Source organism: Mirounga angustirostris, unplaced genomic scaffold (genome assembly GCF_029215605.1).
Source record: "Mirounga angustirostris isolate CCGP_5_RB_7025 unplaced genomic scaffold, mMirAng1.0.hap1 SCAF_1, whole genome shotgun sequence".
Classification (NCBI taxonomy): Eukaryota; Metazoa; Chordata; class Mammalia; order Carnivora; family Phocidae; genus Mirounga; species Mirounga angustirostris.
In genome coordinates this window covers 214,565,997-214,687,892 of record NW_026991709.1, presented here as the reverse complement: position 1 = coordinate 214,687,892, position 121,896 = coordinate 214,565,997, and the positions used below count along the sequence as shown (strand labels likewise).

At 61.0% G+C, this 121,896-nt stretch overlaps 5 protein-coding genes, 1 long non-coding RNA gene and 1 pseudogene across 19 annotated transcripts; 4 read left to right on the top strand and 3 right to left on the bottom strand.

Moving 5' to 3' along the window:
• The first annotated feature begins 7,220 nt into the window (after positions 1-7,220).
• Positions 7,221-28,523, top strand: SCAMP4 (secretory carrier membrane protein 4). Of its 3 annotated transcripts, none has more exons than XM_054505069.2 (7): positions 7,221-7,307; positions 13,302-13,349; positions 16,139-16,267; positions 16,503-16,659; positions 17,844-17,945; positions 24,778-24,895; positions 27,002-28,523. In XM_054505069.2, the coding sequence occupies exons 2-7, from the start codon at positions 13,343-13,345 to the stop codon at positions 27,179-27,181; spliced, it is 693 nt and encodes a 230-aa protein (XP_054361044.1). In that variant the 5' UTR covers positions 7,221-7,307; positions 13,302-13,342; the 3' UTR covers positions 27,182-28,523. The 3 variants fall into 3 exon arrangements, with proteins under 3 accessions (XP_054361044.1, XP_054361045.1, XP_054361043.1); XM_054505070.2 differs by lacking the exon at positions 7,221-7,307 and adding an exon at positions 7,599-7,689; XM_054505068.2 differs by lacking the exons at positions 7,221-7,307; positions 13,302-13,349 and adding an exon at positions 13,560-13,698.
• On the top strand, positions 10,015-11,745 carry ADAT3 (adenosine deaminase tRNA specific 3). The gene has a single exon (XM_064574819.1). It carries the CDS (start codon positions 10,478-10,480, stop codon positions 11,699-11,701), a length of 1,224 nt encoding a protein of 407 aa, XP_064430889.1. The 5' UTR covers positions 10,015-10,477; the 3' UTR covers positions 11,702-11,745.
• Positions 28,524-34,036: 5,513 nt separating the features above from the next.
• LOC135362062 (uncharacterized) lies at positions 34,037-35,886 on the bottom strand. Its single transcript, XR_010406366.1, has 2 exons — positions 35,536-35,886; positions 34,037-34,311 (listed from the first exon to the last, which is right to left on the bottom strand). It is a non-coding gene; the product is annotated as an uncharacterized LOC135362062 (long non-coding RNA).
• CSNK1G2 (casein kinase 1 gamma 2) lies at positions 35,167-61,192 on the top strand. 4 transcript variants are annotated; one of them, XM_045863433.3, is made up of 12 exons: positions 35,168-35,393; positions 51,608-52,042; positions 58,373-58,413; positions 58,550-58,619; positions 58,706-58,854; positions 58,943-59,177; positions 59,242-59,327; positions 59,398-59,482; positions 59,575-59,723; positions 59,886-59,969; positions 60,053-60,159; positions 60,254-61,192. In XM_045863433.3, the coding sequence occupies exons 2-12, from the start codon at positions 51,859-51,861 to the stop codon at positions 60,306-60,308; spliced, it is 1,245 nt and encodes a 414-aa protein (XP_045719389.1). In that variant the 5' UTR covers positions 35,168-35,393; positions 51,608-51,858; the 3' UTR covers positions 60,309-61,192. The 4 variants fall into 4 exon arrangements, with proteins under 4 accessions (XP_045719390.1, XP_045719389.1, XP_054361038.1 ...); XM_054505063.2 differs by lacking the exon at positions 35,168-35,393 and adding an exon at positions 54,531-55,770 and having other exon boundaries at positions 51,902-52,042; XM_054505062.2 differs by lacking the exon at positions 35,168-35,393 and adding an exon at positions 54,511-55,770 and having other exon boundaries at positions 51,904-52,042.
• A 6,726-nt stretch (positions 61,193-67,918) lies between these two features.
• Positions 67,919-89,256, bottom strand: BTBD2 (BTB domain containing 2). Its single transcript, XM_064574603.1, has 9 exons — positions 88,830-89,256; positions 77,457-77,576; positions 74,371-74,527; positions 72,535-72,640; positions 72,251-72,448; positions 70,373-70,565; positions 69,421-69,508; positions 69,141-69,287; positions 67,919-68,973 (listed from the first exon to the last, which is right to left on the bottom strand). The coding sequence occupies exons 1-9, from the start codon at positions 89,246-89,248 to the stop codon at positions 68,812-68,814; spliced, it is 1,590 nt and encodes a 529-aa protein (XP_064430673.1). The 5' UTR covers positions 89,249-89,256; the 3' UTR covers positions 67,919-68,811.
• A 3,906-nt stretch (positions 89,257-93,162) lies between these two features.
• Positions 93,163-96,045, top strand: LOC135362036 (tetraspanin-13-like; annotated as a pseudogene).
• A 12,922-nt stretch (positions 96,046-108,967) lies between these two features.
• On the bottom strand, positions 108,968-121,105 carry MKNK2 (MAPK interacting serine/threonine kinase 2). Of its 9 annotated transcripts, none has more exons than XM_064574637.1 (15): positions 120,933-121,105; positions 120,661-120,796; positions 117,344-117,431; positions 117,112-117,218; positions 116,930-117,027; positions 116,563-116,695; positions 114,999-115,078; positions 114,610-114,683; positions 114,216-114,320; positions 114,038-114,093; positions 113,855-113,950; positions 113,291-113,485; positions 112,260-112,424; positions 111,450-111,493; positions 108,968-111,174 (listed from the first exon to the last, which is right to left on the bottom strand). In XM_064574637.1, the coding sequence occupies exons 2-15, from the start codon at positions 120,709-120,711 to the stop codon at positions 110,937-110,939; spliced, it is 1,530 nt and encodes a 509-aa protein (XP_064430707.1). In that variant the 5' UTR covers positions 120,712-120,796; positions 120,933-121,105; the 3' UTR covers positions 108,968-110,936. The 9 variants fall into 9 exon arrangements, with proteins under 9 accessions (XP_064430707.1, XP_064430713.1, XP_045719383.1 ...); XM_064574643.1 differs by having other exon boundaries at positions 116,563-116,683; positions 120,933-121,104; XM_064574644.1 differs by having other exon boundaries at positions 110,984-111,174; positions 111,450-111,587.
• Positions 121,106-121,896: the final 791 nt, after the last annotated feature.

The window sequence follows — 121,896 nt, the reverse complement described above, 5'->3', positions numbered from 1 at the left end:
ATGCAAAAAAAAAAAAACCACCACCACCCACGGTATTGGAAATAACATTTTGAATAAAGGCAGGAAGCAGAGACTCAGTTTCCCCATTTGAGAAAGGAAAAGTGGGGGCGGAGGAGAACCTGCAACCTCACCGCCCCCAGTCCTATTCCCGCGGGGGCGGGGCACTCTGCCCTCCGCCTCCCCGCCCCGGCCTCGCCCCGCCCCCCGCCTCGCCCCGCCCCGCCCCGCCCCGGAGGCCCCGCCCCAGACCGTCCATCACTCGCCGCTACGCTCCTCTCGGCCAATCGGACCTCGCCGCTGCTGCCCGATGGCCAATAGAAATTGCTCTTCCCGAGCGGGGACGGGATGTGGCGCCGGTGCCTCTTCGCAGCTCAAGGGCCACACGGGACGGGGCGGGGGTACCTAGAGGACCGAGCCGGGGGCTAGGAGGGCACGGGGGTTCCTGCAGCTCCTGACACAGGGGCACGGCCTTCTCCTGAAGAAGGGCCTCCATTTCCTTAGGTAGATATCCCCCAGTCGGAGAAGGGCCTCGGTTTTAAGGGGCGGGGTCTGCCGCCAAATAGATCCCGCCACCCCAGACCCAGGCATTGGGTCTCTCCTTGGCCGCCCTCGTCCCTGTCTTTGCAACAGCCTAAGGCGAATAGGTCCTGTCACCGTTCCCAGTTTACAGGTGGGGAAACCGAGGCTCGGGGCCCCAAGACCCTTGTCCAGGGTCCCTCACCATCTGCTCGGCTCTTGGGCAGGCTTTGTCGGCCTCGGCACTATTGACACTTGGAATGGATGTTTCTTGGTGCAGGGCGTCCTGAGCACCGTGGGGTACTGGGCAGCATCCCTGGCCCCCACCCACTCCATGCCAGGAGCACTCGCTGGAGTTGAAACAACCAAAAATGTCCCCAGACGTCACCAATGTCCCCTGGGGAGCAGAATCTCCCCCAGGTGAGACCCCTGGGTCAGGGGGTTCCACTGACCCCCAGGAGACTGCGTTCTGTAACCATCTGACTCCTGAGCTCCCAGATGCTTCACACACTTCACTACACACACTGAGTGGGGGTGACTCACAGACCCTGGGGTCGCCCTGGTTTGTCCCCTCTGACGCCTGGGGGGTTACCCTGCTGTCCAGCGTGAGCAGGGGTCAGACCATTATATTTTCCAAACAATTAATGCAGAGTTTGTCCTCCTTGGCCCTGCTGACATTCTGGGCAGGTGACTCTGTGGGAGCCTCCTGGGCACTGTGGTGGGGGGGCAGCAGCATCCCTGGCCCTCACCCCCACGGTGGCAGGAGTAACCCCAGTCCTGATGACCATAGACATCTCCATACATTGCAAATGTGGGGGGAGGAAAGGGCCTGGTTCTCAAAGTTGAGGGAGGGGGGTACTGGAATCCCCAGGAGAGGCCCATTGAAACAGATGGCTGGGGCCCAGCTCAGAGTTTCTGATTCAGCAGGTGCGGGGTGGGGGCCAAGAATCTACATTTCTTTCTTTCTTTCTTTCTTTCTTTCTTTCTTTCTTTCTTTCTTTTTTAAGATTTTATTTATTTATTTGACAGAGAGAGACATAGCGAGAGAGGGAACACAAGCAGGGGGAGCGGGAGAGGGAGAAGCAGGCTTCCCATTGAGCAGGGAGCCTGACAAGGGACCCTGGGATCATGACCCTCCAAAGGCAGATGCTTAATGACTGAGCCACCCAGGTGCCCCAAGAATCTGCATTTCTAAAGGAGTGCTTGTTGTGGTGGCCCCGCTGGGAGGCCACCCAGCCTTCCCTGAGTGATCTGAAGCAGACACCAGGTCCCTCATATGATGGTGGGTGGGGGCAAGGCTGTGGGCCCTTCAGATGGTGGGGGGGGCAAGGCTGTGGGTCCCTCAGATGGTTGGGGGGGCGGCAAGGCTGTGGGTCCCTCAGATGGTGGGGGGGCGGCAAGGCTGTGGGTCCCTCAGATGGTGGGGGGGCAGCAAGGCTGTGGGTCCCTCAGATGGTGGGGGGCAAGGCTGTGGGTCCCTCAGATGGTGGGGGGCAAGGCTGTGGGTCCCTCAGATGGTGGGGGGGACGGCAAGGCTGTGGGTCTCTCAATGGTGGGGGGGCAAGGCTGTGGGTCCCTCAGATGGTTGGGGGGGCGGCAAGGCTGTGGGTCCCTCAGATGGTGGGGGGAAAGGCTGTGGGTCCCTCAGATGGTGGGGGGGCGGCAAGGCTGTGGGTCCCTCAGATGGTGGGGGGCAAGGCTGTGGGTCCCTCAGATGGTGGGGGGACGGCAAGGCTGTGGGTCCCTCAGATGGTGGGGGGGGCAAGGCTGTGGGTGTGGATGTTTTGGGAAGTGTTCTAGTCACTGCACCTGCTGATCAGACCTGAAGCCAGGGACTGGGACATGCTGCCTTTGGTAGGTGAGTGACAACAGTGCCCGCCTGATCCTTAGCGGCTGGGGAGGCTGCACAGGGCTCCTCAGGGGATGCGTGGGCGATCCTGTCTGTCTTGTTAAAATATTAATAATAATAATCCTAACATTGGCTGGCCGCCTGTATTGAGCACTCACCCTGGGCCAGGAGATGTGGACACCACCGTGAACAGAACTGCCAGCTCTGGTGGAGCAGACATTCTATTTTATTATTATTATTATTATTTTTAAAGATTTTATTTATTTATTCATGAGAGAGAGAGAGGCAGAGGGAGAAGCAGGCTCCCAAGGAGCAGGAAGCCCAATGCGGGACTCGATCCCAGGACCCTGAGATCATGACCTGAGCCGAAGGCAGATGCTTAACCATCTGAGCCACCCAGGCGCCCTGGAGCAGACATTCTAGATAAGTAAGATATCGCCAGGTAGTAACGAGTGCTGGAAGACAATCAAACAAAAGGGTAGGCTGGGACAGAATAAGGACTACCCGAAATGGGGCTTCTCCCGACACCCCAGTCCCACATGGCCGGGCTTTCGGCGAGGTCCATTGGAACTCTGTGCCCCCTGGGGTGCATTTCCAGCCCCATGAATCGTGAAGAGGTCATTCAAGGTCGTGGAACTCAGGCCCTGTCTGGACAGGGCACCTCGATGCAAGCTGCAAGCAAACCCTGCCTTGGGGTGTGAGTGGGGAAGGCACACGCATAAACCTAATCATAAGCGTCAAATGATCCAAAGGACGGTGGATGCAATGTTTTCTCATCTTTAAAACGAGGCTACTTGCCGCCCTGCTGTGTAGGATTGCCGTGAGGACAAAGGAGATGATGTCAAGTGCTTTGAAACAAGCACTCTGTAAATATTAATGGTGACTAATTGTTGTTGTTAGTCTCAGCTCTGGGGCCTGGGAAAGCAGAGAACCAGGTGGGTTCTATAATTCTGTGCCAAGTAAGGGTTAAAGAGATGTGAGCAAAGAGGTTGGGTTTCAGAACTTTAGGACAGTTCAGTTTGTTTTTCAGAAGCCAGTGTTTTCTGGCTGCGGGGGAAGTGGCAGATGGTCGGCCTGTGATCAGCTGTGTGGGTGCGTGAGCGTCAGAGGGGCAAGGAGCGCCCCTGCGGTCTGGCTGACGAGCAGAGAGACCTGCTGGGGGCAGCAAAGTGTCCTATAATCTTCAGGAAGCAGGACGCGGCAACTTTCCCTCCTTGCGGATCTCCAGTGGCTTTCATCGGCCTTCCCTGGGCATTGAAGGAAATGCTCTCCACCCCTCCCCCCTGCGTTTCCAGGAAGAGCCTGGTCTGAGGATCCCCACAGAGTGGGAAGCACCTGGCGCACACCAACGTCCAGAGCATCCTCAGACATCAACAGGATGATGAGCCAGATCAACAAAAGCCGCACAACTTGGCGTGAGGAACGTTGATTTTCGCCCCGGCCCCGTGGAGAGAGGGGCAGGCTTGTGGGGACGCCCGTCCCCTCTCCAGACTCATCTGCTGACTGCTTTGTGGCTGTATGGAAGAGCTTATGGCCCTCCCGCCCGTCAGCAGCCGACCCAGGCTTCTGACACTCGGGGGCACTTTCTGCTGCCACTCAGCTTACAGTTGGGGAACCAATTCCCAGGTTTTCCCAACCTGTTGGTTCTGGGCACGACTTGCCTGTCACCGTGAGTTTTGAGGATCACGTGACTTGTGAAAGGCGCTACATGACAAGCAATGTCAAAACAGAAGGGACCCTATTGACTGAAGCTCGTGGTTTATAAAGGACTGAAATCATAACTCAAATTAGCTTAAGTCATAAAAACCACACCAAACAAGACAAATTGCAGGAAAGCCCAAGGGCTCCTGATTCAGGCAGGGCTAGATCCAGGCGCTCAAACAATGTCACCAAGGCATGGACCTCTCTTTCCCCTTGGGATCTGTTCTCTTCTGTTGGGGCTTAATTCTCAGACAAGCTCCACTATTGGGTAGTAAAAATTACTTCTGGAAGCTCCAGGCTTTAACCCTACAGCACAATGAGAAGAACTCCGCTTGCATTTCAAACAAAATCCCAAGGCTGACTCTCATTGGTCCCGTTGAGTCCCAACTCCATTTCTGAACCAATCGCCGAGCCCAGGGGGAGGGAAATGCTCTGACTGATGGGGCTGAGGCGGCAGAGCAGTCCCGGGAACTGTATGGACAAAAAAGGTGGGTTGCCCTGTGCAGAAGAGGAGTTAGGTGCCTAGCAGGCAAAGCACAACACTTACAGTCCCCTGCATGTGGGGGGCTTCCAGCTCTGGGCCACTGTAGGCCGCCTGGCTCTGCTCACTGGACCACACTGCCTTTCCCCTCCTGGACTCAGCGCTGCCCTTTGGATGCACTCTGTGCTTGACTTCTGTTAGGAAGATTTGGGGTGGGGGAGGTCTCCTTTGGGTTTCCTGCCCAGAGTGGAGTTCTTTGTGTGGATGCAGGGATGCATTTTATAGGCCCAGTGTCTGCATGGACAGCCTGACAGCAGGGTCCCCTGGGTTGGGGGGGGCGCTCACACAGCAGACAGGTGGGCTGGGGGCCAGCCAACCTCTGAAGGTTGCAGAGAGAGGATTTCAGAGAACTGGTCCATTCCTGGCCTGCAAGGAGATGGAGGTGGCACACAGACAGGACACAGGGAAGCAAAGATCTTCTTTTCTTTTTTTTTTTTTAAGATTTTATTTATTTATTTGAGAGAGAGAGAGAGAGCACAAGCAGGGGGAGCGACAGAGGGAGAAGGAGGAGAGAAACACCCCCCTCCCCCCCCCCCCCGTTAAGCAGGGAGTCTGATTCAGAGCTTAATCCCAGGACCCTGAGATCATGACCCAAGCCAAACGCAGACACTTCACTGACTGAGCCACCAGGTGCCCCAAAGATCTTTTCTTCCTGTATGTCTTTAAAAATGTTTTTGAGGCAAATTTCACATAACATAAAATTAACTGTTTTAGAGAGTACCCTTGAGAGGCATAGAGAGCACACGCACACTATTGCATAACCATCAACTCCATCTAGTCATGGAACATGTTTATCACCCCAGAAAGAAATTCCATACCCATTCGCAGTCACTCTCCCTCCCCCCTCCCCGCTGGTTCCCAACATCTGCTTTCGTTCTCTATGAGTCTGACTATCTGGGACTCATACGAGTAGAATCATAGTGTTTATCCTTCTGTGTTTGGCTTATTTCACTGAACACAGTGTCTTTAAGGTCCATCCTCGTTGTAGCAGGGGTCAGGATCCCTTCCTTTTTAAGGCTGAATCATATTCCAGTGTCTGGATGGACCATGTTTTGTTTATTCATTCACCCGTTGATACTTGAATTCCCACCCTTTATCTATAAATAAATATAAATAAATATAAATAAAATCTTTAAAAAAATAGGCAGAAAAATACGTTGAAGAGATTTTTTTTTTTTTACATGAAGAAAATTGAGTCTTTGCTTTTAACAACATGCCAATCAAACACCTTGGAATTTTAAAAAAATAATCAGCAAAACAGGCGCTCTAGGCTAGCTTGAGTGGCACACCCAGGGCTGGAGAGATGTGTAAAGAAGAAAACAAAAGCACACTTTAATCTGACTTTATTTGGAAGAGAAAAAGGAAGGTGACCAGGGGCAAGCAAAATTGTTTCCTGGAGTGTTGTTTTCCCGGGAATAAATGGGGACTTGAGGCGATGCTTTGCAAAGGAAGGGAATCCACCAGGATGGATTCTTAGGGCCCTGCAGGGTTGAGGAGCCTGGGGGCAGCAGGAACCCCGGGGAGGAGGGTTCTCCCCTCCAGCCGCCCCCTCTCAGGATAGACATTTGACAGATCTTCAGGGGGAATTCCTTGGTTCCTGCAGGAAGGAAACAGGGAGACAATGGAAACATGGAATTTCCCCCTTCAGGTCCCTTTTATTTATTTATTTATTTATTTATTTATTTATTTATTTATTTATTTATTTATTTATTTATTTATTTAAAGATTTTATTTTTATTTATTTGACAGAGAGAGAGGGAACACAAGCAGGGGGAGTGGGAGTGGGAGAGGGAGAAGCTGGCTTCCCGTGGAGCAGGGAGCCCGATGCGGGACTCAATCCTAGGACCCCGGGATCATGACCTGAGCTGAAGGCAGACGCTTAACGACTGAGCCACCCAGGCGCCCCTCCGGGCCCTTTTAGATCTGAATTTTCCTCCTTACTCAGCAGTGGGGTCAAACCGGGATCTTCCAACCTTTGCGCTGTGTACGCTTGGGGTTGGTTGTGTCCTGTGCACCGCAGGGTGTTGAACGACATCCCTGGCCTCCAGGTTTTGACGCCATTTGATGCCAAGTGCACCCTCCCCCGCCCCCGGGTCACAACCACCACAAATGTCCCCAAACGTGGCCCAATGTAGAGAATCCTTGGGTTAATAAATCTGTTTGACCAGAATGAATCCCTGGAGTTGCTCATAAAATTAGCATGTTTTGCCTTAAAGAGTCAAGAGGTCCCGGGACCTTCGCCTACTGTACAGATGGGAAAACTGAGGCCAGGAGTCGCCCAGTCCTAGACCACTATGAGAACCTGACCACGCAGGTCTCGGCGCGCGGCCCCTCTGGAGCCGCGCGGCAGCAGCAAACTGCGCTCGGGGAGCGCTGCAGGGTGTCGCGTACGCTTCTGCCTCCGTCTCTCTAGCCGGATTTCCCCAACAGCCCCCAGGGTCCTCTTCCCCGGACCTCGAACCCTCTACTCGGCGCTCCCGGCGCTCCGGCCGGTCTCCCGAGCCGTGCTCGGGAGATGGGCGGCACTCCGTGGCCCGGCGCGCAGCCTTGTGGGGATTGTAGTTCCGGCCCCGCCCCTGTTCCCCGCCGACCCCGCCCCTAGAACTACGCTCCCGTCGTGCCCCGCGGCGCGCGCGGAGGCGGGGCAGGCGGTCGGTTGCTAAGACTCGCGAGGCGCTGCGCTCGCTTGCGGTTCGTCAGGTAAGCGCGGGGCCCCGGGGGCTCGGCGCTCGCGACCCGGGCTCCCACGGACGGCGAGCCGGGGTGGCGACGGGCGGGGGGTCGTATCTCGGCTGGCGGGGGACGCCGGCCGCGCCGGGCGCGAGGAGGCCGCCGGGGGCATCGGCGCGTGCGCGCGGGCCGCTGCCCGCGCCCGTAGGCCTTGTGCGCGTGCGCGCGCCCCTGCGGCCGGGGCTGGAGGCCCCGTGCGTCCAGCTGCTCCGCTCGGCCCCTCCCCCCGCGCGCGCGCTTGGGGGCATCGCGGCCAGCCCCCTGCCTCCGGGCCGCGCGTTTACCGGCGTCCCGCCCCGCAGGCGTCTTCCACGTCGGTGGACGTGAGCCCCTCCCGGCGCTTACCGGCGGTGTGAGTGCTCGGGGTCTTCTCTTGCCGTGGCTCCGGGCAGAAGGGTTCCCTCCCGCACCCCGCATGCCCGACGTTCTGGAACTTTCGTGCACGGAAGGGCGCGTGGCAGGACGCCCCGCCGTAGGCCAAGTCCGTATAAGCAGGGGGGGCTCGTCAGGGGCTCAGAGGGCAGCGCCCTGGAACCAGCCCCCGGCGCGCTGCGGGCGGCCCGGGACTCCGGCGCTGGCGGTGCTGCTCAGGGCCGCCTGCCTTCCAGGGCGCGCTGCGAGTCGCTGCCTCCGAGGAGCCCTCCGGGACGCCGGCCGCCCCGCAAGGGCGTCGCCGGGCCGGGGGCCTCGTGTGGGGCCCCGTGGGGCCTGCGTCCCTTCCTGGCCCAGACTGCCCTGCGTGACGGTGTTGGGTCCCCACTTCTCGGAGGGGGCCGCTGAGGGTGGGGTCCCACCCAGGTTCTGGCCTGCCTGCCGAGTCCCCTGGTGAGACGGGCCTGAGTGAGTTTACGGGGTGTTGCCTTGCGGGGCGACTGCACTGCCTGAATCGGTGCCATTTCCGGCTTGCTCCCAGCGCCCGGAGTACCCCGATCGCGGAGGGGGCCGCGGGGGGCCCTAAGCTGCCCAGGGGACTTGTGTTAGGGTCCTGTGTCTCTGGCCCCCCAGACCCTGTGGGCTCCCGGCCCAGGACTCCGGGGCCAGAGACAGGCGCTGCGACAGCGCAGGTGAACGGGCTGTTCTGAGCAGGCTGTGTCTGCCCCGGGGGTGCCAGGGACGGGACCGGGCTGGCAAGAACAGCCGAGGGTGTGTGCGGGCAGTGCGGAGGCGGCCAGGTGCCGGAGGCTGGGGCTCGATCCGGAGCAGCGGACAAGAGAGGAGCCCAGGTGCCCCGCGGCCCCCGGCCCACTCCACATCCCTGGCGTGTTGAAACAGAACACTGGTCTGTGGACGCTGTTTGCCCCCGGGCTGGCTCTCCCCTCCGGACGCTGGGCCTGGGAGCTCAGGCGGGACCCCGTCTGCGGAAGCTGTCTTCCGTATCTGTGCAGTGGGCTCAGGAGGCAGTCTGAGAGCGGTTGAATGACTGCCTGGTCAGGTCCTGAGTCGCCTTCCCTGCCTTGTGGCTCCAGGCACGTCCTTCCCGCTCACAGAGCCGCATCTTGTCTTGCAGAAAGGGGCCAGTTCCCCAAGCTCCCTCCTGGGTCATTGGGAGGACACGTGGCGGCTACGGTACCAGCAGCTGTCATCGGAGGCATTGGGCCTTCTTTGGAGGCTGCTGACCTGGCAACTGCCCCGTGTCCTTACCCCTCCCCACGTCCTTACTTCTCCCTGCTTTTTTTAGCAGCTTCACTGAGGGGCAGTTCACCCATTTAAAACGGACAGATCTGTGGTTTTTAGGACATTTGTGGGGTTGTGGAACTGTCATCACAGTCTTATTCCATAACATTCCACCCGCCCCCCAAAAGAGCCCCATCCCCATTAGTAGTCACATCCAGTCCCCCTTCCCCCGGCCCCCACGAGCCCCCTTTCCATCCGTGGATGAGCCTGTTCCGGACGTGTCACCCACGTGGACTCACACCCCGTGTGGCTTCTGTGTCTGGTTCCCTCCCTGAGCATCGTGGGCTCGGGGTCCGTCCCCGGGGCAGTGTGCGTGGGCGCCTTGCTCCTGTTCATGGCCGAGTAACATGCCTGCGTGTGGGGGACCGTGTGTGTATCTGTTCATCCATCGAAGGACACTCGGGCCGTGAGCGCACCTTCTGGCTGCTGGTGGACGCTCTGCCGTGAGCAGGCGTGTGCAGGCTTCTTTGTGGACGTGTGTTCTCTGTGCTCCTGGGCGTGTGGCTGGGCGTGGAGTGGAGCAGCTGCTGGCTGGACAGTGACTGCTGGGGTTTTTACCCACCCCACCTAGGAGCCGGCACCCCGGCCAGCAGTGTCCCAGTGGCAGGCTCCTTTACTTGTCACCTGTTTTGTTTTCATTGGACAGAGTTGTACTTTTGGAGGAGCAAGTGAGACGTGTATTTTGCCATGGAGACTGGGAGCTTCTGCGGCCCATGCGGGCTGTGGGGTCCTGGGCATGGTGTGTGCTGGGAGCAGATTCAGAGTCGGCACCGTGGACCCTCCGGTGGGCCCTGCCTGGCACCGGGGGCCCTCTACGCCTTCCAGTCCTCGTGGCTGCCACCAGCACCCCTGGTTCTGCGTGCTTAACCAGACTGTAGCGTGAGCTCAGGACATAGCACGGTGGGCGAGGATGTCCCGTGTCCTCCAGCGGGCCTGGCTGATGAATGCCCGCGGTTCTGTGCAGCAGAGGAGCGTGCTGGGAGGCGCATCGTGAAAGGTAGAAGCCCACAGTTGTCAGACAATTGCAGCCTTTCCCTGTCCACGGGGAGGGGCGGGGAGGGGGGCGGTCCACTGCAGGACGCCAGCAGGCCGTGTGGTGTGGGCACACGGTGGCAACAAGGATTCTCCAGAGTCACGTCGAGATGACCAGTAATTGAGGTCTGACGTTATCCAAGCCGGTCCTGACCGACAGGGACACAATGCGAGGTACGGACATAACGTGAAACATTCTAGAAGCCACCGTCCCAAAAAGTGCACAAAGAAACAGGTGAAATTAGTGTTGTCACCTGAGCACGCGGCCAACATGAAGACAGTTGACGAGACCGTTCGTGCTTTTTCTCACTGAGTCTCCGAGACCCGGTGTGCCTGTTCACGGTGACACGTGTCACGGGGGACAAAGTTGTCAGTGATGGTTTAAGTTCTGCAAACCAAGAGTTGGCAGGATCTGAGCGCGAGCATGGCCGGTGATGCGTTCTCTGCGGGCCGAGCTCTCGGACGAGCCTTCAGATGCCGCACGCTCCTGGGACCTGGGACGGACTCCTCCGGCTCACCCGGGCCTTCTGCACCTGACGGATGATGCTCTGCTCCGATCTCTGTCTCCCACAGTCGGAGCCGTGCTGCGGAAGGACCCCGCCCCGGGCCTCATGGAGCAGCGTGGGGATGAGAAGACCCGGAGCCCTGAGCGAGAGCCCGAGCCGTGGCAAGCCCTCCCGGTCCTGTCCGAGCAGCAGTCCGAAGACGTGGAGCTGGTGCTGGCCTACGCCGCACCCATCCTCGACAAGCGCCAGACGTCACGCCTCCTCCGGGAGGTGTCGGCCGTCCACCCCCTGCGCGCCCAGCCTCACCTCAAGAGGGTGCGGCCCAGCCGCGATGCCCGCCGACCGCACGCACTGGAGCTGCTGCTGTGCCTGGCGGGGCCGGCCGCAGGTGCCAGATCGCTCGCTGAGCTCCTCCCGCAGCCGGCCGTGGACCCCCGGGGCCTGGGGCAGCCCTTCCTGGTGCCGGTGCCAGCCCGGCCGCCCCTGACCAGGGGCCAGTTCGAGGAGGCGCGCGCCCACTGGCCCACGTCCTTCCACGAGGATAGGCAGGTGACTCGCGCCTTGGCTGGGCGGCTGTTCTCCACGCAGGAGCAGACGGCGATGCAGGGCCACATGGAGCGGGCTGTGTGGGCCGCGCGGCAGGCGGCGGCGCGGGGCCTGAGGGCAGTGGGGGCTGTGGTGGTGGACCCGTCCTCCGGCCGCGTGCTGGCCACCGGCCACGACTGCAGCAACACGGCCAGCCCCCTGCTGCACGCCACCATGGTGTGCATTGACCTGGTGGCCCAGGGCCAGGGCCGGGGCGCCTATCACCTCGGCCCCTACCCTGCCTGCTCCTTCGCCCCAGCCCTCGCCCCCCTGGGCGTCCGCGTGGGCTCTGTGCGCAAGCTGGACGAGGACGGGGACGTGTGTGCGGACAGCCTGCCCTACGTGTGCACTGGCTACGACCTCTACATCACCCGCGAGCCCTGTGCCATGTGTGCCATGGCCTTGGTGCACTCCCGCGTGCAGCGTGTCTTCTATGGGGCGCCCTCACCCGACGGCGCCCTGGGTACCCGCTTCCGCATCCACGCCCGGCCTGATCTCAACCACCGCTTCCAGGTGTTCCGTGGGGTCCTGGAGGCCCAGTGCCGCCGGCTGGACCCTGGCTCGTAGGCGGCCGTGCCCGCTGCCTCTGGAGCTTGCCCTGCCGCCAGCGGCTCAGCCTCCCCTCAGGCATCCCCGGCAGGCCTCCGCCTCTCTCACTGTCGCCCAGGCGGCCGTGACCCTGCGGGTCAGTGTTAAGGACGACGCGTGTCTCCACCCCGAGGCCGGACCCCACGCTGTTCCCGCTGGTGTGTGGGGACGCGTTTCTGCCCCGACTGAGCTTTTCCCTGGGCTTGAGCTTCGTGGGGTCCAGCCTGGGCGGGGGGCTGGGCACTCGGACTTCTCCAGCCAGCCACCTTTTGCCCCAAGCCCGAGGGTCTGCCGGGACAGAATCCCCTCCGTCCCGGGTGTCAGGAGACGGCTCTGTTTGTGAAAATAAACAGCCCCAAACCAGGTTGGCGTCTGTTGACAGTGGCAGGGGACCATGGTGGCCGAGGGCACCTGGGTTGGGTGACCACTTCTGCCAAGGTTTGGGGTTTGTGCACGGGAAGGGGAGCTTCTGAGCCAAGTGGGGGAAGAGTGCCCCCCTTCCGGGCGCCTCCCTGCCTGTGTCCTGGGTCTGGAAGGGTGTGGCTGGCCAGTGGGTATTTACACGGGGGCACACCTGTCAGCCTGGAATCAGCTCCCCGAAAGGCTTCTTCGGTTGTCATCCCATTTCCCGTTCTTCATGGAGGGCGGGGCGGGGGGATCAGCCGCAGAGCCGTCAGCGCTAGAACCAATGTGGGTTTGTCTGGCAAAGGTGCATTTTTGGATCATGGGGCCACTGTGGGGCCCAGTTCATCCCTGCTCTGAGCCTCCCCTTGAGCCCTAGGCACAGGGCGGGGGAGGGGGTCTGCCCACAGGCCAGTGCCGTGGACGGGCAGTGGGGTGGCTGTGAGCCCACCAGGCGTGTGGGCACAGAGGACTGGGCCGGGCCAGAGAGGGTCTCCTGGGGAGGGGGCGTGGACCCTGGGAGCTAGTGTCGCTGGAACCTTGTTACATAGACTGGGTGAGGAAGTCGTCCATGGGTTCCCATCCCAGTGAGGCGGTCATGGCCACATGAGCCCGGCTTATGTCCTGGAGATGGCAGTGCCCAGCACAGGGCCCCGAGGGAGCTGGCAAAGTCCCCGCAGCCTGCTCTCCGGGGCTCCTCCGTGACGCCAGCTCACCTGGTTCCATGTAGGAAGGGCACCGGGTGCCAGGTGCGTCCCCAGCTGCCCCACTTGGGTTGTGGCGAGGTTGTCAGCTCTGTCAGCCTCGCAGGGACAGAAGTGCAGACCAGAGAGGCTGTGTGACTTGTGTAATGTTCCACAGCAGTGAGCGCGAACCCCGTTCTCAGTGGCCCTGAGGAGGTGCGTGCAGCTGTTCATGGATAAAGAGGAAGTTTGGGGGGGTTGGGGACGAGGAGGCGGGACGAGGAGGCGGGGTGGGCCCACGGGGTCCCAGAAACGTTTTGGTTCCGGCCAGGTGTGTTTGGGGCAGCAGCCCGACCCCTCTCCTTCCAGCACAGACGCGGCCCGGGGGGCTCTGAAGGTGAGGTCTCTAGCTGCGGTTGCTGCTGGGCGCGCAGCTGGGGTCGGGGTCCCCGACGGCCTCGGGGACCTCCTGACTATGGCTGTTTCCCCTCCAGGTGGCCGTAGGCTTCTGCCCCGCCCAGTTGTCACAGCGGAAATGTCTGGTGAGTGTCCCCCAGAGGCCCTGCAGCGGGGGATCCTCTGGGAAGTGTCCCCTAGTGGCCAGACCCACCCTAATGCCCCCCCCGGGGGGGCACACACCATTCTCCTCCTTGCATGGAGGGTGCTGGGGTCACTTCCTCGCTCTGAGCCGGATGAGAGAGAGATTCCCGTTTCCATGGCACTTGTCAGCCTGGCCGGGCTTTCTGCCTTGGGGCCCACTTGGTCGTGGTCGTCAACGTAACGTGTGAGGTGCGGGCGTCTGGGGTCATACCTACACGCGTCAGATGACACTCTCACTCTCTCACGGTGTGCCCACCTCGTCCTGCTCGGAAGGAGGGATGGAGCGTGCAGGTAAAGTGAGGGCGGCCCTGGGGCCCCAAGGCCACGGTGAGGCGCCAGGAGCGCACACCGTCCGCGCACGGTCGCCCCACGCCTCTCCACCCCTGCCGTCCCAGCATCTGCCCCTGTACTCAGGTGGAGGGTGGGGTGGGGCTCTGGGTGCCCAAGTTCTAAGTGTGCACAGGATGTTGCCCCGGGGCTTCTTACCTGCTGAGAAGCAGGGTTTCAGAGGGTGTGTGACTTGGGGGTGGGGTTCCCACCTCCGTGTCACAGTGTGCTGGCAGCCTGACCGCTGGAAGCATCGCCCCGTTCTTGCTGTGAGCTGCAGGAGGGGTGGGGGTCAGACGTTGGGAGGAGGGGGGGCAGGGGGCCGCGGGCCAGGTGGGGTCCTCTTGGGGCCTCGACAGGAGCCTTGAAGGGTAGTGACCGGAGACCGTGGCATGGAGCCTGTGAGTCCTTGCCGGGGAGGCCCTCCTCCCACATCTGATCGCAGGGGCTTGGAGCCGGCAAGCTCAGAGTGGGATCGACTCCCCTCTCTGCTCGGGCTTGGGACACGCTGTGGCTTCCTGTGTCACGTGGTAAATGCCCGTGGCCTCTCCGTGGCCAGTAAGGTGTGGTCTGACTCCACCTGTCCACCCCTCGGCCCTGATCTCCCCACTGCCTCTCGATCAGCTGGCACTCAGACTGAGGCCAGAACGCACTGGCCTGTTTCTTTTGTTTTTTGGAGTGTTTGTTTATTTATTTTTATTTTTTATTTTTTTTAAAGATTTTATTTATTTATCTGACAGAACAAGTACGCAGAGAGGCAGGCAGAGGGAGAGGGAGATGCAGGCTCCCCGCTGAGCAGGGGTAGCCCAACATGGGACTCGATCCCAGGACCCTGGGATCATGACCCGAGCCGAAGGCAGACGCTTAACCATCTGAGCCACCCAGGCGCCCCCTGACGACTCTTTTTAAGCAAGCTTCACACGCGGCATGGAGCCCAGTGCAGGGCTTGAACTCACGACCGTGAGATCAAGAGCTGAGCTGAGATCAAGGGTCAGATGCTTAACCGACTGAGCCCCCCCGGGCGCCCCTGCCCTCCTCTTAGAGCACAGCTAAGCAACCCCCCAGCACACACATCCCTGGTGCCCCCTTCCAACACGGACGCAGCATTTTCCAGCATGCCACACTTGCTCGTTCATTGTGATTATTGTTGGTCTCCCCCTGGCCAGGAGGGCAGCCCCCCCCGTCTTTTGTTCACAGTCTGGTCCTCCGAGGTGCTCAGGAGATGTGTCCTGCCATAGGGGTGATGTTGAAAGGCTGAGGGGTATCACTGACCATACTGTGCTGCAGGCTAAGTCCTGTCCCCAAAAGACGTGTTTGATCCTCACCCCTGTACCCGTGAAGTAGAGTTTTATTGCGAAGCAGAATCGTTGCGTGTATGTTAGTAAAGAGGAGCTCACGCTGAAGGAGGGTAGCCATAATCCAACGACGGGTGTTCTCATAAAGACGCACAGGGGAGGTGGCCGCGTGACCACCGAGGCAGGCATGGGGTGATGGGGCTGCATGCCGAGGGACGCCTGGAGCCCCCACGAGCTGGGAGAGCCAGGAGGGACTGTCCCCTGGAGCCTCCAAGGGAGCGTGGCCCTGCCCCACCTCGACCTCAGACTTCTGCGCTCCGGGACCGGGGAGAATAAAGTCCTGTGGTTGGAACCTCCTGGCTGGTGGTCATTTGTCAGAGCTGCCCCAGGAAGCTCATGCATTCAGAGTGCCAGAATCTTCTCTGGAGTCAGGTGTTAACGGTATTTGGCTCTGCCACCGAGTCTGCATGTCTTTTCTGGCTGCTCTCAGGAATGACCACGGCAGAGTGATTTAAACCACTTTTTTCTGGGGCGCCTGGGTGGCTCAGTCGGTGAAGTGTCTGCCTTCCACTCAGGTCATGATCCCGGGGTCCTGGGATCGAGCCCCGCGTCTGCTCAGTGGGAAGCCTGCTTCTCTCTGTTCTTCTCCCCCTCCCCCATCTCCCTCTCCCTGCTCATGCTCTCTCTCTTTCAAATAAATAAATAAAATCTTAAAAAAAAAAAAAAATAAACCACATTTACCATTTCAAGTTGTGAAGTCAGAAGTCCTAAAACCCCGGCGCGGGCAGGGCTGGTCCCCCCAGGGCCCCCGGGAGACCCGGCTCCGGCCTCTTCCTGGCCCGCGGCCCCCCCTCCATCCTCACCGCCAGCAGCGCGGGGTCTGCCCATCTCTGGGACTCCCACCCTCTGCCTCCCCCTCGTGAGGGCCTCGTGAGGACGCCGGGCCCCCTGGGAGCCCAGGGTCACCCCCTCCTCGGGAGCCGTGACAAGGTCCCCTCTGCTGCTTGAGGGGACATGTGGCAGGTTGAGGACAGGGACGGGGACGTGTTTGGGGCTGTCACTGAGGCTCCCCGCCTGGTTTCGTTCCCTGGTGTTTTCTGTCCTTGCAGAAAAGGAGAACAACTTCCCGCCGCTGCCCAAGTTTATCCCCCTGAAGCCCTGTTTCTACCAGAACATCTCCGACGAGATCCCCATCGAGCACCAGCTTCTGGTGAAGAGAATCTACCGGCTGTGGCTGTGTGAGCCCTGGGGCGGGGGCGGGACCTCCCTGTGCACCACTCAGACCCCGGCCCGGGACAGCCCGCACCACAAAGTTTGCCCGAATTTTGGGCTGAACCTCGCCTTTCTAATACAGTGATGTCCCGAGTCCTCCTCTGGCTCCGTGACTCCCATGCTGACCAGAGCCTGGCGGGGGGGAGGGGTCCTGGCCTGCCGCCCTCCGTCCCCGCTCACCCTCCTCGCCCCCCTCTCCAGTCTACTGTGCCACCCTGGGGGTCAACCTTATCGCCTGCCTGGCCTGGTGGATCGGTGGTGGCTCGGGGGCCAACGTTGGCCTGGCCTTGGTCTGGCTGCTGCTCTTCTCCCCCTGTGGCTACGTGTGCTGGTTCCGGCCTGTGTACAAGGCCTTCCGGTAAGTTGGGGCGTGGGGCGGGCTGCATCTCTGAGGGGGCCTCGGGGAGTGTCTGGTGTTCAGCACCGGCAGGAGCCAGACGCCTGACCGCACGCTCGGGGCCTGCGCCCTCGCTGGCCTGGCGTCTTGCGCACGTGCCCAGAACCGTTCTGTTGGGTTTGGGGACAGCTCATATCCAGGGGCTGCAGACTACGGCCAACGAGGGCCTGTTCTGTCTTTTAGTAACTAACTCATCTGTCTGCTCACCTACTCGTAGCAGCGTTTCTGGTGTCTTCAAGGGGTTGTGGAACCATCACTTCTGTGTAGTTCCAGAACATTCCATCACCCCCAAGGCAACCCCGTCCCCGTCAGCTGTCACCCCCCAGCCCCGGCCCCCACGGGCCCCCTTCCTGTCCGTGGATGAGCCTGTTCTGGACATGTCACCCACATGGGCTCACACCCCGTGTGGCCTTCTGTGTCTGGCTCCCTCCCTGAGCGTCGTGGGCTCGATGTCCGTCCCCGGGGCCGTGCACGTGGGTGCCTCGCTCCTGCTCACGGCCACGGGATGCTCCTGTCTGTGGACACTCGCCCCCAGCGGGCCCCCTGTTACTCGGGAGCTGCAGTGTTTGCCTCTAGATGGTTCCCGAATCCCGGGCTCTCAGAGTCCATCAGACAGTGTCCCTGAGGCCCTCCTTGGAGACAAGACCTAGAAACCCACGTGTGTGCTGGAACTAGACAGGCCGTTCCTCCAGGTTCTGGGTTGGCTCCGGCTGCCTCGTTCAGGAACGCGAGGGGCCTGCTGACGGCCTGTGAGCGCTCTGCCTCCTCCCACTGCCCTCAGGGTCCTGCAGGCCCCGTCCTGCTTCAGTGGCCTGCGCCGCAGCCCCTTGGCGGCTGCCCCCCGTCCTCCGGGGAGCATGCAGAGCCCCTTAAATCTGCGACACGCCTTCCCCCGGGTTAACCTCCAGCACCCACATGAGCGTCGTCGCTCACACTGAGATCTCTCAGACCCCTTTGCAGCCAGGAAGCTGTTGGCGCAGTGTTTCCCAGAGAAGCCGTGTGGTGGCCCCGTAGAGTCCGAGCCCAGGCTGAGCAGCGTGGGATGGCGCGTTCGGGTTGGCGCCTCTGGGGAGGGCGGCAGCCCCGTCCCCGCTGGCCCTGCCGCACGTGGGCTGCCGTGACAGCTGTTCTCTCTCTCTCTCTAGAGCCGACAGCTCCTTCAACTTCATGGCGTTCTTCTTCGTCTTTGCAGCCCAGTTTGTCTTGACAGTCATCCAGGCGATCGGCTTCACGGGATGGGGTGCATGGTGAGCCAGGCCCCTGGGAGCCCGGGCTGCAGTGCAGGGGTGTGACGCGCGTTCACTGTGGGACAGCAGAGCCCGAGTCTCCCAGGGCGTAAGAGAAGGCGCGTGTGCCCTCGTGCGTGAGCTCTCGGGGCGGCACCCACGGGGCTGGGTCTGGAGTCTGCTGCCCACGCGCACCCGGGGCCTGCCCCTGAGGTTCCTGCCCAGGACGCACTCAGGAAGGCTGGGAAGTGGGCCTGGGGGGTGTCTGGGAGGAGCAGCTCAGCGGACAGCACAAGGGCCTCCCCGGGATGGTCTCCTGGGACACTGCCACCGAGGGAGAGCAGGTTTTCTGTTTGCTTTTAAGGTTTTATACCTAGTCCTGTGGTTGCTGTCACAGATTACAATAAGCTTAGTGATTTAAATAGTTACTTCACACTTTTGGGGTCAGGAGTCTGAAGTGGGCCTCATGGAACCAAACCCCAGCGCGGGCAGGGCTGGTCCCCCCCGGGAGACCCGGCTCCGGCCTCTTCCTGGCCCACGGCCCCCCCCCATCCTCACCCCCAGCAGTGTGGGGTATGCCCATCTCTGGGACTCCCATCCTCTGCCTCCCTCTCCTGAGGACTTCGTGAGGACGCCGGGCCCCCCAGAAACCCAGGGTCACCCCCTCCTCGGGGCCGTGACAGGGTCCCCTCTGGGGACACGTCCCAGGTCCCAGGACGAGAATGTGGGTGCCTGTCGGGCTGCTGGCTGTCAGTGGGTGGTGTCTTTGGTGTCGAGTATCCTGTGGGCGACATGTGAGGCTGCGCGTGCGTGTGCTCGGCCTTGTCTGTGCTCTGGAGTCCTGTCTCTGCTCAGGTGTGCCCTGTGCAGCCTCTCGTTTGCCATCCCTTAGGGTGTTCGTGACATCCTGAGCGTGCCCCTCGGCTCCTTCCTGTTGTCTGTTCTTTTCTGTGTTTTCCGTCCCCTTTTCAAAGTTTACGAGTCACCTTCTGCTGTCCCCGGGATTGTTTTCAGCACAGCCTTCCCCTGTTGCTTCCTTCCTGCCCGGTGAGCAGATGAGGTCTGTGTGGACCCTCGGTTTCGGGTTTCTTCTTGGCTGTTGCCCTCCCAAATCTGGGTCTGGAGGGCCAGTGAAGGGCTGTTTTGGGGCCCCAGGCGCGGGGATGTGCCGGGAGGACCCCCAGGCTCAGCAGACGGTCGACCCCACGGCCGTGGTTTATACAGAGAGAAGAGGAAGCCAAATGAGCTCAGGGCAGAGGCGTGGGGGGCGGGGGCGGGGACACCAGGCAAAACCTTCCAGAGTCCTCTCCCGGGGTGTCCCATAGGACGCGCTTAGCTCCCCCCAAACGAGACAGGACCGTGTGTGTGAGGTGTGGTCTCCAGGGGACCGGCAGAGACCCAGCGCCCGGTTCTCTGCGGGGGTCGGTCTCGCGGGCCCCTCTGCCCGGCTTGGGTCGGGACCCCAGACTCCGGGAGGGGAGCAGGCGCTCAGCCCGAACCTCGTGTCTGCACAGACGGTTCAGGGACCCGAGCCCCCCGGCAGCGAGGGTGGTGGGAGCCTGGAGTCGGTTCCAGACACCGCTGAGAGCCAGCCATGTGAGCCGCCCTCTGGGGAGGGAAGTCTCAGGCCTGCCATGCGAGCTCTTTTCTGCTCAGTGCCACCCCACCCTGGTTTCCACACTGGACAGGGGTGGTGTGCACCTTCTTCGGGGGTCGGCTTGCAGAAAGGGGACTTCAGGAGTTTTCCTTCTTGCTGGAATGCTGGCCAAACAGGGCAGGGGACAGGTGACCAACCAGCTGGTGAGCTTGGGCAAAGAGCTGCTCTGAAAGGTTTTTCTCTCCTGAAAAATCAGGAGGAGGAGAACACAGCACCTGCGGTCGGGGCCGTAGCCCCGTCTGCTCTCGTAAAAAGCTTGTCATCGCTCTCGTTCTTTCGCTAGGTACTGGCCCGCACAGGTGGGGCGGGGCCACTGGACGAGGGTCCGGGGAGGCCCCACTGGTCCCGAGCCCCTTGGCCTCCCCAAGGCTCGGTGCAGGGAGTGGGGACCCCGAGGAGCCGGCCTGCCAACCACATTCCCTTTGGAAGCCCAGCCCAGGGTCTTCCCGCCCTGCTGGCCCTTGGTGGGCGGCAGGCTCGTGGCCCACCGCCAGGGGGCGGGTGGGCTGCAGCTGCGGCCCGGCCGGTCTCTGCGCCCAGCAGCCACCGGTACTGTTTCCCTGGGGCGTCAGGCTCATCCTCAGAGGGCATGCTCCCGGGGCGCCCGAGTGCGTGAGACCACACTACTCTTCACGCCTGAGAAACCACCCTGGATTCCTTCACGCTCCCCTCTCGCTTAAATTGTGGCTTTTTTTTTTTTTTTAAGATTTTATTTATTTATTTGAGAGAGAGAGAATCAGAGACAGAGAGCATGAGAGGGAGGAGGGTCAGAGGGAGAAGCAGACTCCCCGCCGAGCAGGGAGCCCGATGCGGGACTCGATCCCGGGACTCCAGGATCATGACCCGAGCCGAAGGCAGTCGCTTAACCAACTGAGCCACCCAGGCGCCCTAAATTGTGGCTTTTTAAGTGGGCTTTTTAGGGGCGCCTGGCCAGCTCAGTCGGTGGAGCGTGCGGCTCTTAACTCTCAAGGTTGTGAGTTCCAGCCCCACGTGGGGCGTGGAGCCTGCTTGAAAGTTTAAAAAATTAGAAAGAGAAAGTCTTTAAATTATGATCTATTTATTTATTTCTAAGCGATGTGTCTTGTGGGTGGGTTTACGATGACGCTCATGACGTGCAGCCTGTGGACGATCCCCTCGGGGGGCGGCGGCTGCATTCTCTTGGCCATCTCCTGGCAGAGGTCAAGAAAGGCTCTCCCCAGAGGAGCAGAGGAAGCTGGAAGAAGAGGTGCTGGTACAGGAGAGTCGTATGCTCTGACACCCCGTTTCCTGTGGGGTCTCTGGTTCACGCTCCAGGCATGTGTGTCCCCCATAGATTCGTTTACTTGGAGCGTGCCCATTTCGGTTGCAGTGCTCCTTGGGGCAGAGGGGACCCCTGAGCTGCTTCCACCCCTCGTCCTGACTCTCCGGCCCCCAACCCTCACACTGCTCCTGGAGCCTCCAGGGCAGGACCTTGGAGGGAGGGGCAGAGAGCAGGAGGCTCTGGGGCCTGGGCTGAGCCCTGGGGTGAGGCCGGGGTGAGGGTGCCGACCTCCCCCCACAGCGGGGAGACGGTAGGAGGGACACCCGGTGCTGTGTACCTGGAGACGGGGAGTGACTGAGCCAGCCAGGCGCCCCGTAGTAGGGTTTTCATGTCGGGCCACTTTGGGGTTTTCAGGAAGGTGCAGAGACAGGACCGAGTGCGGTGGTCACACCCGTCGGCATCTGATGACTTTGCCGCCCCCGGAGGTCAGTGCGGCCGTGGCGCTGCTGTCCTGGTGGCTGGCTGTCCTTTGAGCCCCCGCGTTTCCATGAACGTCCCGTCCAGGATTCCACGTGGCGTTGAACTACATTTTGCGTTGGCAGAATGTCCCGATGGGGTGTGCACGCTTCTGCGGGTCCGTTTCTCTCTCAGGCTCTCCCCAGTCTTTGCGCCCCTCCTTTCTTTCTAGGTGATTTATTGGAGAGGGAGCCTTCAACGTCCTGCATTTCCCTGCCGTGTGGTTTTTAGAATAATGGCTTTAGCGAGCTACACGGCACAGACCAGAAATTCGCTCTTAACGGTGAACAGCTCCGTGGTTTTAGTGCATCCACAAGGTTTTGCAACCATCGTTTCTATTTAGTTCAAGAATGTTCTGTCAACCCCAAAGTACCTTGCGCCCATCAGCCGTCACTCACCATTCCTCCCCCTCCCAGCCCATGGCCCCCACGAGCCCCCTTCCCGTCCGCGGATGAGCCTGCTCTGGACGTGTCACCCACGTGGACTCACATCCCGCGTCGCTTTCCGTGTCCAGGTTCCTCCCTGAGCGTCCCCGCCCCCATCAACGGTCACTCCCCACCTTCTCCCCCGCCCCCTGCCCCCCGAGCCCCCTTCCCGTCCGCGGATGAGCCTGCTCTGGACGTGTCACCCACGTGGACTGACACCCCACGTGGCCTTCCATGTCCGGATTCCTCCCTGAGCGTCCCCACCCCCATCAACGGTCACTCCCCACCTTCTCCCCCGCCCCCCGCCCCCCGAGCCCCCTTCCTGTCTGCGGATGAGCCCGTTCTGTGCGTGTCACCCACGTGGACTCACACCCCGTGTGGCCTTCCGTGTCTGGCTCCCTCCCTGAGCGTCCCCGCCCCCATCAACGGCCACTCCCCACCTTCTTCCCCGCCCCCCGCCCCCCGAGCCCCCTTCCTGTCTGCGGATGAGCCCGTTCTGTGCGTGTCACCCACGTGGACTCACACCCCGTGTGGCCTTCTGTGTCCGGTTCCCTCCTTGAGCGTCGTGGGCCCGGGGTCCGTCCCCAGGGCCGCGTGTATGGGCGCCTCACTCCTGTCCGCGGCCGAGGGACGCTCCGGTGCGTGGGGGACGCGCTGTGCTTCCATCCATGCCGATGGGCTGGGGGGGTCTGGGGGACGCGCCGTGCGCTCCCGTCCGTGCCCATGGGCCCGGGGGGGTCTGGGGGACGCGCCGTGCGCTCCCGTCTGTGCCCATGGGCCCGGGGGGTCTGCGCGAGGCGCTCCTGTTAGCACCTTGGCTGTGACACGTGTCTCCGCACGTCATGTGTGCGCTAGCCGCGGGGCTGTTTGGGGACGCGGCCGCTGGCCTGACCAGTTGCCAGACTCCCCGGATCTCGCATCTCCACTCCGTCTTTTCACACGCCCTGTTGTCCTCTCCCTGGTTCCAGCCCCACGAGCTCCGGCCTGAGCAGCTCTGGGGGAGCTCCTGGCGCCCCTCATCCCCTCCCTGAGCCCCGCCCTCCATCTCCTCGCCTCCCTGCATCCTCCCTGCTCCCCGCCGCGGACGCCTTGGCCTCTTCCTGGTGCAGATGGTGTGCAGCAGCCTCCGTCGCTCACCCCGGTGTAGCTGGCGGGGGCCAGAGCCCGAGCGCTGTCGCCCAGGGTCGTACCTGAGATGTTTCTCGCCCTGGTCCTGCGGGGAGGTGGGTGCTGTGGAGCAGGCTCCGTGTCCCGCATCCTGCCCGTGCGTGCCTTTACTTCCCCAGAGGCCACAGAGCTCAGGCTGGGGCCTCCGCCCGCCTGGCCCCTCCCCAGTGCCCCAGACCTGTTGGGAGGACACTAGTCCCCAAAGTGACACCCCCCCACACACACAGCCAGGGCTTCTGCCCTCCTGGGCGCCTCTGACCACCCAGCACCTGCCTGGGCCCTCCGGCTGCCTGGCTGTACCTCACACCGACTCCCTGACTCAGTTGAGGCCCCCCAGTGGCTTTCCCAGCCCCCCCAGGCTGAGTGGGATCGGGCGGCGGTCCGTCCCCAGCGCCCAGCACAGTATGAGGCTGCGGCCCAGGGGCTCCTCGGCCGTCCCCACGTAGGCACTTGGGTGGGGAGGACACGCAGCTTCCCTTCCGTTCGGAGCGTGGCATGGTCTCTGGAAGATGCTTACAGGAAACCCATGCGTGCTGAGTGCACCCCAGTACTTGCCCTGCTACCCAAGGCGGGAACAGACGCTCGCATGCAAGCGCAGGCAGCCTCCAGAGACACAGGGCTTGGCCTCGTGTGAACTGGGCGGCCGTAGGTGCGTTACGGCTCCGGCGTGGGGCGTGGCAGGGCTCCCATGGGGGCGGCTGGACACACCCTTCTGCTTCTCGGGGTTGACGCTCCTGCGGGGCTCTGGGTGGCAGTGTGTATGTGGCCGTGGGGGCTGGAACAGCCCGGGTGAATGGGGGCCTGGCTGGCTGATCCGTGGATGTGGCCGCGTGGCGGGCTCCTGGAACAGAGGGACGCCCGCAGGACAGCCGGGACGCCTGAATAAAGCACGTGGGTTAGTTAATAATAGCGAACTAGTGCTAACTTCCTAGTTACTGTACATTCTTCTAAGTCCCTGGAGGTCGAGCTGTGTATTTTTATTACCTGTTCAGAAAAATAAAATCCCAAAATACACTTATTTCCCATCTCTCACCCCAAGAGGCAAGTGTGGGTGTTCGTCCACACGTGTACAGGACAGAGCAGGTCCCGTGGGGTCTTGCTGTGCTGACTCCTCTTTAACTCTTTTCCCCTCTCGCTTCCTCAACACCTGCTCGGCATGCCGTTGAGTGGCTTTGGTACCCCGGACATCTGTGTTCTTTGCAGCTGGTGAACACTGAGGATGCTCCTGGGTTTTCACGAAGACAAGGAATTCTGGGGCATGAATTCTTAGGAGGAGGAGAGCTGGGTGCAGGAAATGAGCACGTAGGGCTTTTTTTTTTTTTTTTTAAGATTTTATTTATTTATTTGACAGAGAGAGTGAGAGCAGGAACACAAGCAGGGGAAGTGGGAGAGGGAGAAGCAGGCCTCCGGCGGAGCAGGGAGCCCGATGCGGGGCTCGATCCCAGCACCCCAGGATCATGACCTGAGCCGAAGGCAGACGTCTAACCATCTGAGCCACCCAGGTGCCCCGAGCACGTAGGGCTTTTTGTAGATAACTGCCGCTGTCCCCGCAGAGGGACATGCTCCCACCAGGGCAGGGTTCCTCTCCTCAGCCCCTTGCACACACCACACTCGCCTGCATGGCAGGGGAACGCAGAGACCCCGTTCTTACATGTTTTCCTCGTTGCTGGGTTTGAGCATCGTTTCGTGTGTTCACTGGCCCCTGCAAGTCCTCGTACCAATTGCCCATTTCCCTGCTAAGCGTTTATTTTTTTGTTGTTGATTTGTTGGTGCTCTTTACATATAGAGGATGCTGGGCCCTTGTTTGGTCGACGTGCTGGCACCCATGCTCTCTCTTGCCCCTTGCAGTGGTTGGCTGGCGGCAATCGGGTTTTTCCAGACCAGGGTTGGAGCTGCTGTGGTCATGCTGCTTCCAGCCATCATGTTCTCCATGTCAGCTGCCATGATGGCCATCGCGATCATAAAGGTAAGGCCCCTGGGTCCTGGGACTGCCAGCATCTTCCCATGCATCCTGTCACCTGAGTCCCCGAGTTCTGGGGGCTCATCTCATCCCTGTTTTAGGAGCGAGAGACTTAATGTCCCGGAACGAGCTGACCTCTACTCAGGCAGGCTTGGGGAAGCAGCATGGTGTGGGCGGCTGATGACCACACCCGCCTTTGGGCACCACCCGCCACAGGCCCCAGCACGTGTGTGGCCTCGGGTGTGCTCCACGCTGCCCGATTTGGCCCCACTAGACACTTGCCGCCCCGTACAGTTAAATTCACATTAAGTAAAATTCAGTAAAACTGAAAACCCAGGGGCATCCGCTACACCCACGTCATCTCAAGTATTTGCTGGCTGCGTGGGGCTGGTGGGCCATCTCCACCATCATGGAAAGTTCTCGTGGGCAGTACAGCCCCGGGTGCTTGGAGATTGCAGCAGAACGCTCGTTCTGCAGAAGCTGGTGGGCAGCTGTGGGCTCTCCCGGGGGTGGACACCAGGCCTGCAGCCCTCAGGTGTTGGTCAGAGCCTGTGGATGTGCGTGGAGTCCCCACGGGAAAGCAGAGGGACGGGGCGTCACTCCAGCACTGGGCCCCAGCACGGGCTGTGTGGTGGGCTGTGATTGGATCTCTTTAGCCCTTTGCCACAAGATTCTAGCTTTGAAAGCCCGTTTTCCGGCTTAGTAGGCTTTCTCCCCCTGCACCCGGCTGTGTGGGAAGACAGGAGCATTGTTCCACGCCCCCCATATGTGCACCCCAAAGGCTTTCAGCTGTGTGGACAGTCGGGGGTGGGGGCGGGGGGACTGCAGAAAGCACAAAGGAGACACACTGTGAATGAATCTAAACACGGTTCCGGGATCAAGCCCACACAGGAGCCGACTGTTTCCAATCGGGGACTTCTGTTCAGCAAACATTCTAAATTAGAAAGCAAATACTAACTGAAAATGCTTATAGGGCTAGAGAGGAAAGATTTGTGGACTCAAATAGAGTGTGTTTTTCCTAAACAGTGGGAGGACCCCTGTGTCCATCCCTGGGACCAGGCCCAGGCGTGGGGATGTGCCGTTAGGACCCCCAGGGCTCAGCAGATGGTTGACCCCATGGCCGTGGTTTATACAGAGAGGATAGGAAGCCAAATGAGCTCAGGGCAGAGGCGTGGGGGGCGGGGGCAGGGACACCAGGCGCGAGCTTCCAGAGTCCTCTCCCGGGGTGTCCCACAGGACGCGCTTAGCTCCCCCCAAATGAGATGGGACCGCGTGTGTGAGGTGTGGTCTCCAGGGGGCTGGCAGAGACCCAGTGCCTGGTTCTGCGGGGGTCGGTCTTGCGGGCCCCTCTGCCCGGCTTGGGTCGGGACCCCAGACTCTGGGAGGGGAGCAGGCGCTCAGCCCGAACCTTGTGTCTGCACAGACGGTTCAGGGACCCGAGCCCCCCAGCAGCGAGGGTGGTGGGAGCCCGGAGTCGGTTCCAGACGCCGCTGAGAGCCAGCCATGCGAGCCGCCCTCTGGGGAGGGAAGTCTCAGGCCCGCCGTGCGAGCTTTCTCTTGCATACCCCCTACTCCCACCGAGAGGGGTCGGAGAGACAGATATTTAATAGTCATGCAGGAGAAGAAAGATCCCTGTGAGAAACGGGGAAAGCATTCAGCTTCACTGGTCATCAAGAGCGTCCAGTTAAAATGCCATTTTTCACTTGCTGAGTTTTCCAGAACTTCTAGCATTTCTAGCACTGCCCCATGTTCCCCGAGGTGCAGTGGGGAGTCAGTCCTTCCTGGGGGCGTCTTCCTAGGAGACTGGGCCACGTATGGGATGCTAGTGTCCGGTGGGTGGCCCGAGAGCCCGGCCCCGGAGCTGGGGCGGAAAGCAGTGCTGGTGGCCACGCACGTCAGCAGCGGGGGGACCGTGGTCGTAGATCAGGGTGGGGCCCTCTGAGTCCGCCATGTCGGCTTTGGTGCATTTTCTAACGTGTCTGCCAAGATGTTTCTGTGACTTCTGTCATTCACCCAAGACGGCCTGCTTTAAACACAAGCAGGTCTCTTGTCGCCACACACAGGCTCAGTTTGGGTTCTCTCTCCTCTGCCTTCCCATCCTCTGCCCTGCAGGTGCACAGGATCTATCGGGGGGCTGGCGGAAGCTTCCAGAAGGCGCAGACCGAGTGGAACACGGGCGCGTGGCGGAACCCACCGTCCCGAGAGGCTCAGTACAACAACTTCTCGGGAAATACCCTGCCCGAGTACCCTACTGTGCCCAGCTACCCGGTAGCCGGCAGCCAGTGGCCATAGAGGGGCTGGTTAGCCCCGCTGCCCGCCCCCCTCCCCTCCCCCGGCCAGGGCGGCGGAGCCTGCGAGCACTCGGGGACCCGCACTTGTGTTCGTCTTGTCTTTGGCAGTGAGGTCCTCGCAAGCGCCACCCAGAAACCGTCCAGCCTGTGCTGCCCAGCAGGACGGCTCCCATGCTGCATAGCATACCCCTCCTCTGGAGGTCTCGGGCCGCCCTCAGGCCTCCCCGGGGAGAAGGGGCAGCAGGCCGGCCACCTGCCTTCCAGAGCTGATGGCACGGAGAGGGACTCTGCCAGGCGTCACCCTCAGCCCTTCTCCTCCCCTCCTTCCTGTCCCCGTGGGCGACGGAGGGGCTTGGCTGGGTCCTCCGTGTTCTTGTCCTTTGTGTCCCTGTCCACCTGCAGCCAGAGGGCTCTTGTGGACGGCCCTGCGGGGTCGGCCAGAGGCCGATGAGCCGCCTGGGCACCATGATCTGAGCCCCTGTGCATCTGTCCGTCTGCCCGCTGGGCTCTGTGTGGGGCCATTGGCCTTCCTGCCCACAATGGCTCTCTCCGTGGGAGCGTCGAGGGGACCCCTGTCGAGATCTGAAGGCTGGGGCGGAACCCCTTTGTGGGGGACGGGGGCCGTGGGGATCTGAAGGCTGGGGCGGGACCCCTTTGGGATCTCCCCTCTGCAGATGCAGGGAAAGCCTCAGGAGCGGGCAGAGTGGGTGGGCCGGCCACTCGGAGCCCGCGGCCACGCAGCCCTCGCTCGAGCTGCAGGAAGCAGGAGACTGGGTTTCTTGAGAGTGGCCTTCTAGAAGTTAAGATGTGACAAACCTGTGCCTTAGTGAGCAATCTAAACGACACGTCACCTCCCTCCGGCTCTCGTAGCTCCTTCTGAGACGAAGGACTGGAATGTTCCGCGGGGATCTCGGCAGCACGCCTGTGAGCTGACCGGCCAGAAGAGCCCTCGTCATTTCCTTGCCCATGCTGGCCAGGCGCCCCAGGCGCCCCGAATGCTGCCTCTCGGCTCCCGGCTGGCTGTCTCGGGGTAGGACAGGGACCCTCTGCGTCATACACTGCTGCACGGGACACCGGTCTCTCCAGAAGCCCCGACCAGGCAGCCCTGTTCTTTGCTCACACCCACGCTTGCTTGCTTTGGCTGCTCATGCTGGGCGCCGTGTGGTGTCCAAAGGTGGCCGTGGTTCCTGAGGACGCGCCCGGGCCTGGGTCCTCTCAGGTCTCAAGCTGTGGGTCTCCCGGGTGTCCCTGAACACCCCCTAGCCAGCCTCTGCGACCGAGAGGCGTGCGCTGCACTGACCGTGGGGCCGAGTCCCCTGCTGCACACAGGACTGAGCAGGTGTGGCCCCAGGTAGGAGAACCGCACGCACATCCGCCTCTGTTACTTCGTAGTGGGTTTTGTTACGGGAGAGTATCCTGGAAATAAATACCATAGTCCTTCCTGCATCACGGGGCCTCTGCGGGGCTGTTGGGGCATGCGAGTCTGTGGCCCTGGCCCCACGCCGCCCCCACGCTGCCCCTGCCTGTGACCCTGCCCCGCACAGCATCGCCCTCGTGTACTGTGAGCCACCACAGTGCGTTTCCTTCATGCTTTTCCTTTCAGTTAGCTTTTTTTATGCTCCACTGTTTTAACTTGAAAAAGGGAAGTGTACAGAAAATGAGAAACCAGCATCACTTGCCCCAAACGAAAAAATGGTAGACATGCTGCAAGAGAAACAGGAGGGCCTCGCAGAAGCCCAGCTGCAGGGGCCTCCCCAGGGCTCACGGCCTGGACACCCCACGTGGACACGGGAGGGAGGGCGGGACGCTTTGCCACCACAGGAAGGAGACTAGATCCACAGAGAGAAACCAGACCAAACCCCAAGCAAACGGCATGGGTTGCATTGTGTCCCCCCCCCCCCCAGCCCCCCACAGATTCACATGTTGACATCCCAGCGCCCAGCAGGTCAGGACGAGAAATTATTTGGAAATGGGGCGGTCGCAAGGGTACTTAGTTAAGGTGAGTAGGGTGGGCCCTAAAGCGATGACAGCTGTCCTTATAAAAAGGCAACATGTGGACCCAGACAGGCTGGCAGAAACCCTATGAAGATGGGCCGATGCTTCTACAGGCCAAGGCACGCCGAGATGACCGGTGACCTCCCCCTGTGAGCTGGGGAGCCTGGGACAGGTTCTCCCTCAGCAGGAACCAGCCCTGCAACACTGTGCGCTCCTGAACTGTGAGGGTTAGGGTTAAGGCGGCCCCAGGAAGCACCCCCAGATGCTAGAGCAGTGAACCAGGAGGTGGGGTGGGGTGGGGTGGGGTGTGCTGTGGGGATGCACCTGTCAATGTGTGGGATGCAGATTGCAGGGGTGGACGGGGAGCGGGTGTCCCTGGGCTGGGCGGGGGGACCGGACTGGCGACAGGGCAGGAAGGGGGGAAACAGGGCCCGGGTGCGGGGATGTGTGTGCCCCGAGCTCCCAGGTGACCTGTAAAGACGCAGGATGGGGCTGGAGTTGAGAGACCAAGGCCCAAGTTGAGAAAGGGACCCTTTGGGCGGCCACATCAAAGAACCGCGGGCTCAGGGTTGAAGCTGCAGGGGTCTCTCCTCCCACCTTCTGGGGGGGCGGAGCGGGATCCACAGCAGGATGCTGGCGGCATCACCTATGACCACGGACTGGGGGGCTCAGCGCTCCTGCGTCCTGGGGGCCAGATGTCTGAGCTGTCGGTGTTCACGGGGCGGCGTCCCCTCTGCAGACTCCAGGGAAGGGCCCTTCCTGCCTCTCCCAGCTGAATACTAATAGTCTTATTAGAATTTAAGACAAAATTTAACATTTATTAATGTCATCTAAAAATCTGTACATTATGCTTCAACATTAAAAAATAACTTTTTTTTTTTTTTAGAAAAATGGGTGAGTGGCATTCTTCATTTTTGCAGAGAGGGTGGCTGGGTTCTCTCTGTTGTGACCTGTTTGGGCCCAATGTAAAGATTGGGGGCAAAAGGTTTATCAGGGAGACAAGCGCGCAGGGGTCAGTAGGGAGGCGTCAATGAGCTGGTCACAGCCGCGAGCAGTCGAGGCTCAGTCCCTCTGGGACCCTTCAGGAGGCACAGACCTGTCTCAGGCTGTCCCTCCGTGTTTGGGGCTTGGAGGGCCTGGGCTCTGCCCTCAGGTGGAGCGCAGTGGGTGCTGGTCTGTGTGCGTGTATGGATGTGTGCATACCTCTGTGTGTTTTGTGACAAGTTGAATTGCGTACCCTTCTGTTCATATGTTGAAGTCCTAGCCCCCAGGACCCCAGGAGGTGACCTTCTTTGGAAACAGGGTCATCGAAGGAGTAATTTTTCAGGGTAAGGTGAGACCATAAGGCGTAGAGTGGTTCCAACCCAATATGACAATAAAAAGGGGACACGTGGACCCAGACAGGGAGAAGCCCCGTGAAGCTGGGGGAGCCTGGGACAGGTTCTCCCTCAGCAGGAACCAACCCCGCGACCCCTTGTCCTCGGACAGGTATGGGGGCCTGGAATCTCCACATATCTTTTCGGGGACCACAGTTCAACCTGTAACAATGGCCGATCTGGGTCCACATCTATGGGAGTTTCCTGGGACTGCCACATCCAAGTACCACAAACTGGGTGGCCTGAAACAATTCATCCTCCTAAATTCTGGAGCCCAGAAGCCTGAAATCAAGGTGTTGCGGGGCCACGCTCTCTCTGGAGGCTCCAGGGGAGGGTCCTTCCAGCTTCTCCCAGCTCCTGGGGCTTTAGAAGTCCCTCGGCCTGTGGCTGACCCCCTCCAGTGTCCACTCTCTCTTCGTTGTTTTCCTCCTTATTTAAAAAAAAAGATTTGGGGCACCTGGGTGGCTCAGTCGTTAAGCGTCTGCCTTCAGCTCAGGTCATGATCCCGGGGTCCTGGGATCGAGCCCCGCGTCAGGCTCCCTGCTCAGCCAGGAGCCTGCTTCTCCCTCTCCCACTCCCCCTGCTTGTGTTCCTTCTCTCGCTGTGTCTCTCTCTCTGTCAAAATAAAATCTTTTTTAAAAAAATCCATTTTAGAGAGTGAGTACGCGTGGGGGAGGGGCAGAGGGTGGGGCTGAGGGTGAGAATCTCCAGCCGACACCGTGCTGAGCGCAGAGCCTGACGAGGGGCTTGATCCGAGGACCCGAGATCATGACCTGAGCCCCATCTGAGTCAGGTGCTTCACCGACTGAGACACTCAGTCGCCCCGTGTATCTTCTTCTTATAACACCACCAGCCGTTAAGTTAGAGCCCACCTTAATCCAGCGTGACCTCGTCTGAATTCAACTCATCACCTCCACAGAGACCCTATTTTCAAATAAGGTCCCCCTTTTTTTTTTTTTTTAAGATTTTTTATTTATTTATCTGAGAGAGAGAATGGGAGATAAGAGAGCATGAGGGGGAGGATCAGAGGGAGAAGCAGACTCCCCGCCGAGCAGGGAGCCCGATGCGGGACTCGATCCTGGGACTCCAGGATCATGACCTGAGCCGAAGGCAGCTGCTTAACCAACTGAGCCACCCAGGCGCCCCCAAATAAGGTCCCGTTTTGAGGTTCCAGGTGGATGTGCGTTTGGAGGAGGCACTATTCCACTCTGTACCTCGCCCAGGCCTTGGACCCCTAGGAGTGGGGTCAGGGAGCTCCTCATCTGGGATCTTCGGTGACGTGTGACACATTGCCGTCCCCTGCTCAGGTTTGCGGGGCTTTCCCGGTCTTAGCACGGAGGGTCCCAGGAGGCCTGGGCGCGCCGGGCGCTTGTGCACCTGCAATGCGTCTGAGCACCGCGGGAGGCAGACGCCTGCGAAGCCACACGACGGCAGAGGACCACCACCGTCTGGGACCCCTCCCGCTCAGCAGCCCCGGAGACGGAGCTGGATGGGCTTGCTCTGGGCCAATCAGAGGCGGCTGGGGGGTCACATGGTACAGCCCTGGCGGCTGGGGTCCGTTCTCCGCGGACGGGAGAGCCCCGGGTGGGGAGTTCCGCCCGGGAGCCCTGCGCTCTCTCCCGCAGACGGCTGGGCTTCTGCTCACGCGCTGCCCCTCGCTGCCGCTTGCGTGTCTCCTGGCCTCGGTTTCCCCTCCTGAGCTCACACCATCCCGCGAGAACGTTGACTTGCCCCAGCTCGGGATGCGCGTTCTCTTCCACCACAGCGGCTGGCGTGGGATGGGGGTGCTGGGCCACCCTCAGAACCGGTGGGGGGCTGCAGCATTGCAGGTGCGAAGCCAGGGGACCGTGGGCAAGTCACCCCTCCTTTGTAAACCTGTTAACACTTCTCGAAAATGGGCATGTGCCCGTCTGCCTCCCTGCCCCCACGGTGGGGGCCGGGGGGAGAGGCCTGGCTGCAGGCAGCACGAATCCAACCCAATTCCACAAAAGTGAACCGGGGCACCTGCTTGTGTCAGTGCGCTGGCCTGTTCCGGCCCCCCCGGGGTCTCTCCAGGGAGATGGGCCTGCCTCCAGGGGTAAGGGAACACAAGGGGTCGCTGCCTGCCCACCTCCTCCCTGAAATCCACAGCTGTTTGGGATTTATGGGGAGGCTGGGATTTTGTTTGGCTTTCCCAGGTGGGGGGATGGGCAACGGGGCAACCAGCTCAACCTCTTTACAAGGTTCTTTTTTTTTTTTTAAAGATTTTATTTATTTATTTGACAGAGACATAGCGAGAGAGGGAACACAAGCAGGGGGAGTGGGAGAGGGAGAAGCAGGACTCCCGCGGAGCAGGGAGCCCGATGCGGGGCTCCATTCCATGACCCTGGGATCACGACCTGAGCGGAAGGCAGACGCTTAACGACTGAGCCACCCAGGCACCCCTCTTTACAAGGTTCTTACCGCACTGAGAACCCCAACGGGGCCCTTTCCCACACCAGCTTCCCCAAATGGTGTCCCCATGATCAAAGCTAGAAGGGGTCAGGCACCTGCGGGCCACATTCAAAGTGGGTTAAAAAAGGGGAAACACAAAAGGCTGTTTGCTTTTTCAAAGACTCCAAGTGATTTGAGAGAGAGAGATGTTCCGCTGACAATTCTTTATTCATGAGTTCATGAATTCCCATGATATACCTGAGGGGGCTATGGAGAGTCCCACCTTACAGACGAGGATGCGGAGGGCCAGAGAGGGCCAGCAACCCACGCGTAGTCACACAGCCTTTTCCTGGCAACACCCCAGCCTTGGCCTCACTTTCCATGTCCTTTCGGCTGCCTGGGACGCTGCTTTTTACAGGGGTAAGGCTGCAGCTCCGACTGAAAGCTCAAATACCTCTAGAGGAGAGGCAACTGTGCCTCCTGACCCCCTGGGAGTGGAGCACCAGAGAGCAGATTTCCCGAAGGAGTGAGAGAGGAGGACAGATGGGGCCAGGAGTTCTGACGAAATAAAACCCCGATTCTCCAGAATCCGGGAGGACGGTGAAGTTCGCTGGTGCATTCTTTCATTCATTCAATCATTTGCCACACACAGACTGAGGGCCTACTGGGTGCACAGATGCAGCAGTGAGCTAAAGCAGATGTGGTCCCTGGCCTGGTATTGCTGGGGGACAGGGTGGATTTTCCCCCCTATTTCCGTTCCTTTCTCCCCCCTTCCTCCCTCCCTCTTTCCTAGTAATCCACTGAGCAACTGTCAAGAGCTTGCATTGTGGAGGAGGCTGATTTTAGGCAAACAGTTCTCCGTGGGGAGGCTCAGGCCGGAGAGGGTCAGGATGCAGTGAGAAAGGGGATGCAGCACGGGGATGTGGCCCGGGCTTCCTGGAGGTGGTGACGTTGCGCGTGGGACTGAAGAAGGACAGGACACGGGGATGCAAGAACATTGGCTCCGAGAGTCCCAAACAGACCAGGTTCAGCCACTGGCTGCTGGCAAAATCCAAAGGCAGAGAAACGAGCGGTGGTAAAACATTTATTTCAGGGAGGCCGACACTGGGGAGACCGCCGACTCACGTCTCCAGACTGTCTCCCAAACGGGGAAAATACTGCCAGGTTTCTAAAAGGAGACCGCGGGAGGCAGGCCCGTGGGTCGTGCGGTGGGCAGTCACGTCCAGCCCATCAGGGTCCTGCTGGCTCAGGGCAGTCCTTACTGCTCCTGCGGGGGCAGCTCTGGATCCCATCGGGGGACGCTTCGCCTGCAGGGCTTCTGTCCGAGTTGAGAGAGAAGCCGCAAGAACTTAACGAGAAAGTACAGACTGAGGTGGTTAGTGGCGGTGGCTGGCGTCCTCGGTCCCCGAGGCCAGCCTCTCCAAGGGCCTGGCCTGGCCGCCCACCACACCCTGCCGCCGGCCCTTCCAGCTTGAGCCTCCGTCCCACCCCTTCCCGAACCTCCCGTCTGCCCGCCACCAGCGGGACCACAGCCCGAGCATCTGATCCCATCTGCGTCCTCGTGCCGGGCTGAGCTCGGGTCGCTCTGCCCCACGCGGCCCCACTGGACCTCCCGAAACCGCCTGAGCGCCCGCAGGCCTGGGGGCTCCCCGGGAGGCCCGATCGGCGTTCCACCCCGCAGGGGCGCCTGCCTCGGTGGGCCTGCCCCGCGCGCCGCCCACCGCCCCGGCCCGCCGCCGCGGGCTCCCGCCGGCCGAGCGAGCCCCGCCCCGACGCCAGGACCCCGAGGCCCCGCCCCGCGCCTCCGCCCGGCCGTGGCGTCAGGTGGCGAGACCGTGACGTCACAGAAGCGCGGCGGGGCGGCCGGCCACGCGTCGCCATGGCAACGGCGGGCGGGCCCGCCGCAAGGCGGGAGCCCCGCCCCCCGGGAGGGCGGACGCGGCCCGGCTCCTTCCTCGCACGCGCGCGCGCGCCCCACCGCACCCCACCCCGCCGGCCGCGCGCCTCCGGGAGCCCCCGCGGGCCGCGGCCCGGCCCTCCCGGAGCGGCCGCAAAGCGCGGCGGCCGTCGTGCGGCGGCGCCCGCGGCCGCCAAGCCCCGCCCCGCGCCGCGGCCCCTGCGCCCGGGCCCGACGGCGGCTGCGCAGTGCGCGCGGGCCCTCCCCCGACGCCGGGGCGTAAGCGCGGGCCGCGGCGACGCTGCGAGACCGGGGCGAGCCGGGCGCCCGCGCGGCGGGGACGGCCCGCGCCAACATGCGGAGGCCGGCGGCGGCGGCGGAGGTGCGGGAGCGGGAGCGGGGGCCCGAGCGGGCGCTGGAGCCGGAGCCGCAGCGCGAGCGGGGCCCGCAGCGGGGCCCCGCGCCGCGCTGCTGAGGGAGCCCGGGACGCTGCCCGGCCGGCCGCGGGCCACGGCCACGGCGGAGGCCCCGAGGTAAGGACGCGCGCGCCCTCGCCGCTGCCACGGCCCCGCGGCCCCGCGGCCCCCCGGCCCCGCGGCCGCGTCCCGCCCGCCGGGCCCGCACCTGCGGACCCCTGTCCGCCCGCCTCTGACCCCCCGGGCCACCGACTCCCACCTTCCGACGCCGCCTCCTCGCTCCGGTCCTCTGCACGCTGTCCCCCTTCCCCCAAACTCGGGCCTGGCCGCCTCGCGCTCCCGCTGGCGCCCCCACCGCAGACCTCACGGGCCTCGCTGATGCCTCGCTCCGGGCCCAGCGGCCTCCCCGGCCCCTCGCTGCAGACTCTGCGGTCCTCCAGTGGCCCCGACTTGACCCCCGCTGTCCCCTTCCCTGCTCCCCAGGGCTGGGGCCCATTGCCCACTCCCCTGTCCCCCCACGTCCACCCTTCCACCCTGGGCTCCTGCCCCCGCCCACCCGTTCCTGGCTTTGTGGTCTGGAGGGCCCTGCGGGGAGAGCAGGGACGGCGGGGAAGGGGCACGCGGCCGGAGGGGTCTCGTCCGCGGTGACCTGTTGCAGGGCACTGCTTAGGAACCGCCGCCTCGGTGTGGCTGTGCCCTCCCCTTTCCGCCCGCGCCACCGGTTTTGTTTTCCGGAAACACTTTGGATCAGGGAGGGGGTGCGATGTCTGTGCGCCTGGGGGCGGTGGACGCACTGATCTCCTCCCTGCCCCCTCCTGCCCCAACTTTCTCAGGGAAGCTTTCTTGGTGGGGGCTGCGGGCAGTCGTCCGAGGTAGGCTTGGGAGCTCTTGGCCTCTGGACGGTATTGTTTGTGGGCAGTGGCCGCGCTGGGCTCCAGCGCGTTGTCCCCAGTCCCTCTGGCCAGTGTCTGACTCGGGGTGCCCACACATCGTCCCTGCGCTGGGGCTCGGTCCAGTGCGTCTCCGGCTCCGTGGATCCTCGGTCCTCGCCTGGAGGACGTGGCCGGCCTCAGTTGGCGTTTCCCAGCCCCACAGGCTCCTGCAGCTCGTGGGAGTGAGAGATGAGTGGGAGCACAAAGCCTCCCGTATGGGGGGTACTGTCCGCAGGGACTTTATCTGGTCACTGAAGGAGGTGGCTCTTGACAAGAACAGATTGGGAGCCAGGCCCACAGGTCTGAAAGGGGGAGGCTTGCGGTTTTGCTGGTAGTTTTTGTTTTTCCGCTTGTGTCTTCACCAGATTGTGCCCCAGGAAAGGGACTGCTGGGCCCTGCGGGCAGATGGGCAGGCTGGTGGGTGGGGACTGGCTGCGCACACCCCAGGTGTTCTGTTCCCCCTCCGGGGGATGTCTGAGAGCAGGAAGGGGGAGGGCCTGGGTGCTGCGAGGGGCAGGGGTCCTGGGCCAGCGGGGTGCCGCGCTGCGGGTGTGACCTGTGTGGTGGGGGTGGGGAGGGAGGTCTGAGAGGAGCCGCTGGACACACCTGCCCCGCCTGGGGTGGACAGAACCCCAGGAGCCTTGCAGGGGCCATTGCTGTCTGAAGCTGGCGCTTGGACCTTCTTGTGTAAAGGGGCTTCGCGTCTCATTTTGGTTACTTCTCATTTTCTCCAGCGGATCGGGGATGAGTGTCTCGTTACCTGGCTCTGGGCGTGTCCTCGCTCTGTGTTGACGGAGCCTCTGTGAAGACAGACTCTTTGAACTGCTGGTTCTGGTTCCAGCTGATTTTTCTCCTTCTCCTCTTAATTACATAGTAATTATCCTTGGGTTGCAAGAGGAAGTAGGTGAGGGTTGTTTTTTTGTTTTTTTTTCTAAAGTTAAAGCCTTCCTGTCTGCTCATCCCAGCTCTGGGGAAGCCAGTATGCCCCCCAGGAGGCATTAGACACCTATGGGGTCACTTGTGTCCGTGGGGATTTCCTGGGACAGGCCTGGGGGCCCCCCTGGCCTGGTTCCCTCAAGGCTGTACTTAAGGACGGTGGCATTTCCCCTGGGATGTCCCGTAACTCCTTGTCCCATAGTTGACTTTGTTGCGTTCCCCCTTCCTCCCAGCCCCCACGCCACCTCATGAACAGTGGGGTCCCTCATCCTGGTTGTGGTGGGGTTGGATCTCTGTCTTGGCAGGTTCTTTCCAGGTGGGCCCTGAAAACCCAGGGGTGAGCAGTTGGGGCCCTGTGTCCTCCTAGGAGGAGCTCGAAGCCCGTCAAGGCCATAGATCAGGTGGTGGGCAGAGGGCTGGGGAAGGAGCAGGAGAGGTGGGGCTGTGGGGCACTGGGTGCTGGGGGCCACCAGCCTTCCGGCCTCTGGTGGCACTGGGCAGGTCAGCATGGCTCTGTTGGCCAGCTTCGATGGGGAGACAGGCGCTCGTGAAGGCGCATGGGCATGCTGGTTGGGGTTGTGGTCCACGTCAGTGCCTTGCTGGCTCAAGCTAGGCCGCAGGGTGCTCCGGCGACTCGTCGGGAGTGTTCCCACAGGTCGAGTCTTTCCATGTGGTAGTCAGTGGGCCTTCAGGGAAAGGGACAGCCAAGCCAAGGCCTGGTGGGTCTGGAAGGCCCCTACCTTGCATGGCTTCCGGTCTGCCCCCTTCCCTTTTGGGGGGCCATGCTGGGCGGCCTCCCAAGTCCCTGTTGTGCGGGTGAGGAAGCAGAGTCCGGAGTAACCTGCTGAGTATGGAGGCCTGGGCCCTGACGAGGCCAGCATGCACGCCTTTGCCCCTTGGTGTGCGTGGTGCCAGGCAGGACCGGTCCAAGCAGGTGTGGGTGTGGTGGGAGTTCCTGGGGCTCCTGCTGGTTGGGGGCTTTCATCTCTCCTCCCCATCCCCTGGGTGTTGGCCTGCCCTGTTGCCCCGGCGTCCACAGATGCTTTTGGCCTACGCCATGCTCACACAGGGCCCTTGTGGTGTGGGGGTCCTGCACAGGGTCGGGGGCACTCTGGCAGGTGGTAAATCCTTGCCCCAAAACCCCCACCCAGTCTTCCTGCTCAGAACAGGCCTGGTCTGGCCCCTCTCCAGGCCCTGTCTGGGGTCCCCTCCCCTGAAGGCCTCCTGCATGCTCTGCTCACCCTCAGAGGGCAGCTGGAGGCCCATTTTTGGGAGCCTTCCCCCTTGCGATGGGTCCTTTTTCTTCTGGGAGCTCAGCAATATCTACGGTTAAATGTCAGGTTACAGAACAGTTTTATTCTGTAAGTTGCTTTTGGCGTGTGTCAGAAGTCAAATTAACTAATACACCAGACCTGGGATGCAAAGGTGGCTCTTAGGTTGGATCTCCTGAGGTTCCAATCAGCAGTGCCCCCCACCCCCACCCTGAAGCTCCAGTCCAGCAGAGCGTTCTTGGCGGGTGGGCAAGGTGCCTGCATTTTCCACGCCAGTCAGAGCTTCCTGCCAGAATCCGGGTAGCTCCTGGGTGGGTCCTGGGCCATCCAGGGTCACAGCAGGATCCAAGGCGGCCCTGGGGTGGGCAGTCACTGTTTAAGACATAGAAATGGGCATAATACGTCGTTACCTGGTTTCATGTAGGTCTGTGACATCTTAGAGTCTTAAGAAAATTGTGTTTAAAGGTAAGCTTCTATTATCTGGAAATCTGTACCCTCTGAGGTGGCACCTCATCTGGTTTTAGGTCTGGAGACTGAGTCCCCTGTCTTAGCGAGCGGGTGACTGTCCTCGCTGTGGCCGGGGGTTGAGGGCGGTGTCACTTTCCAGTGCAGCGCTCCCCGTGGCTGTGCCTGTCATCGCGGCCTCTGCTTGCTGTGCTCCCGGGGCCCGGCCGGTGGGTGCTGAGTGAGCAGGGTGGCCGCCCCAAGGAGCGAGCCTTGGCTGGCCAGACAGGGAGTGGGCCCGGCAGAGCCCTTCTGCAGGCCTGTGGCCGTGGGAGCTCCAGACAGCACCCCTCGGTGGGGCGGTGCTTCTAGAGGCTTCCCCCCAGAGGGCCTGGGGGACATTTCAGTCTCCCCAGGTTCACCTGTGTGCCTCAGGGATTAGAAATCCCAGAGGGTCGCCTGGGTGGCTCAGTCATTAAGCGTCTGCCTTCGGCTCAGGTCGTGATCCCAGGGGTGGAGCCCCGCATTGGGCTCCCTGCTCGGCGGAGAGCCTGCTTGTGGAAAGCCTGCTTCTCCCTCTCCCCCTGCTTGTGTTCCCTCTCTCGCTGTGTCTCTCAGTCAAATAGATAAATAAAATGTAAAAAAAAAAAAAAAAAAAATCCTAGACAGAGATGTCCAGAAAGGCTGGGGGCTTCCGGGAGAGACGGGTGTGGTTCGTTGGGACACAGACACCTGAGGCCTCTCTCACTGCTTCTAGAAATGGTCGTGGGTGTAATTCCGGGTCTGTGACAGGATACCGATGTCTTTACCACGCCATGCAGGAGGCTGTGCTGGGTCTCACAGATCACCCCCAGTCAACCCCCCTAGCGGCTCCGCATGCGGGAGTAGGGCCGGGAGAGCTGATGGTCCCGGGCGGCAGGCCCCAGGGCCCTCTGCCCCACCAGCACCTTCCCTCCTGCCTCTGCTCTGACGTCAGCGGGGAGGGTGGTGCGAGGTCTCAGCACCCGCTCACTGCTGACCCCCAGTCTGCTGGCCCCCACTCGGGGGCTGCCTCCTTTTTCTGTAAGCTGCACTGATGGGCCTGTTGGAAATTTATGCTGAGGACACTTTCTTTTTTTTTTTTTTTTTTAAAGATTTTATTTATTTATTTGAGAGAGAGAGAGCATGAGAGGGGGGAGGGTCAGAGGGAGAAGCAGACTCCCTGGTGAGCAGGGAGCCCGATGCGGGACTCGATCCCGGGACTCCAGGATCATGACCTGAGCTGAAGGCAGTCGCCTAACCAACTGAGCCACCCAGGCGCCCCCTGAGGACACTTTCTATCCCTGCTCCCTTTCTTCCGGCACTGATGACATTGGGTGAATCACTCTCTGGGGGGCGTCCTGGGTGCTGTGGGGGCTGAACAGCTTCCCTGGCCCCACCCACTTGGTGCCAAGGGCTCTCCAGTCGTGATGGCCGCAGATGTCCCCAGGTGTCGCCCACTGTTCCTGGGGGCAGGATGGCCCCGGTGAGAGCCCCGCCCTGGAGATCTGCTTCCAACCTGCAGCTGCTGCAGGGAGCTGGAGCTGAGAGGGGCCTGCCCGAGTGTGTGGGTGCAGCCACAGCTCACGGGTCCCGGGGCCTGCGCTGTACAGCCCTCCTGGAGCTGGACGTCTGAGGAAGCAAGTGGGGAGAGGGCTCTGGGGGCTGGTCCTCCCAGCAGCCGTCAGGGAGGCGGCCTGGAGCTGTGGACCGTGCTGCATGGTGGCCAGGGTCCCCGCACGCACGGGGCAGAGGACAGCCGGGCCCGCCTGCCGCTCGCTCTGCTGTGTCGTGCTCCCTCCTGGTTCTTCCCTGGCCTGCAGGCTGCAGGGGGAAGAGTTTCACCTGCTGCCCCGGGGGGTGGGGGTGGGGGTGGGGTGGGGTCTGACTTCTGCAGGTGGAGCTCCTCTACAGCCAGGTGGGAGGTCGGGGCAGCTTGGGAGATCACCTGCCCTGGTTTTGGGGGAGCAGAGGCCCACGGCAGACACTCCACTGTCCTTGCAGACGTGGGGGCCCAGCTCAGTGGGTCCCAGTGCACCTGGCGGCCCTCGCCCAGGCTCTGCCAGGTGCTGCTCACCCCCGGGCCTCGGCTTCTGGGGGGTGACAAGGGTTTCTGAGGCACAGGAGCTCCAGCCCCCGGTGGAAACGGGACTCGGACCACGTGGCACGTGGGTGGCTGACAGCCCACCGTCAGCCTTGGCAAAAAAGCAACAGGTGAGATTCATTAACTCTGTACCTGGGATCATTGAAACACGTAATTGGTGTAAGAGGTGGTGGTTGAGACGTTCGTTCTTTCACGTTTGGGTGTGCATTTGACACTCATGGCTCATCGCTATTTGGAAGCTAGATTTTCATTGGAAGTGCTTGATTTTAAGAAGTAACACAGAATTGGGCGCCTGGGTGGCTCAGCCGTTAAGCGTCTGCCTTCAGCTCAGGTCATGGTCCCAGGGTCCTGGGATCGAGCCCCGCATCGGGCTCCCTGCTCCGTGGGAAGCCTGCTTCTCCCTCTCCCACTCCTCCTGCTTCTGTTTCCTCTCTCGCTGTGTTTCTCTGTCAGATAAATAAAATCTTAAAAAAAACACAGAATTGAGTAGACAACGCTAGTGACCCTATCAGCAGTGAGTCTTCCTGGGAGGTTTGTCAGTTCTGCTGTGCCCGAGGACCTTAGTGTCAGACAGACAGCCTGTTGCTTGCTGAGGGGGACGTCCTCATCTGATTCGTTGCTTGTTTGAGGCTCATTGTTAACTGAGTACGTTGCCCTTCTCTCTGCTGTATCTGGCTGCTGGTGCCAGGGCTGTTTGGGGTTGGGGTGGGTGGCTGGCGGGCCTGCAGAGTTTGGAGTAGAACCTTCAGGATTGAGTGAGGGCTCCCAGGCCCCACTCCAGCGCCCTGCATCAGCACCTCGGGGTGCACTGGGACTCTGGATCTTCAGCAGCGCTGCATATGAATTCTGACGGAGCCTTCTGGGCACCGGGGGCTGTTCCATCCCGGGGCTGACCTTGGGGACCAAAGTTGGGGGCTGCACTGCCACGTGTGTGGCCAGAGGCAAGGGCTGGGTAGCTCCGGGGTTTCTCCAGGTCTTTAACTGGTCCCTACTGCCACCTGGGCCTCGGGGGGGTTGGCAGCCTCCCGAGGGCCTCAGGAGTCGGCTCCTGTGAGCCTCCCGGTGTGTGAGCCCTGTGTGCGCCCTGACTGGGTTTGGTGAGCGCCTGGGGTGCTATATGAGCTCAGGGTCCCCAGGCCCTGCGGGCTGGGCCCGTCCTGGGTGGCTGCAGTGGGGGACACCCTTGCCCAGGGCCACTGAGGGGTTGAGGCCCGCAGGTTGGGGCCGCTGAGCTCTCACACAGCAGATCAGCCCTCACGCCTCTCCCACCTGGCCTGTCGGTGTCTGCATCTTTCACTTCCTGTGGGCACGCCCCACTTGACTCCTCGGAAGTACTTACAGGCAGCGTCTCACAGAAGCCAGGTCCGGGGGCAGGATGTGTGGCTTTGACGGTGGGCCGGCGTGCAGGTCTGACTTCGATCTGCACTCGTCTCTCCAAACCCCACTCACTCTGCCTTTTTATGTATTTATTTTTAGTTTTTTTTTTTAAAGATTTATTTTAGAGAGAGCAGGTGTATGCACACAAGTGGGAGGGACAGACAGAGGGAGAGAACCACAAGCAGACTCTGCGCTGAGTGCAGAGCCCTACGTGGGGCTTGATCTCATGACTGAGATCACGACCTGACCTGAAACCAAGAGTCGGATGCTTCACTGACTGAGCCACCCAGGCACCCCTCACTGTGCCTTTTTATTTTTTATTTTTAAGATTTTATTTTTATTTGTTTATTTCAGAGAGTGTGTGTGCACGGGAACGAGTGGCGTGCTCATGGAGGGACAAAGGGAGAAGCAGGCTTTCCACAAGCAGGGGGAGTGGGAGAGGGAGAAGCAGACACCCCGCTGATCAGGGAGCCCGATGTGGGGCTCAATCCCAGGACCCTGAGATCATGACCTGAGCCGAAGGCAGACGCTTAACGACTGAGCTACCCAGGCACCCCACTGTGCCTTTTTATTTTTTATTATTTTCTAAAGACTTCATTTATTCATTTGACAAAGAGAGACCAGCGAGAGAGGGAACACAAGCAGGGGGAGGGGGAGAGGGAGAAGCAGGCTCCCCGCTGAGCAGGGAGCCCGATGTGGGGCTCGATCCCAGGACCCCGGGACCCTGACCCAAGCCGAAGGCAGACGCTTAACAACTGAGCCGCTCAGGCGTCCCGGTTTGGGTTTTTTTTAAATACCCTTGATTTGGGGGCAGTTCTGTGTGCCGAGTTACCGCGTGGCGCAGAGGTCCCCCGGGCCCCACGCCCAGGCCCTCTGTCCCCCCGTCACATCAGCGTGGTGCTTTTGTCAGTGCTGACGAGCAGCCACTGCCACCTCGTTGCTCACCAGAGACCCTCGCTCTGTCCCGGGACCCCATCCCGACACCACGGGATTTCGGCTGTCGCTCTGCTTCAGCCCCTCCAGGCTGGTCCCCTGGGTCCCCTGTTCTTGTGTGGATGCCCTGGGCGGTCGGAGGAGGGCTGGCCGGGGGTCCCGCAGGACGTCCCCAGGCTGTGTTCGTCCCATCAGGGCCCCCGCTGCCCACGCGGCTCCTCCCTGCGGACGCTGGCCCTGTGTCCTGGCCGGGCGTGCTGGCCAGGGCTGCACACTGTTCTGGAGCCCAGAAGCCCGGGATCAGGGTGTGGTGGGGCCGCACTCCCCCTGCAGGCTCCAGGAAGGGTCCTTTCTGCCCTTCGGATTCTGGTGTTGCCGACCATCCTGGCTGTCCCTTGGCTGTGGCAGCATCTGTGACCTGCCCTTCCTGGACATCTTTGTCCTCTCTTCACGAGGACACTTGTCTGAGGAGAAGGCCTACCCTAATTTGCAAATAGGCTCCCTTCTGGGGCTTAGGACGTGCCCTTTAGGGGACTCAACCGCCCGCACCAGGGACTGCTGCAGTGCGTCATCATCGTGGTCATACTGGGCCAGCCAGCCTGCCAGGATGAGGGGTCCCTGGGGACCCTCACGTGGGGATGGGACCCCCTGCCCCCTTGACAGGTAGTTAGCTCTGTGGAAGGGTGTGGGTGAGGGCTTTTCTGGGTGGCTGTGGGGGGTCGGAGGAGAGGCCAGCGCTGGACCGTGCTGCCCAGGCGTCCGCGGAGCCCCCGGCACCCACCTCATTTGCCCAAGCCCATTTCCGCACATTCGTCTTCCGGGCTGGCTGGCTGGTCCCATGTGGGTCACACACAGGGCGTGGGGGGGGGGGGGGTCCAGGGTCTCATGCGAGCCGTCCGGCAGAGGGTCCGCACTCGGACCCCCCACCGTCAGGGAAGGCCCCCTAGGCGTCCCCCCATCACCCGTCTCCCGGGGCAGGACGTGAGGGCTCCCTGCTCGTCTGCCCAGACCCCTCCTATTTCCCTTCAACTCTTTATCACAGCGATTTTCAAACGCACCCAGATGGAGCACAAAGCCCCATGGCCACCAGCAGCTTACCCGGATCTCTGGCCTGCCCGGCTTCTCCGAGGCAGCGTTTTAAAGCAGATCTCAGGTGTCTTCTCCTGCTGCCTGTTCATAGACAGGAGGTGCCCGCCCGGGACACTGGTGCCCAGGTCTGGGTGTCGCCCTCTTAGGATTCTCCACTTGCTGCCCGTTGCGTGGCCTCCGCTGTGGGGCTTGTCATCGGGACCTTGCCTCGCTCATAATCTGGTTTGCTGTGAGAAAACGCGGGTCTGTCCAGAGGTTGCAAAAGGCAAGTGCTCTGAATTCCTGTGCTCTCAGGGCCTGCTGACCTGGGCCGTGTTTGCACAGCTCTGTCAGCGTCTGCCGGGCCCGAACCGCTCAAGAGCAGGCTCTGGCGCCCTGTCTGGGGGCCCGTCAGCTGTGCCCGCCTCCCTCTCCGAGCCACGGTGCCTCCGGTCCGCCTTCCCTCGCCTGCCGTGTCCTCGCAGCGCGGCCCGGCCAGGACTTGGGCGGGAGCCCCGCGCTGTCTCCCTGTGCCTCCTGGGCTGCCGAGCTTACGCTCACCCCGGACCAGGACCTCTCCCTCCTGCTCACTGAGAAGTGGCCCCTGTTTGTGGCGCCCACCAGTGATGTTTCTCCCCGGTTTCATCCCCACTGGTTACCTGGCAGCCCCCACGGGGTGGGCGTGTGCTCTCTCCTCTCCCCGGCTTATTTGGGGTTGGAGTCCTTCATCTGTAACTGCCTGATTAACACCTGTTTTGCTTAACACACGTCAACACTGGCCTCATCACGGGGCGCCAGTTGGGCAGGCTCCCGTGCCTGCCGTTTGGGGGCCACTTCCTTCTCTGTCATAACACGACTTTGCAGGTGACTTCGGGCTTCTTGGCTGTGACTGCAAGCTTGGCCGTGTCTCCGGGGTCCAGGTCACTCGTGGGGAGTGCTGTGTCGATGCCAGGATGTGGCACAGGGGGTCCTTGTGACCCTGGGCCCAGGTGAATCCTGGGGAGGAGGCCTCGCCTGCAGGTCATCAAGCCCCCGTGAGACAGAGGTGTGTCCGGCTCGGGAGGGATGTGCGTGTCCAGAGACGCCCTGGGGTGCACAGCCTGGATCCCACGTGAGGTGGGTACTTGTGAGTCGGCACCCAGGACTGGGTCCACCATGTGCCCTGGGGCCGGGCGGCCTCGGAGGGCCCCCCTCCCTGAAGGGGGGCTGCCTGTCCACATCTGCTCCCCGACTTGCCCCGGCTCTGGGCTGGGGCTGTGCTGGTGATGTCAGCCAGGGACTGTGACATCACTGAGTGGAGACGGTCAGAGAAGGGGGTTCTTGGGGCCTCCACAGGGGAGCTGGCCCCTGGCCCTGACAAGATGGAGGACCCCCAAAAAACCATGGCAGGTAACTCATCTGAGGTGGGTGCTCACAGAGGAGCATAGCCCCGACCCGGAGCGGTCCCTACAAGACCTGTTCAGTGTGGACCCGGGGGCTGCCTGGGTACTGGTCCGTGGTCCTCGTGGTGGGGGCAGGGGCAGGCCGGGGCTCCCCGTGCCGGGTCAGGGGCCACGGGGACCTGAGCGGAGCCCTTGGCCCTGGGGGCCTGCTCTGTGTCAGGAACTGGGGGCCATGTTGCTTGGGTGGAGACTGGGTTTATTTTAGGCCTGAGTGAGGGACGGGAGGCCCCTTCCCCCAGGATAATTATTTTTAGCTGTGGCGCCTGGGCCTAAGCCTGGGCTAACAGCAGACACTTCCGCTGCCCTCAGATCTTGGGTTACCCGGCTTCACCCAGGTGCGCCAGGCTGCGCACCTGCCCACTCCTGGATCCTGGATCCTGGATCCTGGAGGAGCGTTATTAGGCTTTGACCCTGGCCCTGTCCTTCCTTCCCACAGGCCGGAATGTGACTCACTCTTGCTGGTCCCCTGGCTCCCACCTGGCTTTCAGAATGTCCCAAGACAGACCCAGAAGGCGCCTGTGTGGCCCGTGCTGGGTGGGGTGGCTTCCCAGGGCATCCTGAGCTTGGCCACCTTCCAGAACATTTGCAGGTCCCTGCTGCCTGCTGGGTTGGGGGTTGGCAGCTCTTTTCGTGGGGGTGAATAGCCGGTGGGCTTTCCTGGGAAGGGGTCAGCGTGAAGGGCTTCCCGCCTGCTGCCACGGTGCCCTACAGGCGGTGGCCCATGTGGGGACCTGCCCTGTCGTAAGGGGACCGCCGGGGGCTGGTGTCGACCAGCCGGGGGCCGGCGTGGGGCTTGGGTGAGCTGCAGGAATGGGTCACTGGTGTTGTGTCGAGGGACCTGTGGGCCCAGGGGCCTGAGGGGGGGCAGTGTGTGCACGAGCATCCTTCCAGTGATGTGCCCAGGTGCCTTGTCTCTGCGGCCCCCTGGAGCCGTTGGAGGCCCCTTCTGGACGGGGAGGCCACCAGGGGCTGCTAGGGAGGCTCTCGCAGAGGGAGCCTGTTCGGAGTGGGACAGCCGATGGAGTCCTCCCCTGTAAGCGCTGGCAGAGGGTTTGGAGAGGGAGCGAAGGGTGTATGGAGAGTGTCCGCAGGCCCCGGGCATGCTGCCACCATGGTTAGGATTCTCGAAGGCAGCAGCAACAAGGTGTCCAGGGAGGAGAGTGCTGTCAGACCCCGGACCCCGCCATCACAGGGAGCTACCTGGGGGGAGAATATGGGTCTCTCAGAGGGGACCCTAAGAACCACCCCCAGACACGGCAGTCTCCCTGGCTTTCTGGTCCTCGAGGGTAGCTCTGCAGGCCCAGGAGGGGTTTGCACCCCGGGTCACGAGGCCAGGTGGAGATGCCCATCCGGGGTGGGGGCTGCTAGGGACGGCCCTGTGCTGATGGCCGAGGAGGGGCCTTCCAGGAGGGATGGGGGCTGAGGTCCTGAGGCGTGAGGACCCCAGAGGGGCTCCTCCCGTAGGCCTGGGGGCAGAGCGGTACCGGTGGTTCAGCAGGGAGTGGAGCCCTCTCCCTTGTGTCCTGGTGTTCTGTACCCCGGCCTCCCCAGCTCCGCTCCCGGCTTTGTCTTCCTGGGGACTGGACCCAGCGTGCTCTCTGGTGCAGAGCAGAGCCGCTCTTGTCCCTTGGGAAGTGCCCCGGGTTCGAGGAGCTCTGTGCCACACCCTGGGACAAAGACCAGATCTCTGCCTTTACGGGTCGTCCTGGCCTGGTCTGCGTGGAGACGTCCCAGCCCTCCCCGCTGGGGGCGCGTCCTCTGAGCCGAAGGCTCTGAGCATGTCCTGTCGCTGGCTTCCGCCGCACTGCCTTTGGTGGGGGGCCCCTTCGCCCCTTGAGTTCACCCTCCGTCAGGATAGTGGAGGTCACGAGATGCGAGAATGTTCTGTGCCACACAGAGTGTCTGCTCGTGATCTTTGAAATTCCTGTGGATTTCACATCTGAAGGACTCTGGGCCTTTGTGTTTCGAGTGTCCATGCGTGTGTGCATGGGTGTGCCGAAGCTCGTGTTCTTGATTACTTTCCGACTGGAAAGAATCTAAGTGTCTGTTAACGGGACCGTAGGTAGGTTCCGGTGCCCCCTTGGTGTGGAATCCAGGAGACCTTCAGAGGAGCAGGGAGCATGCGACGGGTGTGCAAAGGGCATGTGGGTTGCTGTGTGTGCCGAGTCTGCCCGGTCGCTAAGAGGCTGTGTGTGTCTTTAGTGTTATGCCCTTAAGTTTTTACCAAGTAAGGAACCAGGTGTTTTTTGCAAAAATCCTGCCCTGGCTGACGACCACCTCGGAGCGCTGGCGTCCTGCTCATTTCTGCTCCATCCGGCCCTCTGGGCGGGTCCAGACCAGGCTGTGCGTCCGGGCGCCTGCCTTGCGCGTGGGCTCCGTTCCTGGTACGGGAACGTTCCTGCAGGCAGTGGGGACTCTTCCAAAGGCAGCTGCCCGCTGTCCCCTCCTCCGTTCCTTTCTCATGACTCCTGCTTCAGCCACCGTCACTCTCGAGGAAATGAGTCTGGCTTCCTTTGTCTCGGTCGGGGGAGGAGACTTGTGTCTAGAAAGAAAGCAGGCGTTCGGGGAAATGCAGACCAGAAGCACCGTCGCGGGGACGGCAGCACGGGCTGGAGCCCAGGGAGCGCTTGCACCCTCGTACGCGGTGTGTGGGCTTCCAGAAAACAGTGTGGCCACTCGGAGAGCAGCCCAGCAGCTCCTCAGACGGCTGCGGTAGAATTTCCATCCGAGCCAGCACGTGCACGGCCAGCTGCGCACCCGGAGGAACGGAAGCACACGTGCACCGACGCTCGCTTCTCAGTGCCCAAAGATGGACACGCACGGTCCCCCACGCACAGCACGTCCCTCGGCCCACACGCGCGGCCCCAGGGACGGACCCTGAGCCCACGACGCTCAGGGAGGGACCCGGACACGGAAGGCCACACAGGGTGCGAGTCCACGTGGGTGACATGTCCAGAGCAGGCTCATCCACGGACGGGAAGGGCGCTCCTGGGGCCGGGGCTGGGGAGTGACAGCTGAGGGGGACGGGGACGCTCAGGGAGGGACCCGGACACGGAAGGCCACGCGGGGTGTGAGTCACGTGGGTGACACGCACAGAACGGGCTCATCCGCGGACGGGAAGGGGGGGCGGGGGCTGGGGAGAAGGTGGGGAGTGACCGTTGATGGGGGCGGGGACGCTCAGGGAGGGACCCGGACACGGAAGGCCACGTGGGGTGTGAGTCCATGTGGGTGACACGCACAGAACGGGCTCATCCGTGGACGGGAAGGGGGCTCATGGGGGTGGGGGCTGGGGAGGGGTGACGGCTGATGGGGTGGGGTGCCTTTTGGGGCGATGGGATGTTCTGCAATTAGATCATGGTAATGGTTGGATAACTATTAAAGGCCATTGAATTGTACACTTTTAGAGGGTGAAACGTATGGTATGTGAATCGTATCTCCGTAATAGGACTAACGATGAAGCGGGGACCTAGAAACAAAAGATGCCATCCCCACCCTCGCGAGGAGAGAAGTGCTCTCTGGCTTTTCTTGTATGGTTCCGACGCCCCCACGGTGTGTCCGGGGAGCAGGGTCTGGCTCAAGCCCAGGAGGAAGGCTGGGGCCTGTGGACGGCTTTGTCTTTAATAGTAAACTTGAGATCATGGTCTGTGTAGATTCACCTTCAGGTGGAGCCCAGGTGTGCTCAGAGGGGCTCTTGGGGTATTTCCAGGTGTGCGCCACGGGAAGGGAGCCGGCTCCGTCGATCTCAGATGGACATGGCCCTCCCGGGGCAGCCCAGCCCCTGTCCCCAAGACCCCATCCCCCTTGCATATTCTAGGCCCTGCCCAGGGGTGTGTGGGGTACAGCTGATGGAGCGGGGACGTTGGGAATCCCTGCAAACCCCCTTCTTCGTGTGCGGCCCCCATTCCTGACGGACGGGTCCAGCACACCTCACTCACTCACTCTACCCCTAGTGCCCGCCAGAGCGATGGTCCCCAAAGCAGGCGGGGCCTTGCTCCTTCCTGACCCCAAGCCTGAGGCTCTTCTGTGGCGGAGCAGGGTACTGAGCCAGGCCCCGCCCAGGCTTCCAGAGCAGCACCCCTTTGTGCATGGTGTGGGCGTGCACACGGGTGTGAGAGCACGGGGGGGGGGGGGGTGAGCACCGCACCCCGGGCCATCGCCTCTCCCTGAGCACATGGACTGGGGATCCCCTCCGCAGGGCCCCCGCCTGCTCTGGGCCAGCTGTTCCCAGGACTCCTGGTCCTGGCCTGGTCAGTGGAGGGGCATCCTGGGGGCCCCCATGGGGAGGAGACACCATCCCTGCCTCCCTGGCACATCGGCCGCAGGGCTGGTGGGGGAGCAGTCCAACCTCAGCGTGCTCCCACGTGCAGCCAGCCCCGCTCAGGCGCCTCAGACTCCGTGCCTCGTCTTGGCGTGAAGGAGCCTGCCTTCCCCGATCCACGGTGAGCAGGGACGCGCGTGAGCCGGGTCGTGGCTGCTCTGGGCCTGATGGCTGTGTGCACAAGCAGAGCCCCTTCCCCCAGACCCTGGCGCACACTCAGACCTAATCTAATTAATTTTAAGAAGGGGAGGAGGGAGGGGAGGGGCAGAGGGAGAGAGAGAATCTCAAGCAGGCTCCAGCACGGAGACCGACGTGGGGCTCGATCCCGCAGCCCTGAGATCACGACCTGAGCTGAAATCCAGAGTCATCCGTCAAGCGACTGAGCCACCCAGGCGCCCCACGCTCAGATTTTAGAGGAGGACGTGTTTGGTCGGGGGCGCTTACAGGAGCATGTTGGTGGCTTCTTTTTGAGGAGATCCTTTGGCTTTGGTGTGAGCGGTTGGTGGGGGTTGGAGGAGGACGTGTGGCTGAGAGGCCTGGTCTGGCTGGCTGGCCGGCCGGCGCCCAGAACCTGTGGGGATGGGGGTGGGCCTGGGGACGCAGGGTGGGCTGGAGGCAGCTGGCCAGGGCCAAGGGCCGGCCCGGGGTTGTTTCTGTGGGTACCTGCCCCTTGGGTGGCTGGCCCTCCCTCCCTGCGTCCTGGGGGCTGCGCAGTGCCTGCCCTTCCTTCTACAAGCTCTCCACGGCCCCTGCTCCGTCCCTGAGGGGCCAAGGCTGGTCCCACCCCGGGGGCACGCACAGCCTGTGCCCAGCTTGCTGGCTCTCTCAGCCTGGGAGCCCACCTGACTTCCCTCGGCAGCTGCTGACCAAGTGAAGCCTTGCCAGGGTCACGGCAAGCCCCACCTGACCATAGGTCACAGGTCCTGGAATTAGGCCCGGGGACCTTGGCATCACCTGACTGCACAGGGTGAGGTGCAGTGGGGGCCGGTGGGGCAGGCCAGAGGCCTTGGAGGTCAGTGGCGAGGGCCTGTCTCCCAGCCCCGGGCACTTTCTGCTCTGCCGTGTCGTCTTCCCTGTGCTGAGCAGCAGCCCCTCGGCCTGGGGAAGGGGCTGTGGGTGAGGCGGCTCCCAGCCCTCTCTGCACCCAGACCAGGGGCTCCGCAGCTGGCCTCGGGGTTCTAGGGCCTCGGTCACATGACCAGCCCCGACTTCTGCCAGTGGGACTGTCCCTGAGTCACGGGGTGCGGGTCACTTGGCAGCACGTCTCACACCAGCTTGACATATGGCACTCACAGGGGGCTGGGGTCACTGCACCCCTCTGTCCGGGCCCCAGGAAGGCGTGGCTCGCGCTCACACCTTCGTAGATCTTTCAGCGTGCGCTTGGCGGCCCGAGCCTCTCATGGTGCTGCCCTCGGGTCCCCCTGCCAGGCTAGGGCTGCGTCGTGGACACGCGTGGCCTCCTGACCCGTGTCTCTGTTTCTTTGCCAGCCGGGAACCACGAGATTTGAGGCGGCGGGACCTGTCAACAGAATGTGTCGTCCCCCCGCATGTGACCCCGAGGCCACCGAGATGAGCACCACCACCGGGCCCTGGCAAGCGCCGACGTCTCACTAGCCGGGAGCCACCGGGCCACCATGGTGTACTAGCCCCGAAGAGCCGGCCGCAGCCTCAGGTCTGCACAGACCCGGGATTTGCACGGCAGCTGAGTCACCGTGGAGAGGCCAGGGTACCACAAACTTATGGATTTTGACAAGAAAGGAGGGAAAGGGGAGTCGGAGGAGGGTCGGAGAATGTCCAAGGCCGGCGGCCGGACCAGCCATGGCGTCCGGAGCTCGGGGACCAGCTCAGGGGTCCTGATGGTGGGACCCAACTTCCGGGTCGGGAAGAAGATAGGCTGTGGCAACTTCGGGGAGCTCCGGCTAGGTGAGCCCCTTGCTTATATTCCGGGGCACGGGGAGGGGGAGGCCGCCCGATGGGGCTGTGGCCACCACTCCCAGATGACTTCCAGATGGTTGGGACTGGGAGTTCAGGTAAGTGTGAGATTCTGCTCCCCAAGGGGGAGGCTTTGCCAGAGGGGTGGACCCCTAGCCTCACCCTGTGTTTTTGAGGGACAGTTTTGTGGGGGATCTGTGTGCCCCCCCCATACAGGGGGGACCCACGTGGAAGTTTCTAGCTGGTGCGCCCAGGTGCATTTGCAAGGTGAAATGCGAGCTTAGCTCCTGCTGAGCACTTAGCTGTCAGGAACCGCAGGCAAAGCCTGTGAGCCCTGCCCAGTGGCGGGTGTCACTGCTTGGGCCCCAACCAGCGGCCCTGAGAGCCTGGGTTGAGATGCCGTCCTGAGCCAGAGCCACACCACGGCCGCTCCGGAGGCTGCAGGACTGGGCTTGGGCCTTCTGAGCCAGCCGGCTGTCAAGGGCTGGGGGTCCGGTCTCCGTGTGCTGGTTGAGCGGGCACGCAGGGCGGGTGCTGGGCTCGAACAGCGGATGTGTCCGGCTGTCTGTCTGCAACACTGCCAGACTCGCGGGCGAGAGCGCAGTGCGGCCGTGTCCAGCCGTCCTGGCACGGCCCCGGCCGCCTAGTCGCTGGTTCCGCAGCTGACCCCAGACGGAGCCGCCTTCACCCCCTCCCGCTGCCCGGTTAGGATGTGCGTGTTTGCACACACATGCGCACACAAACCAGGGCGCGCACACAGGCCAAGGCCTGACCTGCAGCCTGGGGGCTACGGGGGCCTGTCCTTGGGGTGTCAGGATCAGCAGCCTTCATGGTACGGCCCTGCATAGACAAATGAGAGTGTGCGGTGGGGCCGTGGGGTGCAGCAGCCTTGGGTTTAAAACAGTTTTAAAATTGAGGTATGTGGTGTTTTCTGCCTGGCTTTTGCTCAGCATGATTTTGAGTGTCCCCGGTGTTGCGTGTGTAGGTAGCTGGTCGTCCATCTGTATGTCTGCGCCCCGTTTTCTTCATCTGTTCTCCTGCTCAGGGACATTTTTACCGTTGTGAATAAAACTGTCCTGAGCATCCCTCTGCAGGTCTTGCCAGACTGATCTCCACAGTGATGGTAACCTTTCTAAACTCCTGTGGGCAGCATCCGAGGGTCCTGCGTGTCCCACGTCCCCATCAGCATTTGGGGTCGTCAGATTTTTCTGTTTTGAGCATGCTCGGGGGTGTCAAGGGGTTTTCATTTGCATTTCCCGATGATTCATGTTCTCCTGTGCATCGTGTGTCTTTTTTCCTGGCGATTTGAAGGTTTTCCTTTTATCTTTGGTTTCAGGTTTTGATTCCTCATTGTTTAAGGGGGATTTCTTTGTGTTTATCCTGCTTGGGATTGATTAAGCTTCATAGATCTGTGTAATACTTTTTCATTAAATTGGAAGAACTTTAGTCATTGTTTCTTCAAATCTTTCCCTGCCTTCGTCTTCGTATCTTTTGCATCCTCAGGCTCCGATGACACATACGTCAAGCGTTTGATGCTTTTCTGCAGGTCCCTCCAGCTTCTTTTGAGTTTTCTTTTAGCCTTTTTTTCCTTCTTTGCTTCAGTCTGGTTAGTTTTTACTCTTTTATAAGTTCGCCCTTCTTTTTCTCTGCTTTGTCTGGTCTGTTGTTGGAGCCATTCAGGTGAATTTTTCATTTCATACACGGTATTTCTCACTTCACTGGATTCCCGTTTCTCCCTTGAGGTTTATTTATTTTCCCCATCTTGCCCTTTAAATCCTCACACGTCCTTGTGACTGTTTAAAATGCTAAATCTTGGGCGCCTGGGTGGCTCAGTCGTTAAGCGTCTGCCTTCGGCTCGGGTCATGACCCTACGGTCCTGGGATCGAGCCCCGCGTCGGGCTCCCTGCTCGGCAAGAAGCCTGCTTCTCCCTCTCCCATTCTTCCTGCTTGTGTTACTGCTCTCGCTATCTCTCTCTGTCAAATAAATAAATAGGCTCCCTGCTCAGCAGGGAGTCTGCTTCTCCCTCTGACCCTCCCCCCTCTCATGTGCTCTCTCTCTCCTCTCATCCTCTCTCTCAAATAAATAAATAAATAAAATCTTTTTAAAAATAAATAAATAAATAAAATCTTTAAAAAAAAATGCTAAATCTTTGGCACCTTTGACTTTGTTTTTTCTTGCTACTGTCTCGTTTGCCTCCTTTTGCACACGTCTAGTACTGTCTTATTATCTGTTGGAAATTGTGGGTGCCACGTGTGGAATGTCTGCTTTACGCTTTGTCTTGGAGGCTCATCTTGACGTCGTCGGGGTCTGGTGGGCAGCTGAGAGCTGACCTGACTCAAGAGCTGGAGTCACGTCTGTCTCACGCAAGGGCATCCTGGGTTCTCAGCCAAGGGTCGGGGGAGTTCAGGAAGGCCTCCGAGTCTGGATGGCTGCAGCTCCAGCCTTGTGTGGCCCCCAGGATCTTCCTTCTGCTCATAGCCCCTCGGGAGGTGAGACTGCTGACGTTGGTGAGGCCCTCGGAGCCCCAAGCACCTGAACTCCTCCAGCTGTCTGCGCACCCGGCTTCAGACACATGTGGGCATGAGTACACGGGCTCCCTTCAGCTCACGCTGGCTTTCAGGGACTTCGGCTCTCCCTCAACCCACGCTTGCCTTCAAGGACTTCGGCTCTTCCTCAACTCACGCTGGCCTTCAAGGACTCCGGCTCTCCCACAACTCCCACGGGCAGTCAGAACGTCAGAGTTTCTTCAACAAGACACAATAAAGTTATCAGTTACCGTAAAGGATCAGTTAGAATCATCAGAGTTTAAAACATCTTTTATGAGGGGCGCCTGGGTGGCTCAGTTGGTTGAGTGTCCGACTCTTGGTTTCGGCTCAGGTCGTGACCTCATGGGTCGTGGGATCGAGCCCCACGTGGGGCTCTATGCTCCGCGGGGAGTCTGCTGGAGATTCTCTCCGGCCCCTTCCCCCACTCACACGCACGCGCGCGCGCTCTCTTTCTCTCTATGAAATAAATAAACCTTATAAAAAACCACCCATGTATTTATGAGAAAACCTTGTTAGGAGCGTGGACAGGCAAGCCACAGATGGGCAGTGCTCAGAGAGCACCATGTGACAAAGCCCTGGTGTTTGCGCCCGTGGAAGGACAGCTCAGTAATAAAAAGACACTCCAATTAAAAACGGGCACGAGAGGGGCGGGCGGCCGGCTCCATCGGAGGACCGTGTGACTCTTGATCTCGGGGCTGAGAGTTTGAGCCCCACGTCAGCTGTAGAGATGACTTTAAAAAAACAGTAAAAACAGGCAAGAGATGTGAAGAGAGACTTCACAAAAGCAGACCGATGAATCGCCAGGGAGCTCAGAAGGCACACCGCCTCATCGGCCACGAGGGAGGGCAGCCACGTGAGTCCCACTCCATGTTTGCAGCACGAGGGGCACACTTGGCGGAGCGGGCCCGCGGGCCGGTAGGAAGTCCGCATCCTAACACCTCCGCGTAGCGCGTAAGGACCCCGGGCCGGCGGCGGGCCTGCTGCAGCGCGGACAAACCTCCGGTGCGCAGCGCCGTGTGGAAAGAGCCGGGAAGGAGGGGCCCGGGCCGGATTCTGTGCCGGACGGTGCCCCTCGGTGGATGCGTCTCGGGCCGTGAAGGTGGGGCCGGGCCCGACTCTGTGCTGGCGACGTGCTCATCGCATGGGGCGCTTCACGTGTGCGCACTTCACGGGTCAGTGTCCCCCTCAGCCGCGGGTCCTACTGAACCTAGTCTGTGCTCTTCACTGGTAGGATATGGAGGGTGCTGATGTCTGCTGCTTTGAAATGCTCTGATTTTGTTAAAAATAAGGGAGATGAGGGGCACCTGGGGGGCTCCGTCGGCGAGGCGTCTGCCTTCGGCTCAGGTCGTGGCCCCGGGGTCCTGGGATCGAGCCCCGCGTCGGGCTCGCGGCTCTGCAGGGAGCCTGCTTCTCCCTCTCCCGCTCCCCCTGCTTGTGTTCCCTCTCTCGCTGTCTTTCTCTCTCCCTCTCCCTGTCAATTAAATAAATAAAATCTTTAGAGAATAAATAAGGGAGCTGAGTGGGTGACAGGTGCACAGAGACAGTGGAACGAAGAGCAGGTTGTTTCTGCTGCTGTCATGTAGGGGGTGAGGATGTGGGTCTTCCCCGCAGGGGTTTTCCATTTTTTTATGTTTGAAACGTACATCGTGAGATGTTGAAGGAAAAACCCAAGAGGCAAAACCTGTTTTCTATCAAAGCCCAGGCAGCAGGGCTTCAGGAGAGCTTTCCTGCCCTGCTGCTGAGCGTCCGTTGTCTGCGCAAGTGAACGGAGGTCTGCGGGAAGGCGGGGCCCCTCTGCCCGCCCCTCCCGGACCGCGGCGAGAGGCGGGGGCGGGGAGAACGCAGGCTGCGGGGGAGGCGAGCCGGGCTCCTCCGGACCGCACCGTCGTGGGTCGCGGGTGCGCAGCCGCCGCGGCAGCCTCTCAAGGTGCAGTCGGGAAGGACTGTTTTGTTCGAGCAACGGCTGGGAAAGAGAAGTGGAGACACACTGCCTGGGTCCGCACGCCCAGCCCCGCCACGTGCCCGTGGAATGAGTGGCTACGTAGCAGGATGTGCACGCGCTGCCGCCGCGGACGAAAGCCTCTGCGAGAAACGCGCTTGCGCGTGGTGGCCGGGCGGCTGGAGTTCAGCTGTGCCCCCCCGCTTCTCCGCAGGCCTGCGGGGACCCCTCGGCACGCGGCGTGCTGGGGGAGCGCCGCCCCTGGGAACCGAGGCCCCGGGGTGGCCGAGGCCGCGCCGCAGTCGCCCCGCCCCCGCCCCCGCCCGCGCTGCAGCGACACAGACAGCTGCGAGCGCGCCCGCCCGGGATGGGGTGGTGACGGGGGGGAGGGGCTCACAGGCGCGGGGCGCCCCGGCCTCCGCCTGCGGGGTGGTACGCAGCGGGGTGGCCGCCGCCGCGTTGGAGGCCTCTTCCCACAGTGGAGCCTGCCTGAGGCCAGCGGGGCAGACCGTGTGGCATCTTGGAGGACCAGGTGCCCCATGTGGAGCCACATTCATGGCCCTTGGGGTCCCGTGAGGCCAGGCCGAGGCCGTGGGCCAGGATCTCTACTGGAGACGGGGACACAGCTGTCCAGAGGGTTGGGGGGCAGGGGCAAGCGCTTGGGCTTGAGGGGCTAGGGCAGCCCTCTGTTACGCAGCAGGTCACCGGACCGCAAAGCCACGTGGGTGCTGCGTGTCCACACACACGGCACGGAGACCCCCCCTCAGAAGCCCTGAGCCACGGGGCTGGGGCCGTCTCACCATAAGTCCCGTCTGTGGGGCTCTCGCAGGTGAAGTCTGGGCTGCGGCAGGTTCCGGAACTCGTGTGTTTTCAGTTCTCTGAGGTTGGGCGTGTGGGCTCTTTCTGTGTGGGTTCCTGGAGGTCCTGCTGGTCAGCGATGGGCCTGGGAAGACCCTGCCCCGGCTCGCTCTTCCCTGTGAGGCACACAGATTCCTGGCCCCAGGTGTGGTGAGCTCTGGTGCCCTGGGAAGCCAGCCAGGGGCTCTCTGCCCACCAGGTGCCACTGAGCAGTGTCTCAGTGGGCCACAGGTTCCGGCAAGGGGCAGGGCCCTGAGGCCTGTTCCCTTTCTGCACCACAAGGGAGCTCCCCACGCTGATGGCCGGTGTGGAGCGCCTTGGGTGAGTCATCGCAAGACAGGACCTGGACAGGCCTCTCCATGCGGCTTCTTGCCACGGGGCCGTGCTCCACGGGGTCGGGGTCTGCTGGTGGGTCAGACAGGAGGAGATGAGCCAGGGGCAGGGGGTGTGGACTGCTCTGGGGCTGGTACTAGGTAGAGGCAGAGCAGGTGCTGGAGTATAGAGTTACCGGAGAGAAGGGGCGGGGGGTGTCCCGGGGAGCCAGGAAGGGCTGCTGCAGGCCAGATGACGTAGGCGGAGGGGAACACCAGCCTCTGCTGCTGCGCTGTGGGAGCTGAAGAGGGGCCTCGGGGTCATCGTGGGTCTGTTTTCTCTCTTTTAGATGGGAGAAATCGGCACGAGTTGGTGTACTGGCGGGAAGGATCCCCTAGGGAGGAGTTGGGAGCAGCCTCCTTGACTGGGCGGGCCTGGGGGGGGGGCAGGGCTGGCTGCAGGGGGGCTGGAGGATGAGGGTGTGGGGCAGATGGGGGCCACCTGCGGCGGGGCAGGGGGCTTTGTAGGCATTCTTGTCACTCAGGGGCCATGGCCGGGCTCAAGGGGGTCTGCTAGGGAACAGGAGGTGGCCCTGGAGGCGTGGGTCAGGTGGGGTCTCCCCCGTGCCGGGGGCCCTGCCGTGCTGACGCACCTCTCTCCCACAGGGAAGAATCTCTATACAAATGAATACGTAGCTATTAAACTGGTGAGTTCAGGCCTTCCCTCCCACCGCCCAGTGGGGCCTCAGGGGTCCTGAGCTCAGACTGGCCCGGTGGGTCTCCTGGGGGGCGGGGTGCACGCACGGTGGGTCCCCTGACCACGTGTCCACCTGCCCTTCCCAGGAGCCCATCAAGTCCCGGGCGCCTCAACTGCACCTGGAGTACCGTTTCTACAAGCAGCTCAGCGCCGCAGGTACCTGGGCCCCGCGCAGTGGGGGCGCAGTGGGGGCCGCGAGGGTGCCACCAGGTCCCACACGAGTCTGTGTGTCGCCCCTGCAGAGGGCATCCCTCAGGTCTACTACTTCGGCCCGTGTGGGAAGTACAATGCCATGGTGCTGGAGCTGCTGGGGCCTAGCCTGGAGGACCTGTTTGACCTGTGTGACCGCACGTTCACGCTCAAGACGGTGCTCATGATCGCCATCCAGCTGGTACGGCTGGGGGTGCTGGGGAGGGGCGGGGGGCAGGGGAGGGGCGGGCGGGCCGAGGGGACAGCCCTGAGCCCCCTGCCCACCACAGATCACGCGCATGGAGTACGTGCACACCAAGAGTCTCATCTACCGCGACGTGAAGCCCGAGAACTTCCTGGTGGGGCGGCCGGGCACCAAGCGACAGCATGCCATCCACATCATCGACTTCGGCCTGGCCAAGGAGTACATCGACCCCGAGACCAAGAAGCACATCCCCTACCGGGAGCACAAGAGCCTGACGGGCACAGCGCGCTACATGAGCATCAACACGCACCTGGGCAAGGGTGAGCCGCGCGCGGGCCGGGCGGGGGGGCGCGCGGGCCGCGCTGACCTGCTCTCCCCCCGCAGAGCAGAGCCGCCGCGACGACCTGGAGGCGCTGGGCCACATGTTTATGTACTTCCTGCGTGGCAGCCTGCCCTGGCAGGGGCTCAAGGTGGGCGCGGGGCCGGGGGTGTGGGCGGGGGGCCCTGTGGGTCGGTGTCGGCTGACCGCTCTCCCCACAGGCCGACACACTCAAGGAACGCTATCAGAAGATCGGGGACACCAAGCGGGCCACGCCCATTGAGGTGCTCTGCGAGAGCTTCCCAGGTGAGGGGCGCCCCAGCCCTACGGCCCCGGGTCCCACTGACCCCCCGCCCCCGGGCCCCACTGACTCGTGTGCCCCTGCTGGCTCTCCACAGAGGAGATGGCCACCTACCTGCGCTACGTGCGGCGCCTGGACTTCTTCGAGAAGCCGGACTACGACTACCTGCGCAAGCTCTTTACCGACCTCTTCGACCGCAGCGGCTTCGTGTTCGACTATGAGTACGACTGGGCGGGGAAGCCCCTGGTACGTGGGGGTCCCCGGACCGCTAGAGCCCTGGTTCTTGCAGTGGGTGAGGCCCCAGGATGTGGGGCCGGGAGCCTTGGTGCTCCATGCCCATGGGACCCCAGGTGCATGGTGGGTGGGAGTAGGCTGCCCGGCCTCAGCGCTGCGTCCTGCCCCCTGCAGCCGACGCCCATCGGCACGGTCCACTCCGACCTGCCCTCGCAGCCTCAGCCTCGGGACAAAGCCCAGCTACACAGCAAAAACCAGGTGAGGGGCTGGGCCAAGGACCCCAACCATGGGGGCGGTGGGGCAGGGCCCACCTGACCCCCCTGCTGCCTCCCCCAACCCAGGCGCTGAACTCCACCAACGGGGAGCTGAACGCGGACGACCCCACTGCCGGGCACTCCAATGCTCCCATCACGGCGCCCGCGGAGGTGGAGGTGGCCGATGACACCAAGTAAGGCCCCGGGCAGCAGCCGGGCGTGGGGACACCGTGGGCCCCGTCCCCACCACCGGCCCCATGTCCGTGTTCCCTCGCCCACCCTGTGCAGGTGCTGCTGTTTTTTCAAGAGAAGGAAGAGAAAAGCAGTGCAGCGTCACAAGTGATGCTGGGCCCGGGCGCCCTGGACCCTCCTGCCGCAGCCCCCCCGGCGAGCCTGGCCCCGGCCACGTGGCTCACAGCCAGGACAGACTGCAGGGCCAGCCGCGGCTGCCCGCCCCCCACGCGGGGTCACTTCCTTCACATGAGACTTTGCGAAATTTCTACGCCCGTGTCTGGTCCTCCCCTCCAAGAGCATTAACTATTTCGAACAAGGAGAAGAGAAACAGTGGCCACCCTGCCCTGCGCCCCTCCCGCCCGCCTGCTGAAGTGAGTAGTCGGCCGCCCGTCCCGTTAGTCTCATAAAGTCCAGCTTGTCTCCCTCGATCCAAAGGCCGTTTTCTCGAGGGGGTGCTGTGGGCGTTGCTGCCGGGGCGAGCCTGCCCTAGGCCTCCCTGCACCATGGGGGAAGACGGGGTGGGGGAGGCCCCCCAAACCAAAACACTGCACCAAAGCCTGGGCCGGCGGGCACAGCCCCACAGGGTTTCCTGCCACACCTGCTCGTGGAGCTGTGTCCAGGGTCCCGGAGCCCCGGGGGCGGCCTCCTGCTTGGCACTCGGGCCGCGGTCTGTGCCCAGGTGTGCGTGGGCTTCTCGTGTCTGTGCTCCACGCCGCCGGCGGGCCAGCAGGAGACAAGCGCCTTAAAGCCCTGTCCCAGCCCTGCAGGCGCGTCCAGGGTCGGGCAGCCCTGGTGGGAGTGTGGTCCTCCTGGGCCCCCCCGGAGGGCCCACGCTGCCTCAGGGTGGAGCAGCCGGGGAAGGCCTGGCAGCGGTGTGTGTGTCTAGGTCTTGCTTTACACGGTGTACAGAAATGGCACTTCGGTTTCTCTGATGCTTCCTGGAAGCCATAGAGTTTAGGGGCTTTTTTAAAAAAATAAAGGAAAATGAAAGCACTCCTGAGTGTGGTGTCCGGTGTTTCCAAGAGGCTTGACTGAAGCAGCAATGGCAGCAGAGATGCTTACGTCCCTGGGAGGGGCAGGCTCAGGGGGTGACCCCTTGCTCAAGAGACATGGACGGTCAGAACAAGAGAACCGAGAACTCTGGTCAGTGTTGGAGCGGGGCTTGGTTGTGTTTGGGGTCTGGAGACACTGCTGTTAACCTAGTCAAGATGAGAGCGAAGGACAGGTAAGGGACAGGTCCCCTTGGGCCTGGCTTCACACAAACACATTAGAAACCCTAACGAAGTGGCTTGTTCTTCCAGGAGAAATGGGGGGGTGGGCAGCTGCAGCTGGATGCTTGGGTCTCCAGTGCACCTGACAAAGTGGGGAGCCCCGGGACAGCCTCACCAGTTGCCTTGAATGCAGCACAGAGAAAAAGAGATCTCCCTGGTGGATGCTGCGGACTGCATGTGTTCCCCCAACGTTCATACGCTGACAACCTAACCCCAGTGGGGTGGGACGGTGTTAGGGACAGGGTCTTTGGAGGTGATGAGGGTTAGGTGAGGTCATGTTGGGGGGGAGCCCCCCTGGTGGGACTAGTGCCCCTGTAAGGGGTCTTTGAGTGGTTGATGTGGCCAGAAGCAAAGGGAGTGAATTCTTTTTTTTTTTTTTAAGATTTTATTTATTTATTTGAGAGAGCGAGAATGAGAGAGAGAAAGCACATGAGAGGGGGGAGGGTCAGAGGGAGAAGCAGACTCCCCGCCGAGCAGGGAGCCCGATGTGGGACTTGATCCTGGGACTCCAGGATCATGACCTGAGCCAAAGGCAGTCGCTTAACCAACTGAGCCACCCAGGCGCCCCAAAGGGAGTGAATTCTTAACAAAACCAGACCTTGGCCTTGCACACTACAGACCAGGGAGTTTGACCAGGGGACTCCCAGCCTCCCTGGATAGGTAATTTCGAAGCTGAAGAAGACGGCGAGAATGGCTCCCAATAGCATTCGAAGACTTTTGTGAAAATCATCTTGGATCAGAAATTCAAAAACTAAAGACAGAAATGGGCAAAAACCAGAAGCGGAAACAGCTTGAATTCAGGAAGGAAATGTAGGAAGGGGAAGATGACTTTAGAAACGGGGAATATTCTGCAGGGTGCCCAGGACTCCAAGAAAGATTCCTGGAAGGGCACAGAAGCGGAACAAGAAAAGAGAGGAAGCACAAGGGGCCACGGAGGAACTCCACGCTAGCAGGGCCTTTGAAGAAGCAAATCGGAGCTAGTGTTTCCTCCAGATGGAGGGAAAACCCCAAACCTCCACACTGAATGGGCACCTAAGAAACAAAGAGAATAGCCACCTACAAGGTGTCTCCTAGTAAAACGACTCTGTTTCAAAGATGACGATGGTCCTTGGGGCCTGCCGGCGGGAAGAAAATAATTTGCCAGGGCAAGAGGGTTTAGCAATGACACTTTCCAAACCGACACACAATGCAAAGGGCTGACAGAGCAGCCTTTTGAAAAGCTCAGTAAAACGGGCATGAGCCGAGGGTCCACGTGCCACCAGGCCGTGCTTTGTAGCAGGGCCTCAGAAAGCCCGCGCCCAGCATTGCAGCCCTGTGAAGGCTCGCTTGGGGGGCGGGTGGGCTGTGACTGCGGGTGAGCACATACACCCAAGACTGAAAGAGAGAAGCACAGAAAACCCAGCTGTAAGCTCAAGCCCGAGAAAGGAGACCGGCTTGAGCCCCGGGGTGTTGGGTTAGAGCCAGAGGGGTGGGCTCAAACTGTGGCTCCTAATATAGAAGCAGATGGATAAATGCAAAAATAGGGACGTGCGGATGCGTGTTGGCGTGCACACAGATATTTCCTGTTTCCACTGACCCCACTTCTGTGCTATTTTTGCCATTTCTTTTATTTCTGACGAATGTTATAAGCCCACAGTTCCCTGTTACATTTGTTACGTAATTGTGAATACACTTCTGTGTGTGTGTGTTCTATACACACACATGTCTGTGTGCTGACTCCAAGTGCTCTTCCTGGCTTCTTGCCCGCCAGGGATTCCGTCTCGTGTCCTCTCCTTTCAGCCTGAAGAACTGCCTTTAGTGGTTTCTGTAGTGTGGGTTTTTGGGCAGCAGAGTCTCACAAGTTTTGGTTGCCTGAGAATATTTAGTCTGCGTTAACAATGGGTGTTTTGTTGGGATGGGTGTTTTAGGTTGGCAGGTGGACTTGGTTTTTTGTGGGGTGTGTTTTGGGTTTTTTGCTCTCGAGCATTTTAAAGATGTCATTCGGTTGATTGTGATGTGAGGTGAATTGTCATCGTTGTTCACTTCAAAGTCCTGTACCTTTTTGTCTGGCTGCTTGTAAGACTGTGTGTGTAAGTCATTTGGCTATGATGTGTGGTTTTCTTTGTATTTATCCTGCAGGGCAATCTGCTGAGCTCCTTAGATCTGTGGGTTGGTGTCTTTCATCAGCTTTGGAAGATTTCCTGCTATTAGCTCGTCGAGTGTGTTTTTCCGAGCTTTCCCCTGCCCTCAGGACTCCAGTTATCTATGTGTAGGACCATCTTATCTGACCCCAAAGGTCTCTGATACTCTGGGGGTTTGGTTTTGTTTTATGTTTTTCTATTTTTTTTTTCTTTGTGCTTCCAGTTTGGATAATTTTGACATGTCTTTGGATTTTATTAGTCCTGTTTGTTTTGTGGTTTTTTGTTTTTGTTTTTTTTTTGGTGGTGCTTTGTGTGCTCTTAAGCTATCCAATATATAATTTTTTAAAAAGATTTTATTTATTTGACAGCACAAGTAGGCAGAGAGGCAGGCAGAGGGAAAGGGAGAAGCAGGCCCACTGAGCAGAGAGCCCAACATGGGACTTGATTCCAGGACCCTGGGATCACGACCTGAGCTGAAGGTGGATGCTTAACCGACTGAGCCACCCAGGTGCCCCGTAGCCAATATATTCTTTAGGTATTTTTTAGTTCTAAAGTTTCCACTTGTGTTTGTAGAGCTTGTTTCTCTATTGAAATCCTCCATTCCTTCGTCCCTCTGCCCCACTGTCTTTATTCTTTAACAGATGTAGAGCAGTGACGTAATAGTCCTTGACCTCTAGTTTCAACATCTGGGGCCCCTGTAGGTCTGCTTCTATTGGCTGTTTTCTTCTCCTCTTGATTATAGAGTACATTTTCCTCCTTTACATTTCAGACTTGTTTTTGCATTCCAAACATGTGTTTGAACATTGAGAAGCCAGGCCCACTTGCCCGCCCCCAGCAAGAGGACACTCCTTCCTGTATTGGCTGGCCTGGATGACGGACTTGGCCGGCTGATCAGACTGGGTTTCCACTTGAGCTTTGGGTCACCTCTAGTTTTCAGGTCTTGAACTTACTTACTAACTTACTTACTTATTTATTTATAAGAGAAAGAGAGAGAGACAGAGAAACAGCATGAGAGGGGAGAGGGTCAGAGGGAGAAGCAGGCTTCCCGCTGAGCTGAGAGCCCGATGTGGGACTCGATCCCAGGACTCCGGGATCATGACCTGAGCCGAAGGCAGTTGCTTAACCAACTGAGCCACCCAGGCGCCCAGTCTTGAACTTTATTCATGTCTTGAGCTGCCTTGTTTTTATTGCCAGCCCTGAGTTCTAGCAGGACTCTGATTTCCAAGCATGGAGAGACCACAGATTTCACTCTGCCTTTCCACCCCCACCCACCCTGCAACACCAGCCAAGCACTAAGCAAAATCCCATGGGAGAAAACCTGCCATTTTTCGAGCACCTCCAGGTTCTGGTTCGTTTTGCCAGCCCACACAGGCGTCAGCCCCAGCTGGCTTCTCTTTGGCAGAGAATGCCCTACCCACAGGACACCCAGCTCAAGGATATGCTTCTGGGGGGCACTTGCTGGCCTCTGCTCTCTGGGCAGTGGTTCTTCCCCTGAAACCTAGCCTCTCTAGATTCCTTGGCATCCACATCCCTTTGATATATTTACAATTAAATATTTCTTTTAACCTTTTTTAAAAATTTAGGATGTTCGATGTGGCCTGATACATGCATACAATAGGACATTGTATAGGATCCCCCACAACCAGGGTAATTAACACATCCATCAGCTCACAGAGTTGACTGTGTGTGTGTATGTGGTGAAAATACAAGGTCCCCCTTTTAGCAGCTTTCAGGTATAAGGACTGTGCTAACTGTAGTCACCAGGCTGTACAGTGCACCCACAGAATGTGTGCATCTTATAACAGACCTGGTACCCCCCCGCCAACCATCATCTGCCCATTTCCCCCACCCCTGGCCACCAGTGTACTCTCTGGTTCTATGGAGTTCAGTTTTAGTTTTAGATTCCACATGTAAGAGATCATACAGCATTTGTCTTTGTGAGCATAATGTCATGCATGTTGTTGCAAATAGCAGAGCTTCAAAAAAAAAGGCTAAATAGGGACTCCTGGGTGGCTCAGTCAGTTACGTGGCTGCCTTCGGCTCAGGTCATGATCCCAGGGTCCTGGGATGGAGTCCCACATCGGGCTCCTTGCTCGGCGGGGAGTCTGCTTCTCCCTCTGCCTCTGCCCCCCCCTGCTTGTACTCTCTGTCTCTCTGTCTCTGTCTCTGTCTAGCTAGCTAGCTAAATAAATAAATACTGAATAATACACACTACATACCACATTTTCTTCATTCATCCGCCCATGACACTTCATTTCCATGTCTTGTTAGTAATGCCACACTGAACGTGGGAGTGCAGATGCTTGGGATACTGATTTCATTTCCTTTGGATGTACACCCAGAGGTGGAATTGCTGCATTGTATATTTCTATTTTAAATTATTTGGGGAACCTCCAATTCTGTTTGCAATAGTGGCTGTACCTATATGTGATTTCTGTAGTGCATCTGTCTTGTCTTTTTTTAACCAAAGTTACAGTCTGCTGTGACTGTCTATATCCTAACCAGAAATAACCCCTCTTACTGTGTCCTCAGTATCTGTAGGGTCTGTAGTGCTGTCCCCTTTTCAGTCTTGACATCATTCTTGGGTTTTTCGCTCTTAAAAAAAATGTTTTTGTTTTTGCTAGGATTCCATCAAGAAAGCAGCTAATGGTTTGTTTTGTATCTCATTCATTTTCTGCTTCATTTTTGGTCTCAGCATTTTATTTCCCATTTTGGGGATCGAATTTGCTGTTGTTCTCGTTTCTTAAGATGAAAACTTAGACCTTTGGTTTTAAACCTTTCTTCTTTTCTAATCTGTGCATAAAATATAAATTTCCCAATTCCACTTTAACAGGATCCTACAATTTTGGAATAGTACTATCAGATTATTGTTCAGTTCAAAATATTTCCTAATTTCAGTTCAAAATATTTCCTAATTTCCATATGGCTTTTTAGCCTATATTTATGTAAACATGTTCTTACCTTCCTATGATTTATTTCTGGTTTGATTCTACTGCCATGAGAGTGCAGCATTCTACGGATGCTGATCAGGTGAAATCTTTCTCATTGAGGGGGTGTGATGGTGTTCATTTCCAACTAGGATTAGAGGTTTCTCGTTTTGTTCTGCTGACTCTGGATTTAGCAATTTCAAACCCGTGCTATGGTGCATACCCTTAGGGCTGTTCTTTCTTCCCCTCGAGTTGACCCATTCATCGCTGAGATGTCCCACCCTTCCAGTAGCACTTGCTGCCCTCGAGCCCCCTTTGCCTGACAGTGATGCAGACACACCCACTTTCTTCTAAGGTTAGTTTGTGTAGTGAAACTTAGCACCTTTTACCTTCAGTTTTTCTGTTTCTTTGTAATTAAAGTGAAACTCTGGTAATTAGGAACTAGTTTAGTTTTGGTTTTGTATCCAGTCTGACAGTCTTTATCTTTTAATTGGAGTGTTTAGATCTGTATACGTTTAACATAATTGACATAGTTGAGTTTTGGTCCCCCGTCTTGCTGTTTGTTTTCTTTTAGCTTCATTTATCTTTATTTTCATTTTTGAAGGGCATAGAATTCTAGTTTGGTGGTAGTTTTTGTTTTAAGATTTATTTATTTGAGAGAGAGCGTGCGCTAATGAGTTAGGGGAGAGGCAGAGGGAGAAGCAGACTCCACACTGAGAGTGGAGCTCGCCCAACACAGGGCTCGATCTCACAACCCCAAGATCATGACCTGAGCCAAAACCAAGAGTCAGATGCTTAACCAGTTGAGCCACCCAGGCGCCCCTCTCCTGTTTTTAAGATTTTTTTTTTTCCCTTTGGTTTTTAGCAGTTTGAGTATATGTGAGGTTTTTTTTTTTTTTAATCTCACTTTGGGTCACAGATTTTTAAATGTATGGATTGATATCTACTCATTTTGGAAAATTCTTAGCTATCAGGCCCTGTTCTCTCTCTACCTGTTCTTGGGGATTCCCTGACACATGGAGCAGAGCCAAGTGGGGAAGCCGGGTCAGGTTACTAGAGATGCACAGGCACGGCCTAGGGACCTACTGTGTGCCAGGCACAGCCCCAGGTCCAGAGGGCAGAGCCTTCCCTGGGGTCCCCCATTGCTGGACAGCAGGGGCAGGATGGGCAAACCAGAAGTTTGTGCAGAGGACAGAGGGCATGGGGAGGGTCCCCAACGCTACTGGGTGCCTCAAGGTGGGGACATCTGTGTCAGGAGACTGTGATTCCAGACACGGGCAGAAGATGGGCCCCCCAATCTTACGGTGGGGGAAGCAGCTGCAGAGAGAAGAGCCAGATCTCAAAGCTGCCAGGCTCCTGTCCCACCACCTCCAACATGAAGAAGCACGCGGGTCAGGGCGGTTACATTTCATTCCTTTATTTAAAAAAATTATTTGGGGGTATGGTGTGAGGAGGGCACACCTTCCATGGCTTTGGGGAGGACAGTTTCCAGAAGGAATCACTGGGGTGGGAACACACGTGGGGAGGCGGGAGGGACTTGGGGGAGGGGCTGCACCCTCCAGCACCTCTGGCCAGAGTGCTCACTCAGAGGCTGGGGGCGGGGGGGGGGGGGGGGGGGGGGGGGGGCAGGGCTGCAGTATGTACAAGGTGGGGGGCAGGCGGGCCACCTGGGGACCTGGCCGCCCCGGCGGACCCACAGCACTGCCCGGGCAGACGGGGGTCTGCGATCCATGCCCGTGGCTGCAGGGGCCGGAAGAGGGTGGCCCTTCACTGGGCCCACTGGGTGTGCCCGGGCCTGGCAGAAAGCCAGCCTGCAGGACCTCAAGCGGGGGCCGAGGCCAGTGTGTTGGGGGCCGGGGTGGCCTAAGCGTCCCCAGTAAATAGACCAGAACCCGAGACCCCAAGCAAACGCACTAGGGGCGCCCCCACAGACTACCTCCTACCCGAGGAGTGGGGATCCAAGATGCACTGCCATGTGCGCTGAGACCGGACAAACATGAGCCAGATCCTGTCTGAAGCCTGTGGTCAGGCAGCCCCGGGCTGCAGGGACGGCGTGCAGGACTCCCGCGCCCAAGGAGCCGGCGGACCCTCCGCGCAGGGCGGGTCCAGGCCAGCCCTGCCTCCCGCCCCCCCCACCCCGCCCCAAGTCCTGGGGGCCGGTCTCAGCCCCTGCCCGGCTCCTCTGAGCAGGCAGCCAGGCTCGCCACGGGAGTGACCCTCTCCTGACGCCCAGAAACGGGGCAGGGAGCGCACACGCGGCCTCCTCGCACCAGGTGGCGTCGGGGCCTGGGGGCCTAGGTGTAGAAGATGACCTCGGGGATCTGGCCGTCCTCCACGGACGTGCCGTTGTTGTTGCCCGCCGCGTAGCAGAAGGTGAAGCACGTCTTGGCCCCCGTCGTGGGGGACTCGTGGGTCACCTTGCGCAGGCCCTTGGTGCCGTAGTGGGAGTCCGGGCCCTGGGGGAGGGGGGACGCGGTCCCAGCAGTCAGGCACCCCGGGGCCCCAGCAGGGCGGCGGGCGGCGGAGCCCCTCCCGAGGGTGTCCTACCCCCCGTGGCGATGGCCGCGCCCTACAGCCCCGCGACTGCGGGTCGGGGTCCTGACGGGGTCGGGGAGAGGCACACCTTGAGCGTGGCGCAGGCCGTGTAGTTGACGTTGGGCAGCACCTCCACGGGCTCCTTGAACATGACCCGGAAGGTGCTGGCGGAGCCGTCGCAGCTGAAGCCCGTGTCGTTCTGGCCCAGCACAGTGTTGCTGTCCGTGTGGATGATCTGTGGGGGCGGGAGCGGGCGCTGCTCACCAGGGCCCCCCGCGCCCCCCCCCGCAGGACCCCACGGAGGGCGAGCCGCACGGGGTCTGTGACCCACGAGCAGGCTGATGGGGGGCAGGACACGGGGTGGGCACCTGTATGTTCACTTGGTAATCCGTGGGCCCGTGGATGGAGCCGTAGAGCCCGAAGCCCACCACGAAGATGCGCTTGTTGACCGAGAACCTGAGCCGCAGACAGACGAGGTGCTAAGCCAGGGCCCAGCGCAAGGCCGCCCCCGCCGGCCCCCCACCTCGCACCCGCCCCGGCCCCCACCCCCCCGCGCCCCGCCCCCGGACGGCGCCCCCACCCCCGCCCCCCTGCCGGCCCCCCACCCCCGCGCCCCGCCCCCGGACGGCGCCCCCACCCCCGCCCCCGGACGGCCCCCCACCCCCGCGCCCCGCCCCCGGACGGCGCCCCCATCCCCGCCCCCTGCCGGCCCCCCACCCCCGCGCCCCGCCCCCGGCCGGCTTCCCCACCCACGCCCCCGGCCGGACCCCCACCCCTGCGCCCGGCCGGCTCCCCACCCCCACCCCCCGCGCGCGGCCCCCACCCCCGCCCCCGGCCGGCTCCCCCATCCCCGCCCCCTGCCGGCCCCCCACCCCCGCGCCCCCGCCCCCGGCCGGCCCCCCGCCCCCTGCCGGCCCCCCACCCCCGCGCCCCGCCCCCGGCCGGCCCCCCACCCCCGCCCCCCGCGCGCGGCCCCCACCCCCGCCCCCTGCCAGCCCCCCCACCCCCCGCGCCCCGCCCCCGGCCGGCCCCCACACCCGCGCGCGGCCCCCACCCCCGCCCCCTGCCGGCGCCCCGCCCCCGGCCGGCTCCCCCACCCCCGCGCCCCGCCCGGCCCCCCACCCCCGCGCCCCGCCCCCGGCCGGCCCCCACCCCCGCCCCCTGCCGGCGCCCCGCCCCCGGACACCTCCCCCACCCCCGCCCCCGGCCAGCCCCCCCACCCCCCGCGCCCCGCCCCCGGCCGGCCCCCACCCCCGCCCCCTGCCGGCGCCCCGCCCCCGGCCGGCCCCCCACCCCCCGCCCCCGCGCGCGGCAGCCCACCTGATGCGGTCGCTGGTGCCACTGTAGCCCCAGCGGCTCTCCACCTGCTGGAAGCGGTTGATGCTGCACTCCTTCCCCCGGAGGCAGCAGCGTGGCCGGTCGATGAAGTCGACTCGCGGCTTGGGGTTGACGGTGAAGTGCAGGAAGAGGCTGACCACCTCGCGGTCCACGAGGATGCCCGACTGCGCGGGCCCTGCGGGCACAGGGGCGGAGGTCGGGCTGCGGTGGGGGCCGGCCTGGCGGCTGGGGGGGCGGGGGAGGCGGCCGTGAGCCCCGAGGGCACCGCACGGGCATCTCAGGTGAGGACGCCCGGGGGCGGCGGCGGCGGGGGGGGGGGGGGGGTCCGGGCAGCCCTGGGGCAGGACAGCCCCGCCCGGCACTTGGAGGGGCGTCCGATTCACTGGCTCCTGGGGCAACATGCCCCGCCCGGCCCAGGCCGCCCGGCCCAGGCTCACGAGGAGCCGTCAGCTGCCAAGGGGCGACTCGCGAGACAGGACCCCATCCGGAGGGGGGTCCGGGAGGGGGCACCCCAGAGGCAGACATGGGGTGGCGAGCGCTGGGAGCTGGCCTCTGCAGGCTGGTGACAGCCCGGGGCTCAGGACAGGGTGGCCCCGGGGGACCCGTGGGGACAGCTCTTGGTGAGTAAGGAAGATACAAAGTGGAATACAGAGTGTTAACCATGCTTCTCTTTAATCTCTGCATAGGAAATGCAGAAGGAAAAATACATCAGACCGCGGCCGTGCGCACTCAGCTGGGCGGAGTTTTGTCCAACTTCTGTCTCGTCTCGTATTTTCCAGCGGGACATAGAAGCAGGGGCGTTCTCTAAAACATGCTGAGTGACGAAGGGCCACAAGGTCCAACCCCAGAGGACACACACGGGGTCATTCCCAGTGACCTTGGGCAGAGCAGGGGCGGCCTGGGGGGACCCTCACGGGAGGGGCGAGGGGCAGTGGGGGGCACCGGAAGCAGCAGAGGCTCCACACCAAGGGTGAACGGATGGCAACTGCAGGGCTTGGGGCCCCAGGGGGTTGAGCGTCCCCGTGGACAGGGAGAGCGCTTTTGGGGGTGCAAGCCAGGCCGGGGAGGGAGGGGCCCAGCAAGGCTGCCGCTGGTGTGGGGACGGGACAGAGCGGCTCTGTCACAGCCTGGTGCCCCCCGGGCCCCCTGGGCCACGTCGGGGACATCGGTGCTCCTGGCCCCCTGACAACCACCTGGCCCCGGTCCGTAGCGCCCAGGCCCCCGTGGTCCCCACACACGAGAGGCACTCACTACGCGTTCGATGAATGAGCGATCCGGGCACGGACGGAACAGCCGGACCTGAACTTCGCGTCAGAGACAACTACTCTGCAGAAGTGCGTCCCGGCTGGCGCGGGCAAGACAGCCATGCCAAACAGTTCTTTACCACTGCCGCTCAATCTGGCAACCCCGGGGGGGGGGGGGTTCCCCGGGACCCGCCAGCCCCGGAGCCCGGAGAGGAGGCCGGCAGCACTGCGTCCACACGGGGCAGGAAGCACGGTCGCGGCTGCCCCCACCTTGGCCCGGGGCCCGGCCACCTCCCAGCCCGCGCAGGCTTGCCCAGGATGCTGAAGCCAGAGCCCGGCCCCCAGGACGGGAACCCAAGCCGGGGGCCCGCAGCGGCCCAGCGCGCGCACGGACACTCGGGCCGCTGAGGGAAGGGAACCCAGGCGCCCGTCGGGTGGCGTCTGTGGGGCGTTGGGTCTTTACACACGGACACGCGCTCCACACTGTCCACGCGACACGGCGAGGGCGTCCTCGGCAGAGCGGCCCACCCGCGCTGCCCACAGCTGGCTCGGGGTCACACCTGGGGTCCCCGGGGGTCGTGCTCCCGCCGAGCGGCCCCCGCCCCCTGACCGTTACCTGCGGCAAACTCCTCGATGGTCATGAGCGGGAAGCGGATGAGGGCGAGCGCCTTGCCCAGCACCTTGCGCTTGTTCTCGGGGGTCACGGGCAGCTGCTGCCGCTGACACTCGGCCTCGGACCAGCGGACGACGGCGCTGAACAGGCGCACCTCCCGGATGCCCAGGGTGTCCCGCTCCAGCACGGCCACCAGCGTGTCTGCGGGCACAGGACCCGCTCAGCGGCCTCGCGGGCTCTCAGCTCCCCCCACGGCGGCCACGCGCCCCGGCGCCCCAGGGCCTTACCCAGGTCGATGTCGGTGAAGCCCTCGGCGGTGATGGCGTCGGCCGTGTTCTTGTCGATGTTCTCCAGGCACAGGCTGGCCAGCTGCGGCTCGTCGAAGAGACGCGCCTGGCGAGAGGCCGCGCGTCAACCCACGGCCCGAGGCGGCGCCCCGGACGCCCCTCGGGTCACACCTCGTCATGAATCTCACGCGGCGCGGGCCGCGGGGCCCACACAGACTCGGGAGCTGCGGCCCGGAGTCCGGGCACCACAGGGCCCGCACCTCCACGGCCGGACACGGGGTCCGCGGACAGGACAGGGCCCCCGGGGAAGGCAGGAGGCCCCGGGGAGGGGACGGCGCCAGGCCGGCGGACAGGGGAGCCGCGCACTTCTGCCCCCCGGAGGTTGCTCCACCAGGAACCTGCACGCGGGGTGCGGGAACCCGGAGCCGAGAAGATTCTGGCTCCCTCGCCCAGGCGGCTCCCGGCCAGCACAAGCCCCCCGCGGCCACGGCTCTCCGTGCCACACGACAGGCCTGGCTCTGGCCCGGTCACACTCCCCATCCCCTGGGCAGCCCTGTCCCCTACCCGCCCGTGTCCACATCCTTCCCTGCCTCCCCATGGCCACACCAGCCCCACCCCCATGCCTGGGACTACAGAGCCTGAAAGGGACCCACTCCAAGAAGCGTCATGGTAACTTTCTCCCCACACCTGACCCCTGAAAAGGAGCGTCAAAACGTAGGCAGAAAACCTTCAGCCAAACAAGGGCCAGGCGCTCTGCTGGAAAGGACCAGCTTGGGATGAGGGGAGGGGTGGGGAGGGAAGGGAAGCTCTCGCTGGGTCGCAAAATTTAAGGGACATCAAACACTCAGAGATCCACCCCCGTCGGTCTCAGGCCCTCCCGTAACCCGCGCACGCCTGCGCTCTCTCCCTGCCTTCCCCCCCACACACCCTCCTCCTCGGCCCGCACCCACGCCCACCCGCGTCCTTCACCCGGCCCCCGCGCGCCTTCGTCCCCACCGACTCCCGCAAGCCGCGCCTTCGCCCCCCCACCCCCGCGCGCCCTCACCTGCCCTCCCCACCAGCACACCTCGGTCCTTGCCCCGCCCCCGCGCACCTGCGCCCAGTCTCAGGGTCCCGGCCCTGCCCCTATGCACCCGCGCTCTCACCCGCCCCCCACTGCATCCGCACCCTAACCCACCCGCACAGTGCGCCCGCTTCCTCGCCCGGCCCAGCGTCCTCGCCTAACCCCTGCGCACCCGGTCCTTACCTTCCCCAACCCCCGCCATCCACTCCGTCCTTGCCCCGCCCCCGTACTCTCACCCCTCCCCCTGCGCCCCAGCCCCACCCCCGCGTCATCGCCAGGTCCCTGCGCCCCCTCCTCCTCACTCGGTCCCCGCACACGTCATCCTCACCTGGTGCCCCTGCCCCAGGCCTCCGCCGGACCCCTCGCACCCGTGTCCTCGCCCCGCACCCGCACACCCGCGTTCTCCCAGGCCTCGCGCCCCCAACCCCCGTGCACCCGCGCCCTCCCCGGCGCGCGACCCCGCGTCCTCACCTGGCGCCACGCCCTCGCCCGGCCCCGCGCGCCTTCGTCTTCGCCTGGTCCCCCCGACCTCACCTGCCCTCCCCCACCCCCGTCCCAGCACACCTGCCCTTGCCCCGCCCCCCACCCCGCGTCCGCCCTAATCGCCTCGCGCACCTCGCCCTTACCTGTCCCGCCTCCGTCCTTGCCCGCGCCCCAGCCGCACACCCCCCGCACAGCGGCGTCCTCGCCTGGTCCCAGCGTCCCCGCTCAAACGCATCCTCGCCACCCCCGCCCTGCGCACCCTGGCCAGTTCCCGCGTCCTCGTCCCGCACCTGCGTCAGCAGCATGAACGCATTGTCAGCCCGGAGGTTCTTCTTCAGGAATTCCACGCAGTGGGCCTCGAGCGCGGGCACCGCGTACTTCTTGGCTGTGTACAGCGTGGTCATGACCGTCTCGGGCCCGATCTGAACCTCATCCGAGTAGAGAAACCTAAGACAGGACGCTAGGACCGTCAGACCCGGCTGGCAGACATCACTCCAGGCCCTGCCCCACCAGCCCAGCCCCAGGAGCCTTCCAGAACCAGCGTCTGTTGCCCTATGACCTGGCAAAGACCATTACCCACCAAGACCAGCCAGAGGCTCTCCCACCCACACTCCACCACCGGATCGCGGGTCTATACGGCGGGCCCCTTCCTTCCCGGTGTGACGGCCTGCGCCAGGGCACAACACGGAAGGCCCCCCACTCCCCTGGAGGCACCTGCGTGGGATCTGCCCTGGGACGGCCGTCCCGTAGCTGCAAGGCTCAGCGAGTTCCGGGCAGGGCGCAGGACCAGGAAGGCCAGCCTGACCCAGGCACTGTGACCACCACCGTCCCCGCACTCGGAACGTGGACGTACGGTCAATTTGACAGAACGAGGCGGTGGAGAGATGGGAACCCTGGGCCGAAGCCGGCGGGATGCAGCATGAAGAGCAAGAGCAAGGCCCGGAAGGCTGTGCCCGTGTCCGGGGTCCCCCGAGAATGTGCCGGAAGCCGCACACAGCCTCACACATCAGCAGCTGTAATCCTGTGGGGTCAGGGAGACCCCGGACCCGAGGTCAGCAGTGCAGTGGGCGCACCGGTGACGGGGTCGGCCGCTCACACGCCAGCGGGGAGGACAGCGCCAGCCCTGGGGGGAGCAGCTCAGCGGGAGCGGTGGGAACCGGGAGCCGGAGGACGGAGGCTATGGCCCGAACCCAGCATCCCTCCTGAGTTCAGTCTCAGCCAGGGTTTTGGCTGATTGCAACCCGTCACCTGTTTGTGTGTTTTCTCATGAACATCTCTTTATTTATTTTTTAAAAAATTACAGTAAACTACACACAACAAGGGGGCGCCTGGCTGGCTCAGTCGGAAGAACATGCAACTCTTGATCTCAGGGTTGTGAGTTCAAGCCCTACATCGGGGCTAGAAATTACTTAAATAAAACTTTAAAAAATACATGCACAGCATAACCACTGTAAGCATTTTTAGGCATACGCTTCAGTGGCATGAGACACACTCACCCTGTCCTGCGGCCACGCCCACCCTCCGTCTCCAGAACATTCCATCTCCCCACACGGAGACTCTGTCCCCACGAAGCACGGACTCCCCACCCCCTGCCCCAGCCCCGGCTCCCACCCTCTCCTGTCTGTGTGGACGGGACCCCTCTGGGGACCTCCTGGGAGTGGGGTCCTGCGGGATGTGTCCTTCCGGGTCTGGCTCCTCTCACTGAGCTCGGTGTCCTCGGGGTCTGTCCATGTTACCATTCTAGCGTGTAGATGGACACGTGGTGTTTATCCTGCACCCATGGGTGGACACTTGAGTTGTGTCCGCCCCGTGTGGATCATGCCGCTGTGAACATGGGTGCGTGAGTACCTGTTTGAGTCCCTGCTCTCAGTTCTCACATAGACATTCAGCAGCGGAATTGCTGGGTCACACGGTGACTCCACGTTTAAACCTCTTGAGGGACCCCCCTCCCGTCTCGCAGAGGTGGCCACGTCTCCCATCCGCACTGGCCCCGCACGGGGGTCCCAATCCCCCACTCCTCACTCATTCTTGTTATCTTTTGTTTTTCTGTGTTTTTCATAATAGCTGCCCAGGTGGGTACGAAGTGACAGCTCATCATGGTTTTGTCACCTGTTCTCGTACATGAAGTTTTACTGGCACCCAGCCCCCCTCCCCGATCGTTTACAAATAGTCCGGCTGCTTTTACAACACCAGCCGCAGGGTGAGTGGTGGGGACGGAGCCCATCCGCCCCTGGTCTTAGCAACCTGAGAAGTTACACGATGACAAATCCATGAGATTGTTCCCCAAAGTGCTACTTGTCCTCGGGAAGACGCTGGGAGTGGCACACAGGACCAAGCGTCCAAGCGTATCAGACAGCGGCACGTATTAAGGGGCGTCCGCAGCCGGGACCAACGGGAACAAAGCCCCGCCTGGCAGTGAGCTGTGGACGGCGGGGGAGGGGAGCACCCACGCGGCCTTGGACACGGCAGGGGGGCGGCTCGTCCTGTCCTTCACACCTGCTGAACTTTCCTTTGTTTCCTTTCTTTCCTTCCTTCCTCTCTCTCTCCCCCTCTGTGAGTCTGTGCCATCTTTATAATCGAAAGAGAAAAAATAAACTCTGCATTTAAAAAGACACGTTAACTGTTTGGAACAGTCTGTAAAGTTCCCCACCATGATTTACACCCGGTGTTTCTGGAAGTGAGAGGCCTGTGCTCAGCGGAGGGAAAGAGCCCGGCCAGCCCACAGCCTCGCCTCCCCCCTGCTCGGAGCGCGCAGCCCCCGCCCCGGGCGCTCACGGCTCTGATGCTAATGCACTTGAGGGAATTTTGAGGCTCAAGAAGAAACAACTAGAGCTGGTATTGAACATTCTTACATTATCTTACTTCTTCCACAACCCCTGTTGACCACAATGGGCGAGAATCGGGACTCGCACGCGCGGCCCCGGGACGGACCCCGAGCCCACGACGCTCAGGGAGGGAACCAGACACGGAAGGCCACGCGGGGTGTGAGTCCACGTGGGTGACACGTCCAGAACGGGCTCATCCGCGGACGGGAAGGGGGCTCATGGGGGCCGGGGGAGGGGAGTGGGTGACGGGGTGTGGAATCAGTCGCCAACACTGCGGACACATTACAAACCCCTGAAGCGTGCGCTGCCAAGGGGTGGACTGTCCCATCTGGGAATCACGTCTCAGTTAAAAACATACAAAAATGAAAACGGGGCGGGGGCCTCCAGAGCCCACCCCTCACTTCAGAGGCAGTCCTGGAACCCTGCGGGAGCCAGGGGGCTCGGGAGGCCCTGTCGCTGGGGGTCTCCCTGCCCTCTTCCTCAACGGCGTCTCCATGTCTGACATCAGGCTCCTCCATCCCACCCCTCCGGGAAAGATCTAGAAGTCTTACTTGAGCAGCGCCAGGAAGGCGGCCGGCTCCACGTCGGGCAGCTCGATCTCGGTGGATGTGGTGGCCATCCCCCCGTTGAACATGGCGTCGAAGACGGCGCTGCCCACGGCCAGCACGAACCTGGCATCAGAGAAGAGGCCGGTTACCCTCCTTGTGGCCCCGCCTGTTCCCGGCACCCCAGTCTGGGGGCTGTCAGGGCCCCACGTGTCCCCACAGGAGGTGCTGGGGGAGCGGCTCCGGCCGGCGCCCCAGATGACACTGGCCCAGAACATCCTAGTGGCAGACGCTTCCAGGAAGGGGGTGCCAAGGAGTGAGGCTATGCAGCAGGTCCCCCGTGCCCCCCCAAACACACCCCCCCCCGCGCTCAGTCTGTGGGTGTCCCCCCCAAGCACACCACCCCCCCGTGCTCAGGCTGTGGGCGCTAGGGTCCTGGCTGTCCTGGAGGGAGGCAGGCGCAGGTCCAGTGCGTGGACAGCCTGACTGTGGGGCAGAAAGCACATAAGCCTGTGATGGGAAGTGAGGGTCAGGGAAGGCTTGGCAGGGACATCGGAGCAGGGCTGAGGCCGCAGGGAAGGGCATCGGGGCCTGGGGAATGGCAGGAGCACAGGGGAACGTTAGGAGGTGGTAGCATGAGGCCGAAGGGTTCATCCAGAGTGATGTGACCACACGGGACCCACCTGCCCGTGACTTCTCAGCGAAAGGACAGGAAGGCCCAATGGGCGAGGACAAGAAGTGAGGCGCCCCCCAGCCTTCCTTCGAACCAGCTGCAACCCCCACCCCAGCCGAAGCACTCCATGGGGGCCGCCCACTCTGTGCTCTGTGCTGTCCACTTGCAGTCTCCAGGGCTCACCCCATGGCCCGTCTGCCTCAGAGCACCCATCCCCGGGTCCACAAGGCCCTGCACCACACCCCCTCCCGGGGTCCCCATCGTGACACACGCGGGGCTCAGAGCGGCCCCCACATCCTCCTTCCCAGCCTGCCCATGGCTCCCAGCGAACCCCAGGCTGGGCAGCCCCCGACTCTTTTTTTTTTTTAATGTTTATTTATTCATTCATGAGAGTCAGAGAGAGAGAGAGAGGCAGAGGGAGAGGCAGAGGGAGAAGCAGGCTCCCCGCCTAGCAGGGAGCCCGACGCAGGGCTCGATCCCAGGACGCTGGGATCATGACCTGAGCCGAAGGCAGACGCTTAACCATCTGAACCACCCAGGCGCCCTGGGCAGCCCCCGACTCTTAACAGGGAGAAGGACCTCCTTCCCTGGCTCCTACCTTCCCCGCCATCCTGGGGCACGCCTCCCAGGCCCTCGTTCGGGCCGCCGTGTGCACGGGACTTGAGCATGTCTGGGGACCAGACCCGAGACAGGGGACCAGATGGGAATCCAAGTGGGGAGGACAACCTCCCCCAGAAGTCACGTCCACCCGGAAAGCCGGAATGGGACCTCACTTGGAAATCGTGTTCGTGGACGTGACTGGTTCACATGAGGTCATATGGGGGAGCAGGGTGGCCCTAGTCCCACGCTGGTGTCCTCATGAGAGGGGACTTTGGGCACAGACACAGGGAGAAGCCACGTGGCGACAGATACAGACACGGGAGGGGCGCGGCCATGAGCCCGGGGACGCCTGGAGCCCCAGGAGCTGGGAGAGGCAGGAAGGACCATCTCCAGAGCCTCCGCGACACCTCGGCCTTGGACGTCTGGCCCCAGGACGGGACAGGAAACGCCTCTGTGGCCCTGCCCCAGGCGCGGCCAGCCTCACCCGTGTCCTCGGCGGCCCCAGGCCCGTCACTGCACCCCCACACGTGCTCCATAAATAAAGTGCCTTCCCGGTCCTCCTCTCCAGCTTGGGGGAAGCACCTCACTTTCCCGCCGGAAAATGGATTCCAGCACGGCAGTAAGAGGCCGCTGACCGCACGCCCCCCACAAGACCGCCGTGTCTGAGGAGTGTCTGCACCCTCGGGCCCTCTGCTCACACCCCCTCGCGCCTCCGGCCCCTCCCGCCTGGCTGGCCGCCCGGTCTTCTCCAAGCCCCGATCTGCCCCCCAGGGGACGCTGCCTCGCCCCACGCAGACGGCTGGGACGAGCCATGCAGACCGTGACGAGAGGCCACACGGATGTGGAGAGAGCATGACCCGCGGCGAGGCCGGCGGGAGCGCGAGGTACGCGGCCGCTGTGGGAACCCTCTGGCAGCTCCTCTGCTGGCCCAGCCCAAGCGGCCGAGACCCAGCAGCTCACACCTGGTGCACGTGCGGGAGAGACGGGCGCACGCGTCCCCACGGCCTGCACACCTGTGTCCACAGAGCGTGCGTCCCAGCGGCCAGAAGGGGGGCGCACCCATGTCCGTGGATGAAGGACACACACAACCTGTCCTTCCGTCCCCACGCGGGAACACGCTCCAGCCTCAGGAAGGGACCCCGACACCTGCCACGACGTGGAGGGACCCCGAGGACACTGGGCTCAGCGAGAGGAGCCAGACCCAGAGGGACACATCCCGCAGGACCCCACTCCCAGGAGGTCCCCAGAGGAGTCCTGTCCACACAGACAGAGAGGAGAGGGTGGGAGCCGGGGCTGGGGCAGGACTGAGTGAGGCGGGAACACCCAAGTATTTTGGGAACGGGGGCGAGGGCCAAGAGAGCCACGCACAAGCAGGCGCCCCCCCGGAGGGGCCGTGGCCCTGCGCTTCCTCGGTGTCGCTCCCGAGCAGAGAGTCGTGTGCTCTGGGCGGCGCCACGAAGCAGGCATGTGGTGGACGGTGCGAGCCGGGTTCTCCGCCGAGGGCACAGGGTGACAAGTGCGGGAGGGGCGCGGATTCCGGGGTGCTGGCCTGGAGTGGAGGCATGGGGACCATCCTGCGGCTCCACACACGGGCAGCCCGGCGGCGAGGGGACGCCCAGCACCCGGAGCTTGGGGTCTACATCCCACAGCAACAAACGGGACCAGCTCCCTGGAGACGTGGCGGACTCTGGGGCCGGAGCGGGGAAAGGACAAGACGAGCTCGGAGTGTCTCGCGGGGCCAGCAAGTAAAACGCTCCGAGCGCGATGGGGAAGCGTTAGGAGGACGCGGGATGGCCAAATCCGGGACAACACGAGCCACGACATCGTACACGTCCTGCAAAACATACATACCCACGTCCACGAAGACAGAACTACCTAACCACGTGAGCGGAGGAGCGGAAAGAAGGGACCGCTCTTCCCTTCAGAGCCCCAGCTGATGAACGCAGAAGCAGTCACGGACGCGGAAAAGCACCGCCAGCAAACACCTGGGCCGCAGCCGTGCATGGGGAGAATCCTCACCCCAGCACGAGGGCCTGGGCAACACGGGGAGGACACAGGGTGTGCGCAGAGCCTCACAGTGTCCCCCGGGGAGAGCCACTCGGAGGGGACGGCGGTGGCAGGCCTCCGGCCACGATGCCCCGGGAAGGATGCAGGCCACTGCCTGACATCCAGCCACACAGCGGGAGTGGCCGCGGGGGATGAGGGAGGCACAGCCCGCAGACACGGCGTGAATCGACACGACGGGCGTCAGGATCCGGCCCTCACTGCAGATGCGCATTTCCTGGGCTCGGGGCCGTGCACCTGGCAGCGGACTCCCCAGGTACGCGAAGCAGCAGCTGAGCGCTGAGGGAGACAGAGACAGCCGCACCTCCAGAGCTGGAGTTTCTGGACTGTTCTCGAAGGCCGGCGGAGCGGCGCACAGACCGCGGCCCACCCGGCACCGCTGGCCCAACCGAACCCTCCACGCGCACACGGAACGGTCCCCAGGCGAGCGCACGACCAGGGCTGACGTCAGCCAGGGCACGCTCTCCAAACAGAGGAATTAGCCGTCCACAACCAGAGGAAATCTGAGAAATCCCCAAATGTTTGGAAACGAACACACTTCGAAGCAACCCACGGGGGGAGGAACGCGCGGCAAAGGAGAAAAGATCTCGGCCGGCCTGAAAATGGAAACGCCACCCGCCACGAGGAAAGAGGCGCCGTTAGAAGCAAATGTGGCAAATCCACGAGGCAACGCCTGGGAATCAGCCAGGGGAGCTCCCGCCTCAGGCGTCCGACAGTGGGGAGCAAACTCTCCCAAGCAGAGAAGGAAGCCCACAGGGGGACGGTGGGACCTCGTGAGCCTGGGCGCAGGGGGGCACCCAGAACCCGCCGCCCACGGAAGAGACACAAGCCACAAAATCAGCAGCGAGGGCGGGACCGTCACTGCGGACCCTAAGGATGAAAGAATTTCAACAGTTTCATGCCAACAAACTAGGACAGCTTAGATGAAGGGATGATGTCCTTCGGACAGACTCCAGAAGGAGACGCTCGGAACACAGGCAAGCACAGAACGAGCCCCTGAAAACCTCTCGCCAAAGGGAAGCCCCCCAGACATTTCAGAAGGGACAGCGGCTGTGGGCACACCCTCCCAGAGATGGGGGGAGAGGGGGGGCAGTGCGGCCGCGAGGCCAGCACGCGGGGCAGGCGGTGTGGACGCACCGCAAAGCAGGCTGGCGCTTGCTTGCTTTCCTTTTTTTTTTTTTTTTAAAGATTTTATTTATTTATTTGAGAGAGCAAGAATGAGAGAGAGAGAGAGCACATGAGAGGGGGGAGGGTCAGAGGGAGAAGCAGACTCCCCGCCGAGCAGGGAGCCCGATGCGGGACTCGATCCCGGGACTCCAGGATCATGACCTGAGCCGAAGGCAGTCGCTTAACCGACTGAGCCACCCAGGCGCCCTTGGGACTCACTTCTTTTTTTTTTTTTTTAAGATTTTATTTATTTATTTGAAAGAGAGAATGAGAGAGAAAGAGAGAGAGAGAGCATGGGGGGGAGGGTCAGAGGGAGAAGCAGACTCCCCGCCGGGCAGGGAGCCCGATGCGGGGCTCGATCCCAGGACCCCGGGATCATGACCTGAGCTAGAGGCAGATGCTCAACTGACTGAGCAACCCAGGCGCCCCAGGCTGGCGCTTTCTTCAACTGTCAAACATCAGAGTTACCCCAATTCCAAGGGTCCGCTCCCAGGTATTTGTCCAAGAGTAAAGGAACCGTGTGTCCACACACAGACTCGTGCCCCAGTGCACACGGCAGCCAGAAACCGCACACAGCCCGGATGCCCGGCAGCTGGTGAGTGGTCACACTGCGGTCGGTCCCTGCGGCTGAATTCAGCGACAGCGTGAATTACTTTAGCAATAACCATAACTGAGCTGGGACCCCTGGGCGGCTCAGTCGGTCAAGCGTCTGAGATCCCTCAGATCATGATCCCGGGGTCCTGGGATCGAGCCCCGCATCGGGCTCCCTGCTCCGCGGGAGGCCTGCTTCTCCCTCTCCCACTCCCCCTGCTTGTGTTCCTCTCTTGCTGTGTCTCTCTCTGTCAAATGAATAAAATCTTCAAAAAAAAAAAAAAAATCCTCGGACTCTTGATTTCGGCTCCCGTCATGCTCTCAGGGCCGTGAGATCGAGCCCCGCGTCAGGCTCCGCACTGAGCGAGGAGCCTGTTCGGGATTCTCCCTCTCCCTCTGCCCCTCCCCCCCAACAAATAAAATTAAAATAAAAAAAGAAAGGTAACCGGGCTGTAGCTGACCCTTGAACAGTGCGGGTCCACACACCGGCGGATGTTTCTCAGTGAAGGCAGCATGGGACTCAAAACGCCCTTTCTCTTCCTTATGACTCTCGATTCTAAGAACACAGCACAGGGTAGATAACAGAGCACGCACTGTTCGCGCACTCGTGAGCCTTGCGGTCCCCACTGGGCTGTCAGTGGGTGAGGTCTCAGGGGTGGAGTTACATGTGGATTTTTGGCTGTGCAGGAGGCCGGCTCCCCTAACCCCCACATGGTTCAAGGGTTGAGTGTACGGATACACACAACAACGTGGATGAATCTCAAAACCTTTTTCTTTTATTTAAACATTTTATTTATCTGAGACAGAGAGACAGAGGGAAAGAGAGAGCACAGGGGCAGGGGTAGGTGTAGGGGGAGAAGGAGGAGCAGGCTTCCCGCCGAGCAGGGAGCCTGACGCAGGACTCGATCCCAGGACCCCGAGATCACGACCAGAGCCGAAGGCAGATGCTTAACTGACCGAGCCCCCCGGGCGCCCCTCAGAAACTTTCAAGAAGCCAGACTGAAGATGACATGCTGTATCACTCTAATTACATGAAATTTCTAGAAACAGCAGGCCGGGAGAGACAGAAGGCAGGCCAGTGATGGCAGCAAGTGGGCAGGGGGACCTCAGGGGGCGGCGGCCACACGGCGGTGCACACTTTCCACACAGACAGTTGTCAGGCCCAACAGACCAGACTCCGGGAAAGGGCTTGGGGGCACCCCACACTCACACTCACGAAAACCCTCCACAGCAGGGAATCGAGAGAGACTTGAGAGAAGCCGTCGGAAACCAGCACCCGTGGTCCCATTTGTCGATGAAAAACAAAACACAAAGGCTCCTTGCTCTCACCTGTTACGGAGCAATGTCCTGTGGTCAGAAGTGCAGTACGAAGGCGCCTGGGTGGCTCAGTCGGTTGAGCATCTGCCTTCAGCTTAAGTCATGATCTCAGGGTCCTGGGATCGAGTCCCGCTCCCTGCTGAGCCTGCTTCTCCCTCTCCCTCTGCCTCTCCACCCCCCACTCATGCTCGCTCTCTCTCAAATAAGTAAATAAACTCTTTTTAAAAAATGAAAGCTTCAACTCCTCAGTTGCGACTGCTGTATTCAGATGCTCAGTAGCTACGTGCAGCTAGGCTGGACAGTGTAAATCGAGAACATTCCCGTCATCACAGGAAAGTATCACACAGTGCCAGACCACAGAATCCACTGAACAATTATTAACGTGAACAAGGGCTCGGACAGAAATCGCTCAAACCAGATAGAAATAAATATGCAAAAAACATACAGCTTAAAATATAATGAAGATTATCCACAACAGAGAAAAAAAAGTAAGTGAGCAAAAATCAGCAATAAATGTGCAAAAGCCTCATGGAGAAAACCACAAAACTGTCCTAGGAACACAAAAACCGCCCTGAACAAATGGAGAGAGACCTTGCTCCCAGATACACTCTGTACCCTAAACTTCGCTCTGCCCAGCCCGGTATCGCTGGTGGACCCGCCCCCCCAGTAAATTCCTTCAGCACTTGATGAACTGATTCTAGAGATCCTACAGAACCATGAGTCTGCCCAGGGGCCCGCAAACCGGCCAACCCCTTGTTTCTGCAAATGAAGTTTTATGGGACACGGCCGTGCTCATTCACTGATGTGTTGTCCACACCTGTCCTGCTGGGCAGAATTAAGGACGGGGAACGGAGGCTGTTTACCTAAGTTGGCTGATGCCGGGCTGGAATGTCGGCCGCGGAGGGACAGCTTCCCTCCAGCACCATGTGTCCATGACTGTTTGAGGGAAGTGGGGAGGGACGGGTGGGCGATCGATGCCAAAAGGGTAAATGTGCAACCAGCTGAAGAAGTCTTGACAAAGAATAAAATTGGGAACAAGGGCCTCAGCAGTTCTCAAAACATACTGGAAAGCCAGAGTCATCAAAAAACGTTCTTGTAGCAGAACACGGATCGATGCCAGGAGAGACCCCAGAAGGCCCGTTCCGCTCGCTGGCCTTCTCTGCTACATCCTCCCAGACGGACGAGCTCGGGCATCTGAGATACTGACCACGGCAGCGCCTGGCTCGCACGCAAGGGCCGCCCCACCCTGAGCCCCGCAGCATGTCCGCAGAGCCCGCCCGGCAAGGGAGCGCAGACATCTGATTCGGGCAGGTCGGTGCCCTGCAGTTACTGAGCACCTACTGCACGCCAGGCCTTCTCCTGGGGCTCCGGAGGCAGCAGGGAAGGAGAGGAGCAAGCCCATGACCACCACCACGGGGGTGCCCGTCATCGGGAGCTTAGAGGGAAAAGCGTACAGGGTGAAGGCCAGGCAGAGCCTCGGGACCAGGGGCCAGGGCCCGCTCCTCAGCCTACACGAAGCCGGCCCTCCTGCCCCACAGCTCAGGTCAGCCTGCGCCCGGAGCCCACGCCCGCCCGGGGGGAGGGTCGCGGGGGGGTTCGCACAGGCCCCCACTTTTTGGAGGCGGCCTCAGCCACACTGGTTCCCATGTTCTGGCGCTAACCCCTCTCTGCCCCAGGACACCACCTGGTCACCTCCTTCCCAGCGCCCCTAGCATGTGGCAACATCTCCACCTTTCCTTGTTTCTCGTGACCTGACAGCCTCCAGGACCCCCGGCCAGGTGTCCCGCAGCGTGTCCCTGATCCGGGCTTGTCAGCTGCTTTCCTGCGATCAGTCTGGAGACCTCGGTTTCCCACGACTGCTCTAACAAGGCACCACATGCCAGGCGACTCCCGACAACAGGATTTCATCCTCTCCCGGTCCTGGAGGCCAGAAGCCCCAGATGGAGGTGCGGCAGGGCCCTCGGGAGGCTCCGGGGGAGGCTCCTACCTGCCTCTTCCAGCTCCACGGGGCCCCAGGGGTCCCCTGGCCTCTGGCCACAGCACTCCAGTGCCTGACTCCATGCTCATCAAGGGGCTTCTCCTCTGTCTCTCCTCTGTGTCTCTTAGGAGGACACTTGTCATCGGGTTTAGAGCCCACCAGATAATCCAGGATGATCTCACCCTGAACTTAATCACATCTGCAAAGACCCTTTTCCAAATAAGGTCCCACTCACAGGTACGAGGGACTGGGATGAAGACACACCTTTTGGGGGGCCACCACTCAACCCACGGCACTGGGGTTATGGGTTTGGGGAAGAACTACAGAGGCGAGGTGCCCTTCTGGTCCCGTCCCATCAGGGGTCCCTGACAGGCCGCTCTACATCACTCTGAAGTTGACTGTGACCCCTGGCCCAGGTGGGGTGTGCCAGGTTTCCCCACGGTCAGGTTACCATCACTTCCTGGGGTCTGGGCCCAGGCGGGGAGCACCTGTATGCACCATCGGGGCTCTGGGGTACGGAGCCTCACCTCCTCCACGCTCCACACTCGGATTCAGCCTCTCCTCCTACCACGGCCTCTAGACTTGCCTGCCTCACGCCCTGGATGATGTCCCCACCTTTATTTAAGCTCACCCTGGACCACTGTGATAAGCACTTGGTTGGGTCACCAAGTCAATCCTCCCAGAAGTCCTGGGGTGGAGGCATCCGAGTGGTCAGTCCCAGTTCACAGGTGGGGAAACTGAGGCACAGAAAGCCCAGGGCCACTCGCTGGGCAGCAATCTACCTGATCACTGCAGGTAAAATTTCACCAATCTGTACAAAATCACAACCCAAAGGGAGAAAAGAAAGAAAAAGAACTAGAACTTTCTATCAGTAAAGGCCAAATAGTGGGGCATCAATACCAGGGCAAATGGGACCAGAAAAGTGCTATCAGCCTGACCCGGACCCTCTCTGGACATCAAACACACATGCTCAGGGAGTCTTTGGGGCCCAGGGACGACCGACGCCTGCAGGAACCAGCAAGGTGTGCCGGGGGGCCAGGCTCCCTGGGGACTCGGGACTCGTGTGGCCACTAGTGGGAGAAGCCACGGGTCCAGTGGGTGGGCCCGTCTGAAGGTGAATGTCAGCATGCCCAGAAGAGCCTCATCCCAGACCCCACCTTCAGGGTGGCTCCTCACAGCCATTCCTAAGCACTAATCCCCCATCTACACCCCCCCCCAGGCTGCCCCATTACCTCCCACCGCTCTGCCTTCCCCCCGATGCTGGAGCCAGGGTCTGGGGGTCCCCCGCCGCAGCCCCGACTCTCCCTCCCCTACCAAGCTGCCACCTCACCGCACCAGGGAGAGGAGCCCTGTTTCTACGGTCCTCACCAAGCGCCTGCAGGCTCCATCTACAGCTGGGCCCCCCCTCAAAGCCGACGATGTCCCTCTGGCCCGCAGTGCCCCCTTGCCCCCGCTGCATGCCCAGCCCCTCTGCTCTCCAGGCCTCCCCTCCCCCTCGCCCTGCTCAGCACCACTTGCTCAGGGTACGGATCCCTGTCATCCCCTCCCAGGGCCCTGTAACTCCCTGCTGCTCTCAGAAAAGCTCACTAAATATCACGCCGGGCTGACCTTCCTACCAGAGCCCTTGCTCCCAGCCATTCTCCTGAGCCCAGCAGCGCCACACCCTTCTCCCCACTTCTCTGGGGGTCCCCATGCCCACCTTCCTCCTCCCGTCTTCACCACCAACAGCCACACACAGTCGAGTACATGTCCTAAGGTTAGTGGTGCCCAGGGGACCCCCTCGCTCCCCTGAAGCAGAAACCCCGAGGTCGCCCTTCCCCCTCCCTGTGGGGTTTCCAGCTGCATCCACCTGGCCCCATCTCCAAAGGGCTTGGGTCAGGGGGGGCAGGAGCCCATGTAGCCTCACCTTGCTCATTCCATGTGTTCCCTGAAGCTTGGTGGGAGCGGGGTCGGGGGGGGAGCTTTAAAGGCCAGACTGGGCTAAGCAGTATTTAGGAGCACCGGTGGACATGAGAGAGGCCGGGGGGGGGGGTGCCTCAGGGATCAGTCCCCCTACTCCAGGCTTGGGTGGGGGTGAGGCCCATGTGGCTGCACACACACAGGGGAGGGAGGAGCCACGGGAGGTCCTGGGGACCCAACCACAGGCCTGGAACCTTCTGTAGGCAGGAATCTAGATCCAGTTGTACATAAATAACCAAGAAAAAGCCAGAAAGAGACATCTCAAAGGCACAGGTTAAATAAAGGCCACATGTCAGAAAGGCAGGGCGGACCGCTCACAGCAGGCTGCGGAACATTCCAGGCCAGTGGCAAGAAACCCCCCAGCCCCTCTCCCCCAATGGAGCCCTCCCAGTGAGGCCCCCTCCCGCAGCTCCCTGGAGTGCAACGGGGAGCAGAGTCAGAGAGACAGGGAATGGACGGGGAGTCTGATATCAGTCCCACCCTGCCCTGGGGTCTGAGGGCTGCACCCTGGAGACTGGCAGGGGGGCCGGACCTGGGCCAACAATGCCCCCTTTTTCAGAGAGAAGGCCTGGAGGCCAGGGCGGACATGGGGCTGGGGTGTCACAGAACTGGGATCACTGAGGGGGTTATGTGGTTTAGGAGCCCGGGCTTCTGGGTTCAAGAGGCGGGGGTCTGGTGGGGGCCTGGGGGTCGCCACCGGGGAAGGATGGGGCACTTGGCGCAGGAGGTCACTGGGGCAGGACGGTGGGGGCGGCTGTGCCTGGAGATCCTGGACTGGGTGGCAGGAGTCTGCGGGGGATGGAGAGGGGGGGTCCCAAGGCCAGGGTATGGCTAGTATCAGCGGGCTGAGCGGTGGGGGGGGCCTGGCAGGGTCACAGGCCTGGGGCAAAGTGGGTCCCCGGGATCCTGTGGGGTGGCGGGTTCCTGGAGTGGTCTGGTGCCGCGAGGGCAGCGTCCGCGGATGGGGCGGGGGGGGGCCCAGGGTCCGCGATGGCAGGGCCCGGGGTGCGGGGCGCGGGCGGCGGCCCACCTGTGCGCCGGGATGCGCTGCGCGCCGAGCCCCTTGCCCACCAGGAAGTGCACGTCGCAGAGCACCTCGTTGTTGAAGAGGAAGGCGAAGCGCTCCTTCAGCGTGGGCTTGGTGGCCTGCCAGTTGTAGACGGGCTCGCGCAGGAGCGCCGCCGCCCCCGGCTCCTCGGCCGCCCGCTCCCCGCCCGCCGCGGCCTGCGCGCCCGGCCCCGGCCCCGACCCCGGCCCCGGCCCCGGCCCCGGCCCGGGCGCGGGCGCGGGGGGCGGCCCGGGGGCGGCGGGGGCCGGGGCGGCGGCGGCGGCGGCGGCCGCGTTGCCGGGGGCGGGGGCGGCGTTGGCGCTGGGCCCGGGGCCGCCCCCCGCGCCCGGGCCGACCCCCGGCGGGCACGACGCGCGCCCGCCGCTCCCACCCGCCGCCATCTTGTCGGTGCGGCGGCCGCGGGGCGGGGCGGCCGGGAGGAGGGCGGGGAGGGAGGGGGCGGGGCGACGGGAGAGGAGGGGCGGGGCGAGGGGAGGGCGGGGGAGGCGGGAGGGGGCGGGGCGACGGAAGGGGTGGGGGTGGGCAGGGGAAGGGGCGGGGCGACGGGAGGGGTGGGAGGGACGAAGGCAAGGGAGGGGGAGGGAAGGGGGCGAGCGGGCGGTGGGAGGGCAAGGGAGGGGGCGGGGAGACGGGAGGGGAGGGCGGGGGGGGAGGGCAGGGGAGGGAGGGACGAAGGCAAGGGAGGGGGAGGGAAGGGGGCGAGCGGGCGGTGGGAGGGCAAGGGAGGGGGCGGGGAGACGGGAGAGGAGGGGCGGGGCGAGGGGAGGGCGGGGGGAGGTGGGAGGGGGCGGGGCGACGGAAGGGTGGGGGTGGGCAGGGGAAGGGGCGGGGCGACGGGAGGGGAGGGAGGGAGGGACGAAGGCAAGGGAGGGGGAGGGAAGGGGGCGAGCGGGCGGTGGGAGGGCAAGGGAGGGGGCGGGGAGACGGGAGGGGAGGGCGGGGGGGGAGGGCAGGGGAGGGAGGGACGAAGGCAAGGGAGGGGGAGGGAAGGGGGCGAGCGGGCGGTGGGAGGGCAAGGGAGGGGGCGGGGAGACGGGAGAGGAGGGGCGGGGCGAGGGGAGGGCGGGGGGAGGCGGGAGGGGGCGGGGCGACGGAAGGGTGGGGGTGGGCAGGGGAAGGGGCGGGGCGACGGGAGGGGAGGGAGGGAGGGACGAAGGCAAGGGAGGGGGAGGGAAGGGGGCGAGCGGGCGGTGGGAGGGCAAGGGAGGGGGCGGGGAGACGGGAGGGGAGGGCGCGGCGGGGAGACGGGCGGGGCGAGAGGGAGGGGGTCGCGGGGGGCGGGGCGACGGGAGGGGAGGGGAGGGAGGGACGAAGGCAAGCGAGGGGTAGGGAAGGGGGCGAGCGGGCGGTGGGAGGGCAAGGGAGGGGGCGGGGAGACGGGAGGGGAGGGCGGGGCGGGGGGACGGGAGGGACGGGGAGGGGCGGGGGGACGGGCGGGGCGAGAGGGAGGGGGTCGCGGGGGTGGGGAGGGGGCGGGCAGGGGAGGGGAGGAGGTGGGGAGACGGGAGGGGAGGAGAAATGAGCCCTCTTCTGGGCCAGGTACCTGTTGGGAAGCGCAGACAGGGCTGGAACCCCCAAATTGCTAAGCACACCCATAGTGTCAGAGTGCCCCAATGCCCTGAAGAGGGGACACGGGGAGGTCGGAGAGCATAAAGCCGGGCTCCTTGCGCAGCCTGGGGTGGGGGGGTCAAGACCGGGAGCTGCAGCCTGGGGGCGGGGTTCCTGGAGGAGGGGACGCTGACCAGTGACCAGCAGTTAGGAAGATGACTAAGCCAAGAAGAGCCTCTTCCAGGTCCTGGAGCCATATCAGGGTGGCCAGAAGGCTGGGTAGAGAGGTCAAGGCCCCAGCACAGACCCATCCCCAAAGGTGGGCACGAGGCTCTCCTCTGGCCCTTACCTGAACACAGGGCTTCAGGACACACTTCCATAACGTCCGTGACAATGTCGCATCTAATTAGTGCCTGGGAGACACCCCCCCACACACACACCGGCGTCTCAGCCTGGTCATTCCCATGGAGAAGGGGTTTTCGTTGGGGGCAGGGGTGCGTGGCCCAGTGACACCTAGGAGAGCCACAGGCAAGACATCCCACCCAGTGTCCAGTCTCTGCCCAAATCTTGATCAGCTCATTACCTCCAAAGCTGACCTTGAATGGGGCCTCTGTTGTGGATCCTGCCACGGCCAGCTTCACCGGGCACGCAGCCCAGGGGGTCATCCGGGGCCCCATGTTTGATTTAATGCTCTGCTGCCACCATCTTGAGATTTGTAATGATTTTGGAACAAGGGACTCCACGCTTTAATTTTGCACTGTCCCCTGCTTCTCATGACAACCCCCAGCCTCAACCACTTACTCCTCCTTACCATTTAGAATCCAATCTCCCCCCAATTTAATTGAGTGTCTTGGAGCCTTTGCTTAAAGCCTTTCAGGGGCTTCCTTCCATTGACAGCCAATCCTCTCGCCCTGGGGACAACCTCTACCCTGAGGGTGGGGCACCGCCCAGGGCATCCTGCAGCTCTGCACCTCCCAGCCCCACCTCACAGCATGTGCTCCCATCAGCAGCCTTGGCCACTGGATTTAATAAAAATGCCACCTTGTGCATGAGTTCATGCCTCTGCTCTTTTGGGGTGAGAAATTGACCCAAGGCTAAACCATGCAACTTATAACCATGGACAAAGCCAGCCCAAAACCTGGGGATAATTTTTTTTTTCATTCTAAAAGTAGTGTATGAAAAATAAAGGCAGGAATCTTGGAAATGCCAGAAAAATACAGAAAAGCACATGACTATCACCTATTGTCTTACTATCCCAAAGTAACTAGTGTTAACACTTTAGTGTATTTTTTCTTGGCCTTTTTTTTCTTGTTTGTTTTTTTACAAAGAGTAGCATCTTTTTTAAGTTTTTATTTATTTTTGAGAGAGAGAATGAGAGAGCACGAGATGGGGGAGGGTCAGAGGGAGAAGCAGACTCCCTACTGAGCAGGGAGCCCCATGCAGGACTCGATCCTGGGACTCCAGGATCGTGACCTGAGCTGAAGGCACTTAACTGACTGAGCCACCCAGGCACCCAAGTAGCATCTTTTTATATAGTTGGGATCACCCTGAATCTAACTCATGTGGTAAGAGGATACCAGACTTTTTATGTGAGGACGCTGAGAAGTGGTTCATCTGAATTAATCAGCCTGGATATACTATAATCCTTGTTCTTGCCTTTTGAAGATAATTATGGATTCATGGCATTCAGGCTAATTAGTTTTAATTAATTGTAATCATGATTGATGAAGGATACTTCTTTTTTTTTTAAAGGAGAGTGAGACTAGCTTTCTTTCTTTTTTTTTTAAAGATTTATTTATTTATTTATTTGAGAGAGCGAGAATGAGAGAGACTACATGAGGGGGGGAGGGTCAGAGGGAGAAGCAGACTCCCCGCCGAGCAGGGAGCCCGATGCGGGACTCGATCCCGGGACTCCAGGATCATGACCTGAGCTGAAGGCAGTGGCTTAACCAACTGAGCCACCCAGGCGCCCTGATGAAGGATACTTCTATGTGGGCTCCTGTGTGCCTTCAGCACCCCCAGAACATGGAGAAGCACCCCTGCCTTCTCACAATGACATAGTCCAGGCCCGTAGTGCACCTTCCCTGCCCCAAAACACAAAACCAGCTATTCTCCAGAGAGCCCTCATTCCCTGGGAATGGAGACAAGTATCCGTGACTGCATTTTCAGTATTGGGGACACCTCTTCAATTACTGCACGCTAATTTTTGGTGCAAAACTGTTTAATGGCTACCTAAGTGATCAGGTAGAAATGATCGATTTTGAAGAGTGTGACTTCATATTGCTATTTCCAATTTAGCTCTAACAATACTCTATAACAGGTGTCCTCAGCAAATATGGCCTGCCTGAGCGCTAGACCTGGCCCACCACTTGTTGTTGTAAATAAAGTTTTATTGGCACACAGCCATGCCCATTCATTTGCAAGTTGTCTATACCTGCTTCCCAGCTTGCAGGACAGATTTGAGTAGTTACCATGGAGCCCCAAAGGGCAGGCAAATCCCTTTACAGAAAACATTTGCAGGGCGCCTGGGTGGCTCAGTTGGTTAAGCGACTGCCTTTGGCTCAGGTCATGACCCTGGAGTCCCAGGATCGAGTCCCGCATCGGGCTCCCTGCTCGGCAGGGAGTCTGCTTCTCCCTCTGACCCTCCCTCCTCTCACACTCTCTCTCTATCTCATTCTCTCTCTCAAATAAATAAATAAAATCTTAAAAAAAAAATTAAAAAAAAGAAAACATTTGCAGACCCTCCTCAATAGACGCCTAACTAGATTTTTAGCCCCTCACCCAAAATATAATTTTACCTTTTTCTTTTATCATTTGGTGAACCATGTAAGTTTCTGAAGATCCTGATTATAACTTGTGTAATCTCGTATTCATTTTATCTGTCAGCATAAAATACAAGGACAGACCCTAGTAGTAATATCAACAGTCTCTACAATCCCTGTGGGTTGGAAATTAAGATCTAAGATCACAGGAGCTATGGAGGTGGGTGTGAATAACTGGCCTGCTGTTTGGTTCAGGGATTGGGCATGTGACCAGTCCTGGCCAATGAGTGTGTATGAGATTCCCAAGGATGCTGTAACAAACTATCACCAGCCCATTTACTCTCTGACAATTCTGGAGGTCAGAGGGCTGACGTGGTCTCATGGGGCTATATCAAGGTGCAGTGTTGGTTTGCAAATGGGCCCCTGTACACGCTGGGCAAGGAGAAACTGAAGGAAGGGACAGGCCATTCCAGATGGGTAGATGGGTTTATGAGCAAGGGAACATCCTTCCAAGGCTTGTCTACCACACTGCACCCGCCTGCCCCAATCTTAAAGCTTATATAGAGGCCTGAACTGAGTACCATCCAGATGGTCGGTCTCAACACCGCCTCACTGTCTCAAGGCTGTGTCCTTGGGCAGCTTCTAATGCAGGGAAGGCCAGGGGAACCACACCTTCCCAGCACAGGGGAGGGGGATGGAGCCTCCAAGTGCCCGGGTCCAGCTCACAGGTTGACCAGCACCACAACCTCTCAACGCCCCCTCCAACAGGTGGACAGGGCTGGCTCCTTCTGGAGGCTCCCTGGGAGAATCCATTTCCTGCCCTTCTCCGGCTGCCTCTGTGGTTGTCTCATTCTGACCTCTGCTTCTATTGCCCTGTCTCCTCCAACTCTGACCCTCCTGCCCACTCTTATAAGGACACTTGTCAGATCATTGGACCCTCTGGGGAATCCAGGGTCACCCTCATTGAGGGTCCTCAACTTAATCCCATCTGCAAGGTGCCTTTTGCCATGGGAGGTAACAGACGTACAGATTCTAGGGATTAGGACATAGACATTTTTGGGGGGTGTTATTCTGCCCCCCACAGGGGGAATGGAATGCTCTCAATCTTCATAGAGGCTCCCGGTGCACTGATGTGTGCATTCATTAAAGCTCAGCAAATGTATATCGAAGATTTATGAAAGTCATTGTAAATTTTACTTCAAAAGAAAAAATGTAAACAAAATTCACGAACTCTTTGTGAATCATATGCTAAAGGTATGCAGGCCAAATTATTCAGGGGGCAGCGGACTGATGTCTGCAAGCATGAAATGCGTCCAACACGAGTCGGAACCATGGAGGAACGCTGAGCCGGAGAGGTGGGAGGCACAGCAGAAGGGCAATGGTAGAATTCATGTTTGGGTAGGTGGTGTGCACTGCAAAATTATTTAAACTTGGCTGTATGTTTGGAAATTTTCAAAATCAAATGCTGGTGGGGGAAAAAAGTCAAATTGTTTTCCAGCATTTGGGGCCGGGGCTCGCGCTCCCGCGGTGGAGGCCGCAAGTTCCAGGGCGGGTTCTAGCCACGGCGCATGGGGTGCATGGGGCACATGGGGCGCATGGGGCGCATGGGGCTCCAGCTGTGGAGCCCCCCGCCCTGGCCTCAGCTAGGCCCCAAAGGCAAAGACAAGGAGGCTGTCCTCCAGGCTCCCTGGAGTCAGGTTTCCCTGCAGCTGCTGCGGGAACCACAGGCCCCAAGACGGTTTGCGGGGGGCCTCGCATGTTCCCAGAACTGCGGGTGCGCGCTCCCCCGGCTCCACACGTCGCTTCGTCTGTTGGTGACTGGAGTCGCTGCTGGTGCTCTGGTTTCCGGGCTGATTTCTGGCCTCTGGGTGCTTGACCTGGTCGCTGCAGTGCAGGGCATTATTTGTTTTCTTTTTAACACGATTATTCTCTTACTCGTGTTTATTGTTCTGTTTTCTGTCTGTGCCTGCTTAGCCCTGAACCAGGAACAACAGGGTCAGCTTCTGGAAGTGGGCTGGAGCAATACAGAAGTGCTCAAAATGACGTCCAGAGAAATTTCCACCGTGGGGGGGTTTGAAGTATTAACCCAAATGACACCTGCCTGGCCAGCACACAGCAGCTGCCCGAGCTCACGTGTCCTCCAATAATAGGAACAGATGCCAGAGAGGTTCTGAGATTTGCCGGGGGCCCTGGCTCTTCCTCAGCTGTACAGAGATCCTGGGTGTTTGGCTGACCTGCGGACATGGGCACCAGAAAGATCCTCGCGCTAATCCTAGTGGAATCCTTTGATGAGAAAACAAGGAACATCTTTCATGTTCTGATCTCGTTCACTTTCTCCAAGCTCAGCTGACCTGTGTGAAGAAGCAGGTAAGGAAGCTGAAAAGTTACATTATTGATGGGCGGGGGGAATTATGTATGTGTACCTCTTTCATTTCTCTAAATGTTTTTCTTTTTCCATTGCTGAAAAAAAAAATCGAAACTTGTGGTCTCCGCTGAGTCTCAGTGGTACCTCTCGTATCTACTGTGTTTACCGCGCGTCTGGCACGGCCCATGGGGGCATCTCAGCATATGGACCTGCAGAAAAGCTTTGTATGGCACTATTGTGTTGCTCATATTGTGAATCTAAATATACAGCTCCCGGGGCTCCTGGGTGGCTCAGTGGGTTGAGCATCTTCAGCTCAGGTCATGATCTCAGGGTCCTGGGATCCAGCCCCAGGCTCCCTGCTCAGCCGGGAGCCTGCTTCTCCTCTTCCCTCTGCCCCTCCCCCTGCTCATGCTCTCTCTCTCTCAAATAAATAAATAAAATCTTAAAAAAAAAGAATATGTGCAGTAACATCCCACTTATGTAAACTTTTAAAAGAGGCAAGACTACATTTATTTAGGCAGCATACTTCTGTGGTCAAACTATAAAGAAGAAAGTGAGAAAGTGGGGCGCCTGGGTGGCTCAGTTGGTTAAGCGACTGCCTTCGGCTCAGGTCATGATCCTGGAGTCCCAGGATCGAGTCCCGCATCGGGCTCCCTGCTCAGTGGGGAGTCTGCTTCTCCCTCTGACCCTCCCCCCTCTCATGCTCTCTCTCTCTCTCATTCTCTCTCTCAAATAAATAAATAAATAAAATCTTAAAAAAAAAAAAAGAAAAAAGAAAGTGAGAAAGTAATACTCATAAACTTCAAGTTACTGACCCTGGTGGGGGAAGGGAGGACTGGGTCCAGATGGGTCTTATGGTTGGTTGCAGGGGGCGGGGGAGGGCTTCTCAGTCTGGACGGGGGCATGTGTTGGCTTTACAATAACTTGTTAAATTATCCATTTGCATTGCATGCATTTTTCTTTCTTTTTTTAAAAGACTTTATTTATTTGACAGAGAGAGACAGCGAGAGAGGGAACACAAGCAGGGAGAGTGGGGGAGGGAGAAGCAGGCTTCCTGCGGAGCAGGAGACCCCCCCACCATGCGGGGCTCAATCCCAAGACCCCCGGGATCATGACCTGAGCAGAAGGCAGACGCTTAAGACTGAGCCACCCAGGCGCCCCAGCATGCATTTTTCCGAAAAAGCATTACGCTTCACAATAAGAAGCTTTTCACATATGATGTTTCAAAAAGACATCAGTCAGGCATGTGGCTCTTGATCTCAGGGTCATGAGGTCCAACCCTACGTTGGACATAGAGATTACTTAAAAAAAAAAAAAAGACGTCAGTCAGTTAGATTATAACAAATTTTGGTTATAAAGCCACAATCATACTTTATTTTACATTCTCTGGAATAATAGTTCACCTACGGATAGAGGGTTTTGTTTTGTTTTGTTTTCAAGATTTTATTTTTAAATCTCTATGCTCAAGGTGGGGCTCAAACTCACAACGGTGAGATCAAGGGTCACAAGCTCCACGGACTGAGTCAGCCAGGTGCCCCTGGTAGAGTTTTTATTAAAGCAAATACAGGGAGTTCCAAAAGCATTAGTCATTTCAGCTTTGGTGCAAAAATGCAAATCTTTGCAGGGATTAAAGTAGGTGACCCTAGGGGCACCCGGCTGGCTCAGTCAGTGGAGCATGTGACTCTTGATCTCGGGGTCATGAGTTTGAGCCCGACATTGGGTATAGTGATTACTTAAGAATAAAATTTTTTTTTTAAGATTTTATTTGTTTATTTGAGAGAGAGAGACAGAGAGAGAGCATGAGAGGGGGGAGGGTCGGGAGGGTCAGAGGGAGAAGCAGACTCCCTGCCGAGCAGGGAGCCCGATGCGGGACTCGATCCCGGGACTCCAGGATCATGACCTGAGCCGAAGGCAGTCGCTCAACCAACTGAGCCACCCAGGTGCCCCAAGAATAAAATCTTTAAAAAATATAAAAATAAGGAGATAAAGTAGGTGATGTTTGATCCACAATGTTGTACCTTGTTGTAACTGCCCTATAGAAGTTAAAAATATATATATTATATAAATATATATTATATAAATAAAATATAAATATATAAATACATATTATATAAATACAATATACATAAATATATATAAATAAGTATATAAATTTCTGAGACATATTTCTCTTAGCAATGCATAAGGAAATATTCTGAAATGTAAGAAATAAATGTTTACTTTTAATACGTCATTTTTAAAAAGATTTTATTTATTTGAGTGGGAGAAAGAAAGTGCATGATCAGGAGGGAGGGGCAGAAGGAGAGGGAGAGGCAGGCTCCCCTTTGAGCAGGGAGTCCGATTTGGGAGTCCCAGGACCCTGAGATCATGACCTGAGCCAAAGGCAGATGCTTAACGGACTGAGCCACCCAGACGCCCCAAGGTCATCCTTTCTAAACAAATCAGGATGAAACATAAAAACCGGTGAATTGACAGTAATGCTATTTCAGGACCTAGAGGACCCATAGTTGGTCAAGGTAGTTAACCTCCTTTTGAGGTATAATTTACAGTATCTTTATTTATTTCTTGAATATCTCACACTTCCATGCCTGGCCAGAGAAGAGAGCAATGCATCTATCAATGAAGGTATTTATGTTTCCAGTTAAAAAAAAAAAAAGGTCTTGATACATCTGAACACAAATTTTCTTACCTCACACCATACAATTGCAAAATCACAACTCTGTAGCCAGATGCTGAGGACGTCCTGTTTGACCCCTCAAGTTTCAGAACAGGTGTAACTTCTATGGAGATAGAAATCAGGAAAATGGTTGTCTGGGGAGCGGAGGGAGCTTCCCAGGTGCCAGAATGTTCTAGATCTTGATAGGAATGCGGGCGACATAGTTTCCTGCGTTTGCCTAGACCATCCAGCTGCTCTGAGTTAGGCTCTGGGCATCACTGTAAGTCAGCTACATCTCAGTTAAGTTCAGCTGACCTTGAAATGTGATGTTTTTACCTGTGCTCTGGTGTCCTTTGGAAGACACACAGATGAGAGGTGGAAGCTGAAAGTTGAGGGCATTCCGGCCCCGGGGTGACCAGGGAAGGTCCACAGGCCATTTGCCTCATCTAACTGACGCTTCGTGCTGTTTGCCAGCCCAACACCTGTGCATGTTCTTGCAGTGAGTCTTTGAGAAGGTGCTAGAATTTTGCAGCCGGGGGGGTCTTTGAACCGCTCCCGGGCCTGTCTATGCTGGTGGTGGCCTCTAGAGGGCGCTGCTGACACAGCCCAGCCCAGGAATTCGGATTCATTTCCGGAGACTACAATTTTTATGAAACCGTCTGTGGAGGGCAGGGTGGGATGTCATCTCCCCTATCCCACCGCCCCGACTCTAGGACACTGGGGCTGTCACACAGAGATATATATCATTCACACCAAAAATCCCTGACACAAGGGAAAAAAAAAAAGGAAAGGTTAGCAAAAAATTTGGGGGAAGCAACTGAAGGGGATCAAGACATGCTGCCCCCAAAATATGCCACTTTGGCGTAAGAATTATTTTGAATTATTTTGAGAGCGTCTGAGCTCCTGAAATCCCTTACCTGCCTAAAAACAGAGCCTCCCATGGGGTGCCTGGGTGGCTCAGTCATTAAGCGTCTGCCTTCGGCTCAGGTCATGATCCCAGGGTCCTGGGATCGAGCCCCACATCGGGCTCCCTGCTCGGCGGGAAGCCTGCTTCTCCCTCTCCTACTCCCCCTGCTTGTGTTCCCTCTCTCGCTGTCTCTCTCTCTGTCAAATAAATAAATAATCTTTTAAAAAATAATAATAATAAATAAAATGAAAACAGAACCTCCCAAAAGAACTCACTCGTCATAAATCCCTTCCGGGGATCAATGTCTCCTCTTGGAGAGAGAAGCTGACACCATTCCCAGATAGACTTTGTCACAAACTATCATATCTCCCACTTACTCTCCTGAGGGCCCATTTATCATTCCTAAAATTCATTTGCTCTCCCGTAAGTGGCTTTTCTCCCTTCCCTTTTCCCTGTTACGGTGGTATATGAGCTCTCAGATCTCACCGTTCCTTTGCACCTTCACTTCTTTCTGTGATGCCTGAGCATATCAAACTAAAAAGAAGTAAAGTTGTGTGGCTCCTATTAAAATGTCTTTCATCAGTTTAATTGACAGGTCCCCGGTATAGAACCTAAGAGGGTAGAGGAAAAGGTTTGCCTCCCCCACACAACTGAAGTTTGCCAGTGACATCAGCTGTGGGTCGATGCTTCCTGGTTCCACTTGGCTTACATTAGCCTGGGCTGAAGGTGGAAACGTCGCCAACAAGCCAGCCCTGCCTTCTCCTTGACACCCTGGCCCGGGAAGGCCCCTCCCACAAGTGGGTCAGTGACCCGGAACAGGTGAGGGCCCACCTAGTCAGGTGCCGGCGGACTCTGCCTGGATTTAGTCTCGTGCCCAGTCAGACCACGGGATTTGCTTGGGCATAGAATGGACTATTCACATAGCCTCCTGAGGTCACGAACTGAGTACGTGACCAGGTTTGGGGGAAGGAAGGAGACATGTTTGCTGGAAACCAGCGGCTCTTCATGAAATTCTCACTCCCAGTCGTGGCGGTCAGTGGTGCTGAGATCACTAGGTGAGTGGTAAGAGGGGTGCGGGGCGCGGGAGTCTCGTCACGCCCATGGGGCTCGCAGAGCCCCGGTCCAGGGATGAGTCAGAGCACCTCCAAACCCGGGACCATCAGATATCGCCGGGGGGTGCAGCATGAAGTGTTCGAGCCCAAAGTGGTACCTGGACTCCCATCGAGGCCTTGAGTCTAACTTCCCACTGATGAGAAATTCCTCGGGCCAGAAAACAAGCTGAAGGAACCTCAGAAGCCAGGGACCTGCCAGGAGGCGGTGTCTTGCAGGACAAGGCGCTTCGGCTCTGCGGGAAGCCGGGGGGGGGGGGGCGGGGGGTGGTCTCAGCTCCTGCAAGCGTGTGTGCACAGTGCTGTCTGAGCCCGGGTGACCCAGGCCCATCCTCCTCCCGCGGGGGCAGCGGTGGGCAGCCTGGGGGCGGTGGCCACATGGTGCGAAGGGAGCGGACTGACGGGGCCCTGAACCTGGCGGGCGGCCTGGACCTCGGGCCGCCTGCGCAGTCCGCTGCCCCTTACCCGGACGTCTGTTTTTAGTAGGTGCCGCCCAGTGCTTTCCTCATGCTCCCCCCAGGCCAGCACCCTGTGCTCTGGGCCCCCGAGCGGCCCTCAGGCAGCTGGTACCCACTTTGCTGGACTCGGCGGGAGCCGGGAGAACCTGGGAGTAACGTCCCCCTGGGAGCAGCCCTAAGCCGATGACCCACAGGTGTGGGGTGCGACGACCCCAGCTCTCTTGCCCCAGGTGGGACAACTGAGGTGTGACCCTTGCCCTGTCCAGATTTCCCCTCGGGGACCTTGTCCGATGTCCCCCCCGTTGCTCCCCTGCCTTTCCCTTTGGTTCTGCGCCCCCCACCGTGGGGCTTCTGCCCCTCCACACTGCTGGCATGGGGGGCTGCATAGGCCTCAGTTGTGGGGCTTCCCGGGCGCTGTGGGGGGCTGTACAGGGGCACCCCATGTGACAGCACAGACACCCCCAGACGTGGCCCTGTGCACCAGGGGGCAGCTGCGCACATGGAGAGGCATCGCCCTGCTGGATTGTCCCAGGGAAGCCTAACAAAGCCTTCCCACGCGTTCCTGCCTCACCGTGTGCTTCTGGGAGCCTGGCCCGGGAGAGACGGCAAGGGGAAAAACTCCACCGGGGGCCAGTTTCCCAAAGAAGGGGAAGGGCCTCTGAGATTCGGTGTGACGGGTCTGATTAACGCACTGATTTGTTTAGACTCTCAGATTCTTTTTTTTTTTTTTAAGACTTTATTTGTTTGATGGAGAGAGACACAGCAAGAGAGGGAACACAAGCAGGGGGAGTGGGAGAGGGAGAAGCAGGCTTTCCACAAGCAGGGGGAGTGGGAGAGGGAGAAGCAGACACCCCGCTGATCAGGGAGCCTGATGTGGGGCTCAATCCCAGGATCCTGGGACCATGACCCGAGCTGAAGCCAGACGCTTAACGACTGAGCCACCCAGGCACCCCACTGTGCCTTTTTATTTTTTATTATTTTTTAAAGACTTCATTTATTCATTTGACAAAGAGAGACCAGCGAGAGAGGGAACACAAGCAGGGGGAGTGGGAGAGGGAGAGGCAGGCTTCCCGCGGAGCAGGGAGCCCGATGCGGGGCTCGATCCTAGGACCCTGGGACCATGACCTGAGCTGAAGGCAGACACTTAACGACTGAGCCACCCAGGCGCCCCTTGACTCGCAAATTCTGTTCCTACATCAAACTTTTCTAGAGACTGGCCCACCTAACACTTCACAAGCTCCCAGGGTGACTACTGTACTCTGGGAATGTTGACCCGGGATGAGTCTAGAACAGGCGGGAATATTCTGGAATGTTCTCTGGAAGCACTTTGTGCCACTCTCAGGAACCACAGGGACTGGGAATCCTACCCCTCTCCCTCCACCCCTCCTCAGACTTAATGTCTCCCAGGACCTGGCAAATCCAAAGTCCTCTGCATCACGAGATTCTTTATTGCAGAGACCTCACGTTGAGGTTTGTGTCCTGCCCCCGTGTGTCGTAGAGGTCGCATCCGAGGTGTGAGAGTCGTAATGTCTCTTTTTGCAAGGCGGCATTTGCGAGGAGTCCAGTGCGGGACCCATGTTACAGGGACAAGCAGGAAGCCAGCCTCGTCTTGGACACAGGGAAGGCCTTCTAGCTCTGTCTTCCACCGGTTGTGTGGCATGAAGGAGGTGGCAGGGTGGGCTCCCTCGTCCTCCGAGCCCCCTTCTCTGGAGAGCTCCCCCCGCCTGGCCACCATCCCCTGCTGCAGGGCCATCCTGGCAGAGGCCTGGACACAGCCGAGGCCTGGGTCACCCCCCAGCCCTAGACTGGGCCAGCCTGGAGTGCTGGACATCAGGGCCGAGACTCGACAGAGTGACACCTCCAGATCCCTCTCCCTTCTGTCCCACTGGGACTGGTGGCTGCATGCCCAGGAGTGCGGAGAAGTGTGCAGAGGACCTGCCACCCAGGAATGGGGCCAGAAATAAATCTGTGTTTTGTTGTTGTTGTTTTGGTTTTTGCTTTACCTTTTAAAAATTATTATGATAAAATACACATAACATAAATGTACCATTTTAACCATTTCTGAGTGCACAGCTCAGCGGCATGAAGCACACTCACCCAGTCCTGAGACCACCCCCACCCTCCGTCTCCAGAACTTTCCATCTCCGCACACAGAAACTCTGTCCCCGTGAAGCACGGACTCCCCACCCCCTGCCCCAGCCCCGGCTCCCACCCTCCCCTCTCTGTCTCTGTGGACGGGACTCCTCTGGGGACCTCCTGGGAGTGGGGTCCTGCGGGATGTGTCCTTCTGGGTCTGGCTCCTCTTGCTGAGCCCGGTGTCCTTGGGGTCCCTCCACGTCATGGCAGGTGTCAGGGTCCCTTCCTTCCTGAGGCTGGAGTGTGTTCCCGCGTGGGGACGGACCGCGCCGTGTATCCCTCATCTGCTAATGGACCCTTCTCAGTGCTGTGAATCATGCTGTTGTGCCTGTTTCTCCCCCTCAATGGCTTTATTGATACACAATTCACCCATTTTAAATGTACAATTCAATGTTTTTAGTGTATTCACATAATGTATACCCATCACCACAATCAATTCCAGAACGTTCCATCACCCTAAAAGCAAACTCATCCCCATCAGCCATCACTCCTATCTCCCCCAAGCCCAGCCCCCGGCCCCCACGAGCCCCCTTCCCGTCTGTGGGTGAGCCTGTTCTGGACGTGTCACCCACGTGGACTCACACCCCGTGTGGCCTTCCGTGTCTGGTTCCCTCCCTGAGCTTCGTGGGCTCGGGGTCTGTCCCCGGGACACACCATCCAGCAGAGCCCTTCCCAAATTCCTGGTCCACGGAATCATGAGCAAAATAAAATGGTTGTGTTAAGCTGGTGAGTTTGGGGATTATTAGTCAGGGAACCACACATGGAGCTCGCCCCTCTTTCCCCTGTCCTCGTTTTGTACGACGGGTCCCCACAGCAGAATGGGGTGGGTGCCATCCCATCTTTGCCACGCCTCTGGGCAGACCTAGTCTGGTCTTGAACCCCCGACATGAACCCAGCTGCAAAGCCCAGCCCTCATCAGCTCTCCTGAAACCTCACAGGATCGGTTGTGTGCATCCGGGTTAACAGAGGGAGGGCCTGGGGTGCTGGGGTCCCCCAACCCAGAGGGCTGGATGCCAAAGAGGCAAGCCTCCCGGTGACAAGAGGCTGGAGCGGGACTCACCTCCCGAGCAGTGCGCGGGAGAAGCTGCTGTGGGCAGAGACCCTGGGCTGTGCCTGGAGAACCCCCCCACCCCCCAATTGTCCGGACACCATCATCAGACCCCCCCCACCGCCCCCCGCGCAGACACAGGGCATGGAAACCTTTAATTCACTGGTGGATTTTGTACTTTATATGTTTTCCTTCTGGGAAGTGAAATAGTTGTGGCCATTTAGCAAGTATGTGCTGCTTTTATTCCAGAAAGAAAGGCAGAAGGGAGGGAGAGAGGAGTCAGGAGGGACAGACAGACAGAGACAGGCAGGCAGGGCGAGCATTCTGAGAGGCAAGGGAACGAGGCGTGCGCTCTTCAGAGCTCCGCGGCTCCAGCTGCGTACACAGCTTCTCTGCCTGTGGGCCAGGGACGTGACTGCTCCGTGCCTCGGTTTCCCCATCTGAACACCGCCTCCTCCTCCCCGCTAGCGATGCCTGCAGTACCCCACTCTGGCCCCAAATGCAGGGCGAGGAGCTCTTCTTTCCCCCTGGACTCACTGCCTCCATCCCTCACTCCAGGGTGGGGTCCCGGCGACACCCCCCAGGGGCCCCCACCACCACTGGCTGTCACGGGTGTGAACTGCGCCAGCGAAGGCAAAAGCTGTGGAAGACAAGGAGGCCCCTCTCCTGGTCCTATGACACCCCTACCCCACTCTCCGCTGCACTGTAGCGAAGCCAGTGTCCTGGTTGTGACGTTGTAACAGTGTTGCAAAATGTTACCACCTGGGGAAACTAGGCGAATCTGCAACTGTCCTGCAAAGGTTCCCGGCACAAGGGAGCGTCCCGGGGACCCAGTGTTTGGAGGCCCTCAGATTCCATGCCCCGAGAGGCCCGCGCTCCCCTCTGCTCGGTCCTGGCTCTCCCATCGGCAGCAGCCACGGGCCCGTTTCTCGCCACTGCGTGCCTGGCACCAGGCTCAAGTGAAGGGACGCTGTGGACCAGAGACTGGGCGGGGCTGAGTCACTGAGCTAATCACCTTGGGTCACAAGCTTACGTGGCCCTGGTACCTTCAGGGGCCACCTTGCACGAGCTGATACGATCCTGGCCGCGCCAAGCTCCTCCCGTGTCTCTGGGACTCTGCAACCTGAGCTGGGCAAGCACCCTGTCCCCCCTCCTCGTTGGTGTCCCAGCCTGCTGCTGCCTCACAGGGGGTCACAAAAGGGAAACGGAGTCCGGGGGCAGCTGGAGTGGTTACTGCCACATTCCACGTGGGGAAACTGAGTCTCCAGGGGGCAAATGATGGACAGGACAGAAACCCTGAAGCATCTTCCCGAGCTTGCCACAAATTCCAAACAAACCCTGTGTGGGGAAGAGGGAAATGCCCATTGACAGAGGTATGAATGCAGCCCCAGGTCGGGAACGGACAAGGTCAACGGCACCGTTCTTCCTCACGTTTGTCTTGCTTCCGTCACTCTTCCCTCGTGGGTGAGTCTGACACCGGGACAGGCAAGGGTTCCCTCTGGAGACAGGACAATTAAGGAGGGCGTCGAGCTGGGGTGGCCCACGGGAGAGCTTGCCATGGGGGTGGGTGACCGAGACAGGAGCAAAACCTGCAGAAGGCCCCAGCTCTGGGGGAGACGTCTGGGTGGCCTCACCCGACTCCTTGGGGTGATAATTTAGTCCTCGATGCATTTATTTTTTTTTTATTTTTTTTTATTTTTTTTAAAATATTTTATTTATTTATTTGAGACAGAGAGAATGAGAGAGACAGAGAGCACATGAGAGGGGGGAGGGTCAGAGGGAGAAGCAGGCTCCCTGCCGAGCAGGGAGCCCGATGCGGGACTCGATCCAGGGACTCCAGGATCATGACCTGAGCCGAAGGCAGTCGCTTAACCAACTGAGCCACCCAGGCGCCCCCCTCGATGCATTTATTGAACACTGAGCACATCCTACACAGACTCGCTCCGGTCATCTTTTTTTTTTTTTTTTTAAGATTTTATTTATTTATTTGACAGAGAGAGTGAGAGCGAGAGCAGGAACACAAGCAGGGGGAGTGGGAGAGGGAGAAGCAGGCTTCCCGCGGAGCAGGGAGCCCGATGCGGGGCTCGACCCCAGGACCCTGGGATCATGACCCGAGCCGAAGGCAGATGCTTAACGACTGAGCCACCCAGGCGCCCCTGTTACTTTGGTTTTTTTAAAGTAAATACCCCCAATGTAGGACACGAACTCGTGAGCCCAGGGTCAAAATTCGCATGCTCAGGGACGCCTGGGTGGCTCAGTCGTTAAGCGTCTGCCTTCGGCTCTGGTCAGGGTCCCAGGGTCCTGGAATTGAGCCCCGAATCAGGCTCCCTGCTCAGCAGGAAGCTTGCTTCTTCCTCTTCCACTCCCCCTGCTTGTGTTCCCTCTCTGTCAAATAAATTTTAAAAATCTTTTTTAAAAAATTGCATGCTCTACCGACTGAGCCAGTCAGACACTCCTGGCTGCATTCTTTCTTTCTCTCTCTCTCTGACAAATAAATAAATAAAACAGTGAGACACAACCAGAGAGGGAACACAAGCAGGGGGAGTGGGAGAGGGAGAAGCAGGCTTCCCGCAGAGCAAGGAGCCCGATGCGGGGCTCGATCCCAGGACCCCGGGATCATGACCTGAGCCGAAGGCAGACGCTTAACGGCTGAGCCACCCAGGCGCCCCTCTCTGGTCATCTTTTAACTTTAATCAAGGTGCAGTTCACAGAACAAATCAGTGGCATGTAGTATATTCACTGTGCTGTGTAACCATCACAGCTGTCTAATTCCAGAAAGTTCCATCACCCCAAGAGGAAACACTGTCCCGTCCCCATCAGCCATCACGCCCCACCCCAGTCTCTGACACCCACAGAGCCCCTGCCTGTCTGTGGATGCGCTTCTACTTTATTTATTTACTTATCTGAGAGAGAGAGAGAGAGAGAGAGAGAGAGAGCACGCGTGAGCATGGGGGGAGGGGCAGAGGAAGAAAGAGAATCTCAAGCAGACGCCCCGCCTGGCACAGAGCCGGATGTGGGGCTCGATCCCACAACCCTGAGATCAGGACCTGAGCCGAAATCAAGAGTCAGATGCTCAACCGACAGCACCACCCAGGCACCCCTCCTTTTATTATTTTTTTATTATTTTTAAAATACAATTTATTTTTTTTTAAAGTTTTAGCTTTACAGAAAGAATTGTGAAGATGATACCGTTCCCATAGGCCTGCCCATTTCCCTGTCATTAGCACCGAACATCAACTTGTGACCCTGCCTGTCAAGGGGAGCGCAGGGAGGACACCCCCATCTCGGTCTGGTCCTGGGATGCGCGAGGCCAGGCGGCTGTGGGGCAGCTGGCGAGCCCCAAGCCAACCTCTCCGTTGACCCAGCTGGAGCCCGTCACCAGCCTGCGAAAGGCTCCCAGTTCCTCCCGCTCTGGGATTTTCCTGCCACTCCTGGAGGAGATAGACGTGGAAGGGGCAGGATGGGCCGAGAAGAAACCACAACTCCAAGAACAAGGTGTGCCGGGTGCCGGGCCCTGGCAGGCAGGAGGAGGCTGGGAGAGGTCAGCGGTGAGGCCTGGCAGGGCCGGGCAGGGCTCGGTGCCACCTGGGAGGGCAGGAGCTTGGCGTGTGGCCCCCACTCCTCGGCCCCCACACACACGCCAGGCAGGCAAGGGACAGGGGAGGGGCCCAGAGGCACTGAGAGGGGGACTTGGCCGGGCGGGGCGGGGGGGGCGGTCCTGGAGGAGGCGGGGTAGCTGTGGGGTCTCCGCGGAGGGCTCTAGGGGGCAGCGGGACAAATGCAGGGTGGGGGCCAGGTTCAAGGGCGCTCAGGTTTTCCTTCGGGGTGCCAGGTGGGGGGAGGGTATGCTCGCGGCTGAGCCTGGCGTTCCCAGGGAGGACGGGGGTGGCCTGCGGGCCCCTGCTGCCGCAGAACATCCTAGCGCCTACGCCTGTCCAGGGAGGCCTGTCCCCGCCCAGAGAGCGCCCCTGCCTCCCCAGTCCCACGCCCAGGCTGACTCCAGGTGCTCCCGGGTCACCCACTGACACAGCCAGCCATTGGTCCTCTCTCTGGCCTCCTGGCCACTGCCCTGCCCTGGTCTGTCACCCCTCACCGGGCTGGCTGCAAGGTGACAGGAACTCACCAGGCCCTTTGGGCTGCGTCCACACTCTGCACGGTGACAAGATGGTCCTCCCAGAAATGACATCCAGTCGGGTCTGTGCCCTGCTCCAGTCCTGTGGGTGTCCATCCATCCACGCAGGGACGACGCGCAGGGACAACGGAAACAGCGCTCACGGCAGCACAACTCACAACAGCCAAAAACGGGGGAGCAAGCTCAGTGTCCGTGGACGGATGAACACATACACACGTCTCCCATGCACGGGAGCGTCCCTCGGCCGCGAGCAGGAGCGAGGCGCAGCGCCCGGGGGACGGACCCGGAGCCCACGATTCTCTGCCCCAGGGACAGACCCTGAGCCCACGCAGACGCCCCGGAAGCCCGTGCCGAATGTGGGTCGCTGGGCAGCTCAGGCGCCAGGCCACCTGCTCACACCTCACCTGGCCCCTCTCGGATCCCCGCTGGTCCGCTGAGGACTGAGGACGCCGAAGCACACAGCAGCCAGGCCGGCACCTCAACCCCCTCCCCCACCCCATTGGCTCCTGCCTCCAGGAAGCCCTCCCTGATCCGCTCCCTCCCCGCCAGGATGGGAAGTCAGCCCTGGGCTATCTGGCAGAGGCCTGCAGAGCGAGGATTCAGTGATGGCTGAGGGCCAGCCACATGGGGGAGGTGTGAATTACTAAGTCAGCAGCAGGACCACCAGAAGCTGCTCCCTTCCTCCTCCCTGAGCTTGGATCTGGGGCGCCCCGAGCCTGGCCTTGGCTGTGGGGAGGTGATGGCACAGTGTCCAAGGTCGGGCCAGCCCCGTTGCCCCCCCTTCCCTCTTGGGTTCCGCGGATTTGCCGAGCTGCCCAGCATGTCATGAGGACGAGCCCACCGGCCAGGAGCCCAGGCCCCCTGAGCAGCAAGCCAAGCCCGCTGCGCCTGTCCACGCTCCGGGCTCACGGCGTCACTGGGGACGAGAAATGGTTTGGGGCCCCTTGTTACAAAACAGAAAACCAGGACCAGGACACACAAGTTTTTATGACTTTTATTAAATCCTTACAAAACAATACAAAATTCCGGCATTGACAGTTGGTGTAAGGAAAATGAGCTGTATCGATTCACCTGGTGTGGTGGAGTTAAAGTGCTTGGGTGTTTTCCCCCCACTTTTAAAAAACTTGAGTTTTTTTTTTTTGTCTTTTTTACACATCTTAACATTGAGACGTGGCCATTCCCCTCCCGCAGGGCCGGGTGGCCTGGGAGCCAGGCGCTCATTCACAGTAACGGTTCCGACAGTCTCTCCAGCTCCCACGGCCCACGTGACATGTGGCGGGCAGAGGAAGTGGCTGTCCCACCTTTGGGAAAAAAAAAAAGCTCCTCACAGCTCCGCGTTCCAGAGTAAAACGGCCAAGGCGCCTGTGGCGGGCGGGGGTCCGTTTGTTTCTTTTTTACAAAAAGGCGGAATCCCCAGTTGCAACACGTGGGATCACTGGTGGGCACGAAGTGGGGGCGGGGGCGGCCTCCCCACCCCCCCGGGGTCTTTGGAAAGGCCAGTCCACAGATCCAGGCGGGCGGGGGGACCGGAGGGGGTGTCAGTCCCCACCAGCCACCAGAGACTGCCACAGAAACAGCATCTTGTCCCCCCCACCCGCGAGGCCCCCCAACATTCAAGTATTCAAGAACAGGGAAGGGAAGTCAACTGATGTCTTTAAAAAATTAACAAAACAGGACGAACAACTAGAAACCAGAGGGCTTTCCAGGCCCTGGCCTGCCATGGAGACCTGGCCAGACCCCAGGCCACGCTGCCTAGCCGGTGGCGGGGGGCGGGCCACAGGGACCCTCCCCGGCCAGCAGGAGCGCGTGTGCGTGGAGAAGGGGGGCCTGTATTGCATAGTGTTTCCCACCCGAGGACGAGGAGGGGCGTCGGTCTCCCCAAGCCTGGCAGGCCCCTCGACATGTGACCCCAGCGCTGAGGTGGGCAGAGGCGGGCATGGCGATTCCTGGGTGCCCGGAAGGAGGCCGTGGCAGCGGCGGCCATTTTCCTGAAGGTGGGCAGAGTCGAGACGCTGCCCTTGGGGGGTGGGGGGCTTCAGCAGGACCCCTGGGTGGGCCCTGGCTCTGAGGAGGAAGGGGCTGACAGAGCTTCCACACCAGACCCCAGGGGTGACAAGGGGCGGGACGTGGCCGTGGTCAGACTGAGCCCTGAGAAGGGGCACTCGGGTGCCCGGGGTGGGGGTCTTTGGGACCCCCACGTTGGCTGACGGGCGCCTGTCCAGCCCCTCCCACTTCCTCTGGCACCGCCCTCCTGGGTGGGCAGGGTAGGGGGCAGTGGGTGCACCCTCCCACCCCGGGTCAGCTGCAGCTTAAGGTCAAGGTTTGAGAGAGCCCCGATTGTCAGTCAGAGGGGGGAGTCCAGCTGCCTGCACCCAGGACCTCTCCTGCCGCGAGGGAGACCTGAGAAGCCCCCGCCCCACCCGGCCACCAGGGTGTCTCCCGGGTGAGGGATGAAGGAGCTGCTGTGTCACTGAGGGGAGGTGTGGGGTTGGCCCGTCCCTGAAATACTGTGAGGCTGGGGAGGGGGTGCGTCCCTGTGCCCCCAGCTCTGGAAGACGACAAACGCCTCCTCTCCTGAGTCACATAGGGCGGGGCGGGGCAGGCGGGGGACCTTCACAGTACAGGGCTGGGGAGGCAGGGACCGGGCAAGCCCAGCGACACACGTCCCCCACTCTCCTCCCCAGGCATCTGCTTTGCTTTTAACACCTTTAAAGGGGAACAAAAATGGGGGTAGGGCAGAAAAAAGGAGAAGAAAACCCAACAGCAAAAACCTCATATAAAAAGAGCCCCCCCCAACTGAGCTTAGCGCCTCGGAGTCCAGCCAGGGGAGGGCAGCCTGCTGGTCACCGGCTGGCAACAGCTTAAAAAAAATCTTTAGATTTGATGGGGGTGGGGGTGGGGGTGGGGGGAGGGGAAGGAGTGACCTATGTACAGAGGGAGCGAGGGGTCACGCGTGGTCTCCCACCAGGACCACGGGGGCCGCAGACAGGCTGGCTCGCTGCCGCCTCTGGGCCAGCTTGCTCTGAGAGGGCGGGGACAGCTGCAGGCAGCGGGAGGTAGCTCGGATGACCACGGGCGGGCCCTGCTCTGCCTCCTCGGCCGCGTCCTCCTCCCGCCGAGCCAGCTGCCGGTTCATGGCGATGGCCTCAGCCGCAAACGACGTGAGCTCTTTGGCACAGCTGTTCCTGGGGAGGGGCAGTCACGGAGAAGGTGCTCGCGGTCTCTTCGGGACCCCCGGGGGCGTGCAGTACCCTGGGGGAGGGGCTGCGGGCCCCCGGACCCCCGCCCCCACCGGGGGCCCAACCCATCACCATCACTGGTACCGGAAAACCCAAGCACTTAGGTGGCTCCCCAGCCCAACAACTTAAGGAAGCTTTCTGGTCTTTTTCAAACACCTAACGTTAACCACCCACCCCCCCGGGGTCCCTGCTCTGGGCCCCAGCCCCCACGCGGGCCTCACCTCTGCAGGACCATGGGTGTGGGCAGAGTGTTCTCTGGAGCACGCTGTAAAGCGACAGGAGGGCGGGGCTGAGGCGCAGAGCCCCGCTGCCCTCCCAGTGCCCAGATGGCTGTGACCGGGGTTCAAGGGGTGCACCTGCTAGAACGGAGTCAGGCCAGGGGGAGCAGGATGTGGCAGAAGCCCAGCAGTGGTCCATTACACCTGCTCCCCGCCCCCTCCCTTGTCTACTCATGGGTCTCCCGACGTTCCAGAAGGACACAGGTGCCCCTCCACCAGCTCGCCCTGAGATCAGGGCCCGTCTTTGCTCCCTGGGAGGCCCAGTGCCAACTTCTATTTTTGGTTAAGACCCTTGCCCTTGTGGCCTCCTTGCCCTGGGCTGGCAGCCTGGCTCGGGTGACCGCTGGCCAGAGAAATGGCAGGCTCTTCCCAGATGGGTGGGGACAGAGAGCTGGGCTGGGGTTGGCAGGCTCTGCTGGGGGTCTGTGGCCTGCCCAACACCTGGACGACCTCGGCTTGTTGCTCTGCGCAGGCGTGCCAGGCAGAAAGAGGCCCCAGTGCCTCCGGGGCACAAAGCCAAGCAATTCACTGAGCAGCAGAGCCTGCAGTCCCAACCCCTAGCTGGTAGCAGCAGGTGGATTTTCCTGCCATGCCCGTGCCCCCCCCAGACGGCCGAGACTGAGCCCCAGATCCACGCGGCAGCGGGGGAGCTGCTGCTGGCCTTTCCAAGGACTCTCGTACACCCGCTCCAAGTCACCCCAGCCCCTCGGAGGCTGTGTGGAGGCAGGAGGTCCTAGCGGGGCTCACACTCACCCCCTGCACCCAAGGGTGCTGCAGAACTTGGGCGGCGCTCAGCCTCTGCTTGGCGTCGCGGACAAGGAGCTTTGAGATGAGGTCTTTGGCAGCGAAGGAGATGTGGGCCCAATCCTTCTCAGGAAACTCGTACTTGCCCTCCTGGATGCTCTCAAACAGCATGTTCTGCGGGGCAGACGAGGAAGGGGGTGAAAGGTCCGCTGCAGGCGACTGAGTCCCCACACGGACACGTGCCAGCCGGGACCCAGAGTCGGGCACGCCAGCTTAGTAACGAGCTCTGCCAGGGGCCCGGGACCCAACCATGCGGCCTAACCCATGACCTGGACACGCTGCAGCCCCCCTCACCCCCCCCCACCGACAGCAGACTGGACGGGGGGCTGCAGCGGGCCCTGAGATCAGCTGGCAGGACGGCGGGGGGTGTGCACTCTGGGGGGCCAAACGCCTGGGAATGACGCAGGCTGCAAGGGAGAGCCGGCCTCAGCCAAGTGCTCAGTGGACTCTGCCTGGGACGGGCTGACGGGCAGCCAGGCTCCCGTGGGGCAGAGGCCACGAGGCTGGAACCCCTGTCTCTCCTCATGGCAGCTCCCTGACTCCCAACGGCTTTCTCTCAGGCCGTAGAGCCAAGAAGCCTGTGTAACCCCAGGAGAGCAGGCCAGCACTATCCTGTGGACATGCGGGACGGTGGAGACCATGATCAAGGCTGTGGCGGGATGCAGGGGTGGAGCGGATATGGTGGGGTGCAGGGGATGGGGGAAACTATGGAGTGCAGGGGGTGGCTGGGGGTCCCCGGCTGGGGGTCCCCGCAGGGTGCACGGGGCACAGGGGGCGCAGGGAGGTGCACGGGCACAGGGGGTACGGGGTGGGTGGGGGTCCCTGAGGGGTTCGGGGCACATGGGCACAGGGGTGGTGGGGGTCCCCACGGGGTTCTGGGAGCGCAGGAGGCACGCGGCACAGGGGGCGCACGGCGGTGGGTGGGGTCCCGCGGGGCGCAGGGGGCGCAGGGGGGCGCGGGGTCCGGCGCACACGCGCACCTGGCAGGCCGGGCAGGCCTCGCCACGGTCCCAGCCGCAGTCGCTGCCGCAGTGGCCCACGAAGGGCGGGTAGCCACTGAGCAGGATGTAGAGAATGACGCCCAGGCTCCAGAGGTCGCAGCGCTTGTCGTAGATGCTGGCTTCCTCACTGAAGGCCTCCACCACCTCGGGGGCCATGTACTCCGCCGAGCCGCACTGCGGGCGGGGACCGGGCGTCAGGAGCCCGCCGAGGGGGAAGGGCAGCGCCGCCAGGCCGGGACTTCCCGGCGTCACGTGAGGGCCCGAAGGCAGGGTCACCGGGGCCTCTGCGCCCAACGCCCCGCCAGGCCAATCAGAGGCGGGCCAGGGGCCCAGCCCCGCCCCTCCGCCCAATCAACAGGTGGCAGGTGCCCACCCCGCCCAGCCACCCAATCAGCGGCCAGGATCCGGCCCCGCCCCCCCCGCGGGGCCAATCAGCGGCTGTTGCTAAGCGAAACGCCCCAGCTCCGCGGCGGCGGCACCTCGAGGTTACGCAACCGCAGCCCGGGAGCGCGTCGGGGCGTGCCCGCTGCCCGCGCGCCTCACCGGGGTGAGCAGCTCCGGAGTGGAGATGGGGGAGCAGTCCCCGTTGAGTTTGATGCCGCTGCCCAGGTCGAAGTCGCAGATCTTGACGGGGGAGACCTGGGAGGGGTGCGAAGAGGCGGTGAGGCGGGGGCCCAGGCCAACCCCGCCCCGGCCGCTCGGAAGGCCGCTCCCGGGCGCCCTCACCTGGTTGGGGTGCTCGCAGAGGATGTTTTCTGGCTTTAGGTCCCTGTGGGCGATGCCTGCGGGGAGAACCAGGGGGGGAGTCACTGGGGGGAGTGCGGGCATTGTCTGGGAGTCCGGGGCAGGTGGAGCGGGCGCAAGGCTGGACACCCCCGGGGGCCACGTGGGCCCCACCACCCACCTTTGTTGTGCAGGAAGTCCAGGGCACTGGCCACGTCCTGCACGACCACGCTGGCCTCCAGCTCGTTAAAGTGCCGCCGCTTGTGGATGTGGCTCAGGATGGAGCCTGGGGCCAGGCCGTGGAGGAGGGAGAACGTGCGCAGGTCACCCGTGTGTCTCCAGGCCACCGCCCAGTAGTACCCACTTCCACCCCACAGGCACGTGCCCACTCTGGCCTCCTTGGGCTCAAAGCCTGGACAGGAAGTTCAGACCCCACAATCCCACCCCCCCCCCCCCCCCCCCCCCCCGGCCCCATGCACAGGAGGGGCAGCTCTGAAAAGTCCCTCCTGGTGGCCTGGCCCACAGCCCATTAACCACTAAGACGCAGCTGGAGGCGTCTCCCAGGCTCCACGTACCGCCCCGCATCTTCTCAAACACCAGGTAGAAGCGATCCTCCTCCTCAAAGAACTCTATCAGCTCTAGAACATTCCTGGGGCATGGGGGGTTGGACAGGCAGGAGAGGAGGGAGGCTTCTGAGGACCCTGTGCACCCACCGCCCAGCCCAGCTGGGGCCCACCCTTTCCGCCCCCACCTGCCCACAGAAGGCTCCATGGGGCCCCGGCCTGCCTCCACCTGCCTGCTGGGGACTGCGTGCGTGACGCTGGGTGTACCGCAGGAGACCCCGCACAGAGACACACACTGGGTGCTCCCGAAACGCTTGCTGGGGCTGATGAGCTGTTCGGGCCCATTCACCCACAGACAGATGGCTCAGGGCCCAGTTCTGGGGCAAGGTGGGTCACATTACCTGTGGCCCTGGCACTGATATAGCATCTCCACCTCCCGGAAAACCCGACTCCGAATGTGGCCCGGCTGCTTCTCGATGATCTAGATGGGGGTGGGGCAGGAGACGGAGCAGCTGGGTCAGCCAGACCCTCCAAAGCCCAAGGGGCCCCTACCAGAAATTTGCCCTGTGCCATGCTTCAGACCCCATTAGAGCTTAGATCTGAAGTTCTAAGAAGCTGAGCTCTCCTCCTGGGGCCCAGAATTCGCCAGAAGTCAGAACTATGGCGTCAGCACAAGCTGGGGCGGGGGGGAAGTGCAACATGTCTCCAAAGTGGCACCAGGGGAGAGACAGGCTGGACAAGAAAGCCAGAAAGAGAAAAGAGAGAGCTAGGCCTTCTCCACTCCCGACCCCACAGGCCTCAGGGGCATGTCTGTGGTTTGGGACTCCTACAAAATGCCCCTTCAGGGGTGTCAGGGTCCCTGGGACTGGGCAGCCTCCCCTCCCTGACCAGGAGACTGGTGGCCACTGCGCGGGTTCCCACACCACCCAGGGGGCTGGAGGGGCCTTGGGGTGCCTGGCTGCCAGACACACCGCCCCCGCCTGCCTCAGTGCCAAGTCCCACCTGTCCAGTTTCATGACTGTCCGGGCAGCTGCCTGGGGACCCTCAGCCCATCCAGGTGGGCCTCCTGGGACTCAGCCTCAGGAAGCCAGCTTCTGCCTCCAATCCCCGCAGGCACCCAGGAGTTCTGAGGACTGGAGGGTCCCCCAGCCACCTTCGCTCCCAGAAGTGGGGGCAGAAGGTATGTACTGGCTCTCCGGGCACCCTGGGCGCCCCCACAGCAGACCCCTCTGCAGGTTGGATCTTCAGCCCCTTCTCACTGGGCCGGCGAGGCAGGCTAGTCGCCCCCTGGCCCGGGGTTCCCTGTCCAGTGCATCGGCCTGGAGGGGGACGCGGGGTGTTCCCCCAGCTAGTTCCTGCAGCAGGCAGGCATGACGTCCACTTGCTGCCGGGGCCCAGCCTATGCACTGTGCCACCTGTCTGGGGACAAACACCTGTGCCACAGAGAGGCAGGACAACCAGACTTCCGGGCCTCCTGACACAATGCCAGCAGCCACGCTCTGCTGGAGGAGCTCTGGGCAATCTGGCTAGGACCCCTACTTCATGGAGAAAAATGTGGTCCCTCAAGAGAGGGACAGCTTTACGGGCGGTCACACAACAGTGTGAGGAAGCCAGGCTGCTCAGCAGGGTCCCGAGGAGGAAAGCACCCAGTGCAGAAAATGCTGGAGGCTAAGCATCCACTTCCCTTGCACCATCGCCCCACCCCGCTCACCAGGGAGCACCTGGTCCTCGTTCCTGGGTGGCCAGCCTCCTGGGACACCATCCCACCCAGATGCAGCATCGCCAGGGAGGACTGGAAGATTTCCCAGAACACAGGGTCACACTGCCTGGCCAAGAAACAGGTTTCCCAGACCACTTGGCCATACCGTGGGTCAGGGGCTACACAGGAACACTCAAGAGGTTCTTCCAAGACTGCCCTAATCTCCCCAAATGCCAAGCCTCCTCGGGCCCCAAGTAAAGCGTGACCTTTCCATCCTTGTGACCAACACGGAGAACCACTTTCCACTCCTGAGGAATGGCACGAGGTGAACCAGCAGACAAGAGCCAACTCTGACCGAATTCCCCAGCCGCACTGGTCCTCAGCCACCTGCGTAGGGAGCTGCCCCTTGTGGTCACTTCCTGCCCAGCCTCGGGGGCTCAGACCCGTCTGACCTAGATTCCCAGGGGTGGCCTGAGTCACTGGCCCTGGGGCCATTTTTAGACACTAGTTTTCCCCAGCTGCTGGTCCAGGGGCTCAGATGCCAGCTCCCCTCCTCCCGCCACCCTCAGCCGGTGCCGGATCCCAGGCGCTGCGGGGAGAGGTGAGGAGGGCCGTCCCGGCGCTGGCATTCACCTTGACAGCGTACTCCTGGTTGGTGATGAGGTTGACACAGGTCTGCACGCGGGCATGGGCACCCTCCCCGAGCACGTCCTCCTGGAGCTGGTAGACGTCTATGGAGCAGGGGGGGCGGATGAGAGCTGCCCAGGCCAGCCCCCGTCTCCCTCCCTCCCCCGCCCCTGCTGGTGCCCACTCACCCTCAAACCTGCCCGAGAAGCTATCGGTGGCCCGGCACCGTTTCTTCTTCTTGCCCCTCTTCTTGGCGTCCGGGATGTCGATGGGCTGGCTCGTGGGCATATCTGTACTGGGAGACCCGGAGGTGAGGCCGACCCTGCCCAGCAGGCAGCCGGCCCCTGCGGCTCCCCGGCCACGGCCCTCACCCACCCTCACCCACAGCCAGGGAAGTGCCCCTCCCGCTCAGGCCCTCACCAGGGCGGGCGGGGCGCTCCAGGCTGAAGTCAGTCTCCCCGTGATGGGTCTGGTCTAAGGAGAAGGCCAGCTCGAAAGGATTCTGCCCCTGTAGGAAAAGGAGAGGAGAGCGCTCTCAGGCCCCGCCCAGAGAGTGACCCAGCCCCCCGTGTCCACAAGTCAAGGGGAACAAAGCCTGGCTTTGCCTGACTGTGAGGAAATGGACCTTCCCCCCCCCCCAAGCCCAGGGCCCTTGGGGCGTCCAGGAAGGGGATGCAGTGCGGGGAGGGGCCGTGAGCAGGCAGAGGGCCCGGCATGAGTCACCGTGGTGCCAGGCCATGCCTCACACCTTGGTTGCTCACCCTGCAGAATGGGGACAACCTCCATAGCCCACCTGGACCTCTGGGCTGCCCGGGATCAAAGGCAGCAGGGCGGTCAGTGTGAGGGGATGAGTCACGGGCCTCCAGGCGGGGTTCCCAGCAGGGGCGGCCCTGCCTGCTTTCCCACGGCCTCCTGCGCAAGGCCCTTGCCATTCTGGCCTCAGTTTCCCCTCTGTCAAATGGGGAGCCACTGCCCTCCTGCCCACATACTGCTCCCTGTGTGGCCGCACTGTTACCGGACTGTGTCACTCCCCCAGACTCTGGAGGCTCATGAGATGGGCCTGCAAGGCCCCCGGCGGGAAAGCGGAAACACCGGGCCGCCCTCCGCCTGGCCCTGCCCAGTCCCGTTTCACCCCCAGGACACAGCCCCTTCCAGGCCCCCGCGCCCAGCTAAGAAAGCAGCCCTGGGACAGAGGGGCCCGCTGGAGGCAGCCCGCCAGCCCCCACGACTGGGGAAAGGGCGCCAGACCCTGACTAGGGAAGGAAGGCGGCTGGGGGTTGGAGAAACCATTTCGTATGCCCCACAGGATTGCTGGAAGAACTTTCTGCAGAGCAGATGGTCCAGGGTGAGGACTGATGGCCCCCAGCATGAGGTGTGAGGCCTTTGAGGCTGGGGCCCAGCCAGGTTCCCTCAGGAGTAAGCTCTAATTTCGTTCCCTGAACTCTAGTAGACTAGGTGGCCAGGGCCTCGCTGGGTGTGGGCGGCCTGTGTGCACAGGGGTGCTGCTGATGCTGGGTGACCCGGGCCCAGTCATTGCGCCTCCCTGGGCCTCAGGACAACTGGGGCTAGGCTCTGGCTGGAGGGTCATCCAGAGAAGGAAGTCCAGGAAAGCCCTAGAGAGACCCCGAGGGGCCCGCTGCCGAAGGAGCTGGGCCAGATTCCTACAGACAGGGGGCCCGGAAGCCAGGCCGGCAGCAGAGGGGAGGCAGGCAGAGGTCAGAGGGAGCGGCTGAAAACACACACAGGCCCTCCCCGCCTCCTCACCCACCCTGCAGATAGTTGCTAGGAGGCCCAGGCCAGGCAGGGCAGCGGGGAGAAGGGAGTACTCCAGCCCGCCTGCTCAGGGCTCACCCTCCAGCCCCTGGCCCTGCCTGCTGAGGGGTCCGGCCCCCGGGGGAGTCAGGCACACAGCCGTCTGATAAGACTCCTCCAGAGGCGCCAGGTTACTGCTTCCACCTGGGAGGAGGGGCTCCAGGGTAACCACATAAAGGGCTGATGACGAGGGAGGATAGACAAGAGGCTCACAGTCAGCAGCCAGCGATGTCACCTCCCAGCTACCTCACCTTGGTCTGGTGACCTCAGCCCCAGGCCTGACGGACATCTCTGGGTGACATGGGAGGAAGCTGCCCACGGCTCGTCCGACGGAGGAAGGGCGCGAGGACCCCAGGGGGCCTGCTGGGTCCCCTCACCACCCCACACGCCTGTCCCGGCCTCCAACTCGGAGGCAGAAAGGGTGGCCAAGCCACCCCCAGGGGGGAGCCAGCTCCCGTGTCCTCGCACCACGTGCAGGGGAGAACAGGGCAAGCCCCTGCACTGGCTGCGCCTCCAATTTCCTCACTTACAAAGGGGAAAGTGTGTTGGGAGATGCCTGGCAGAAGCCTGTCCCCGCTGTGCGGCTGCTGGACGGTGGGGGGGGGGAGCTGGCCCCGGCCCAAGGGAGCAACCCCAGTGTGGTGCGAGTGGAGTCCCAGAGTGGCCCGGAGGGCCGTCTCAGAGGCGAGGCTCCCCGTCCAGTGTTCTTCCCACCCGCTCAGCACTCCCAGAGTCCCACCTGGGCGCAGCCTCTGGTCCCAAGCAATGTGGGCGGGCTGGGCTTGGGGCTGGCCTCAGGCCTCCAGTCAGCAGGCCTTGGCAGGAGGCAGCTGGAACCATCCAGAAAGTTTGAGTTTGCTTTGGCCGCTGTGCTGGCCCCTCACATTGACCCTGTCTCAGCTCCTGCCCGGCCCCAGGAGGGGACAGACCGCTGCCAGTGATGTCTCAGGTCCACCCCCCTTTAGCCCAGCCCCGGACACATGGATGTGCCAAGGGTGTCGCTGCCCTGGGGGTGGGAGGGAAGCGCGGATGACAGGCATGTGGGCAGGGGTGGGGCACGCTGGCCCGAGATGCTGGCTGGACAGGCCTGGGAATTCTAACCCAAACAGTCTCAGCTTGCTCCTCCCACCCTGGTGCGCAGCGTGTCTGTGTATACACACACACACACACACGCACACACGCACGCACACTCAAGTCCTGCCTTCCCTACAGGGCAACAGGTCCCTACCCAAGGAGGCCCAGGGAAGCCATTACATAACGCGGCTGGCGGGGTGGGGCGGCCGTTGACATCACTGCGTCCCCTGAGCCAGCCCTGTGGGGCCCCAGCCCAGCACCTGCCCGCCGCCCCCCCCAGACGCGCTCATCTGAGACCAGGACTCGGCTGCAGCCATGGGGCCACCGCAGAAACTTCCCGCTCCCACAGGAAATAGCACTTGGGCCTGGAGTGTCTGGGAGGTGCAGGGCTGGGGGGCATCCAATCCACTCCCCCGTTCAGTAGACCACGTAGGAAGGCTTTGGGGCCCTGCAGCCCTACCTCGGATCCCTGGAGGAAAGACCCCACAGACTCACAGGCCCAGGGCGCTGAGGACTGGACTGCGGCCTGCTGAGCTCCCTGGCAGTGCACACCCAGCTGGGGTTTGCAGGGGACACACTGCCAGGTGCCCCCACAGGCTGCGGGCCCCAGGCCCCACTTGGGGTTCTTGGAGGAAAGACCCCAACAGTCCCCAAGGCGCTGGGGCCTGGACTGTGGCCCACTGACCTCCCCCCCCACTCAGCGCACACCCGGTTGGGGCAGCCCCAGACCCGGGGGGGGGGGGGCAGGCACGAGCCCCGGAGGGGGGGAATCCTGGGGGTGGGCTACGCGCCCCCCATCGGCCACTCGAGTGGTCCAGCCCCAGGCGACCCCAAACCCACCCGGCCCTCACCTTGAACGAACGGTGGAAGCCCTGAAGTTCGGCTGTTTTCTTCTGCACCATCTTCTGTCCGGGCCCCGCCAGCGGGGGAGGGGACGGCGGGCCCGGGGGGACGGCCCGTGGGCGGGGGGCGGCCGGGGAAGGGACCCTGCAGGCGGGAGCAGACAAAGGAGAGCGTGAGTGGCTGCGGCCAGCGCGCCGGGAGCCCGGGCCGGCGAGGCTCCGCGGGGCCCGATCCCCGAGACCGGGTCGGGGCCGGGCCAGGGTCGCCGGGCCGCACTCACCGGGGTCGGGCTCGGGCCGGGGCCGCAGTGCTGCCGCCGCCGCCGCCGCCGCCCGAGACACGCAGCCCGGACCCCGCTGCGCGGACCGCGCGGGGAACAGCGCCGCCGCCGCCGCCACCACCGCGGACTCCTCTGCCTGGGCCGCCGCCACCGCCGCCGAGAGGAGCCGGGCGCGCCGCCCCGCCGCCGCCTTTATAGGCCAGGCTTCGCCCCGCCCCGTACGCCTGCCCCGCCCCGCCTGCCCCGCCCACACGCGCACAGCGGGAGCGAGGCTGGAGGGCCCTCCGGGCCAAGTGCGGCTGCGCACTCGGGCCGTGAGGGGTGTCCACGCGCCTGCGCGGTGAGGTGCGCGGGGCTCCAGGAGAAGGACCTGGGGGGGTTGCTGACGGTTGCTGGAGGGGTGCGGGTGCTGGAGGGGCTGCCTGAGGCTCTGGGAGACCCGCGGGTCCCTGGAACCGAGCTGGAGCCGGACCCTGCGGTCTGGCAGTCCCCCCAGGATGCCGGCCAGGGCCTGGAATACACTGACTCCTTTGGACGACTTCCCTTCCCTAGAACATACATGGCTTCCTCTTGGCAGCGCCCCAATCCCAGAACTTGCTGTGGCTCTGTCTTGATTGATCCTACAACCTGCCAAGGCCCCTGGTGCACCTCCCAGATCCTGGCTCCGGCTGTCCTGCTGGTGTACCCCAACAGGCTTTGAGACCCAGCTGCCTCCTCCAGGGAGTTCCCCAAGAGTTTGCCCTGTAGTTGTCCGAGCAAGGGGACCACTGTATGGCATGGGGACTGAAATCTATGAAGGACCTTCCCTCAGTCCTGCAAAGGAATGTTTCAAGGAGAGCAGGGACCCGGGACCAAGAAAGAGCCCAAAGGGTGGGGGCAGCCAGGACAAGGGGGAAAATACCATCCCGTTTTTGTTGCCCGCCCCACCCCCGCCCTGACCCAGGTTTGGGTAGAATCGGCCCTT

What these genes read in the sequence shown, in the direction of transcription:
- ADAT3 (XM_064574819.1), top strand. Translation starts at nt 10,478, where the DNA reads ATGCGTTCTCTGCGGGCCGAGCTCTCGGACGAGCCTTCAGATGCCGCA.
- SCAMP4 (XM_054505068.2), top strand. Translation starts at nt 13,632, where the DNA reads ATGACACTCTCACTCTCTCACGGTGTGCCCACCTCGTCCTGCTCGGAA. An exon ending in TTCACGGGATGGGGTGCATG is followed by an intron (nt 17,946 to 24,777) that starts GTGAGCCAGGCC and finishes TGCCCCTTGCAG; the next exon opens with TGGTTGGCTGGCGGCAATCG. An exon ending in TGGCCATCGCGATCATAAAG is followed by an intron (nt 24,896 to 27,001) that starts GTAAGGCCCCTG and finishes TCTGCCCTGCAG; the next exon opens with GTGCACAGGATCTATCGGGG.
- CSNK1G2 (XM_045863433.3), top strand. Translation starts at nt 51,859, where the DNA reads ATGGATTTTGACAAGAAAGGAGGGAAAGGGGAGTCGGAGGAGGGTCGG. An exon ending in TGCCCTGGCAGGGGCTCAAG is followed by an intron (nt 59,328 to 59,397) that starts GTGGGCGCGGGG and finishes CTCTCCCCACAG; the next exon opens with GCCGACACACTCAAGGAACG. An exon ending in GAGGTGGCCGATGACACCAA is followed by an intron (nt 60,160 to 60,253) that starts GTAAGGCCCCGG and finishes CACCCTGTGCAG; the next exon opens with GTGCTGCTGTTTTTTCAAGA.
- BTBD2 (XM_064574603.1), bottom strand. Translation starts at nt 89,248, where the DNA reads ATGGCGGCGGGTGGGAGCGGCGGGCGCGCGTCGTGCCCGCCGGGGGTC. An exon ending in GCCTTCCTGGCGCTGCTCAA is followed by an intron (nt 74,528 to 77,456) that starts GTAAGACTTCTA and finishes GTCCTGTCTTAG; the next exon opens with GTTTCTCTACTCGGATGAGG. An exon ending in ATTACCAAGTGAACATACAG is followed by an intron (nt 69,288 to 69,420) that starts GTGCCCACCCCG and finishes CCGCCCCCACAG; the next exon opens with ATCATCCACACGGACAGCAA.
- MKNK2 (XM_064574637.1), bottom strand. Translation starts at nt 120,711, where the DNA reads ATGGTGCAGAAGAAAACAGCCGAACTTCAGGGCTTCCACCGTTCGTTC. An exon ending in GCTTCCACCGTTCGTTCAAG is followed by an intron (nt 117,432 to 120,660) that starts GTGAGGGCCGGG and finishes CTTTTCCTACAG; the next exon opens with GGGCAGAATCCTTTCGAGCT. An exon ending in AGGCCTGCCCGGCCTGCCAG is followed by an intron (nt 112,425 to 113,290) that starts GTGCGCGTGTGC and finishes TCTGCCCCGCAG; the next exon opens with AACATGCTGTTTGAGAGCAT.